Here is a 144,179-nt window from a genome sequence, read left to right on the forward strand (position 1 = left end):
AGTGTTTGAATTTTATATACCTTGTCTGAAACTCCCTTAAGATGGGATTTAATTTAGTGTTATTATGTGTATCAACTTTTGAGTATAATAAACCTTGCTCTTGATTCTAACAAAGACTTTCTGTGATTTCTGGAATCCGATGCACCGCTTATAAAATAGTAATGCAAACCTATGCGGGATATTAGAAAAGAGTAAATTTTGGCCACGTCTGCAGAGTTGATAGGTATCATTAAGTACTGTCCTGAGATTACCTCTTGGTTGTTAATATTAATAATCTAATAGCGCTAAGTGGCGCAGTGAAACAAATAAATTTCTTGCCGTTTTACGAGAGGTAAATCTCAGACGCTCTGATACTCTGGTACTGCCTCATTCTCGAGGAAATTCCATTGTCCCTCAGAGGTACCACGTGCTACCTGATAGTGTGTGTTACGGAGACATGGCATAAAAGGTTAAAATAGTTGTGAAAAGCAAATCGGCGACACAACATAAATGGCGGTAGGATATTGGTAGAATAAGGTTAAGATAGAAGAAGGTTTAGGTTAGAAAGATTGAATGAAATACAACCATTGTACAAAATAAAAGACAAGAAATCGATCCAACACTATCTTTGGGTTACGGCAGATGATGGAAAAGTATCGAGAGAAACAAAGGAAGCTACATCTGGCATTTATTGATCTGGAGAAAGCATATGATAGAGTGCCAAGGCAAGGTCTGGAGGTGTCTGAGGGAGAAGGTGCCGGAGAAATATGTCAGGTTGTTGCGGGAAATATACAGAAATGTGAAAACAAGTGTTCGGACCTGAGACAGACAGAAAGTTTTCAAGTAACAGTTGGCTTGCATCAAGAGTCAGCATTAAATCCATTTCTGTTTAATATTGTGATGGAGGTGGTAACAGAGGAGGTGAGAGAAGATGCGCCTTGGACAATGTTGTATGCAGATTCAAGAGAAGAAGCAGGAACTAAACTGGAAAGATGGAGAAAAGTACTGGAAGAGAGAGGTATGAGACTGAGCAGAAGTAAGACAGAGTATGTGTTGCACAGTGGGCGGCCGACAGGAGACAGATCTGGAGCTGGAAGGAAATGTCATCAGGAAGGTGAGAGACTTTAGATACTTAGGTTCAACAGTGGAAGAAGATGGAGGAGCTGAGAAGGAAGTGGAATGCAGGATACAAGCAGGTTGGAGGAACTGGAAGGAGATGGCTGGAGTGTTATGCAATAAGAGGGTGCCGATCAATCTGAAAGGCAAAATCTATAGGACAGTAGTGAGGCCAGCTATGACATATGCTATAGAAACTGTGGCCCTGAGGAAAAATAACATCAGCAGGATGGAAGTAGCAGAGATGAGAATGCTTAGATGGATGTGCGGTGTGACCAGAAAGGATCATCTGAGAAATGACTATGTCAGGGGAACAGTGAAAGTTACGAACTTAGGAGCGAAAATACAGGAGGCAAGGTTGAGATGGTTTGGTCATGTGATGAGGAGGGAGGACGAATATGTGGGAAGAAGGGTCATGCAGATGGATGTGCAAGGAAGACGGAAGCGTGGGCAGCCAAAGAAGAGATGGAGGGAGCTGGTAGAAGAGGACTTGAGGATGAAGAACTTGGATGTGATGGCAGCCCAAGACAGGAAGGTGTGGAGGAGACTCATTATCAACAGTGACCCCACTTAAGTGGGAGAAGCTGCAGAAGAAGAAGAAGAAGTTGTTTTAATTTATTAAACCAACTACGTCATGCTAGGCTAGCACATGTAGCGCTACGGTAGCGCTTACCTGTTTGAACATGCCCATTGTCTTCCCCTATAGTGTAGGTGTGGTCTGTAAATCTGCTCGCTTTGTTAAAATAAGTAACGGTTTTGTAGTGGACGTTGCAGTGCTTTCATTTACTGCTGATTGTGTTAGGTAACATGAATATTGTAACATTAAATTAAATATTAACAAAATAAAAATATTTTATAGTATTTAAAATGTCAGCAAAGAAGAGAAAGAAAGAACAAGAAAATCGGGAGTTTAAAAGTGAATGGACAACGAAAACCTATGCATTTGTAGCAAATGCAGCAGGATTTCCAATGTGTTTAATATGCCATGAAAAGCTTTCAAACAACAAAAAATCAAATATACTAAGACATTTTTTAAATAAACACGATACATTTGACAAAACATATCCACGGGGAGATGAAAGAAAAAAGGCAGTAGAAGAGCTGCAACGCAAAGTAAACAAAGTAAAATGGATAAAAGCATCAAGAAATACAACTATTGCTAGTTTTGTGGCCGCTCAAGAAGTTGTTAAACGAGGAAAACCTTTTACGGACAGCAAATATGTGAAAGAATGTTTTGTCCGAATTTCTCTTTTGCGATTTTAAAAACAAAGCAGAAATAATTACAAAAATAAAAGACATGCCATTATCTGCTAAGATTGTAAGGGACAGAACTATATGAATTGCAGAAGATATAACAAATCAGCAGGTTACAGATCTAAATTCAACACTAGGATTCTCCATTGCCTACGACGAATCATGCGATGTGGATGACATTGCACAGATTTTACTTATTTGTAGATAAGTAAACTCTCAAGGACCTCAGGAAGAATTACTCGATATACTCAGGGCCGGTTCTAATAGGTGTGCAGGGTGTGCGTGCACGCAGGCGGTCAAATCTGTAGGGCAGCCGATGGAATAAATTCGATATAGCCTATAGTTAATTTTAAAATGTTCGCAATGAAATAGGAATGTAACATTGTTAAAACTTATAGCAGTGCTAACTTCGAAATATCTTCTTTGGGTTTCATTCTCTATCTCTTTAAAAACCTCACTCAACAAGGAATGTTCATTCAAGCAAAACATAGTTTTGGCCTAGTTTTTTGCTACTAAAAATACATTGGGAAAAAAATAGAATTACAATTTTTTGTTTTTTTTTCTAGTACCTGTTATAAAATATACCACCGTCTTTCAGATAGACCTGACTGACAAACGGACAGACAGATCGGAGTTTTTTCAGAATCTGTACAGAAAGGCTTAAGTCAGTTTGGGTCATTATAACATTTATTTATTCATTCGAAAAGAAACAAAATAATTTGTGCTTATTATTGCCATTATTATTAATGTTTTTTATTATACGTTTAGATATGTCGGATAGGAAAACTAAACGTCTGTCTGGTGCTTTTTATCGTAAAAGAAAGAATGAAAGTGATAAGGAAAAATTACAAAGATCCATACTGAAATACGTAAAGTTAGACGAAGATAACTCAATCACTTCAGAACCTTTTCCAGACAGTAAGGGCAAAATCAAAGTGGAATGTGAAAAATCAAATGAAAAGAAAATCAAATCAAATGAAAATGAAACGAAACTCTTCCTCCTGTGCCAGGAGGAAGAGTCAATGCCAAATTGTTGCATATGTTCTATTCACTGCTGTACATGTTCGAAAAAAAACACTAGTGTGGCCTTACTCTCAAGGGCAGCCAATTATCTCTAGCACGCAGGCGTCTAACAGTCTAAAATCGGCCCTGGATATACTGCCACTTACAGAAGAAACTCGTGGAGAAGACATTGAATCTGCTGTTACCACTTGCTTGAAAAGTAAGGGTATTAACATTAACAAAATAATATCTATTGTGACCAATGGGGCACTGAGGTACAAAAAAGGTTTTGTTTCTTTATTTAAAAAACAAATTTTGCATGACGTGTTTTCCTTTCACTGTATAATCCATCAAGAGATACTTTGTGCACAAACTTTTCCAAACGAGATAACAGTAGTGATGGATTTGGTTGTAGAAATCGTTAACAAAATAATGGCAAGACTGCTACATCATCAGCAATTTTGTGAACTTGTTAAAAAAATCTATTGTGAATATTCCGATCTTCTTTTGCATAACAGAATAAGATGGCTTTTCCAGAGGTGCGGTGTTGATGCGATTTGCCACCTGCCTTGGAGAGGTTAAGTTGTTTCTAAGACAAAAAGACCTTGAATATGCAGTTAGAAGATACTCATTGGTTACAAAAATTATACTTTATGGTGGATATGACTTCCCATTTAAACACACTAAATAAGAAACTACAGGAAAAGGGAAATACAGCAGTTTTGCTTTTAGAAGAAGTGATTTCGTTTGAACAAAAATTATATTTGTTTGCGACAGATAGGGCTGGCATTACCATTTAGGCAAACTAGGCAACCACCTAGGGCGCAAGCCATGAAGGGGCACAAAAATTCAAGCTATGCTTTATTCATACTTTACTAAAATATCAAAATTAAACAGTGATATATGATTTAGGAATCGATTCTTTTTCTTTATGCTTCACACATCACACTATTTTACTATTTAACTCTTGGTTCTTTTTTGTTCCTTACCTAAATGATTTAACTTACCACTATTTAAAATTCAGTTAAGATAAATATTTTAAAACGTTAACATTTTAAAATATTAAATTTCGGTATTTTATAACTTTTTTTTGTAAATGAATTATAACAGAGAATTTTCAAATTAATTAAAAAAGAAAATAAAAAAACTATTAATTTACCTATTAATTTAGCCTGAAAGACAATTTTATTTTGTTTAATGTCAATTAGAAACATTTTAGTTTATGTGGGGATTTTCCAAACAACGTGTGGAGAAAGGGATTATGGAGATATTGAAACGTGTTTCAATATCTCCATAATCCGAAAGTTGTTCCAAGTATCAAGCGATCGAATCAGGTGAGTTCATTTTATTTCCAATAATCAATTATCAAAAATTAATTTGTTAAAAATAATTTAAGAAACATTTATTAATTTTTCGAGTTAATTTCAGTGTCCAAAATTAATTAACGATAAATTAATTAATAATAACGTGTGAGTAATTAATAATAAATCTGTGACTTTTTTAAAAATACTTTTATTTTTATAAGAAAGTTTATTTATAAAAGTATAATTTTTTAGTTAACTATGACTGATAAAAAGCGACCATCTGGAGCTCAGTATCAGAAAAGAAAATCAGAAAAAGCTAAAGAACTAGCGAAACAGGAGGGTTCTTTCTTGAAATATCTCTGCACAAGAGAAACAACTAATAAAGATGAACATGATAATTCTTTTGCTGAAGATACGAAAGATGAATGTTGTGTTACTCTTATTAATGATAACGATCGAAGAACAGAAGTGCAAAATAAAGAAAATGAAGATACCAAAGACAAACCAAAAGAAGATACTACTATTCCAGTATTAAATTACAGTTATCCTGTGGATTGGTATTCTCATTTTAATGATAATTTTCGACAAATCTTAGTACAAAATGGACCACAACAGATTGTGTCATACAATTTCCCTAAAGATTCACAAAAAAGATTTTCCTATTTACACTACAAGAGGATACTACCGAACAATGAAATAGTGTACCGTCAATGGTTAATATATTCAGTATCAAAGGATGCAGTTTTTTGTTTTTGCTGAAAAATATTCAATAAAAAAACTACATCAACTCTACAAAAATCAGGAGTCAAAGACTGGAAAAATATTGGAGTAATCCTTTCTTCACATGAGAGGAGTACTTCTCATTTAGAAAACTATCAAACTTGGAAAGAACTTAAATTGTGATTAATCGCAGAAACAACTTTTGATAATTTCAATCAGCAAACAATCAGAGAAGAATAATACTGGCGTCAAATATCGGAACATTTGTTGCTTTAGTTCGAGTACTTGGCACACAAAATCTTGCATTTTGCTGTACTAACGAAAAGTTGTACACTGCCAGTAACGGTAATTTTTTGAAGTTTGTTGAATATTTAGCTCTCTTTGATCCTGTAATGAAAGAACATGTACGTAGAGTCAAAAGTGTCGGAATTGTGGTATGGCAGAATGAAGGGCGAAGTACTGGAAGTGGGTAGGAGGAACAACAGGATCATGTGAATGAAACTGGGTCTTGGAGAAGAACAAGTGGTCATCTTATGTGTACACACCCCACAAGTTGGCTGTACAGCTGAGGAGAAAGATGAGTTCTGGAACATGTTGGATGAAGAAATGAGGGAACTGGAAGAAAATGAGATTGTAATTTTTAGAGGAGACCTGAACGGACACATAGGAAGACAAAATATGGACTGTGAAAGGGCACATGGTGGGAATGATGAACCAGGAAGGAGAGAGGATTGTGAACTTTGCAGTAGCATTTGATCTGGCAATTGTGAACTCGTTTTTCTACAAGAGGAGAAGAAGAACATTTTATAACATTTAGAAGTGGTAACAATAGTTCACAGATTGACTACATTTTGACTAGAAGAAAACATCTTAAGGAAGTGACAAACTGTAAGGTAATCCCAACAGATCAAGTGGTGCAGCAACTTTTATGCCTCGTGTTCCATTATTGGAATGGTAGTCACGTGGGAGTCATTTATATTCTACTGCTCAAGGTGGTCAACGAGGTCTGATTTAGTGACTGCTGCAGATACCAAGGGTGCAGGTATGTTGTCAAAAAGTGATTTGATTTTCGAAAAAGGTTTTTGAAGAACCATGGGATGAAGACGATTAAGTGGTTTCGCTTAAAAGAAGAGAGTGTGAGGAACCGTTTCAGGGAGAGGGTGTTAGAGAGGATTTTGCATGGACTAGAAAGTGTACAAGATTGGTGGAGACATAATTCAAAAGCAATTCTGAGCTGCACAATCGAGGTGCTTGGTGAAACATCTGGAAAGATTAGAAAGCAGAAGGAGGGTTGATGGTGGAATAATAATGTACAAGAAGCAATGACAGCTAAGACGAAGGCAAAGCAGAAGTAGGACGAGTCAAGAGTGGAAGAGGACAGAGAGGAGTATATATATAGAGAGAGAGACAGATAGAAAGCAAGAAGCCAAAAGAGTTGTTGCACAGGCAAAGACCATGGCATATCAAGATCTTTATGATCAATTAGAAACAAAGGAAGGACAGAGAAAAATTTATCTATTAGCAAAATGTAGAAATAAGGCATCAAAGGACATCTTACACGTGAGGCAGATCAAAGACTCTGGAGGAAGAGTATTAAGGAGGGATGTGGATATAAGAAACAGATGGAGAACATACTTTGAAGGACTTTTGAATGAGGAAAATGCAAGAAGATGGGCAGCCTTATGAGGGGATGGTGCAGAACATCAGTAGAGTGGAAGTGAAGGAGGCCATGAAGAGGATGAAGAATGGAAAATTGGTGGGCCTTGACAGGATCCCAGTGGAGGCATGGAAGGCACTGGAGGAAGAGGGAATTGACCTACTGTGGGACCTGTTCATAAAAGTTTGCCAACAGGAAAATATACCCAAAGAGTGGGAGGAAAGTACTCTTGTTCCCATCTACAAGGGTAAATGTTCCCATCTACGAGGGAATGCACAAGACTGTAAAAATTACAGAGGAATAAAGTTGTTGTCCCACACAATGAAAATCCCAGAAAGGGTTCTTGATAGAATCTTGAGGAAGGAGGTAGAGATTGCAAAGGAGCAATTTGGCTTCATGCCTGGTCAATCAACGACAGATGCTATCTTTGGGTTACGGCAGATGATGGAAAAGTTTCGAGAGAAACAACAGGAGCTACATCTGGTGTTTATTGATCTGGAGAAAGCGTATGATAGAGTGCCAAGGCAAGAAGTCTGGAGGTGTCTGAGGGAGAAGAAGGTACCAGAGAAAAATGTCAGGTTGGTACAGATGTACAGAAAGGTGAAGACAAGGGTTCGGACCTGTCTGGGACAGACAAAGTTTTCAAGTGACAGTTGGCTTGCATCAAGGGCCAGCATTAAGTCCGTTCCTGTTTAATATTGTGATGAAAGTGGTGACAGAGGAGGTGAGAGAAGACGAGCCTTGGAGAATGTTGATGCGGATGATATCTTGCTGTGTGCAGAATCAAGAGAAGAAGTGGATGTGTTGCACATTGGATGGTGTCCAGGAGACAGATCTGGAGCTGGAAGGAAATGTCATCAGGAAGGTTAAGGACTTTAGATATTCAGGTTCAACAGTGGAAGAGGATGGAGAGGCTGAGAAGGAAGTGGGATGCAAGATACAAACGGAATGGAGGAACTGGAGAGAGAGATGGCTGGAGCGCTATGCGATAAGAGGGTGCCGATCAATCTAAAAGGCAAAATCTATAGGACTGTAGTGAGACAAGCTATGACGTATGCTACGGAAACTGTGAGGAAAATTAACATCAGCAGGGTGGAGATGAGAATGCTTAAGTAGATATGTGGTGTGACGAGAAAGGATTGTCTGAGAAATGACTATGTCAGGGGAACAATGAAAGTTACGAACTTAGGAACGAAAATATAGGAGGCAAGGTTGAGATGGTTTGGTCATGTGATGAGGAGGGAGGACGAATATGTGGGAAGAAAGGTCATGCAGATGGATGTGCAGGAGAGGAGGAGGAAGCACAGGCGGCCAAAGAAGAGATGGAGAGAGCTGGTGGAGGAGGACCTGAGGGTGAAGAATTTGGATGTGGTTACATCCCAAGACAGGAGGATATGGAGGAGACTCACCCAAAACAGCGACCCCACTTAAGTGGGAAAAGCTGCAGAAGAAGAAGAATACTAACAGAAATATGGATAAAGAAACATGAAGCTAGCCTATACTATTTAGAAGGGTTTAAAAAATACTATCACTGTAGGAATTATAACAGATCTGGGGGATTAATGCTCTTTGCTTGAAAGCATTTAACTATTAAATACATTATTATTATTACTTGACACCTCCAGGGAGTCCCAGACTCATCGAGGGAGGTCACTTGCTCTACAACTCTCCGTCTTCAACACTCAATTCTCTAACTACATCAAACTACATCATCTACACCAACGCCATCTACTGTCCACCACCACTAGCAATTTCACAGACAATCACAAACATCCATGCCCATGGTGGAATTCGAAACCGCAGCCTTTTGGCTGGAGAGCAGATACATTGACCACTTGGCCAACCTGGCCGGCTAAAGTTAGCAGTGCAAAAATGGAAACAGCCAGGAATGTTAGCATTTACTTAGAGCACTACAATTACTACATAATGGCTATTTATAGATCTCACTCTTATACAGCTTATGACTTTACACAAGAACTGACACCATACTGACATCGATTATGATAATGTTATCATAATTGGTGACATAAATATTGATCTGCTAAGTGACAGCCGTTATTTTCTCAATTTCATAGATTTATTAGCCATATATGGCTTTGAGCAACATGTAAATGTCCCAATGAAGGACATTTACATGTTGCTCAAATGGCTGTGCTTCATGTTTGGATCATGTGTTTGTAAGAACACAAAGTCTGACTGAAGTCAAGACAACCAATCACGGATCACTTTCTGACAGCCGTAAAAATCCATCTACAGTCAGCATCTACAGACACAAAAGATGTCAGCGTATCCTAAACTACAGTGTGCTAAAACATAAATTAAGTACCATATCCTGGGAACAAATACAATCTGAAACCAATGTTAATGATGTTTACAACAAATTCATTAACATATTAGATACCGAAATGCAACATGCCACTGTCACATGCCAAGGAAACAGGTGCAAACTAGCAAAGCCATGGATAACACAAGACATAAAACAACGTATAAAACTTAAGAGATAAGATGTATAAGAAACACAAAAAATACCCTCACAATGAATACTATGAGAATAGCTTCAGATATTATAGGAAACAAGTAAGCCAAAAATTGAAAGAAGGAAAAAACGAGTATTACAGTAATGAACTTTTGAAATGTGAAGGTAGTGCCAAAACACAATGGTAACTCGTAAACAATGTACTTGGCAAAAATATCTGAGAACCAACACTTCCAAGACTTAGTAATGAGAACAGCAATCACATAGATTTAAACAGTGAAAGAATGTTAGCAGACAGATTTAATAATTACTTCATAACCGCCAATAAAAAACTTGTAAATAGTCCTAATAATCCATCTGTAAGTTGCAGACTTTAAAGAAATGAGAGTTCAATGTACTTTTTTCTACTTGTGAGAATGAAATCAAAAATATTATAATGAAACTTGAAAATTCTTCTGCTCTGGGCCATGATAGTATTAACATCAGAATTGTGCAGGAGTGCTAGGAATATCTGATAGCTCTTTTGATGACTATCTTCAATCTATCGCTGACTGATGTGTTTCCAACAGAATTTGAGAAAACTGTGGTAATACCAATATAGAATATAGGAATTAGAGGCTGTGCACATGACTGGATTAAGAGTTATTTAATGTCTAGATTACAAGTAGTAAAAATCAACAAAAGTTTATAGCAACTTCATTCAGGTAAAATGTGGTGTATCCCAAGGTTTTGTGCTTGGGCCAATACTATTTATATCAATGACTTCTATGACCTACAGTTATCAAGTAAAATTATAAATTTTGTAAACACCTTTGCAGATGAAATCGCACTGATATTCACTGCAAACTCTGTAAATCAAATGCAAAATACAGTGAACACAGATTTGCAAATAGTGATAAAATGGTTTCATGTGAATAAACTCGCTCTCAATACTGGAAAAACAAAATTTATAATTTTTAAGCTCAAAAATACTCCTAATAATAAAACCAATTTTTCCATCCATATATTCCTACATAACTGGAACTGTAAAAGTAACCAAAATTGTAACTGTATGGAGATAGAAAATGTGAATGCTATAACCTACCTAGGATTAAAAATAGACAGCAACTTAAGCTGGAAACCACATATTACAGAAGTATTCACAACAAAGTAAGATTTAGGCTATCTCGAGTCTTCTTCTTAAAGAGATTCTTAACTCTGACAATGTTAAGAACATTATATTTCGCCTGGCTACAAACTGTTATGCAGTACGGTATACTAAGCTGGGGAAGAGCATATCACATCACACTGACACCATTAATCTCTGCACAAAATAAATTAATAAGGATTTTAACCAACATTAAATATAGAGACACTACAGTGAATGCTAAATATGCGGTATTAAATATCCTTCCACTTAAACAACTATATATTTACAGGATGCTACTTTTCCTAAAGACTGATAACCAGTACGTAAGTATTAGAAAATATACTTACTTCTGCAGAAAAGTGGGCTTAAAATATTTTATCACTAAAGCACAAAAAGAAATAATACACAAACACTATATTTATTTGGCTCCAAAAATCTTCAACGGCTTACCGCTCTTAATACGAAAGGAAAATAACACGAACATATACAGAAATTTGATTAGACAGTACCTAAATTTTTATAACCTAACCAATTTATACCAAGAGAAATTAACCAATACAAAATATTAAACTAATTACTGAATTGCATTGTTCTTATTCCATGTCTACATATGTGTAATATAATATGTATATATATTATTCTCTGTATATATATTGTCAATATTTTTTTGTACTATTATAATTTTTTGAATTACTGAACTGCATTGTTCTTATTCCACATGTACATGTGAGTAGTACACACACACACATTATTCTCTAAATATATTGTCAATATTTTGTATACTATTCATGCTGTGCAATTGTTACATTTCTTGTAACCAGATGAGCTCATGCTCTTGGGTTATACATAGAATGTCAATGTTTTACAATTTTATCATTTTGAAAGAAAATTTAAAACGAATGAGATGCAATGTAATGATATGTAAATGATAATGTAATGATAACTCAATAAATGAAATCAATCTTCAACTCTTTAGCTAGCAGCACTGCCTTGTCACAAACCTCTTGTGTGGCTTTATTGAGCCCTCTGAATGTATGAGCATATTTTCAGCAATTTCTTCCAAATCATTCATACACTCTACTGATGCTTCACTCCATGCTGCATCTACATTCTTTGTACAATAAAAGATATCTTCTTCCAAAATTCTAAGGGTTTTTGTCCTCAGTAGCAGCAATAGCCTGAGAAAAAGTATTTTCTTAGAAAATATGTCTTGAAGGCACAATAACATATCCATAGGCTGCAGGAGGAGTGAAGTGGTATTCCATGAACCTGTTAATGGGATGGCCATCATAGGTGATCATAAGTCCCATAGGTTATAAGATAAGGACAGACTCCATGCAATTTCTCTCTCTACCTCCCCCCAACACAGACACACATGCATATGCACACACTACCATGTCTCTACATATATAATTACATCCACACATACTTTTCAGCTAATAAAATGCAACATTAAAGTGATAAACTACACATTTAGATGAGAGTAATTGCAATGGAAGTCTTGTTTCATTTTGCTCAATTTTGTGTTATCTGTTATGCAATTAAATAATTGTAATTACTATTTAGTCCCTGGTTAACATGGAAATAGCATTTCAAATAGGACAAGCACAAGCAACTATCTGAATCATTAATGGTATTTTATGGAGTTATAAGGACTCAAGGAAAACTAAGATGGTAATCAGATAATTATAGAAAGTATGATTACTTATGGATGTGAGTGTGGGACCCTCATTAACAGCCAAAGGAAACAAGCAGAATTTGTAGAGATGGATTACTTCAGAGAAAGTATGAGAGCTATCCATATGAATCATGTGAGGAATGGATATATTTGAAGAGAGGTTGAAGTTGAATAGCCTATCATGACAAGGATGGAGGATCATACTTTGAAATGGTATGGACACATCCAGAGAATTATTGAAAATTATGAATTGATCACTCCCCCTGGAAGGAGGAAAAGAGGAAGACCAAGGGCCACGTGGAGAGGAGCAACCATTATAAGATATATGGAGGGAAAAAGGTTTACAGGTTAAGGATGGGAAAAATCAAGAATAGAATCTGAGAACAGGCTATATTTTGCTAGCACAGAATAAATAATATTGTAAGGCCTATGTTTATCTTCATTTTAAAAACCAAGTTATCTCACATACCTAATCCATGAGCTCCTATTTTGTAAGTAAAATACTGATTTTAGCACCAATAGAAATGTTTTTTTTGCTGTTTTGTTTATTTCATATTTGACCCAACAATAAAATTTTCATTTTTCAACCAGGCATTTTAGTGTAGCATTTCACTGAAATGAATCCATCATTTAACACACAGAAAGATACATACTGAACACAAACTATCGATGTTTACTCTTAATTTTGCTATATTTCTAGATTGCACTCCTATAATTAAAAAAAAAAGTCAAACTCATTGTATCTGGTTATCCTTTCTCATGAAAGGATATCATACAAAGTTCGTCATCAGTATGACTGGGGGGGGGGTCGCAATATTAAAGACTATAAAGACCATTTAAAAATGTCTTTTACCACAAAAAAATTAAAAATTCTCTATAATCTCTTGTTGTAAGATGTGAAAATTCATTGATAGTGGTACTTTTGAATTCAGTTTAGTGCTGATATAAATGTTCGTAAAAGACTCCAGTCCCCTTTCACAGATATGCGACCTTCCATATATGCCTGTAAGGGAGAAAGTCGGTTGGACATCAAATTACTAAGATCTTCTTCAGATATCACTAATGATGTATTAGGCTGGACATTATCACAATTATCTGTATGTACAATGGGAACACCTAGAAATATACAGATAACATTAGAAATTTTGATAAGTTCATTAAGAAAGAAAAAAAAAAGAAATGGAAAGCAGTGTGATCTACCTTATTAATTCCTCCCATGCTAGAGCAGGGATCTATCTATCGTACATATCTATGATAGATAGATATCATACATACTTTATCTATCATACATAGATAAAGTACTATAAAAATACATATTCTATTTATTTGATAAGGTTCTTACTGGACCAAATTACTCCAATATTATATATATATAGTAAGAAATATGCAATTAAATACCTAAACTAACTTATAATAAAATGGATATTAACTGATACTTAGAAGTGTGGAATCACTTAAGTATACCACACTCAGCATAATGCTGCCTTAACAGACTTCTGACATATAACAAACGATAGGGATATGTCAAATAATTACAAACAGAAAGGAAAATCATTAAATGAAGACAATTTAGGAATCTCTACAGAATCATTTCATATTTCACACTTACCCTCATGGAAACAACAGTGAATAACTTGTGGTGAAGAACCAGTCACTTCTAACCTAAAATTAACATTGGCATTTTCAAACATTTTCTTTTTGACTGCATTTTCAGCTATCCCTTTTATGACATGGATAATATTAGGATTTCCAGAAGATTTGGGAGTAGGCCCTGTATGAATCAAAAAATAGCATAAAAGGAATGTAATATATGCTCATGGTGCAGGCTATAAATAATAAATGACAGTTTTTCTTAAAATACGATTTTAATGATGATGTCTTTTCGATATTACTTACATAATTTTCTAACTTATAGCAATAAAAGTTTTAATTACCTGAGGAGAAACCTGCTATTGGAATAGTATTAACGCCTTTATCAGCACATATTTCACCAACAGTTTTCATTGCAGACATTAATGCACTAACTGCATTTTGAGATTCTGCAGCTTTCAGTATTTGTACAGGAGGTCTAAATGTAAAAAAAGTTGACTTTAAAAAATATACTTTTTTGTTTTGTTTATGCAATATATAAGATTTTTAAATACAAAAATAGATTTTTAAGGTCACTTTCAACAAATATAACAAGTTTGTCTTTTTTTTTGGAGGGGGGGGGGCATTATTATAGAACATTCTTAGCATTTAATCTTGTTCTCAATTATGCCATTATTAATATTAGCTGTTGTCCATTTGTTCCTGAAACGTTTTACTGAAGATATTATTATTATTATTATTATGTGACACTTCCAGGGAGTCCAAAGACTCATCGAGGGAGGGCACCTACTCTACAACTCTGTCTCCACCACTCAATCCATCAAATACAGCAAACCACAACTACCATCATCATCTACACCAACACCATCTGCCGCTCATCACCACCATTAGTATTTCTACAGACAATCATACACATCCATGCCTATGATGGGATTCAAACCCGCAGCTGTTTCGCTGGAGAGCAGATACGCTAACCATCGGCCAACCAGGCTGGCATATCCAAGAAAAATTATATGAAAAACAATTTTTAAATGAGAATAAAGTATTTCTCATGCTAAAGAATTTATATGACACTAGAAACATGCTATTTAATATTATGTTAATAGCCTTGGTATTTTATAATGGTATAACTCCATTCTAGTCATGGGATATCACTATTCTAAGGCAAATTAACAGATGAGTATCAGAAAAGCAGTGAAAAATGAGTCTCTAAAAAAATTAATTTTCTCTGATTCTTGAAATAACTTTTCTATTATTGCTAATATGAGATACATGTTTATCATAAATCCATTAAAGTTCTGAAATTTAATTGGATCTTTGTAAACAGAAAAAAAATCCTTCCTAAAAATCTTTTTATAGGTAAAAAAGCTAAATACAGTTTTTAAATGATTTCAGATTACTGGTTTTCTAGGTTATTTTACCTATTCTATGGTTTTACATATAATCACTTGGTAAAAATTTTCTACAGGCAATCATTTTCATGTTTTTATTGTTACTTCTTTAAAAAGATATTTACATTTGTAATTTAACTGTTAACTTCAAACTAAAAAAGAAAACACCTGAAACTAAACTAAACTAGAAATGGTGTAGGATGATGTAGTGTGGATAGTGGGTTGTGAAGTGTGGAATGCTCTCCTGCGATGAGTCCTTGGAAGTGTCATGTAATACTAATAATCACAATAAATTTGTTGTAATAAAGATATAAAAACAGAAGACTTTTTTAAATAACGAAACCTGTGGTGCATTCATAATTAGAAGAAACACACGTATAAACCACAGTGAAAATTATTTAATTGTAAATATTTCATCCTAAGTATCTTAGGACATCATCAGTACAGTATTTAAACAAAAATTAGGAATAACATACAATTAAATAATTTTCACTGTGGTTTATACATGTGTTTCTTCTAATTAAAAACAGAAGAGTTTTTGTCCTTTTGGAAAAACCTAAAAGAAAAGTTATCCAATTACCGTTTCATGGACCACCCTTGGTAGCACTAACAATTATATTAAAAATAATAATAATAATAATAATAAGTAAGCAGTATATATGAAGCCAAAGTACAAAAACCAACATTTTGGTTTTTGTACTTTGTAGTAAGAAAAATTAGCACCTACTGAAGAGGAATGCATTTTGTTTGTATCCTGCCCCTTTTTAATATCCCACTTGGTATACCAGCCAGTTGTTATTTCTTACAAGTGCATCTCATATTGCAACCTGCAAGATACATTTGGCCACAAACCATCAGTGGAACACATTGGAAATTGTTTAGATGTATGTGAAATATGTGCTGCAAATAGAGACTGAACAGTTCTACTGTAGAGCATATAGAAAGTAGTCTGAACAGTTTTGTGGAATACACTCGCTTGCAATTACGAGTTGCCCTAGCAAGCTAGGGCAACTCCTAATTGCCACGATTTAATATCCACTTGATTTATATAATTGTGCATTGCCAAAATGAAGCCTTTTGGCTCTTTATTTTAGTAAATACTTTATAAACTGACTGAGAGCTCGCTTATGAAAAATACATCCCTCCTACACTTCGAGTTCCTTAGTACTGAACGAGTTTTTGCTCATTCAGTACTAAGGTTATAAGTTTTTATCACGAGTACTGAGCGAGCAAAAACTCTTGTTCGGTACTCGTTCAAACCTTGATCTTAAGGTTTCTGCCTGGTCTCTGAAGAGAACCAACCAGTTCGAAACAGATATCAGGCCAGTGAAACCTTATCAAAATAGACCAATAAAAGGCGAATATATAGATGCTTGAGTAGTGCCTATGTTTTCTATATGGTCTGCACTAGGGCAACTTGTAAATGCTGGCATTCCTGTAAGCTCTCTGGTCAACTTCTTTACAAAACTTTCGTAGTTTCTACATTCGGCTTTGAAATAATGCTGGATTTAATATCCACATGATTTATATAATTAATTTTATGGTTTTGGCAAACAATTTTTTTTGCAATAAACCCTTTGGAAGAAATGAGCTCTCAAAAAAAAAAAAATGAAAGTACACGTTTAACGAAAAATTAAGTACTGAATTTCCATTCTTCAAGAAAGTTGATGAGGGACATGTAACTTGAACAAACTGTATGTCGACATTTACCATCCAGCATGGGAGCCGTAGTGATATCACTGACCACATGAAAACCAGAAAACACAAATCTGCTAAAGAAGCATCAACACCTACTTCAAAAACTTTATAGTTATTTTTTTTATTATTATTATTATTATTGTGTGACACCTCCAGAGAGTCCAAAGACTCATCGAGGGAGAGTGCTAACAGCATTGAACAATTGATTTCCTTCCAACTACTAACTGCACTCAAACTTGCTTAACTTTTTTGTGAACCATTAGTAACAAAGGCTCTACCAATCGACCAACCTTTGCTGGCTATTTTAAAGAAGCATTTAAGTAGCATTCTGTGAAACATTATTATTATTAACATCCAACCTCCATGGAGTCAGAGACACATCATGAGAGGTACACACACTATTGCATACAATGCTCATCCAACTGTGCCTTAAAATGATTCAATGTGTCTACATTCATAACACACTCAGGCAATGAATTCCACTCTCCATGCAAAGAACCTTGATTCTCACTCCTCTGCTTATAACCTTTTATCCAAGGTATTTGTCACCTTGTTATAGTAAATAAGTAACATGGTCTCTCCTTAACAAACACATGCTGATAACCACAAAGAATACTGCTGTTTTCAATCCAATTCTGTATCCTACTTCTCACCAATCTTTCTCTAGTACCTTCACCACAACTCCAAATATACAGATTTGCCTATAATTGAAAGCCACAGCCTTATCACCACCTTTATGCAGTAGAAAAAATTTTACCTTCTTTCCAATCCCTTGGAACCTGTGCTGTTGTAAGACTCTTGTTAAACAAGTAACTCTTATTAAACTGCCAATTCCCTGGAACATTCCCATTAGATGTGTGGTATATGTCATCAAATCCTATCAACTTATTCACATCAAAGTTATTTATTTCCTCAAATACCTCCTGCTCACTCACAATTAAACCATCCTCTCCTATGTCCACTACACTTAAGTTCCTCATGATTCCACCCTGATCAGAATGAAACACCCTTATAAACTGATCACTGAATACCTCAATAATGTCTTCTGCAGAAGTTACCATTCTACCATTTTCATCCATTAACATCATCTTACCATGCTCATTCTTCCTTCTACTTGACACATATCTAAAAAAAAAAACTCACTAGGGTTTTTCTTTGCCTGATTTGCCAATTTCTGCTCATACTGCACTTTTGTTTTCCTTACTAACTGAGTCACTCTCCTGGCTTGTTCTTTATTTATTATTTGACACCTCCAGGGAGTCCAAGGGCTCATCGAGGGAGGACATCTACTCTACAACTCTCCGTCTCCACTACTCAACTCATCCAACAACCGCATCATCTACATCAACGCCATCTACTGTTCACCACCACCACTAGTATTTTCACAGACAATCACAAACATCCATGCCCACGACGGGATTCAAACCCATAGCCTTTTGGCTGAAGAGCGGATACACTGACCATTAGGCCAACCAGGCCGGTAATGCTCTTCATGAAACTGATTATTATCATTATTCATCTTGTAGTGCCTCCAAAGTACATTCTTCTTCCAGATTTCATGCTTAAGCCCCTCATTCATCCATTTTACACCTACCTTATTTCAACCTTTTGGCCTTCAGAATACATTCACACATTAATGCTGAAAGTTTATTTTTCACTTGGTTAGAGTATAATAAAATTGGTTTAATCCTTTATCCAAGTGTGAGCACACAAAGTTTGCACCTGAAAGTATCTTCAGGACTGGGGTAAGGTGGTACAACACCAGGGCAACTCGTTGCAAAGGTGGAGCAAGCTACCAAAACTCCTATCTCAGTATTGTCGTGACGACTCCTTTCTGTCGTGTTCTAAATCTATCTAGTTTCAAGTCACTTTTATGAATAATACAACTAATTACGAAATGATCACCGATCCAAAAGTAGGGAAATTTATATTTATACTGCGCCACCCTATTCTTAGATTAGTCTATATAAATAGTAGGATCAGTTCTAAATTAAGTTAGCAGTCATCTCATTAGGCCGAATCATCTATTATCATTTTTACTTGGGGTTCCCATAAGATTAGAATGTTTATGAACGGTGCAATAATAAGGAATTCAGGCAAACACAATATTTAGATCAACAAAATAAAACATTTAATATATGATATGGTTAACAAATACAAGAACTCTATTTTAAAATGGAACTATACAATTAACTTAACACATCTTCTTAGGTCACTGATGCTAATTCAATGTTCTAACTTTCATATACTCATAAGTATATGAAAGTATCTCAAGTTAATATAACAATTTCACATTTTATTCAGTCTTCACAAATCTATCAGCTCAATGTTTATATTCACAGCAGGCAATAAACTACATAAGCTATATTCCAAGCAAATATATTCCCGGACCTTGAGCATCGGAGATATATTACAGTTAATGTTAGAATAGAGAAACTTATACAACTACTCTTACCAGACAAATTCTTCAATACATCAAATTATTGAGAGAGCACTTATGAATTAACTTAATTAACATTAGCGGAACACACATAACAAATATTCTCCATAGTTTAAACTGTACTACTGTAAGTCGCACTTCACTATTCCAAACAACAGTAATTAGGTACTAATATCTTTTCCTGTTCACTTTTCTCCAAGTAATCAATATAACCTTTTCCTAGGGCAACATAGAATTTAATCGTAATCCAGATTAACTAGAACTAATCAGAATTTTAGCATTGACTGTCCAGTTTCCTTTTATCTGATTACGGCATCAACCTTTCTTCATAACAACAGCAGATTTCGCTTATGACATTAAACTTTATGTTTCACTACTTATAGGTTCACTTCCGAACACTATACTCATAAATTTCTGCCCTGAGGATTATATAATCTTGGTTCCGCAAAACTCTCTCCTCACTCGCTTAATAATAATTCTTCTCCCTTCCCTGTCTTATCTATGACCTTCCTTCTCTTTCTGCTCTATCTATCTATGACCTTCACTCCCACCTTACGTTCGAACGCCACGCTCTACTCCACTCGTGGTTGTTTACGCGTGCGTCTCCATGACAATAGACTAAGTGTAAACATTTCGCCAATGTAATGTATGCTATATTACTGCTACATGAGTGATTACATAACATTAAATATTTCACAAATAAGAACAATATAATATTTAAGCTATTTCTTCAACTTTTTGATTACGTATACAGTTAAATATAAAATAACACTTTACGTTACACCATATATATTTAGTTATACAAAATTCTAAACATATTATTATTTTATAAACTAATAATAGGTCAGGTTTTGAATAAATTTTTAATTAGTAATTCTTATTTAAGGAATAATAAATAAATTTATATGAACCATGATTAATATTTAATAAGCAATGTTAAATGTGAATGAAAAATAATAAATTACATAACATAGCTTCATTCACAATTTAACAGTATCTCCTATAATGCAAAACACATCTCCTTGCGGATATGTCTAATGTTATGCATTAAGGGAAGGGCCACTACCCAGACTAGTTTCGACCTTTATTGAGGTCTCTTCAGTGGGAGCCAGGCCCAAGTGGAGATACCAGGCAGAAGCATTAGCAGGTCATCTCTACCTATAGGAATTGCCAAATGGTGTGCAACCCTTTTTTAATAAATTACTCTGGATTTAGAGAAAGATGTTGAAAGTTTATTTTTCACTTGGTTAGAGTAATGCTTCTGCCTGGTATCTCCACTTGGGCCTGGGTCCCACTGAAGAGACCTCAATAAAGGTCGAAACTAGTCTGGGTAGTGGCCCTTCCCTTAATAACATTAGACATATCCGCAAGGAGATGTGTTTTGCATTATAGGAGATACTGAGATAGGAGTGTTGGTATCTTGCTCCACCTTTGCAACGAGTTGCCCTGGTGTTGTACCACCTTACCCCAGTCCTGAAGATACTTTCAGGTGCAAACTTTGTGTGCTCATGCTTGGATAAAGGATTAAACTAATTTTATTATACACATTGATCCTGTTATGTATTTCTTTGTCAGTTCCTAAGCAGCATTTATTTCCTTACTGCTCAACTCCACATTCCATGCTATAGCTCCAAGCTGTCTCCTAAGCTTGTCATCACCAGCCATAAAATTCCATATAAATCCTTTCCTCACAGAAGTCTGCATATGGCTAGCCATAACCCAGGTGATCACTACATGATCACTCTCACCAACTGGAGGAAAGCATGAAACCCCACTCACAATTACATCCTCTGATGAAATGATTAGTTCTAAAACTCTCGATCCTCATATGCCCTCCTTTACGTGCTGCATGAGATAGTTATCTCTCAAGAACTCAAGAAATTCATTTTTCTTATTCCCAAATGCTATTTCTTCATTCCAATCTATACAGCCTTAATTAAAATTGTCCATAATAATTGCCCTTCCTTTGTTCGCTACTCCAAGTTGTATATATATTCCTTCATCACCACCCTCCACATTCCCTTGCATATAGCAACATCCAACTAAATATGTCTTCCTGTCAACTTCAACATTACACCCCACTGCCTCATAACCAGATAACCAGTGCCACCATTTCCCTCTTTCATGTCTACCTTATGTGGACTTAATTCTCTTGCTTTAATAAGCAGCACTCTCCCTCTCTTCTTGACCTTTCTATCCTTGTGAAAAATACTATATCATTCCATTTTTATTCCCATTATGATATCATCTTCATTCTGCCATGTTTCAATCACTGAAACAGTTTCATCCCCTTCATTTCTGATACTTCTGGCATTTGTAAACAAACATAGCAGTTCATTGTAAGGTCTATAACCAGTCCTATCCAAGCCACTGGTTTGTTGTGATTTCCCCATCACACCTGAACTTGCTTAATCACCTTTATCACTACCTACTACATATATCTGCTTAGTCTCGACTTCCCCACCCACATCCCAATCATCTCCATACATACATACATACATATTCACTGCTTTTCAACATCCACTCTCCCTATGCCATGTCACACTGTCCTCGCAGGTCCCACCCTCCTCCATTTCCCTGTTCCTCTTGCATTCCAGTTCTCTCTTCTTCTCTCACACTACCATCATTTCTACTTCCAAGCACTTCTGTCTCTTCAGTACTACTCTCCTGATCTTTCACTTCATCTCTTACTTTTGATCTCTTGCATGCAGCACACACTGTCCATCCATCTAGCAACAGTTTCTCCAGTACACTCACTCCAAAGACATTTAAATGCAACCCATCATGCCTATATAATTTCATTCTTCTTTCAAACACATGCCATACATCCACAAACTACTCCCTTCTCCTCACACAACTCCACTAGCATGCCATTCATGATTCCAGTTTCAGTCTCAACTCATCATTGTCATACTTCGGCAACACACTGACTTTCTCACTACACTGTTTTCTTTCACTCTTCTCAATAACCTCCTGATATTTACTCTTACATACTCCTTATGTCCACTTATATCATTTGTACCCACAACCACCACTAGTTCTCTTGCTAGTTTCCTTCTCATGTCCAATGCCTGAATAATCCTGTTCACTCTCCCTCCTGGATAGCAGACCTTATGGATTCTCTCATTACCTAATCCTCTAACTATGGAATCTCCATAAACTACTATCCTGGAGTCACTCGTCACCTCTTTTACCCTTTTTTCTTTCATTCTATTCTTTTGCATATTTTCATCAGTTTCCACTAAATATCTCATATCACTCTGCATGTTCCTCATTTCAATTTTCAACAACTGTTTCATCGAATATTGCATTCTGACAATTTCACTCTTTGTCACTCCGACAGCCTCGCTACCTCTCATTCTGCCGCCCCATACTTCCATTTCTTCATTCATACTTTCTTTCGCTCCCTTATCACTAACTTTCGCTTCTACATTCTTACTTTCGCTAATTTTAGCTTCTACATTCTTGCTTTTGCTAACTTTCTCTTCTAATTTATACATTCTTTCACTCCCTCAGTTTCACTAGCTTTTGTTTCATTTCCATTTTCCTTTCATTTATTCCATATGCTATCTTTTCAGTCTGTTTCGCATTCATTGCCTTGTGGTCTAATAATAACATATCGTATTTCATACAAATCCATACCTTCCCTCATCTTCTGTCCATTCTCTCCACAAACATCCCTTACACTCCACCATGCATACATATTACACTCATGACATTGAATCAAGTTTGACTTTTTCGTTAATCAACATGACTTTTTCATTTAGATCAAATCTCTGTTCTAAATTACACACACATTTTTGATTCAAAGTTTTCTTGCACATATACAAAAATGAAGCAGTAGCTGTTAATGTGTTGGTTCCATTAGCAAAGAACTTTGAAACAGTTATATGATGTAAGTTTTATATCTGTTCATCAGATGCTTTCAATAGAAAATCAGTTAGATTCATTTCAATATTGGTTCCATTTTTTAATCCAATTCATGGGATCTAAGTAAAGCTTTTGGCAGTTCATTCTGTTTAAAGTGACACATTTGATATTATTGTAAATGCTATTGTAGATTCATTTAAAAAGTTCAACATTGAAAATAAAATCATTTGTTTTTGTGGTGATAATATGAATACAAATTTTGGTAGAGCAGCATCATGGTAAACACATTTTTCTTACTAAATTAAGAAAGTTATGGAACAGAATTGAAGCTTTTAGCAAATTTCAATTATTGAAAACAAAGATAGTGAACAGGAAAACAATGAAATTTGTTCCTATACAAGTAAGGGAGTTATTAAAGTTTTTTTAAATTAATAATTTAGTTTATGTTGTCATTTCCTAAAAAATTAGAAGTATGTCTGACCAAAATATAAGCTTATCTACAAAAACAAGTAAGGGAAGAACTGAACAAATTAAATGATGAGTGCTCAAGATTTAATTGTACAAGATTTAATTTTGGAATTCTATAATTGCACTTTGGAATATCTTGGCTTGTGCAAAGAATCTTCTGATGAAGCCTCTATTGATGATTGGTTAAATTTATATTCTATACTGGAATGGAATGAAATTAAATTGAAAGGTCTATCACAGAATCTAAATTTGAAAGATTCAAAAGAAACAGAGAGAAAACTTGTTTGATGAGTTTTGTCCTCTAAAAATATTAGAAGGAAGGTCTTCTGAACGAAGGCAAAGAAATGAAGACACACAATACCTGTAGAAATATTTGGGCTGGAATATTTATACATTTCAATGCAAACAAAAAAATTCAAATTAAGAATATTCTCCATTTATAGAATTTGCTCTCAGCTTACCAGGTATCTTAGTCTACAGAGAGAGAGTATTTTCTCAATGAAAAATATTGTGATCTACAGAGAAGGGTCAACTGAAAGTGTTGACAATTTCAAATTTATTAACATAAAATGCAACTTTGAAGAAGACTGAAGGCAATTTTATGAAAAATAAATAAAAATAATAAGAACAGACTGAAAAAAATATATATATATATTATTCAGGAAAATACTAGTGATGACACAGTTTTAGATAGGTACATCCAATAAATTGATTAAAGAAAGATAAAATTTACCAAGAATAATTATTTGACTTGTTATTTTGTAATGTTCAGATAATGAGGTTTTTTTTTCTTCAATATACATGGACATCATTGTGTTTCTCTTTAAAAAGCATTTTATTTTTGAAAATAGTCTTTTAATAGAACTATTTCATAGGTCCAATGTATAAGTCAATAAATACTTTGATTATTTTTAGTACCCCCCCCCCTTCACTATTAAAAAATGTCCCAGTGTGGACAATAAATTATATAGTCACCCTATGTATGAGAATGTAATGTAATGGGAGTGTGCAAGATTTAAGGTGACTAGTGATGTATCTCAGTCCTTGGTCCAATGTTATTCAATGTTTATATTAATGACATTATGAAAGATCTGACAGCAGACACAACTATTTGCTGATGATGCAAAGATAAGCAGAGTAATCAGGAATGCAGCTGATATGCAAACTCAGATAATTGCAATGCTCAAATGAACATCAACATGTAAGGATAAGGAAATCATTTTGCCTCTTTACAAGGCTTTAATACAACCTTCTGAATTATTTGTACACAGATCAGGTCTCCTGGTTTCCAAGATGATGCAGATACAGTGATAGGAGACTGTGAATTTGTGGACTGCAGACACTAGCAAACATGAGAAAGAGGAGTAATATTATAGAGACCTACAAACTTCTGAAAGTCATACACAATAACAGTAGATAGAATTTTTCATTTTATGGAGGGTGATTAGAGAATGAGAGGGTATCCACAGAAGTTGAGAATGAATGCAGTCAAGAAAGGGGTGAGAGCTAGACTTTGTGTGTGTGCCTTTGGAGATGGTGAGTGCAGAAAGTGTGAATGAATTTAAGAGAAGTATGACACAATGTCATACCTTCACATGGCCTTCCTTGATGAGTCCCTGACTCCCTGGATGTCTCTTGGAATAACAGTAACAATAATAATTCAAGGATCTTATGTCTTTAAAAGACATAAAAGAATAATCATTACAGTATACATTCAATTGCTAAATAAATTAATACTTCCTATCCTCTCAAGTGTCATTCTATCCAGGAGGCAAGCTCCACTGGAGATTCTTATATAATTGCCAGCTTTCATTGTCCTTCCCCCATTTTCCCTCACTTCTTTCTTCTAATAAATCTTTTTTAGATGGTGATTATTACAGGTCAATTTTTGTCAAATTTGAGGTAATCTAGAATAGTTGGTTTGGTAAAATACTAGAAATTTTAAAAAATATGCATATAAATATTAAAAATTTACAAATCTTACATTTCAACTTCTGAAACTTCTAATCCCCAAGGCAAAACAGTTAAGTTTAACTCTGACTGAAATGAAAGATAGACAGAAAATCAGTAAACAGATATTTACAATCATATTTATCTAGTATTATTTAGTAAAATACAGTAGTATTTTAAAATACTGATATATTTCAGAGAGTTATATATTAACAATTATGCACTGCATAGAATCCTCAGACAAGTTGAAAAGTTATGTGCTGGCAGTCATGTTAAATTTTTTTTATAATGATTTAATTCACAACACAAGACACTACTAATATAAAATAAATAATATTTTTATTTACTTACAAAAATCAGGTGAGTGATCCAACACACAAACTCGGTTCTTGCTCAAAAACTGTCTCACAATGTTCGAACGATGAGATGGTGCATTATCGTGCAAAAGTGACCAGCTGCCTGCATCACGATATTCATGCTGTACGCGACGAATTCTTGCTATCATTCGCTTCAAAACTTTGAGATAAAACTCACCATTGACTGTTTGGCCAGACGGAACGAATTCTTTGTGGAATGCTCTTGGAAGCTGATTTGCTCGTAGAAGCTAATCAGCATTGTCTTTACTTTTGACTTCTCCAAGTGACTTTTTTTCAGATGCCCCTCTTCTGGTGGTCTCCACTCAGCACTCTGGCACTTTGTTTCGGGCTCGTACTCAAAACACCAAGTTTCGTCACCAGTAACGATCATTTCAAGGAAGTTTGAGTCCTTACGAGCAGTTTTAATGAGGTCCTTGCAGTGATCAATTCAATACATTTTTTGGTCGTCGGTCAACTTGTGGGGAACAAATTGCGAATTCAATTTATGAAGGCCCAAACTCTCAGTCAAAATGTTGTGCACAGTTGATTTTGGAATCCCCAATTCATCTTCAATCAATCTCAAGGATGATTTCGGGTTGTCTTGGATGAAATCATGCACTTTTTGGATGTTAACTTTGCTCAGTCCAGTTTTTGGACGGCCCGGCTTTTCGTCGTCCTCAAGAGTCTCACGACCACTTTAAATTGCTTAAACCACTCGCAAACTTGAGTACGGGATAAGCATTCATCATAGTATGCTTTTTGAAGCATTTGATGCATTTCGGTAAAACGTTTACCAAGTTGAACACAAAAGTCAATCGCAGCTCTCTGTTTGAAACTCATTTTCCGACAGTTCATCAAAACACTGTCACTCTTGGCACTATAACTCGGTTTCTAATGAAACAAATGTCATAAATAGCTGACACAACACTAATGAAGGTTGCCACTTTCGACAACAAAAAGATACAACAGGTGTATCAGAAACAAAGAGGCCATCCCTCTTTGTTTCTGATACTCCTAGCATTCGTGTACAGACATAATACTCTACCTGCATGTTCTTTTGTATACTCTTGTTTGCAGTCTATCTGACACAGTTGGACATCTTGCAGATCTCTATTATTCTCCAATGCCTTACACATGTAGACATCTTTGCACACATATGATGGGTCCAAAATGGACGAACACAAACCCAAAATCGTTCTCGCCTCGTCAATGTTTCCATGACAAAGCCGATTCCCATCATTAACACAGTTATATACCATTGTCGCTCTTACACTCACATTCACATCATTCCTCCCTTTATAATTAGTTTCCCTGACTCTCTGTGTTAGATCTCATACCAGTTATTAGTTTTTCCAGACTCCTGATACCAAATGCATTCAGGTGTTGGCCATCCCTCTTATACAAATCCAATCTTCCCTCAAACTCACTCCACACATCCATTCCTTCTACATAGCCTACGCATCAAATCGTTTGCCATCATAGCCCTTCTTTTTAATTCATTTTTATCATAGCGAAGTAAAATACTAACAATTTTCACTTTCTCACTCATCGCTCTCGCCTCTTCCAGCAACCCTTTCATGTCCTCTCTCATACTAAACTTATTGCCAGTTAAATCATTCGTACCTACTACAACTATGATTTATTTACTTTTCTTTTCGGTTTTTGAATTACTTGCGTTATCCTTTTAATTTTTGTTCCAGGAAAACTCGATGTTATAACTCTCTCATCTATTGTATGTTTTATTATACAGTCACCATACCAAATAACTTTTTTCCTTTTACTAACGTCACTTACCTGATTGTCGTTATTTCCTGACTTACCTGTTTCCTTGCTTTGTTGTTTCTTATTTTCCTGTTCATTTTTCTTTTTCTCCCTATGCTCATTTAAACGTCTCTCAACTTTTTGCAATTCCCACGTTGTCTCTCTGATGATCTGCTTCAACTTCGCTGTTTTGGCGGTTAATTCATTTTTGTTAACCTCCTCCGTGTAGGTTAACGCAACCATCCGTCTGGCCCATGGAGAGGGCCAGACGGATAGTTGTGTTATCAGAGAGCTCCCGAAAGCTAAATACAATTTTGAGTAAAAATTAGAATATAGGTTAAAATCATAACGTAATATTGCCTAATTTTGGTAGCTTGTTGTGTCTGTGGGATTTTGGTGTGAAATCCGTTATTTAATTTAGTATATAACGTTACGTTTCATAGATTTGAATATGGCGCCAATGCGACATAAGATAATGGCGTCCAAAAATACGACGCCATTGTTCAAAAACTATAATGTGAGAGAGTTTGTCCAATGTGATGTGTGTGGGATGTATGCATTCCCGAATGAGGCTGGAATTTGGATTGAAAGTGATAGTGGTGGGAGAATGTGCAGAAAGTGTAAGCAAAGTGAGGAGTTGAAGTATGTGTCAGGTTGTGAGATAGTTATGGTTGAAGAAAGCCAGAATTGCCAGAATGTGAGTGAAAATAGTGGCTTGATAGGGAATTGCGATGTACAAGATGGCAATGAGAGCGGTGATCTAAGAAAGAGTGAAAGCAACCATACAGAGAGAGGAAATGGTTTAAATGATAAAAATAATGAGGAATTGTTTGTAGGAAGTGAGATCGCTAGGTTGTGCGCAGTGATACAAAATGCGCAGCGGCAATTAGAGCACCTGCAAAACTCTTTCCAGAGTGATTCGGCTAACGTAAATAAACAGCGTAAGAATGGGAGAGTTTCTGAAATGAAGGAAAGAGTGTTGTATGGTGACTCGTTATTAACAGTGGTGATAGATGGCAGTGTAACTAAATCGTACTTACCGTGTGCGAAATTTAAGGATGTAAGTGAGAGTATTAGAGTGCAAAAACAGAGGGTGAAAGAATTAATAATTGTGGCGGGTACGAATGAATTGAAAGGTGATAAAATTTTTATGAGAGAGGACTTGAAAGTATTGTTAAAGGTAGCGAAAGAAAAAAGAGTGACAGAGTTAGAATGGTTAATCTGTTGCCGCGGTATGACAGAGAGGAGTTTAGAAGGAGGGCCATAATCGCAAATGACATTATGCGCAGGTTATGCAGACGGTGTGGTGTGGAATTCGTGGACGTGTGGAATGAGTTTGAAGGGCAAAAGGACTTATACAAGATGGATGGCCTGCATTTGAATGGACTTGGTGTGCAGAGACTGGAAAGAGTGTTGCTGAATGAAGTGAAAATGGATGTGCAAAACCAGGGAAACTAGAACTACCAAGGAGGGAGGGAAATGGTTATGCAGACATCAGTGATGAGTGTAAGATGAGACAGATGAGTGTAAGAATGTATATAATGTACCCGAGCCAGCACTAAGGACAAAAAATGGGAATGGGTCATTTAGAATAACGCATCAATATAGGGGTGGGACTAAGGGATCACTGCATTTCATATATACCAATGCCAGGAGTATTAGGAACAAGAAGGAAGAATTTTTGGCCTTGATTGGCTCTTCCTGGCCACAGGTTATTGGCATTAGTGAAACATGGCTGACGGAAGATGATATAGTTAGTGGGATAGAATGTGTAGATTATAGTGTGTTTAGGAGGGAGAGAATAAAATGGGGGGAGGGGTTTTATTGATGATAGCTGATGAACTGCAGCCAAGGAGAATTGAAGTTGTATCGCAGGATAGTGAAAGGAGCTCATTTGAGGCTATTTGGTGTGAGATAGAGACTGGCAGAATAAAATATACAGTTGGGTGCTGCTATAGACCAGGTGATGGAATAGATGGTGGAGATAGTATGCATAGGGAAATTCATGAAATGAGTGGAAGGAGGGTAATTATTACAGGGATTTCAACTATGGTAACATTGATTGGAAGGAGAAGAGGACACATGTGAGGAAGGAAATGGATTTTATTCAATTATTAAGGGATAACTATCTGAGACAGCATGTAATTGAAAATACTAGGGGTGTGAGAGTGCTTGACCTGGTAATAGCATCTGAGAATTTGACTGTAATGAATATGACCATGTTGCCACCTATTGGTGAGAGTGATCATAAGGTCTTGACCTGGGAGGTGGCTAAAGGTGTGGAATTTTCGATTAAGACAGGGTATATGTGGAATTACCGTGCTGGCAAGTATGACAAGCTTAGGAGATTGCTTGGATCAGTGCCATGGCATGTACAACTGCAAGGGCTGGACGTCGATAGAGCATGGGAAGTGGTCAAGGAGCATTTACAGGAGGTTATGGCTGATTGTACACCTAGGGTCCGAATAGTAAAACAAGTAGGGGTTAAATGGATGAATAACACCATTAAGCTTGAGCTGCAAAAAAAGAAACAACTGTGGAGGGAATTTAAAGAAAGGGATGACCTGCAGGCACACGAACGGTATAAAGTGCAGGCCAGAAAGGTAACGAGTGTGGTAAAAAAGCAAAAGCAGATTATGAAAGGAAACTAGCTATGCAAGCAAAAGAGAATCCCAAACAGTTCTTTTAATATGCTGCAAGCAAGAAAAAACTGTACACAGCAAAATGATTTTAAGGAATGACGATGGTAAGGAGGTCACTGAATCAGTCGATATAGTGGAGTTACTGAGCGCGCGCTTTGCAAAAGCATATCATCCAGGTGGTGACATTGAAAAAATGAAGGAACCATTAGTTTATACGGGAATAGTGATGAATGAAGTAGAGGTGACTAGTCTATTACAGAACCTTAATGTGAACACATCTGTGGATTGGATGGTATACCGGCACGGGTCTTGCGTGAAGCGGCTAAGGAATTATCAGTGCCCTTGACCATGTTGTTTAATCTGAGTCTCAGGTCTGGTTTAGTCCCGAAGGTGTGGAAAGAGGGGAAAATAGTTTCACTGCATAAAGGAGGATCCAAGACTACGGTTGCAAATTACCGACCGATCAGCATATCAGGAGTCGTTGTCAAGGTCTTGGAGAAAGTAGTCAAGGGAAAAATACAGGAATGGATTGATGAAAATGAGATACTGTACAGGGGACAGCATCGCTTTGTGAAGGGTAGATCATGCTTCAGTAACTTGCTCAAGTTTTATAACAAGGTGACGGCTGAACTGGATAAGGGAAATGGGTTTACAGTGATACTGCTGGACCTGACAAAGGCGTTTGACAGGATACCACATGGAATACTAATCCGTAAACTACAACATATGGGAATGGAAATAGGGTTGGTGAGATGGATAAGTGGTTGGTTGATGGAGAGATATCAAAGAGTAGTTTATTCAGGAGTAGAGTCCAAAAGACGGCCTGTGACTAGTGGTGTGCCGCAGGGTTCTGTTCTTGGACTACTGCTGTTTAATTTGTTCATTAACGATATAGGGAAGGATCTAAGAGGAACAGTTCATTTGTTCGCTAATGATGCAAAGTTGGGTAGGGCGATAGTGAATGCAGAAGATGTCAAAATCTTGCAGGATGACTTAGATAGATTGGAGTTCTGGGCTAAGGAGAATGGATGTCAATTTAATGTGACAAAATGTAAGGTTATGCATTTTGGGGTGAAAAGATTAGCAGCAGTATACCACATTGGTGGAACTGTACTCCAAGAGATTGATGAGGCCAGGGACTTGGGAGTGTTGGTGGATAGGGAGTTGAAGTTTAGGGGGCACATTGCAAAATTAGCTAAATCAGCTCATCAACTCACTTGGTTGTTGAAAAATACCTTAACGAGCAGAGACAAGCAAGTTATTGTACCTCTGTACCGAGCCTTGATAATCTCGACTACTGTGCCCAGATTTGGTCACCTCGGTTCCTTCTTGATGGGGAGGAGGTGGAGAGGATCCAGAGGCGATTGACTAAGATGATAACAGGTCTATGGAATGAACCATATGAGAACAGGTTGAAGATTTGTGGGTTGCAGAAACTAGTTGATAGGTGGAAAAGGGGAGATATGATTGAGACATTCAAATTGCTAAAGGGATTCTATAGGATTAATTCAGAGGATATTTTTGAGATCAGGACTGGTGGTGAGAGAACTAGGGGACACCTATGGAAGCTGGGCAAGAGTGTGGTTAGCAGGATTGTTAGAGCTGGGTTCTTTAATTTTAGAGTGGTAAATGAGTGGAATAAGCTGCCAGAGTCTGTTGTGGGTGCTATGACAGTGAACGAGTTCAAGGCAAGGTATGATAGATACTGTGAGAATGTAATCGCATAGTTGTGTGGACATGATGTTTAGGGCCTCCCTCGATGAGTCTAAGGACTCCTGGTGTCGCCCGAAATAATAATAATGTACAATAACCTCGTTGGCAGGGCTAACCTTCTTGTTCTCACCTGCAGTGTTTTTTTTTAGCATTACCTTTCTTACTCTTTTTTTTTGGCACGATTTTAAACGTATACTAAATATTAAAATATCTTAATAAAAATATATGATAAAATACTAAATACACTATAAAACACTAAAATCTACACTAGTATACGACAAAACACTAATTTTCTAAGGGAAAACACAATAAAAACAGACAAAAATCACCAACTTTACAGGAGCACTAAATTTGCTGACCAACCACTATGTATCCTTGAACAAAAAAAAATATGACCTAATTCACACAGAATTAATTAAATGGGAAGGAAATAATATCATTCATCATGTCACAAATTTACTAAATCTATGCCTAGAAGAGGGGAAGATACCAGAAAACTGGAAAAATACTGTTATTTAAAAAAGGGGACAAGGAAGAAATAAAGAACTATAGACCAATTAGTATTTTCTCTAATCTGTAAAAAATTCTCACAAATGTAATAACAAACAGGTTAACCCCTCTTCTAGACTAGAACAAGCAAGAGTCCGTAAAGGCTTTAACACAATTGATCATATTCATGCAGTAAAACAAATAATAGAAAAAGCAGAAGAAAACCAATTGCCTCTTTGTTTCGCCTTTACTGATTATGAAAAAGCATTCCATCAAAACTAATGCAATAATCAAAGACTCCAGAATCAGGGCGTTCCCTGGAGAATAAATGGACCTCCTCCAGGAAATATACCACACTGCAACAGCAACAATCCAACTTCACACAAGTAGCAATAAAATATATTGAAAAAGGTGTCCGATAAGGAGCCTATCAATCACCCAAAATCTTTACAGCAGTCCTTCAAGAAATATGTAATAATATAAATTGGATAAACCTTGGTATAAAAATTAATAACAGAAACTTAACACACCTAAGATATGCAGATGATATCATAATTTTTGTAAATACTCCAGAAGACCTTAATATAATGATAGACCTATATCATGAAAGCAGAAAGGTCGGTCTAAAAATAAACACTATAATCATTTTATAACACCAAAAAACATAATAATAGAAAACAATTTCTTGGAAAGAGTCTCTTCATATATACATACTTAGGTCATCTCATTGATCTAAACTGTGGACTCCAAAAGGAAATAAATAGGAGAGTTCAACTTGCCTGGGGTGCATTCAGAAAATTGAAAAGCATTTTTCAAAACAATGATATCCCACTCTGTTTAAAAAAAGAAGACATTTAACCAGTGTATACTTCCAGTCATCACATAGGGTTGTGAAACTTGGTCGCTAACAAATGTACTGGCAAATAAACTAATAACAACTCAAAGAAAAATGGAGAGGTTGATGCTAGGCTTCTTATGTTTTAATGTGATGCTTAGCATCAACCTCTCCATTTTTGTGAGTCTGGATAAGAAGCCAGACTCTCATCACTGACATCATTCTTCACCATAACGACTAAAATGGAAATGGACTGGACATCTATCCAGGAGAGAAGATGTACGATGGACCACTATACTGATGAACTGGATTCCAGAAGAAGGGAAATGAGGCTGAGGATGTCCTAAAAGAAGGTGGAAAGAACTGGAGGAGGCCTTCATCTGGCAGTGGACAGAAAATGGCTGAAAAGAAGAAGAAGAATATATATATATATGATACTAGACTAATAAATAAGTTTTTAAGTGAGTTTTTTTATCCATTTTTATAGTTATTATTATTACACGTAAATTCTCAGAATTCCTCCCAAGATGATCTAGTTTCCCTGACTCACTGCATGAGATCTCACCCCAATAAATAATTACTCCAGGCTCTTGATGCCAAATCAATTGACATGCAGGCCATTCCTCTTCTTTAAATCTTTAGCTACATTCAACTCACTCCACACATCCAAAAACACAATCATTTCTTTAACACAGCCTACACATTGAATCGTTTTCTATCATAGCTCTTCCTCAACACCATGCTATCATATCTTGGTAATAAATTAACAATTTTTACTCTCTCACTTTTCTTCCTTTCATACCATATGTATATCACTACTTAAGTCATTTGTACCTACAAGTACCATTATCCTTTATTTTACCACCCAGGAAGATCAAAATAGTGGCTCTGTCATCAAGTGCAAATTTAATCAATGAATCACCATACCATGTTATTTCTTTTTTCTTACATTCTGATTGACTTAATATTATTATTATTATTATTCATTAATAACCAAACTCTGCACTTTCCTGCCTCTTACTGTTCTCCTTAATTTTCTTATCCTGTTTCTCAACTTTCTCTAACTCCCTGGTTGATTGTCTAATAATTCCTATTAATCTGAAAATTTCATATGTCTATTTTACTTCATTTGGACCATCAACATAAAGGCTCTTGTCAGAATCATCAAACATTTTATGTTTCTTTGCTTTTGATACTGCTCTGTTGTTCTTCAGGGTTTATGGAGTCATTTCTAAAATCTATCTTAATTTAACAATATGTCTAAAAATATATTAGTAAATAAAATACAACAAAAAATACTTAATAAATAAAAAAAATCACCTATCATATAGAAGCTTCAAATAAAATATCCACACTGAAATAACATATCCACATTATAATTATTATAATTTATTGATTCTGCACAGTTATAACTCATGATTTTTACACACATTGTTAATCCTTCTATAATGCAAGCTTGTGCTATTGTTCCATCTTTCAAATCATACCGAAAAGGCCAAAATGCCTGCAATAAACTGGATGAAACTTCCATAAACAAAAAACGTTATTCTTACATAAAGAATCTATTTATCAGTCTTGTTCCTTATGTTAGCTTATGTCCTGATTAACACAGCTTGCGGAAGTTCTACTGAAAATATAACAGCTTATCTGTAATTTGAATGCTCTTGTTTATGGAAAAACTGGAAATCTCAAAAAAAACTAGAGAGGAAAAGTATGATAATAAGGAGAATTAATCAAAATTGGTAGTCTCCCACATGAATTTTCAAACCAGATTGGCAGGTATAGATATACATAAAGTGTGGCCATAAATATTTCAGAACTATTAGTAAAATAATTATTTAATAGTGTTATAAAAAAAAATAAAAAAAAAAAGATGCTCATCAAACTGTGCCCCCAATTCACTGAATTCACTTATTTTTTATTTGCTACATCCTCAGGAGCAGGAGAGAAAAAAAAAAAAGAGAAAGAGAGAGCTCACTGCTTTGTTTATGCCTTCTCTCTACACAATTTATTTCTTGTTCTGCATTCTCTTTCTCTCCTCCTGAATTGAATGGGAGGAGGGATATCAATTAGATTATGAAATATCTCTTTCTCAATATGGTACAAATACCTCATCAACTTATGCTTAAGTGCACCATTCCTCATGCCATCCATCTGGCAGGCTTTGCAGATTCCATTCCCCAATCTACTCCTATATCCATAATTTTGGAAAGATTGGAAGATCAAAAATCTTCCCTTCGTTCCATAACTAGATTACCAAATCTAAATAAGACCTCACTGAAGTTCTGTACAGTAAAACTATAAGCTCTCTATTTCTACTTGTCTATGTCAATAGCGGTCGGTCATAATCATATAAATAACAGATGAGAATATACAGTCAACTCTTACTATAGCAAACACCATTATAAGCTAGCAAAAATTCCTGACCAATACCCCATGCCATGCCATCCATCTGGCAGGCTTTGCAGATTCCATTCCCCAATCTACTCCTATGTCCATAATTTTGGAAAGATTGGAAGATCAAAAATCTTCCCTTCGTTCCATAACTAGATTACCAAATCTAAATAAGACCTCACTGAAGTTCAGTACAGTAAAACTATAAGCTCTCTATTTCTACTTGTCCATGTCAATAGCGGTCGGTCATAATCATATAAATAACAGATGAGAATATACAGTCAACTCTTACTATAGCAAACACCATTATAAGCTAGCAAAAATTCCTGACCAATACCGCATAAACTTAATGCCATTAAAGGGAATTTATTATAAACTATCTACTATAACAAAATAATTCCTATGATCCCTATGAGTCTCCTAGAGCAAGAGTCAACTGTATAACTATACAGAGATGACACAAACACTGCTCGCTGATCATAAAATAATGAAAAAAAAAAAAAGTATTTCCTTATATATATTATACCTAAATTCACATATAACATATTGAAGTAAACACTTGCTTGGCATCAATTCATATCCAAGTACAGCTTACCTTAGATGTGTCTCAAAATGTTTGCAATATATCCAAGGTAAGATATATTTTCATGACCAACATGGGCTGGTAAGAATTTGATAGAATAATTTACCTACCTGTAAGTCATTCTGCAGAGTTCTCCTGTCACCCTCAATGTCAGCTTGGTATGACTGACTGATCAGATTAGCCAAACAACTTAATCCTAACTCTCTTATTTTTTGCTCAGGTTTCTCAGCTCTAGTCACACATAACACTACATCTTGTACTTGGTAACTAACAGTAGCAGTGACTTCTACTACAGCTCCATCAGATGTCAGTAGCTACAATAATGATAACGTATCAGAACTAGCTTAACAATAATATTACATAACAACAATAAAAGAATAATTTCATGAAACAAATGCCACCACTGTAAACTTGCTTAGGGCAAGCTCTTCATAGAGAATGCATTTTGAAAAATAATAACATATATCAAAACAAAGTTAACTTCCCTACTGGCCAGAATGTATATCCAGGCAAATAGTATGCATCATATCCAGCAAAACCTGGATATGCTGCATACTATTTTGAAAGAATATGGATAAGAAGTTCAAGTCTGCCATCATATCCATTACAAGGCGCAATAATCCTTCACACTGAGGAGAACACTTAACCAGATAACCTCGCATTCATAGTTGCACTCAGTTACCTATAGCAAGAAATGCAGTTCTTGCTGTATGCTCAGTAACTGGAATCTTAGTTATATTATATTAAATACTTACAAATTATTTGTATTTTTTCTACTTATTTTATCGTATAATTATAGTTTTTAATGACAGTGCAAAATAAGAGATTCTTTGATACTTTTTTTCAGTTAAATATTGTATCACCTCAGAAAACCAATGTCATTATCAATTTTTTGTGCTAATTGCGTTTAATATCTTAGTCTACAATACATTTTATTTTCCAAGAACTTGATTCAAGATAATTTATTTTTGTCAATCAATCATTTTATAAATTAATGACAATCCGAATCTTTAAAAAAAATAAAAAAAATTAAAAAATAAATAAAATAAAATAAAAAATACAGCCCCCATATGTTCCAAATTAAGTTTTCTTTATTTTTTATTCATAGTTGGAAGAATACTTCACAGATTCTGTGGAGGTTTACACATTTACGATTTTGCTTTATAGGAACTATATACAAATCTTGAATTGTATCACGTAATGTATAATCTTTATAACATAATCTGCAGTTCTTTGTGCTTTCTTCTGCTTTCTTGGTTTCCCAGAATCACTCATTATAAATTGAAATAAACAGTTATGAAGTAAATTGTCATGTACATATTTTCTGCTAGTTTAGATATTATGTGGCAATTTTGAAGAAGAAATATTTTTGCTATAGTTAATCATTCAAATGCATAGGTGCATGCATTAAAAGTGAAATAGCATTTTCAAATTTTTCATAATAGAATTAAAACCGTATTTTGCCTTTGATGGCTACCTCCACCCCCTAACAACACTATCATAAACATTTTTTGAAATGTGTCTATTATAAGACCATTTTTAATAAATAAGAATGCATTAAGAATTTTAATAAATAAGAATGCATTAAGAATTTTAATAAATAAGAATGCATTAAGAATTTTAATAAATAAGAATGAATAATAATTTGCTGATAGTGAAACTTTATCTTTTAAATTTTCATAGTAGTGTGTGCCACAGATGAGAAATTTTCAAAATAGCATTAATAACATTTTTTACTACAAAATAGCAAATTAAAAAAATAATGTTGTTATGGCATATTCAAAAATATATATATAAAGAGAAAACTTCTCTTTATACAGAATTTCTTTCTTCCTTTTTTTAAGGACAGAAAATAACATTAACCTTCATGTCTAACTTTCATGACATCAAGATGACTTTTTAAGTATGGACAATAAAAGGTAATCCATTTGAAAAAAATTTGGCTGATTGCTAAAGAACTGAATAGTGTGACCAGAAAAAAATAAAATAAAAAAAGGGTAGTGGTTGGAATAATCAAATTGCAAAGAAATAGTATGGATACAGACAAGAGAATAATTATTTCGTTTTACTTCTCCATGGATAATAAGAAGTTATAGATTTCAAATACTCATATGTGAAATACACACTACAAAAAGTAAGAGACACAAAACTATTATTATGCTTCAGGCCTCCATGGAGTCAAAAGACTCATCATGGAAATTCCTTCTTGGAAAACACAGTCTATCATACTACTCCTTGAACTCATTGACCGTTCGTGCTCTCACCACTATCAGGTAATGCATTCCACGGTTCGACCATCCTCATTCCTTTCCCCTGTTCCACCAAATACCCAGTCTCAACCCTGTAACTAACTAACTCTCAACAGTTTAAAATTCTCAATCATAACACCTCTCCTTCTTCTATCTACCAAACTCTGCAGTCCACATTCCCTCAGCCAGTCCTCATAACTAATATTGTACAGTCCTGAAACCATCTTTGTTATCTGCCTCTGATACCCTTTCCGCAGTTAATTTATCCCCTTCAAATCCTGGAGACCAAATTTGAGAACAATAGTCCAAGTGTGGTCTGATCAGGGTCTTATACAATGGAATGATAACTCTTTTATCTCTGCAGGTCAGCATCCTTCTCAGTATTGCAGCAATCCTCTGGGTTACCTTCACCACCTTTTCAATATGCTCTCTGAATTTCAGTTTTCTATCAATCATCATCCCCAGATCTCTTTCTCCCCTACTTCCTCCAGTACAGCTCCTCCAATCGAACATGCGTCTCCCATCCTTATATCCCAAACTTCAAGACATTACATTTTGCAGCATTAAACCGGTACCCCCATTCATTCGCCCATCTGTCCAGTTTATTCAAATCCTCTTGTAGAGCTAATACATCTGCACTATTACTAATAATCCTTCCTAGCTTCATATCATCTGCGAACAACTGAATATTCACCTGCAATCCACTGACAATGTCATTGTTATAAAGGTTAACAATGTCATTGTTATAAAGAAAGTTACAGGTGGGGTCCACAGGTCCCAATACTGAGACCTGTGGACCCCACCTGTAACTTTCTGCCTGCTTGATATTGCTCCATCATACACAACTCTCTCTGATACCTGTCAGATAGACAATCCTGAATCCAGTTGACTAACCTGACATCTAAACCCATGTGCTGCAACTTAAATATTAAATATCATATGGCACCCTGTCAAATGACTTTGTAAAATAAAAATAAAAAAAAAATAGCAGAATATGCCTTTCCCTCATCAACCGCTCTTGTCATGTTATTACAAAAGACAATCGCATTACTAAAGCAAGAGCATCCCTTAACAAATCCATGTTGACTTTCACAGATAACATTACCTTCATCTGCCCAGCACTGTATATGGTTCCTCACTAATTTTTCCAAGATCTTAACAACTACTGATGAAACACAAACTGGTCTATAATTTGACACTTCCAGTCTGCTACTGCCCTTATGCAATGGCACCGTCTTACCTTGCTTCCACTCCTTGGGCACCTTTCTTTAGCACATTCTCTCAAAACCCATGACGAAATTCCATCCAGTCCCACTGTTTTAATAACATCCAGAGTACTCAGTATTTGTAACACACTCTCCTCTTGCACTTCTAAACCTCAAACCTGTCCTATCCCTCTACTATTAAAACCTATTTCTCCAGGATGAACTACTCCAATAAAGTGTTCACTGAACAGCTTCACTATGTCCTCTGCATCAGTCACTCTATTCCCATTTTTACCCAACAATGTCATTTTTCCACAATCATTTCTCCTCCTACTGGCCACATAGCTAAAAAATTCCCTAGGATTTTCTTTGGATCTTAATGCCAATCTCTTCTCATATTCCAGTTTTGCCTTCCTCACCATATTAGTCACTCTCCTGGCCTGAGTCTTATATTCTTCATGCATCTGCTCTCCACCCCTCACTTTATATCTTTTTCATAATCTATTTTTCACCTGCAGTTCCTGTTTGATACTGTTTATCATCCACTTTACTAAATTGTGTTCTCTTCTTCACTCGCAGAATACAGCTTACTATTGCTGCTAACAAATATTTCTTTACAATTTCCCAAAAACTAATGATATCTTGCCGTTCCAATTCCTTCCTCCATGGAACTGTCCCAAGTTGATATCTAAGACTATTATAATACCCACCTTATAATTCCACTTTTCTATGATACTCCTGCATGTCTATTCATCTTCCAAGTCAAAACCACATGGTCACTCTCTCCAACTAGGGGGAGAGATGTCATCTCAGTTATTATCAGCTCTTCTGATGCTATGACCAAATCCAAAACTCTTGAACCTCTTGTTCCCTCTATTACATGTTGCTTAAGATATTTGTCCCTGAAGAATTCTAGAAATTCAATTCCCTTATTACTACATTCATTTTCCTCTTCCCAGCTTATACTGCTGTAGTTAAAATCTCCCATAATAATCATTCTTCTTGCACTTGCCAAGCTCAACTGCCTAAACATCTCCTGCTCCCCATCCTCTGTGCTCCTTAGCTTGTAGCAACACCCCAATAAATATCCTGTCTTGCCCACCTCTACCTCACACCATATGCTTTCAAAACCACTTATAAGCAGTACTCTACCAGCCCATTTTCCTAATTATCCTATCAAAAAATGCTGTTCCCTGCTACTTCTATTCCTGTTAGTATATCATCTTCCGTCAACCACATCTCAGAGATCCCAACAGTGTTTGGATAGGCTAATACACTAAGCGCCACCAATTCATCTCCTGGCATTAGTATAAAGCATGAAAATGCCACTTTCTATACCTATCATTATGCCCTCCAGACTCCACTTATAATTCAGTTATTGTGAGAAGTGGTGGTAGTGTGTGTGTGTGTGTGTGTGTGTAGGATGGGGGGGGGGACTTCAAAACAAACATAAAATTTAATGTCTCAGATAATTTCACCATATATTTTACAACAGCTTAGAAACAGAATTATTATTAATAAAATCAGTACTCTACAAATAACAGCAACAACAATAATAATAAGTTTCATTTTTCAATTGTGAGTTCATTTGAAATACACTGAATATAAATTTGTGATGTTTTAAAAATTAGCCTTAAAATAAGAATGCAATGCAATTTAACATAATTTCTTGTTCATAAAATCAGAAAGAATTGCTCACAAACAACAACAGTGTATTTAAATCAGTAAGCATAACAATATGACATTTCTATAAATCAGAATAGTGCAAGAAAAAAAAAAGTAATGTTCAAACCACAGTATCTTTTTTTTTAATTTTTTTTTTCAGAATATTCTAAAATAAATGTTTAACACAAGCTTTGGAATTTAGCATGAAAATAATTTCCACAATATTTTCAGTAACACATCTTCCAAAGTGAATAAAACAACCAAAACATTTACTTGGAATTGCCAAATAGAGGAAATTCCAAGTATCAACAATTCACTCTTCTAAGTCAAGAGGTCATAAAGGTGCAACTCTTAACAGTTAATATCCTATAATTATTTCAGATGTTCAGTTGACAAAAGTAGCAAGAAAATAATCACATGCACTTTCTTTTCAAAAAAAAAAAAGAAAGAAAGAACACTGTAAAAATATTTTAGATTACTGAAATTCATGATGCTCCTAAAATATTTACAATATAAAAGAAAATGGTAAACAATTTTTGGCAAGGGAGCAGACATCCCCCTTTTTTTTCCTAACAACAAGGCTTAAGAGTTAAATTTACTAAGGTTCAAAAAGAAGAATATTAATTAACATTAATTAACAATGGAAACAAAGATGGGATGTACATCCCCCCATGTAGAATTTACTACAAGGGGGATATACATTCATGTTCATAGAAATCACATCACTTTACATAAATATAGTTTTTAGTAATTAAATAGTCATTTTCATTGGTTTATCATTAGATATTTCATTGTACTGCATTATCTATCATTCTCATGGGTTCCTGCATAATGTAATAGTTGCTGTTATTGCATCAGAATATTTTTTATGTTATAAATAGACAGCAAGAGCTAATTTTTGCATTTTTGTGCCGAGATCACTATGGCTAGTTGCATGCAGTTAACACCTCGCAGAAAAAGTGTGATTCAAGCTTTGAACAGATTCCTCTCACGAAATAACTAAAAGGGGCATCCTGTAGTCAATCTACTGTGGTATGGCTGCTGTCATAAGTGAGGGAAAACAGGATCTGCAGAAAGAAAGAGGAGACAGGAAGAGAACCACTGTCTACACCAGGGGTGGGCAAGTTCTTCGGTAATAAGAGCCACATATAATACATTTCTAAATGTTCAAGAGCCGCAGAAAATATTATTTTAAAATTGTATTTATAAATAATAAAAAATACAACTATATAGTAATCCTACTCACCAAAGAAGAATATGTTTATTCTCTACTCGTTGAAGGCTTTGATTGATTCTTCATTTGTGCAGTTAATAGTTTAAAATCTGGCTGGTAGAATGTGTCAAAGCTATTCTAAGAAGTGATGAGGTGGCTGTTAGTGAGGACAGCACGATGTTTTGACTTGACAAATTTCATTACAGAGAAGAGAGATTCACAGCAGTAAGTTGTCTCAAAAACAGAGTAGTAGTCGGAAGCCAGTTTTCTGAAGACTGGGATACTTTGCTTCTGGGATTTGTTTCCAAAAAAAGTTGTTGCATCTTTTACCGCAGATGCTGCTTCAATAAGCTCTGTCTTTATTGAAGCAACATTTGCGGTAAAAGGTGCAACAACAGGACATCCATCGTTGATGACATCAATCACACAAGGAGAAATTCAAAACATGGCTTTAACTTTTTTAGTTTCTCAAACCTATTCTCAAAATCATTATAAAGTGTTTCTAAGTTTCCTTCATATTGTTTCAGTTTACTGAAACAATCCTTAGTATGGTTTCAGTTAAAATCGTCCTCCCATTGTTGGTTAAAGATTCTCATTTCTTGTTCATATTTTTGTTTTATACTCTTCTGTTGCTCAGTCATTTTAAACAAAGGTTTTATAACGTGCACTAAAATCAATCTTAATTATTTATTAATCAGAAAAGTACTTATCTACACTAAAATTCGCTAGTTATGTTCTGCTACTACCACAAGCATGTAATTTGTGTGTACTGCATGAAGAGTAATGATGCAGAGTCCAGGCAACAGAGGTGGTGGGTAATGCAGCGATTATAGTAGTCACTTTTGGAACTAATTTTGGCAGGAGCGACACAGGCCATAAAATGTCAAAACACTTTTTACAAACCAAATACAATAATAAAATCCACATTAACAACCCTTTTGGCCGGTACCATTTAAAAGCTAAAAATGTCAAGTTTCAAAATATATGTTTTTTATTTATCTTTAAAGCATTTACAAATAAAATATTCTAATATTGGTACATACTATACTACTATAGATTATTAAAATAAAAGTTTAGAAAAAATGGCAATGAAAACTAATATTGTCTCGGGAGCCGCACAATAGGGTGGGCAAACTGCAACTTTGGGAGCTGCAGTTTGCCCACGCCTGGTCTACATGTGCCAAAATCGAGTTCTGAAGTGCCTCTGCTTCAAAAATTGCCATGGCATCATACAGAAAACTGAAATAGGACTGCAAAGAACAAACGGGAGTTGTGGCAAGCTCTGTAACTGTCAGGAGAAGACTCATTCGACAGGGACTGATAGCCAGGAACCCTAAAAAGAAGCCCTCGTTAACCAAAAAATAAGATTCACTTGGTTAAATTGTTGCAAAAGAGCATACTAAATGGACCCCCTGATCAGTGGAAAAGATTAATTTTTTTCCGATGAGAAAAAGTTTAACCTGCAGGGTAGACAAAGGACAAAATTCAACCGTGGCTGTCTTATATGTCAACAGTCAAATTCTCAGCCAGTCAGATGATCTTGAGCTGCATGTCGTATTATGGTGTTGGTTGCTTGCTCTGTGAATGCACAAGTGTACTAGAAAACTTTAGAAGTAATATTCTTGGAATCTGCAAAAACATTCAATAGATTACTGGATGATAAGTTGATGTACAAGCTGCAGGAATGGATAGTATACTGGTAAGATGAATCAGAGATCAGCTCTCTGAACAATACTAGCAAGTTGTGTATGATGGAGCTGTGTCTCAGAAAACAAAAGTGACCAGTGGTGTGACTCAGGGCTCTGTTCTTGGGTCCCTACTATTTAACTTGTTTGTTAATGTTATTGTTGTTAGAGTTGTTATTGAGTGGAATGAATTGCCTGAGTGTGTTGCGAGTGCAGATAGTGTAAATAACTTCAAAGCTCATTACGATAGACATGTTGCTGGTTGAGTAGGCCTTCCATGATGAGTTTGTTGACTCCATGGAGGTTACCAAATAATAATAATAATAATAATTGCTGCCTACTATCACAGATCACTTTACAGTAATGATAAACCGCATCTTTAAGGATGACTCTGCCCATTGTAATAGGCAAAAATGTATAAGTAGTGCTATTATAACCATAAAACGTACTTTTAATAAGTGCAGGTTAATAAGTGGCTCAATGAACACTCAATTCAGCAAATACTGTGGCCAGGAAACAGCCCAGATCTGAACCCCACTGAGAATTTGTGATACCAATTGGAGACTGAAATACACAAGAAGAAACCCAAAACACTTTGAGACTACAAGAAGCCATTATAAGGATATTGAACCATTAATTGACAGTTGCATTCATCAGGAAATTGATTTTGTCAATGTCCTGTCGATACCAGGTTGAATGTTAGTAAAACTATGTATTGTAGTTGAACTAAATTTTGATGGTATATGTTTTTCCAGTGAAAATATCACTGTCCACTGTATTTTGAAATATTTGCAAATTTGTCAAGTTTGTCATTTCCTAATTATGTCACATCTTGTACTAAAAAGAGCCAAATACTGATCAAGAATAAAAATGCTATATTACCTCCATCATGACACCTCCAAGGAGTCCGAAGACTCATCGCGGGAGCACACTTACTGTGCTATTCTCCATCTCCACCACTACACCAAACCTTTATTACCAATCATCTACATCAACGCATCCATAGCGCAATTGAAAGAACGACGATACATTGCGTCTTTCTATCAGAAAAGTCCTAAGCTCGATTTTCATTGTGACAGGAGGAATCTTTATATGGACTTTTTCAATTGAATGTGAGTTAGCTGATCTCATAAGGAGGTAGCAGGGTTTTTCTCCCAAAACTCAGGTTTTTCATCCCATGCACAGACAAATCGGCCCTTCAGAAAACATACGCAATTTACAGACAAAAAATACTAGTTGTGGTGGTGGTGGCCAGTAGATTGCGTTGATGTAGATAACTGGTAGAAGAGGTTCGATGTAGTGGTGGAGATGGAGAGTTGTACAGTAGGTATCCTCCCGCAATGAGGCTTTGGACTCCTTGGAGGTGTTATGAATAATAATTATTTGTGACAATTATTCTGTTATTATCCCTTTTCAAATAGGCATGCAAATTCAATTACCAAAAAAACACGCTTACAGAAGGTGATGCAGTTTCTATAAATATGAGTGTATTGTTGGAAGTGGAGGAAATAAGAGATCTTGGGGTAATGGTGGATAAAGATCTAAAATTTAGAGGACATATTTCCCAAATTGTGAAGACAACACAATGAGCTCTGGCAGTGATCTGGAGGACACTGTCTTATAGAAATAAGGAGATTCAGGCCTATTGTGCAGATTTGGTCACCCTAGTTTTCAAAAGGATAAGGCGATGTTGGAGAGGGTCCAGAGGCAACCAAAATAGTTTGATCTCTGGAATGTTGAATATGAAGAAAGGTGAGATGATGCAACTGGCAGAGTCCAGTGGACAGAAAGAAGAGGGGTCACATGATAGAGACATAAGTGGGTAAGGGATTGTTATATGGTTAACATTGAAGAGGTTTTTCATAAAATGATAAGAGATTGGAAGAACACTAGGTCATCCATGGAAGCTGTATAAGAAGGGTGTTAGCAACAGAGTGAGAAGCAGGTTTTATAATGGAGATTTGCAAATGATTGGCATGCCTTGCCTGAGAGTGTGGTGTCTGTAGAGAATTTGAGTGTGTTTAAGGAACAATGTGATGAGCTGTGTGTATGACAAAAGGGAGCTCCCAGATGAGTCTGTGGCTCCAATGGGGTCTTAGGATAATAACAACATACCTGGTCTTGAAGACATAAATGCTGAAGACTTGACTAAAGACTTCATTAGACGAGAAGGTATGCAATTTAGAGTGGTGGATACCAGATAGTAACAAATGAATGTAGGAAAAACATGAAGGTGAAACAAGATTTAAACCAATGAGAAAAAAGTTAAAACCAAAAAAATGAATTCGTAACCTCTGGGTTTTTAAAAAACTGAGAAGGAAACAAAACCTATTATATATAATACCATCTCAGCTCAAATGAAGTTTTTAGTCATGTTTTCAGCATTTATATCTTCAAGCACAGGTATGTTAATTAATATTCTTCTTTTTAAACCTTAGTAAATTTAACTCTTAAGCCTTGCTGTTAAAAATGGATCTGCTCCACTGCCAAAATTTGCTTAGCATTTTCTTTTATAATGTGAGCACTGTAAATTCACTCCATAAAACAAATACTCCATATTTTTCTTCTTTTTAATATTTTTATTATCTGGTATTTTCTTGTGGTACAAAGAGGAAATCACTGCACATTTGAAAATTACATTTACTGCTAGTTTAGATAGGCAGTTTTAAAGTAGCTATATTTTACTACAATTTTACACTTAAATGTATGAGCATGTTCCCCAAGTGATTTACGTTATGTAACAATTGTCTTGTGAATGTTTTTAAAAATAAATCATCTTAAGTATCTGCAGGTTAAATAGGTGGGTAACTCTCCCAAAAAAAAAAAAAAAAAGTTGAACAATTATATAACACATGCACTTTTTTAAAAAATTCTAATGCTCCTTTTTTTTTTCCCGAAATAATTGTATCAAATAGTTTATAATTTTTCAATAATAAAAGTGAGACTGTGATTATTATTATTATTAGGTCCCCCATGGAGTTGGTAGACTCACTGTGGGAGGTTCATTCAACTGCCAACATATCTATCATACTAAATTTTAAAATCCTTAACACTCCCATATGCAACAATTGTCTTGTGAATGGTTTTAAAAATAAATCATCTTAAGTATCTTAACAACATATTCCAGTAATGTGTTCCATTCACTCACAATTCTCCATGTAAAAAATCTACTCCTCACACCCCTCTTCAACACACACTCCTACACAACTTCCAGGGACAGCCTCTGGTTCTTTGCATCTCGCCTTCTACTCTTTCTATAATCCCCTCTGGATTAGCCCAATACAATCCCTTCACTAACTTAAATGTTTCACCACACCATCAAAAGGATTTCAGAAGGATTTCAGCAATGCCATCACCATCACCTACATCTGTGGCACATCAGAAAAAATAGAGAGGTTCTTAACAACCTCTACACAGCTTTCAAGCCCCACCGTAAACTTGCTACCCTTATCTGTTCGACCAAAGATCATCCCTCCTCTCTCAGTGCCTGGAGTATATAAAGTACCCTGTTCCTGCAAGCTGGCTTACTTCAGACAGCAGGTAGATCAGCCATCCGTTTAGAAGAACACAAATCATACATCTGCAATCACAACTATGGTCAATCTTGCCTTGCAAACCATGTTTTATATACAACCCATGGGATCTCCTGGAGAAAAACCACCATGTTCCACCATAGTCAATTAAAAAAAAAAAAAAGACTGTTCTTAGAATCTGTAACAGCACTCAGAAATCAACTGAATTTAAATACATATGGTTGTGTAAAACTTTCCAAAATTTGGAAGATATTAATTATCAGAGGTCCCACTTTACATCCTAGGCAACCCAAATGCTCATAGAGGGTGCACCACCACCTAGATAGGAGTTACCCGCGTGTTTCACTTAATATTGTGTGTTGTATTTGAATGTGTGTTACAAGAGACACTCAAGAGGCACAATCCAATAATGCCTCTTTTAAGCAGCTTTTCAAAACTTCCCATTCACCAGCATCCCTTCCTGAAATCCTCAAGGAACCCATCTTCCACAACATGATGGTAAGAAACCCGACCACTCAGAAAGAGATTTTCTTTCTTCCATGGAGCTGGCTAGGCGTGAGAATCTTGGGTAACATTCTTTCTCCAAGCCTCACCTGGCACTTTCCAACATCGCTCGAAAACCTGGAATATGGAAATCAGGCTGAGCAGATACACACTGTAAAGGCTGCTTTTCAAGCCGCTATGCCTGATAGCATAACGGAAGAAGGGCTTAGCCCTCCAAAGTCAGAAGATCCGGTGCCTATCTTTCTGATAAAAATTAATAATTCATTGGAGAAACTTACACCCAGTAACACCAACAGAATCTACAGCACTTTAATACAACAGTCGAACCAAAGCACTTTATTGGAAAATCCTGCATCATCCCACCAAACACCATTTCAATGGGACCTACTGTATCGCACAAGAGCCATCAAACTCAACGCAGATATTCAGTGGAGAACGTGGCACAATGTATTACCCACTCCAACTATATTACAAAAATTTAACTCAGATGTCTCAGATAACTGCCTGTTCTGCTACCGATCAGGAACAGTCCGGCATATCTACTTGGAATGCCCAGTCAACACCCAATTAATCAGTTTGTCTCGGGAAATGGCAGCTCTCACCTGTGGTAGTCTTCATACAGAAGAGTATTTCAATCTTGTCCATGCAGAGTCGAATAATCATTCATTCTGCAATTACCTCTTTTCATCACTGCTAAAGCGGTAATATACAGCTTCTACGACATACAAGACCAGACACTGGCCCTTCCCTTAATGCATAACATTAGACATATCCGCAAGGAGATGTGTTTTGCATTATGGGAGATACTGAGATAGGAGTGTTGGTAGCTTGCTCCACCTTTGCAAGGAGTGCCTAGTGTTGTACCACCTTACCCCAGTCCTGAAGATACTTTCAGGCACAAACTTTGTTTGTTCACACTTGGATAAAGGATTAAAATAAATTTATTATACTCTAACCAAGTGAAAAATAAACATTCAATAAACTTTCAAGACCAGACAGCTCAGCAACTTCACAGAGAGAGGCAGCTGACCAACTCCTTGCAGCCTTCAAACAAAAGGTGGGAAGTCAGATCCTACACGAGCATCACCACCACAGGCAAAACAACACCTTAGATGATCTTTTCCACCAAGACTGGAATCCACGGAATCAACTCTTGGCTGAGCAGGGCGACTACATCATTGTCCACTTTCCAGCATAGAAGTGACATCATCTCTCCCCCCCAAGAAAGGGGGAAGAAAGTTTTTTGTGCTTAACAGTGCAAATATTAATTAGTGTCACTCTCGTGTAAATAGATAATATTGTCCTATAATAACTGTTTTATGTTCTTCCACATGCATGTCAGATTTTATGTTCTTATACGGTATCATGTCAAAATAACTGTTAATGGTTTTAATTAAAAAAAAAAAAAATGTAATTCACCTTATAACTGATATTTCGATGTAACATACCTCAACAAGAGTATGAGCATGTAACCTCTCTGCCTGACTGCAGAGAACCAAAAACCGGTTGATCCTATACATAAGATTGTTATGTTTACAATAAAACTGATACCATGGAACCAGATAGTATTGTTATAATTTCCAGATTTGTATTCAACATATAATGAGAGAACATCCATAAATTGACTACTTTCCAGGTCAGTACAGCATGACAACTGTCAAATGGTGACAAAACAGTCACATCCTTAACTCTATGATCAAATCTAATACTTTTTTGTCCTTGAGATGATTCTTTCACATGCAGTTTGAGAAATTTGTCTCACAGTGGCTGAATAAATTCTCCTTTATCATGAGTATTCTCTGCTACCCCATCAATATCCAGAATTTAAGCAACACATAATGATTATCATTTAGTACCCATTAGGGAAATTAGTCAGCATTTCATCATCCCCAGCAGCTGAACTGTGTGTCTGGAGCAACACCTCACCCACTAAGTGTCAAACTGACTGCTACACAGGATTACCAAAGTCATCTGATATCATTAGCAGTACTCCTCTCATCTCTTCTGTCCTTAAAAATACAGGGTGTTCGGGATAAATTTGACAGTTTCGTAAGGAAAAAGAAAATCTTCTTTGTATCTATTAAATTTAATGAATTGACAAAAAAACATTACAGGCAGAGTTAATTACAATACTATCAACAAGATTTACTCAAAATAACCACCATTAGCATCGATCACAGCTTCAATTCTGCTTCGGAACCTCGAACAAGCTGATGCTACAGTCTCCCTGGGAAGGGCCGCAAAAACTGTTTTAATTTTATCCATTAACTGGGCTTTTGTATTACTGGAAGTGCGATTGGTGTCTTTTTCAACTGCACCCCATACAAAATAATCCATGGGGTTAAGGTCTGGGGAGTTTGGAGGCCAAACATTTGGACTGGTGAAGTCGTAGAAATTTTCAGACAACCATTTTTGACTTTTCCCAGAGGTGTGGCAAGGGGCCGAATCCTGCTGCCATACATACGGCCTACCATTGGCTACCCTTGTTATCCAGGGCTTGACTACAGTTAGCAACTCCACGAACAAAGCCCGAATTCCAATGCCAGGGTTCTTCAACACCTGTTCCTGCAGATTTGCGAGGAATTCTGCTGTACGAACGCAATCAGATCGTCTGCTAGGGATCTTTCTTCTTGCTACATCCTCGTAGTCACCATTGCAAGTCTCTAGTTCATGCCTGATTGTTTTTACTGTATTCAGGGAGCATTGGGCAGCAGTCGTAATATCCTTATTTTGATGGCGGGCACGAATCATCATGATACAAGTTATTCTCTTCCATGATTCAGGTGGGTTCCAGCTATCCATCCTTTCTGACATCTTGTATATGAATGAAGAAGGGTCCAAACTTTTAAATGAAGAGAAGTGTGTGTTAATACATGTAACTTACGGAAAAATATAATTAATTATAAATATGTCAAATTTATCCCGAACACCCTGTACTATTCCTTTACATTTGATTCCAGTTCCTACACCTGAGAGCCAGGTTTCACTAATGCCAACAATGTTAGGCCACAACATAGTCACCTAAGCAACGAACTCAACTGCTTAGTTTCTAATGCTCCTAGCATATGTGTACAGACATATTATGTTACCTCCATGCTTTTTCTTATACTTAAATCTACAGCCTGCTCGAACCAGTTGGGCAAATTTTCCCTCCCCAGACACACTCAAAATGCCTGAACCCAAAGCACAGTCCATCCCTTCAGCAGATTCATAACCATGCCCATTGACATTCATATCACTATTACATCTGCACATACTAGCTGAACTTACATATCCTCAACATCATTCTCTCTGAATTATGTCTCCTCCAATGAGTAATTTCTTTAAGCACTTGATTTGAAATCAATTCATATGCAGGTCATCCCTCGTTCTACCATCAAACTCAATCCATACATTCAAAAATTCACCCCATCCCATTTCTTCTACACAGCCTGTACATTGTAACATTTATCATCATAGCCCTCTTTCTTTACTCAATACTATCACATCTAGGTAATAATTTTAACTTTCTGAATTTTCTCTCTTGCTTCTTCCATCATGCCTTTCATATCCTCTCTCTCTCTCTTATACTAAATTTATCATTATTTAAATCATTAGTTCCAACAAGAACTGCCAACTCTTCTTTTCTATTTCTCAATGGCAATCATAACATTCTTTATTTTAGCTCCCATAAAGCTCGATGTAGTAACTCCTTTTTTTCTTACATTCTAACTGACTTACCTTTTTATTATCACATCATCATCATTGATAACCTACAAATTTCTGCACTTTCTTACCTCCTATTATTCTCTTTATTTTTCTTTTCCTGTCTTTGTTTCTGAAAACATTTCTTTGCTTTCTCTAACTCTCAGGTGAATTTTCTAATTATTCCTCTTAATCTGGAAATTTCATATGTTATTTTTCTTTCTTAATGTCATCAACCTAATCCTTCTATCTAATATGTCTTAAAATATATTAGCAAATGTACTAAATACAATAAATCAGTAAAAACCACAATAATATAGTAAAAACACCCTAACGCTAAAAAAAAACCACCCAATAAATAAAAAAAATTGACATCGTATAGGAGTTTCAAATTACACAACCACATTCAAAACAGCTTAGAACCAGACTTAATGTCACCATCTTGCATGGAGACATCTTGGATTGGAAACTTGCACTGCTTTCATTTAAACTGACATATCTCCAGCCTTTCTTGGCATAGCATTCTCAGCTTCAAAAGACTAGGTTTCCTTTTCCACTCAAGATGCCACATCACCTATACAACTTCTAACACAGTATAAATCATAAATCCCAAATCTATCATACCTTAGAATACTATTCTTGCATTTGGGGCTACTGCACCAAAAACCTTCAAAAAATGCTGTGTAATTCAGACACTCCAGTTAAATGATTCTTCCTTCACAGAATCATTCCATTTACTTTTACATACTCTGATTTTACCTTGTATCTCTTCTACTAATATTTTCATGGGCACTATTCTGCACCAATGGCTGCCACCATTCCTCCACTTTCCCTCAAGTCCTGGTCAATGTCTATTCACTGCTCGGTGCCAAACCTACCGAACCAACTTCTTGCCCTCTTTTTTTTTTCCTTTTTTTCTTCTTGATCACCTACTCAGACAAGGCACAGATATGATATAAGTTTTGGAATACCTCATGTGGAGTTAAAGCTAAAAAATAAATTAAGCAATAAGACTAAAAGGGGATAGATGAATTACATTGGAGGCCTGAATTGGCTTGAAATTCCACATTTTGTGCTTGGTCTCTAGAGACCACGTAAAAAATTAATAAAAAAATTATAAAAATTAATAAACATTTTAAAAAATCCTTAGCCTACCCAAGGTATTAATGTACTATAAGCTTAACCTTTTATAGGTGGGAGGGACACAAAAAATGTGGGAACCTTTAAATAAAATTAAGATTTTTCTTTAATCCTTTCAATAGTGTCTGGCAAAACAGAGGGACAAAAAATGAAAGTGACCAACTATTTATATTTTTGATATATATATATATATATCAGCTAAACAAAGCGCAATAAAAGAACATGCAGTACAAGAACTAAACCCTTTTTTATTTTGGTATATGCTACACTGTATTGTACAGTCACCTCTACATTTGTCTGCAGAAGTCACAGGGTATATCCAGACTGTGTATCTAGAAATCAATGTTCATAGTTGCCAGCTTGATCACATGCTTCACATTCTGGCAAAACAATCAAGTGAAATTTTAAGTATTTTATAGTATCTTACACCACCCACCTCTGAATATGTACTATATAAATGTCTGGAAAAACCGGTACTGTAACTTTCACCATTTCGGAGCATCTGATCAAATGTGTCATCAATACCTACTCAACAAACTGCTGAGGAACTAAGCAGCCATACACCATGATGTACCATGATCAATCAGATAGAATTGGTGTAGAGAAATCATGTCAGATTTCTCCATCAATGCAGGAATACCCTCAAGACTTTGTTCAATTGCTTATTCTCTTTCTCTTATACATAGATGACTCTCTCATTGATCAATAACCATACTCATAGTTTTGCTCATGATGGTATGCTCCATTCCTTCTACTTATTTGATGAACCTCACAGCACACAAATATGCCAAACACAAGATTTACATCCAGTGACTTAAATACATACCTTCGTTGCTATTCTTTAATTTGGTACTCTTTTTAACATTACCAAAACACAGTCCTACCTTTTTTCTCTTACATAAAAGATCTGCATTCACCTTCACTTACCTTTATCTGGTTATCTGTGTATAATCCTTTGATTATACACAAATAACCAGATGATAACCTTCTCAGCGGAGCCCATGTGACATAAGTAGTATCAACAATGTCCTTTATTGTTCAAACTATCTGGGTTTAAATCCCATCTAGGAGGTGAAGAATTTTTATAAGGACTTTTCAGGTGAAGGTGAGTTGGCCAATCTTATAAGAAGATGGCAAGATTTTCTCTCCCAGAATCTTGGATTTTTCATCCTGCAAAACAGCAAACTGACCAGAGGAACACAAAAAATTTATAAAAATAATATACAGGCCTCAAAGCTGAAGTGCTTCAGCCATAATTCCAAAACTATAACAGTAGCAGCAGCTTCCTCGACTTCAAAAAAATTTGGCATAATTTCTTTCTGAAGATGCTACTTTTTTTCCTTTTTCTGGAATATCGCTCCTCCATACACACTTGCTGATCAGAAAACCAATCTCCAATCCAGTGCACTAATCCAATCCTATCTGTTCCATTTTAATTGGCAGCTTGTCATATGGCAATCTATCAGAGGCTTTTGCAAAATCTAAATATACCACTGTGGATGCATCCACTTTGTCCAATGCATGTGTCACCTTATTATAGATAAATAGATTACTGAAATATGATCTTCAAGATATGAAAAATGAAATTACTCAAAGTTCTGAACACCCCTCTACATTCACTCACTTCTACAGCTTCTTCCTGTAGAAATACTATTTCATGCTGTTATAGGCCAGGGAATGCAGAGATTACTGATTGTGAAATGTTTAGGCAAATTAGTTGCCAGTTGCCGGCCTGACTGGCTGAGTGGTTAGCGTATCCGCTCTCCAGCCAAAAGGCTGTGGGTTCAAATCCCGCTGTGGGCATGGATGTTTGTGATTGTCTGTGGAAAAAACCAGTGGTGGTAGTCGGCAGTAGATGCAGTTGGTGTAGTTGCGGTCAGTTGATGGATCAAGTGGTGGAGACAGTTGTAGAGCACGTGCCCTCCCTCGATGAGTCTTTGGACTCCCTGGAGGTGTCAAATAATAATAATAATAAAAAGATGGTTCTGATGGGAGACTTTAATTACAGGAATATAGAATGGAAGGAGGAGATAATGTGTGGGAACAAGGAGAGTGAATTTGTTGAATTTCTGAGAGATAAATATCTTAAGCAGCATGTGACTGAAGCAACTAAAGGTTTAATGTTTTGGATTTGGTGATAACTTCACAAGATGTAGTTGTTAATAAGGTATTGACACTGCCGCCTGTTGGTGAGAGTGATCATGAGGTAAGTGATCACTCTCACCAAGTGATCATTTGGGAAGTGATAAAACAAGAAAAGGTTGCTGTCAAAAATGGATATATGTGGAAGTATAAAACAGGTGATTATAGGAAGCTCTGTAGTCATTTAGCATCAGTACGTTGGATAGATGAGCTGAGCGGAAAAGATGTTGACAATAGATAGTATATAGATAGTATCTGACAAAAGCAATGTATAACTGCATATCAAGGGTTAAGCAAGTAAATAGAGTAGAAGTGAAATGGATGAACAGTGAAATATCAAGCAAGCTGTGCTGGAAAAGAAAATGTTATGGAGGAAGAACAAGACAGTTGGTGGTGATCGGATCCATGAAGAGTATAAAGTGCAGGCCACAAATGTGACAAGCATGGTAAATAAAGAAAAGGTGCAGTATGAGAGGAGATTGGCTGGTCAGGACAAGGCAAACTCAAGGAAATTTTTCCACTATATGTTAAGCGAGAGAAAGAATAATTATGGCAGGTTGACACTGATGGATAGTCATGGCAGCAGAAGTCCATGCGGTTAGCCTAGTGGCTTTGCACTTTGCAACCATATACCTGGGGAAGGAGTGTCCTAGATTCGATTCCCATCGACGACGTGAGAAAGTTAAGGATCTTCCTCAGCCATAGCCATGTTAGCCAGTCTTGGGTGGACAGCAGGGTTTTTTCCTTCCAGTTTATCTAGAGTTTTTCATCCCGCAAGCAGGCAAACCGGTCTTCTGAACACACGGATTACAGCCAGAAATATTGACCCAGCCATAGGCCTGACTCGTCAGCCTATGCCGGTTCCAGAGCCTGGATAAAATTTGGGGGGATTCAGATGGTGCTGTACATTCCTGCAAAAAGGGGGAGGTACTGTACCATCACACAGAAAGGAAGGAAGATGGCAGCAGACTAGCAGTTGCAAAGGATATAGTGGAATTATTGAATGAATACTTTATCAGCATATATCATACTGGTGTATATGATGTGATGCAAATATATACAAAGGAGGGAAGTATAAAGAGAATTGGAAGTGAAAAAAATCAAAGGTGTATCAGGTTGGTTGGGTTAGATGTTAATGAGGCTATGGGAATGGATGACATATCACCAAGTATTCTTAAGGAATGTGCACCACAGTTGACTAAGCCCTTGACCTGGTTATTTAATATAAGTCTTGCAGTGGGTAGGGTTCCCAAGGAGTGGAAAGAAGGCAAAATAATGCTGCTCCATGAGCACGGTTCTAGGATAGAAGTTTCCAATTACAGACTAGTCTATATAACTGTGGTTGTGATCAAGGCATTGGAGAGATTGGTTAAGAACAGAACACAGGATTGGGTTGATGGCCATAGCATTCTTTATGATGGTTAGCATGGATTTGTAATGGGTAGGTCCTGTTTTAGCAATTGACTTGCATTTTATGATAGGGTAACAGGTGTGTTACATATATCCTTTTTCTACTTGAGAAGTCCACATTCCTGTTTCCAAGCAAGAACTTTATCATATTGATTATTTGCAACTATCAAAGGCAAAACTGACACCTCATCCACAATCACATTCTCTTCAAGTCCAGAACACTTGTTCCTTCCATTATATATTAAGATAATTCCCTACTAAACACACACACACACACACACACAAGAATTGCGGAAATTCACTATTTCTATTAGCTTAATTCTTCCTTCGAGTCTAGATTGCCACAATCAAAATCCCCATAATGATTGCTCTTTGTGTAATAATTAAGCTAATTTGGTTACATATTTCACTTATTTTCTTTCACATTTTGAGGTTTATTGCAAAACTATACTAAATATTGTGTCCTGCTGACCTTCTGCCTAACACCACATAGTTTGAAAGCTATCCTCTTATTTCCATCTTGGTTTTCTACCTATGTTAATATGAAATGCAGTTGTCTTAAATATACAAATAAGACAGTATTGTAGTACATTTAACAACAAGTAGACCATATAACTCAAAATAGTTCATTATCATAATTACAACTAACCTGCTGAGGTGGTAATGTGAAAGTATGCAGTCGAAGATCAACTGTTGTCCATTGGTCAATACAGGGTAATACTACCACAAAACCTATTAAAGATGCATAACAAAAAGAGTGAGAGTTTATACACACACACATATTTATATATAATATGTCATAGCTTAAATCTAAAAAAAAATGACTGTCTACTACACAAAGAAATTGAAATTTCTTTCTTTCTTTCTTTTTTCTTTTTTTTAAAAATTAAATGTGGACATCTCTAGGGCTGAATAACTTGGTCATATACAGGGTGTTCGGGATAAATTTGACATATTTATAATTAATTATATTTTTCCGTAAGTTACATGTATTAACACACACTTCTCTTCATTTAAAAGGTTGGACCCTTCTTCATTCATATACAAGATGTCAGAAAGGATGGATAGCTGGAACCCACCTGAATCATGGAAGAGAATAACTTGTATCATGATGATTCGTGCCGGCCATCAAAATAAGGATATTTCGACTGCTGCCCAATGCTCCCTGAATACAGTAAAAACAATCAGGCATGAACTAGAGACTTGCAATGGTGACTACGAGGATGTAGCAAGAAGAAAGATCCCTAGCAGACGATCTGATTGCGTTCGTACAGCAGAATTCCTCGCAAATCTGCAGGAACAGGTGTTGAAGAACCCTGGCATTGGAATTCGGGCTTTGTCATGTGAAATGAATGTTGCAGCCTCTACTATGAAGCTTGCACTCAATGAAGACCTCCGCTACTACTCATACAAGCGCCGCAAAGGTCAGCTGCTTACAGAAAAGGCCCGTGAAAAACGTTTGATAAACGCGAAGAAACTTCTAAGCAGAGTGAAACATCCTGCGGAACCACAAACAATCTGGTTCTTTTCCGATGAGAAAAACTTTTGCCAGGATCAAAATCACAACACGCAGAATAACAGATGGCTTGCATACAGTACAAAGGACATTCCTCGTGTAATGCAGACTAAATTTCCCCAAACTGTGATGGTTTTCGGATGTGTATCCTCTGAAGGCAATGTGATGCCTCCGCATTTTTTCCAAGAGGGCCTCAGGTTGACTTCAGATGGCTACGTGGGGTTGCTAAACACTGTAGTCAAGCCCTGGATAACAAGGGTAGCCAATGGTAGGCCGTATGTATGGCAGCAGGATTCGGCCCCTTGCCACACCTCTGGGAAAAGTCAAAAATGGTTGTCTGAAAATTTCTACGACTTCACCAGTCCAAATGTTTGGCCTCCAAACTCCCCAGACCTTAACCCCATGGATTATTTTGTATGGGGCGCAGTTGAAAAAGACACCAATCGCACTTCCAGTAATACAAAAGCCCAGTTAATGGATAAAATTAAAACAGTTTTTGCGGCCCTTCCCAGGGAGACTGTAGCATCAGCTTGTTCGAGGTTCCGAAGCAGAATTGAAGCTGTGATCGATGCTAATGGTGGTTATTTTGAGTAAATCTTGTTGATAGTATTGTAATTAACTCTGCCTGTAATGTTTTTTGTCAATTCATTAAATTTAATAGATACAAAGAAGATTTTCTTTTTCCTTACGAAACTGTCAAATTTATCCCGAACACCCTGTACATCACTTGCTTGGAAATGACTGGATGTTTAGTTCAGGAAATGACAGTCATTACAACAAAGCAACCAAGGCTGTAAGATGAATGTACTGAACTGCTCAACAAAACATTTAAAAAATGTGACATAACCTTCTGCAAGTTGCAATAAAGCAGGACAAAATTAGGCATGGTGGTATACAATAGAATAACAATGAAATGAGGAGACAGTGAGAAATGTCACACAGATATAAGGAATATTACACAGGAGCATATAAGAATTACCAAAAAGATCACATTACAGAAGTCAACATAATGTGCTTCAAAATATGGTCACATAATATTATTATTATTCAAACCTCCATGGAGTTAAGAGACTCATCGTGGGAGGTCCTTCCTAAGAAAAACAAAGTCTATCATACCACTCATTGAACTCATTGACCATTCTTGATCTCACCACTCTATCAGGCAATGCATTCCACAGTTCAACCACCCTCCACGCAAAGAAACTACTCCTCACCCTCCTCCTCACAGCTTCTTTTCGTAACTTCAAGGATGGCCCCTTGTCATCATCGCTCCTTCCCTCTGTTCCACCAAGTGAAAGAACTCCAAAGTGTCAATCCTGCAACTGCCTCTCGACAGTTTAAAAGTCTTGATCATATCACCGCTCCTTCGTCTATCCACCAAACTCTGCAGTCCACAATCCCTCAGCCGATCCTCATAACTAACATTGTACAGTCCTGAAACCACCTTTGTTATCTGCCTCTGTACCCTTTCCACAGTTAATTTATCCCCTTAAATTCTGGTGACCAAATTTGAGAACAATAGTCTAAGTGCGGTCTGATCAGAGTCTTTATAACGGAAGGATAACTCTTTTATCTCTGCAGGTCAGTCCTTCTCAGTATTGCAACAGTCCTCTGGGTTACCTTCACCACCTTTTCAATATGCTCCCTGAATTTCAGTTTTCTATCAATCATCATCCTCAGATCTCTTTCTCTCCTACTTCCTCCAGTACAGCTCCTCCAATCGAACATGCAGTCTCCCATCCTTGTATCCCAAACTTCAAGACTTTACATTTTGTTGCATTAAACTGAAAGTCCCATCCATTTGTCCATCTGTCTAGTTTATTCAAATTCTCTTGCAGGGCTGCCACATCGGCACTATTACTAATAACCCTTCCCACCTTCACATCATCTGCAAACAACTGAATATCCCCTTCCAATTCATTGCCATAAAGGTTAAACAATACAGGTCCCAATACTGAGCCTTGTGGGACCCCACATGTAACTTTCTGCCTCCTTGCTTGCCCTACCATACACAACTCTCGGATACCTATCAGACAACCAATTCTGAATCCAGTTGACTAGCCCCGGCATCTAAATCCATGTGCTGCAACTTAAAGTATCAGCTTATCATGTGTGGCCTTGTCAAATGCCTTTGCAAAATCCAAAAAAATGGATGTATATGCCATTCCCTCATCAACTGCTCTTGTCAATTTATTATAAAAGGCAATCATATTACTAAAGCAAGAATTCCCCTTTACAAATCCGATTCTCACAGATAACATTACCCTCATCTGCCCAACACTGTATATGGTCCCTCACTAATTTCTCCAATATCTTAACAACTACTGATGAAACACAAACTAGTCTATAATTTGACACTTCCAGTCTGCTACTGCCCTTATGCAATGACACTATCTTACCTTCATTCCATTCCCTGGGTACCTTTCCTGTAGCCAGACTTTCATTGAAAAGCCAGGTCAACAGAGCTGTCAGTTCATTAGCACATTCTCTCAAAACCCATGGTCAAATACCATCCAGTCCCACAGCTTTACTGACATCCAGAGTACTCAGTACACACTCTCCTCTTGCACCTTAAACCTTCCCTATCCCTCTAGTATTACAACCTATTTCTACAGGATGAAATACTCCAATAAAGTGTTCATTGAAAACTCCACTATGTACTCTGCATCAGTCACTCTATTCATATTTTTATCCAACAATGTCATTCTTGCACAATCATTTCTCCTCCTACTGGCCAAATAGCTAAAAAATTCCCTAGGATTTTCTTTGGATTTTAATGTCAATCTCTTCTCGTATTCCAGTTTTGCCTTCTTCACCATGCTAGTCACTCTCCTGGCCTGAGTCTTATATTCTTTATGCATCTGCTCTCCACCCCTCTCCTCATATCTCTTCCATAATCTCTTTTTCACATGAAGTTCCTGTTCGATATTGTTTGTCATCCACTTTACACTAAATTGTGTCTGCTTCTTCACTGGTGAAATACAGCTAACTATTGCTGCTAACAAATATTCCTTTACAATTTCTCAAGCACTAATGATATCTTGCTGTTCCAATTTCTTCCACCATGGAACTGTCCCAAGTTGATATCTAAAACTATTATAATACCCACCTTATAATTCCACATATGTTCCCTTTTCTTTGATACTGCATGTCTATTCATCTTCCAAGTCAAAACCACATGGTCACTCTCTTCAACTGAGGGGGGATGTCATCTCAGTTATTATCAGCTCTTCTGATGCTATGACCAAATCCAAAACTCTTGAGGTTCAAAGAGGTTCAAAACTGTTGAGCCTCTTGTTCCCTCTATTACATGTTGCCTAATACATTTGTCTCTCAAGAATACTAGAAATTCCATTCCCTTGTTACTACATACATTTTCCTCTTCCTAACTTATGTTGCTGTAGTTAAAATCTCCCATAACAATCATTCTTATTGCACTTGCCAAGTTCAACTATCTAAACATCTCCTGCTCCCCACCCTCTGTGCTCCTTAGCTTGTAGCAACACCCCACTAAATATCCTGTCTTGCCCACCTCTACCTCACACCATATGCTTTCAAAACCATTAGTATCAATGCCTTCACTCTTAGAGGACATAAGTCATTGCTTATCATAAGCAGTACTCCACCACCACGTTTTCCCTTCCTATCCTGCCAAAAAAATGATGTAACCTGTTACTTCTATTCCTGTTATTATATCATCCTCTGTCAACCACATCTCAGAGATCCCAATAATGTGTGTCCAGGCTGATGCTCTCAGTGACACCAATTCATCTCCTTTATTCTGGATACTCCTGGCATTAGTATAAAGCATAAAAATGTCACTGCTTCTATACCTATCATTATTCCCTCCACACCCCCACTGAACATAATTTCCTGGCACTGATGATGCAATATCATTGACCTATTTCTCTCACATGCTTCAAGAGACTACTATTAAAATATGGAGGGACAAATTTTGTTATTGAAACCATATAGTTTACTTGGGAAGGATAGGAGGAGAAAAGTTTATACTAGTCTCATTTTTGGCACACTGGTGCTCACTAGAGACTTTTACTGTATGGAGAAGGGGGGGGGGAAATTACACCAATTACTTCCATCTTTACTTAAACTTAATGTTTTGACTTTCATATCAATGTTATCATCTCAATTATATATATATATGTTAAAGATACCAAGAAATTTTATATACTTGTTTTTAATCCTTTTCCCAAGTAAGAAAAACAAAGTTTTGCACGTGAAATATATTCACGTCTGAGCTACTTGTATATTATTATTATTATTATTATTATTATTCAGGCCTCCAAGGAGTCAAAAGACTCATTGAGGGAGGTCCTTCCTAAGACATAAAGTCTGTCAAGACTCATCGAGGGGAGATCCCCCCCTGAGAAACACAAAGTTTATCATACCACTCTTTAAAGTCACTGACCGTTCTCGCTCCCACCACTCCATCAGGCAATGCATTCCACGGCTCAACCACCCTCCACACAAAGAAACCACTCCTTACCCTCTTGCTCACAGTTTCCTTTCGTAACTTCCAGGGATGGCCTCTTGTCATCACTCCTTCCCGCTGATCAACCAAGCGAAAGAACTCCCCAGTGTCAACCCTGTAACCACCTCTCAACAGTTTAAAAGTCTCAATCATATCACCTCTCCTTCTTCTATCTGCCAAACTCTGCAGTCCACATTCTCTCAGCCGATCCTCATAACTATCCTTGTACAGTCCTGAAACCATCTTTGTCATCCGTCTTTGTATCCTTTCCACAGTTAATTTATCCCCTTCAAATCCTGGGGACCAAATCTGAGAACAATAGTCCAAGTGTGGTCTGATCAGAGACTTATACAACGGAATGATAACCCTCTTATCTCTGCAGGTCAGTGTCCTTCTCATAATAGCAGCAATCCTCTGTGTTACCTTCACTACCTTTGCAATATGTCCCCTAAACTTCAGGTTTCTATCAATCAACCCCAGATCTCTTGTCTCCCCTACTTCCTCCAGTATAACTCCTCCCATAGAGTATGCAGCATCCCATCGATGTTTCCCAAACCTCAAGACCTTACATTTTGCTGCATTAAACTGACACCCCCATTCATTTGCCCATCTATCTAGCTTATTTAAATCCTCTTGCAGGGCTACCACATCTGCGCTATTACTAATAATCCTTCCCAGCTTCGCATCATCTGCAAACAACTGAATATCCCCCTGCAATCCACTGGCTATGTCATTGATATAAAGGTTAAACAATATAGGTCCTAGTACTGAGCCCTGTGGGACCCCACTTGTAACCCTCTGCCTCCTGGAAACTGCTCCACCATACACAACTCTCTGATACCTATCAGACAGCCAATCCTGAATCCAGTTGACCAATCTGACATCCAGACCCATGTGCTGCAACTTAAATATCAGCTTATCATGTGGCACCCTGTCAAATGCCTTCGCCAAGTCTAAGAAAATTGCAGTATATGCCTTTCCCTCATCTAATGCTCTTGTAACTTTATTATAAAAGGCTAGCATATTGCTAAAACAAGAGCGTCCTTTCACAAATCCATGTTGATTCTCACAGATAACATTACCCTCATCTGCCCAATGCTGTACACGGTCCCTCACTACTTTCTCCAAGATCTTAACAACTACTGATGACACACAGACTGGCCTATAATTAGACACTTCCAGTCTGTTACCACCCTTATGCAATGGCACTATCTTACCTTCCTTCCATTCCCTGGGCACCTTTGCCAAAGCCAGACTTTCATTGTAAAGCCACGTTAAAGGTATTGTCAATTCGCTAGCACATTCTCTCAAAACTCGTGGTGAAATACCATCCAGTCCCACAGCTTTACTGACATCCAGAGTACTCAGTATCTGAAACACACTCTCCTCCTGTACCTCCAGACCTCGTACCAGTCCTATCCCTCTAGCATTAAAACTGACTCCTCTAGGATGAAATACTCCAATAAAGTGTTCATTGAACAATTCCACTATGTCCTCTGCATCAGTCACTCTATTCCCATTTTTATCCCACAATATCATTCTTCCACAGTCATTTCTCCTCCTACTGGCCACATAGCTAAAAAATTCCCTAGGATTTTCTTTGGATCTTAGGGCCAATCTCCTCTCATATTCCAGTTTCGCTTTCCTTACCACACGAGTCACTCTTCTGGCCTGTGTCTTATATTCTTCACCCATCCTCTCTTCACTTGTCTCCTTATATCTCTTCCATAGCCTCTTTTTCGCATGCAGTTTCTGTTTAATGTTGTTTGTCATCCACTTTACTCCAAATTGCGCCCTCTTCTTCACTCGTGGTATACAACTTACCATTGCTGATAACAAATATTCTTTCACAATTTCCCACGCACTGGTGATATCCCGGCCGTCCAATTCCTCCCTCCATGAAACTTCCCGAAGTTGACGTCTAAGACTATTATAATCACCTGCCTTATAATTCCACATAAGTTCCCGTCTCTTTGATACTCCTGCATGTCTATTCATTTTCCATGTCAACACCATATGGTCACTCTCTCCAACTGGTGGGAGAGACATCAACTCAGTTATTATCAACTCTTCTGATGCTATAACCAAATCCAAAATTTTTGAACCTCTTGTTCCCTCTGTTACATGTTGCCTAAGACATTTGTCCCTCAAGAATTCTAGAAATTCCATTCCCCTATTGTTACATGCACGTTCCTCTCTCCAATTTATACTACTGAAGTTAAAATCTCCCATAACAATCATTCTTCTTGCACTTGCCAAACTTAGCTGTCTAAACATCTCCTGGTCCCCATCCTCTGTGCTCCTGGGTCTGTAGCAACACCCCACTAAATATCCTGTCTTGCCTACCTCTAGCTCACACCATACGCTCTCAAAATCATTTGTCTCACTTCCTTCCAAATTCTCCACTCTTAGAGGACATAGGTCATCACTTATCATAAGCAGCACCCCACCACCACGCTTTCCCCTCCTATCCTGACGAAAAATGCTATACCCAGCGACTTCTATTCCTGTTTTTATATCCCCTTCTGTCAACCACGTCTCAGTGATCGCAATAATTTTTGGCCAGGCTGATGCTATCTGCGCCACCAATTCCTCTCCCTTATTCCGGATACTCCTGGCATTAGTATACAGCATATAAATGCCATTGTTTCTATACCCAGCCTTATCCCTTCTAGACTCCACTGGGCTCAGTGTTACCTGACATTGTCTCCCTTCTCCCAAGTATCCATTCCCACAAGAGGCCACCCCTGCTATCATCCTCCCTGGGACACACTGACTCATTCAGAACAGCAATCTCTCCAGATGCCTACGTCCTTCCTCATTCAAATGTAAACGGTCTCTCGCATACAACTCCTCTCTTTCCTCAAACGCACTCCAAGCATCCACATATACCAGTCCTCTCTTGTCACACATTCTCGCTATTATGCCATTCAATATCACCGCTCTTCTGCTCAGCTCATCATTATCATACCTAGGCAACACGCACACTATTTTTCCTCTCTCTGTCTTCTTCCGTACAGTCTCAAGCAAAAATCTCATATCTCTCGCTGCCCGACTTACATTACCACTCAAGTCATTCGTTCCTACCATCACAATCATCTCATCCACCCTTTCACCTCTCTTAATTGCCATAGCCACCCTTTCTATTGTTCCTCCTGGCAAACACTCCTCACGCATCCTATCTTGAACACCACGGATCATTGAGTCGCCATACATTATACCTCTTACCATTCCTTCGCTCCTATTGTTTCCATTCTCTCCTCTTCTTTCATTCCCATACCCCTCTCTTCTACTGTTTCCATTCTCTCCTCTTCTAGCACTCCCATACATCTCTCTCATTCCCTCTCTCCTACTGTTTCCATTTTCTCCACTTCTAGCACTTCCATATCCCTCTCTCATTCTGTCTCTCCTACTACTGTTTCCATCCGCTCGTCTTCTAGTATTCCCATACCTCTCTCTCATTCCATCTCTCCTACCGTTTCCATTCTCTCCTCTTCTAGCACTTCCATATCTCTCTCTCATTCCGTCTCTCCTACTGTTTCCATCCTCTCGTCTGCTAGCATTCCCATACCTCTCTCTCATTCCCTCTCTTCTACTGTTTCCATTCTCTCCTCTTCTAGCACCCCCATACCTCTCACTCATACTCCTTAAATTCTCTCTCTCTCCTACTCTGATTTGCCTTGCATTTATCTCTTATATATAGAGGCTAATGACTTCATATCACTTGCCTTAGTATATATCCCATACCTATCATTATTTCCTCCAGACCCGACTGGACTCAGTGTTACCTGATGTCGTTCTCCCTTTCCCCAAGCACCCATTTCCACAAGAGGCCACCCATGCTACCATCTGCCCTGGGAATTCTAGTTTCCCGGCACAGATGATGAAATATCATTGACCTATTCTCTCACATGCTTCAAGAGACTACTATTAAAATAGGGAGGGAGGAATTTTGTTATTGAAACCAAATGTAGAAAGTTTTTTACCTTGGTTGTAATGTACGTTAAAGATACCAAGAAATTTTATATACTTGGTTTTAATCCTTTTCCCAAGTAAGCAAACAAAGTTTTGCACATGAAATATATTCACGTCTAAGCTACTTGTATATAGAGACTAATGACTTCTATATGAGATATATATGACTCCTGCATGACTTCAATCTTGGTATCTCTCCTGGATCTGGCTCCCACCGAAGAGACCTCAATAAAGGTCAAAACCAGTCTGAGCCATTCCTATTATGCATTGCATTATGGGATACCCTTCCTATTATGCATTGCATTATACAGGCCTGAAAGGGGGGAGTGTGCTTTGCATTATGGGATACATACTAAGGCAAGTGATATGAAGTCATTAGCCTCTATATACAAGGTAGCTCAGACATGAATATATTTCACGAGCAAAACTTTGTTTTGCTTACTTGGGAAAAGGATTAAAACTAAGTATATAAAATTTCTTGGTATCTTTAACGTACATTACACCCAAGGTAAGAAACTTTCTACATATATATATATATACACACACATACACATATACACACACACATAGACTGGAAGCTGAGAGATAAAAAATAAAACACTGTTTTAATTCAGCACGACTAGTTTCATCTTTAATATATATATATATATATATATATATATATATATATATATAAATAAATATATATTATTATAAGGTTTCAGAAACTTTTGTTTCTGACATAACTATTAAATACAACATATTAAATAGTAGGACATGACACTTTTTCATTCAGTTCTTTTAAATTTCCAAGATTATTCAAAGAATTATGTGAAGATTTCCTACATCAACTAAATCTTAAGAAAGCTAATTCCATATCAATCTTTGGAATTCAGGAATTAGTGATTTAAAAAATGAAAAATGAACATTTAAATGTAGTGACTATTTCTTAAAGATAATTATTAAACAGAAATATCACTATTACTTGATTTTAAACATGATTTTTAATTGATTTTTAACTGATTCAAATCATTACACTGATTGTTTATCTTTCTGGTAGCTGTTCCTTCAATGATGCTAGTGTTACACTAGCATCATTGAAGAGAGATATAAGCTGGAAAGTTTAGTAATAAACTTTAATTCTTTTTTTTTTGCCCTCAATGTGTCTATCACTTAAACCATTTGTAATAAGGATATTTATTATCCAATAATATATAAACAATACAAAGTTGGGGAAGATGATGATAAGAACAAAGCTGATATGGAATCCCTGCAAGCTGACTGGTTTCATGGGCAAATGATAATGAATATCAGCTAAATATGGCTAATTAAGATTATACATTTTGGAGGATACCACAGACAAAATATTAATGGGAATTGGCTGAAAAGTGGTCAATGAAATTAGAAACTGGGGAATGGTGGGGAAAAAGTTCAGGGACCACTTTGCTAAGCTGATTAAGTTATTACAGCAGATAACTGCAATGTTAAAGAGAACACTAAGTTTCAGGAATAAGGATGTTGTTCTTTATTCTTCTTTACAAGGCATTGATAAGATTACATCTGGACTACTAGTCACAGACATGGTTACCTGGGCTCTCTACAGATGGGGAGACAGTAAAAAGGATCCAGAAAAGTGTAATCAAGTTGGTAAGGAGATCTTACAATACAAATACCAGTGAGATTTTGTAACCTATAGCAATGGGAGAAGAACTCAAGGTCATCCCCTGAAGCTGAGTAAGTTGTGATTAGGAAGTGGATATAATAAATATTTAAGCATCGTGTGAAAGATGGACCCTCCCTGAATGAATCCTTAGACTCTCTGGAGGAGACTGCATAATAACATCAAATTATATATCCTCCTAGAAAAAGACTTGAAAATGTTAGTTATTTTTGCAACTTGAGAGGAGAGAACCATGTTAAAATCAAAAAAGCAAAACGTAGTCGAGTGGACTACAGTGCATCTTAAAAATACTATGTTCTTTAATAAAATCTTTTTTATTTGACTTCATCAACCAAATGTGTCAGCTTTTATACAACTACCAAAGCGAATGTAAAGACACATTATGCATAAAGACACATATAACACAGTAGCATCCTTAATAGGATATTACTGTTGCATGAATATATGATTATAAAAACAATCATAAATGTGTAAAAGAATACAACGATTTTTTTTTCTTTTAAAATCGAAAAAGTTGAAAAGTCAAACAGATATGATTATCAATTTTTTTTTTAAACAGACACATAAATACAAAATATGATTTGTGTGACACTTGCAAATATTTCAATTTTGGATAACAAATGACTTACTGTATTAATTAATACTAACAGACAATAAATTTAACTATCCAAATCAAATACAAAAACATACCTGGACCTTTAACAGGCTGCATCTTTCCTAATCGAAATATTATTATCCTTTCCAGAGATAGAACTCTCTGAAACAGTTGAGAAAATTTTGAATAAAAGAATATCAATAACATAACAAAAAGGGAGGGGGGGGGATTAAATCCTTCAAAATCATTATGATTATTTAATGATTATAATAATTATTAGAACCATTATAATCACTTTTATGATTAATTCTTTGACAAGAATATTACATTAAAAATATTACCAATGCTATTAACCAAAATTATAGTATCAAAAATAGTCAAGCTCCTTGACATCTGAGATTTTTCCAGAATACCACATATGTATACAAAAGTATTCAAGATCAGAGGTGTGTACTGATCAGAACACACAAGAGCTCACTATCATTCTCAGAGATTCTTAGGTCTTTTTTTTTTTTTTTTTTAGCATGATGAATTCTATCACCTGTAGGATAGAGCACTGACATCACAGGCTGCACATGATCTAACAAAAGGCACCCTTTCAAAATTACATTACCATCAAAAAAAGGAGCAATTATCAACCTTAACAAGACATCATACAATCACTGTCAATTAGAAAAAAAGTTTGATTCAGTGACCATATAACCTTTCTTCACCAATCAATGATCTAAAAAACTTACTGTGTGAGATAGGGATTTCTCAACAGGAATAACTGAATATCCTTTTCAGTACCTCTATTCTGAAATGAATATATGATATAACCTCTACCATAGCTTTTCTATTTGTAGAGGCAATATTTTCAAGTCTTCATATAATGAACAATTTAGGTAGTCTTCACTGACACACCTGCTAAAGTTGTTACTTTAATGGAAGTATATTTAAGTCAAATTTATGGTATAATGACAGTTATGCCTTATCATGCTCTGAACTATTGTACTCTCAATACTCTAAAACAGAAACTGATCATTGTGACAACACTACAAGGAAGTCTCCATTTTGTCTGATATTGTATCACCAGATACCATCAAGTGATAGAGTTAAAATTGAACTGAGATTAGTACCAAGGCTGTGAGGGGAGCGTATTATGTCTGTAATTCAATACATGTGTTTCACTGGTTTTGTTCTGAAGAATGAAGAGAGGGGAATCAGTTTTGATAAGAAAAGCCCTGCCATCTCCACATAAAATTATGTTATCAGATGAAAATCCATACCAATAACTATCTACCTCACAAGTTGTCCATCTATTTCTAACTCTAGGGTCTGAGAGCCTTATGAATTCAGAAAACGTACACTATGTTGACAAAAGTATCTGGACACTTTATGCATGCAAATTTCGTATACTACCATATGCAAATATTCAGAGAGTGTCTGTGTAAGTCTGGTAATAAAAGGTGGGATGTGCTACATGGTTTGCACTGTACTTGATATCAAGATGCCATGTTCAGCTGAATTGACACACTTTCAATGTGGGATGATAGTTATTACATTAGTGGTCTTTTTGTCCATAACACTGCTATCCGTCTCAGTATACTGAAATTCACCACTGCTATGTCATTCATAGATGGAAAGTTGACAGTGCTACCACAATAGGAAAACATGGGGGGGGGGGGGGGGGCACTGACTGAGATCAACAAGCTCTGTCATGGAATGTTCAAGCATCCCATATGTCAGGGGTGTTCAACCCGTCGATCGTGATCGACCGGCCGATTGCAGAGCAATTTTTGGTCGATCTCTTGCGTATTCCTCCTTACAAATTTAATTAAAACTGAAATTATTTTGTATTATTTTTAATTCGCTTTAAGTGTATTGCTACTGTTTATTTATTTTTCGTTAAAATTGTCAAATCAGTAATTTTCTTATAAGTCCGGGTAAATGAATTAATTTGGATCAGTGGAAGTCAAACAGCAAGCCGAGTGAATACAATTATAAGCAAAGTGTAAAAACTCGATTGTAGCTTAAATATTCCAAAGCACATTACATAGATTTTTTACTTAGGTTAAGTCCTATGTGAATATTGTAAAAAAATAAACTTTGTTTCTCGGTATAGTTTGTAATAGATGTTTTTGTAAATAACTCTTTTGAAGCTAACTGTATATACCGCTTTAATAAGAATATCTTAGAGTGTTAAAAACAAAGGCAATGTTTTTGTCACCAAAGCTGTACATGGCCGCATTAGAATGATTGTTATTGAAACTTGTATGTATGAGAAAGGCTTGCAGGTTCTAAGTGTAAACATCTCCGAAGTCAGTCAGAAAGAGTTCAAACAACTTTCCGATGGCCGGAAAGTTGTTTGGTAAAATCAAAAGAAAGCGGAGGAGAACAAAAGGCGTGCCGAACTTGAAACTTAAGATGAAAGACTCATACCGATTCTTTGGAGGTTGCCAAACTTCGTGCGAGGTCTCAGAGGAGGCCTAATAAAAAGTAACTGAAGCAAGCAGAAGGGGTCCTAGTTCCAGAATTGCTGTCAGAGAGGAGGCTGCCCAGTCCAGAGTCACCGTCAGAGAGACTGCCCAGATTCACGTTGTTTGAGAGAGGAGTTTCCTGCTTCCAGAAAGGGGCTTCTCGGTTCGAGACGTCGCTAGAGAGAGAGAGAGACTACTTCTAGGCCGCAGACAAGGTTTCAAATTGCCGAAAGGAAGAGTTCCAATTGCTGGAGAAAAGTTTCCTGGCCAGGTTAATGTCAGACATTCACCAGTGTGTTGCATTTTCATTACAATTTGATGAATCAAACGACTTCAATGATATTGCTCAATTAATGGTATTTATTCACATGGTATTTCAAGATTATTCAAGTAAAGAAGAACTTTTGAAAATTCTACCTTTATTGGGAAGGACTAGGGGAGAAGACATTTTTTCGGCATTTGATGAATTTGTGAAACAACACAAACTTCCACTTTTTAAACTTGTGTCTATTACTACTGATGGTAGTAATGATAGGTAATAAATGCAATGATAGGTAATAAAATAGGCTTCATTTCATTATGTAAAAACGATGACAAATATCCAGATTTTTTAACGTACCACTGTATTATTCACCAACAAGTACTGTGTAGTAAAAGATTAAACACAAAAGATGTTTTGGATATTACATTTAAAATTGTAAATTCTGTTCGAGGAAAAGTCCTGCAACGGCGGTTATTTAAATTACAGGCAGATGATGATAGGGAACTTCTGTTGTACAATAATGTTCGCTGGCTCAGCAGAAGTCAATTTTTAGAAAGATTTCTTGTATTAATTAACAATATAAAAAAATTTCTTGATGAAAAAAGAGATATTTATCCACAATTGAGTGATAGAAGATGGTTGTTACACTTATCATTTTTAGTAGATTTTTGTACGAAATTAAGCAATTTAAATTTAGAGTTATAAGGTAGAGATAAAAATTTAATTGACATGTTAAGTTCAATAAAAACTTTCCAACAATACTTACTTTTATTAAAGAAAAATATAAATGACCGCGAATTTAAACATCTCTCATAATTATTAAAATTTTTTTAACAAAATCAAGAAATGCTTTGCTATGATTTAAAATAATTTATTTGTGAAATAGAATTAGTTGAGGAAGAAATAAATTCAAGATTTAAAGATTTTAATAAAACTGAAATGATTGTATCTTTTATCAATAATCCATTTCAAGAAAACTTGAACATCACAAAAATTTCAAATAAAATTAGTTGGCTGTTTGATATAAACCAAACTGAAGTAGAACTTGAGATAATAAACATTCAGAATAGTTTACATTTAAAATCAATAAACAATGAAGTTATTTGGAAGTATGCACATGAAAAATTCCCAATATTAACTGATACTGCGCGAAAAATTCTGTCGTGTTTCAGATCGACATACAGGGTGTTCGGGATAAATTTGACAGTTTCGTAAGGAAAAAGAAAATCTTCTTTGTATCTATTAAATTTAATGAATTGACAAAAAAACATTACAGGCAGAGTTAATTACAATACTATCAACAAGATTTACTCAAAATAACCACCATTAGCATCGATCACAGCTTCAATTCTGCTTCGGAACCTCGAACAAGCTGATGCTACAGTCTCCCTGGGAAGGGCCGCAAAAACTGTTTTAATTTTATCCATTAACTGGGCTTTTGTATTACTGGAAGTGCGATTGGTGTCTTTTTCAACTGCGCCCCATACAAAATAATCCATGGGGTTAAGGTCTGGGGAGTTTGGAGGCCAAACATTTGGACTGGTGAAGTCGTAGAAATTTTCAGACAACCATTTTTGACTTTTCCCAGAGGTGTGGCAAGGGGCCGAATCCTGCTGCCATACATACGGCCTACCATTGGCTACCCTTGTTATCCAGGGCTTGACTACAGTTAGCAACTCCACGAACAAAGCCCGAATTCCAATGCCAGGGTTCTTCAACACCTGTTCCTGCAGATTTGCGAGGAATTCTGCTGTACGAACGCAATCAGATCGTCTGCTAGGGATCTTTCTTCTTGCTACATCCTCGTAGTCACCATTGCAAGTCTCTAGTTCATGCCTGATTGTTTTTACTGTATTCAGGGAGCATTGGGCAGCAGTCGTAATATCCTTATTTTGATGGCCGGCACGAATCATCATGATACAAGTTATTCTCTTCCATGATTCAGGTGGGTTCCAGCTATCCATCCTTTCTGACATCTTGTATATGAATGAAGAAGGGTCCAAACTTTTAAATGAAGAGAAGTGTGTGTTAATACATGTAACTTACGGAAAAATATAATTAATTATAAATATGTCAAATTTATCCCGAACACCCTGTACTTGTCAGAATCCACTTTTTCAAATATGAACGTCATAAAAAATCAATTAAGAAACCAAATTACAAATGATCATTTGGATGATTGTCTGCGATTGGCCACTTCTTCATATCAACTTGGCTATGAAAATATTGTGAGGTCCAAACAATGCCAAATTTCACATTAACTTTTCTTTTTTTCTTTTTAATCAACCAGCATTTCCTGTAACTTGTGAGTTTGTAATCAATCTGTTGTTTTTTCTAACTTTGGTTTTCCAAAATAGAGAAATAAATATTTTATTCCAATATATTTGGGTTTTTTTTTTGTTGTATTAAAATATTTGTTGTATTAAAATAATTAAAAGTGATAAATAAATTTTTAAATACACAAATAAAGTTTTTAGTTGTGTACTTTTTTAGTTGTTTATTTTTAGTTGGTTATTTGTGCGAAATCAGATATCAGGTTGGGGGAACGTGATCTATATAAGAGAATAGATCGCCGAATAACTTATATATAAGAGAGTAGATTGCCGAATAACTTTTTACAGAAAAGTAGCTCGTGTAGTAAAAAAAGGTTGAACACTACTGACATATATCATCAGCCGTGGGCCTCACAGTCAACCTGGAAAGTGCTGCAGGGACATCCGTCAGCACTGGAACTGTCTGCAGAGAGTTGCATGGAAGAGTTGTTGTGAACAAGCCACACATCATCCCACTCAACACCAAATGATGTTTGGATTGGGGTCTTTCATACTGCTCCTGGAGATGATTGATAAAGGGTTCTGTGGAGTGACGAATCACTGTTTCCAAATATTTCACTCTGAGGGATCATGTTTTGGAGATTACCCAGGGAACAGTTTTGGCAGGACTGCATCATTCCAATCATTCAGAAGGCCTGGTCAGAGGATCAAATTCTGGATGATTAGAGTAGGCCTGTCATAGTATCCATCTATAAAAAGGGAAATAACTGAATATGAAAATTACAGAGGAATTGCTTTAATGAATGTTCCTGGTAAGATTTATACAAGTATACTTTAGAAAAGACTATGAAAACTTGTGGAAGAAAAGTTTGGAGAAGAAAAAGCTTGCTTAACCAAATAGAATTTGTCAAGATCAGATTTTCTCTTTAAGACGAGCAGTTGAGAAATCATGGGAATTTATCAAGGAACTGTAGTTAACTTTTGTAGATCTGGAAAAGGCATATAACATTTCAAAATGCTACTGTTATATGGTGTAAACAGGACATAATATCAAGTAATATAGTCTATATTTGATGTTATAAGTCAGCAGTTTGAACTGATGGTGGTACCAGAAGATAATCTGATGTTAAATCCAGTGTTAACAAGTATATACATTGTCTCAACGGTTATTCATCAGCAATATGGATCTCATTATGAAGGAAAGTGGTATTAAACCTGATATAAAAATTGGAGATCTTAATCTTAGCTCTTTGCTTTATGCAGAGAAGTAGAACATCATCTGCAACATTTCATGACTAAACTGAATAACTGAATTATGTATGAAAATTAGCAATATTATTATTATTATATAATAATATTATATTTAGGGCTACTCCAGGGAGTCCTTAGACTCATCGAGGGAGGCCCTAAACATCATGTCCACACAACTGTTCGATATTCTCACAGTATCTATCATACCTTGACTTGAACTCGTTCACTGTCATAGCACCCACAACAGACTCAGGCAGCTTATTCCACTCGTTTACCACTCTAAAATTAAAGAACCCAGCTCTAACACCCCTGCTAACCACACTCTTGCCCAGCTTCCATAGGTGTCCCCCTAGTTCTCCCACCACCAGTCCTGATCTCCAAAATATCCTCTGAATTAATCCTATAGAATCCTTTTAGCAATTTGAATGTCTCAATCATATCTCCCCTTTTCTGCCTATCAACTAGTTTCTGCAACCCACAAATCTTCAACCCATTCTCATATGGTTCATTCCATAGACCTGCTATCATCTTAGTCACTCGCCTCTGGATCCTCTCCGCCGCCTCCCCATCAAGAACGAACCGAGGTGACCAAATCTGGGCACAGGTCGAGATGAAGTCTTATCAGGGCTCGGTACAGAGGTACAATAACTTGCTTGGCTCTGCTCATCAAGGTATTTTTCAACAACCAAGTGAGTTGATGAGCTGATTTAGCTAATTTTGCAATGTGCCCCCTAAACTTCAACTCCCTATCCACCAACACTCCCAAGTCCCTGGCCTCATCAATCTCTTGGAGTACAGTTCCACCAATGTGGTATACTGCTGCTAATCTTTTCACCCCAAAATGCATAACCTTACATTTTGTCACATTAAATTGACATCCATTCTCCTTAGCCCAGAACTCCAATCTATCTAAGTCATCCTGCAAGATTTTGACATCTTCTGCATTCACTATCGCCCTACCCAACTTTGCATCATTAGCGAACAAATGAACTGTTCCTCTTAGATCCTTCCCTATATCGTTAATGAACAAATTAAACAACAGTAGTCCAAGAACAGAACCCTGCGGCACACCACTAGTCACAGGCCGTCTTTTGGACTCTACTCCTGAATAAACTACTCTTTGATATCTCTCCATCAACCAACCACTTATCCATCTCACCAACCCTATTTCCATTCCCATATGTTGTAGTTTACGGATTAGTATTCCATGTGGTATCCTGTCAAACGCCTTTGTCAGGTCCAGCAGTATCACTGTAAACCCATTTCCCTTATCCAGTTCTGCTGTCACATTGTTATAAAACTTGAGCAAGTTTCTCAGGCATGATCTACTCTTTACAAAGCCATGCTGTCCCCTGTGCAGTATTTCATTTTCATCAATCCATTCCTGTATTTTTCCCTTGACTACTTTCTCCAAGACCTTGACAACAACTCCTGATATGCTGATCGGTCGGTAATTTGCAACAGTAGCCTTGGATCCTCCTTTATGCAGTGGAACTATTTTCCCCCTCTTTCCACGCCTTCGGGACTAAACCAGACCCAAGACTCAGATTAAACAACATGGTCGAGGGCACTGATAATTCCTTAGCCGCTTCACGCAAGACCCGTGCCGGTATACCATCCAATTCCACAGATGTATTCACATTAAGGTTCTGTAATAGACTATTCACCTCCACTTCATTCATCACAATTCCCGTATAAACTAATGGTTCCTTCATTTTTTCAATGTCACCACCTGGATGATATACTTTTGCAAATTGCATGCTCAGTAACTCCACTATATCGACTGGTTCGGTGACCTCCTTACCATCGTCATTCCTTAAAATCATTTTGCCACGTACAGTTTTTTCTTGCTTGTAGCATATTGAAAGACCTGTTTGGGATTCTCTTTTGCTTGCATAGCTAGTTTCCTTTCATAATCGGCTTTTGCTGTTTTTACCACACTCGTTACCCTTCTGGCCTGCACTTTATACCATTCGTGTGCCTGCAGGTCACCCCTTTCTTTAAATTCCTTCCACAGATTCTTTTTTTGCAGCTCAAGCTTAATGGTGTTATTCATCCATTTAACTCCTACTTGTTTTACTATTCGGACCCTAGGTCATAACCTCCTGTAAATACTCCTCCTGTAATCAGCCATAACCTCCTGTAAATACTCCTTGACCACTTCCCGTGCTCTATCGACGTCCAGCCCTTGCAGTTGTACATGCCATGGCACTGATCCAAGCAATCTCCTAAGCTTGTCAAACTTGCCAGCATGGTAATTCCAAATATACCCTGTCTTAATCAAAAATTCCACACCTTTAGCCACCTCCCAGGTCTGATCACCTTATGATCACTCTCACCAATAGGTGGCAACATGGTCATATTCATTACCGTCAAATTGTGAGATGCTATTACCAGGTCAAGCACTCTCACACCCCTAGTATTTTCAATTACATGCTGTCTCAGATAGTTATCCCTTAATAATTGAATAAAATCCATTTCCTTCCTCACACGTGTCCTCTCCTCCTTCCAATCAATGTTACCATAGTTGAAATCCCCCATAATAATTACCCTCCTTCCACTCATTTCATCAATTTGTTTATGCATACTATCTCCACCATCTATTCCATCACCTGGTCTATAGCAGCACCCAACTGTATATTTTATTCTGCCAGTCTCAATCTCACACCAAATAGCCTCAAATGAGCTCCTTTCACTATCCTACGATACAACTTCAATTCTCCTTGGCTGCAGTTCATCAGCTATCATCAATAACACCCCCCCCATTTTATTCTCTCTGTCCCTCCTAAACACACTATAACCTACACATTCTATCCCACTAACTATATCATCTTCCGTCAGCCATGTTTCACTAATGCCAATAACCTGAGGCCAGGAAGAGCCAATCAAGGCCAAAAATTCTTCCTTCTTGTTCCTAATACTTCTGGCATTAGTATACATGAAATGCAGTGATCCCTTTGTTCAACCCCTATCTTGATGCGTTATTCTAAATGTCCCATTCCCATTTTTTATCCTTAGTGCTGGCTCGGGTACATTATAAACATTTTTACACTCAACTGTCTCACTGAAGTTTGCATATATATCCATTCCCCCCCCCCTCCTTGGTAGTTCTAGTTTCCCTAGTTCTGCACATCCATTTTCACTTCATTCAGCAACACTTTTTCCAGTCTCTGCACACCGTCCATTCAAATGCAGGCCATCCATCTTGTATAAGTCCTTTCGCCCATCAAACTCGTTCCACACCACACCGTCTGCATAACCTGCGCATAATGTCATTTGCAATTATGGCCCTCCTTCTAAACTCCTCTCTGTCATACCGTGGCAACAGACTCGGATGTTGCCGCGGTAAGGTGGTAGGGTGGTAAACAGATGGCATCAATGGCAATTTCATATTAAAAATTACGATATTAGGAAAACACCTTGACACGGTTAGCATTCTGGAATGTGTCAGCAGAGCTAATCTCAGGTAGTATGGCCATTTAAATAGAACAGGAGTGGAAAGATTAGAAAAAAATTTATTCTTTGCCATCTTGGCAAAGAACAAATTTTCTTTTCCTTTTTATAATTTTTTTTTCTTTTTTAAATTTTTTTTCTAAATGCAAAACAATGACCAGAGAAGACCCAGACCTAGGTGGACAGATGCAGTAAAAACTGGCTTAGAAGAGAGAAATATAAGTTCTGATAATTATTATTATTCAGGCCTCCATGGAGTCAAAAGACTCATCGTGGGAGGTCCTTCCTAAGAAATACAAAGTCTATCAAGACTCATCAAGGGGTGGTCCCCCCCCCTGAGAAACACAAAATCTATCATACCACTCCTTAAACTCATTGACCGTTCTCGCACTCACCACTCCATCAGACAATGCATTCCATGGTTCAACCATCTTCCATGAAAAGAAACCACGCCTCATCCTCTTGTAAACAGTTTCCTTTCATAACTTCCAGGGATGGCCTCTTGTCATCACTCCTTCCTGCTTTTCAACCAAGTGAAAGAACTCCCCAGTGTCAACCCTGTAACCACCTCTCAACAGTTTAAAAGTCTCAATCATATCACCTCTCCTTCTTCTATCTGCCAAACTCTGCAGTCCACGTTCCCTCAGCCGATCCTCATAACTAACATGGTACAGTCCTGAAACCATCTTTGTTATCTGCCTTTGTACCCTTATCCACTTCAAATCCTGGGGACCAAATCTGAGAACAATAGTCTAAGTGTGGTCTGATCAGAGACTTATACAATGGAATGATAACCGTTTTATCTCTGCAGGGCAGTATCCTTCTCATTATTGCAGCAATCCTCTGTGTTACCTTCACCATCTTTGCAATATGTCCCCTAAATTTCAGGTTTCTATCAATCATCAACCACCAGATCTCGTCTTCCCTACTTCCTCCAGTATAACTCCTCCCATAGAGTATATAGCGTCCCATCATTGTTTCCCAAACCTCAAGACCTTACATTTTTCTGCATTAAACTGACACCCACATTTATTTGTCCATCTTTATAGCTTATGAAAATCTTCTTGCAGGGCTACCACATCTGCACTATTACTAATAATCCTTCCCAGCTTCGCATCATCTGCAAACAACTGAATATCCCCTTGCAACCCACTGACAATGCCATTGATATAAAGGTTAAACAATATAGGTCCCAGTACTGAGCCCTGTGGAAACCCCACTTGTAACCCTCTGCCTCCTTGAAACTGTCCTACCATACACAACTCTCTGATACCTATCGGACAGCCAATCCTGAATCCAGTTGACCAATCTGACATCCAGACCCATGTGCTGCAACTTAAATATCAGCTTATCATGTGGCACCGTGTCAAATGCTTTCGCTAAGTCTAAAAAAATGGCAGTATATGCCTTTCCCTCATCTAATGCGCTTGTAACTTTATTATAAAAGGCTAGCATATTGCTAAAACAAGAGTGCCCCTTCACAAATTCATGTTGACTCTCACGGATAACACCACCATCTGTCCAATGCTTTATACGGTCCCTCACTACTTTCTCCAAGATCTTAACTACTGATGACACGCAAACTGGCCTATAATTAGACACTTCCAGTCTGCTACCAACCTTATGCAATGGCACTATCTTACCTTCCTTCCATTCCATGGGCACCTTTCGCGCAGCCAGACTTTCATTGAAAAGCCAGGTCAAAGGCACTGTCAGTTTCCCTAGCACATTCTCTCAAAACTCGTGGTGAAATACCATCCAGTCCCACAGCTTTATGGACATCCAGAGTACTCAGTATTTGAAATGCATTTTCCTCCTGTACCTCTAAACCTCGAACGTGCCCTATCCCTCTAGTATTAAAACTGACTCCTCCAGGATGAAATACTCCAATAAAGTGTTCATTGAACAATTCCACTATGTCCTCTGCATCAGTCACTCTATTCCCATTTTTATCCCGCAATATCATTCTTCCACAGTCATTTTCCCTCATACTGGCCGCATAGCTAAAAAATTCCCTAGGATTTTCTTTGGATCTTAGGGCCAATCTCCTCTCATATTCCAATATTGCCTTCCTTACCATACTAGTCACTCTTCTGGCCTGTGTCTTATATTCTTCATGCATCTTCTCTTCACCTGTCTCCTTATATCTCTTCCATTGCCTCTTTTTTGCATGCAATTCCTGCTTAACATTGTTTATCACCACTTTACTCCAAATTGTGTCCTCTTCTTCACTTGTGGTATACAACTTACCATTGCTGCTAACAAATATTCTTTCACAATTTCCCATGCACTAATGATATCCCGGCCTTCCAATTCCTCCCTCCATGAAACTTCCCCAAGTTGACGTCTTAGACTATTATAATCATCTGCCTTATAATTCCACATATGTTCCCTTCATTTGATGATATTGAAGTCTTGACAGATAACAGATTAATTTAAAGGAAAATTAAATGAAATAGTAATAATGTAACTTTTTCATGTAGTACTATCATAATATCCTGTACACTCCCTGAAGGTATGTGTCAGCAATATGATGATGATAAGAAGAAAAAAAATTGTAACAAAAAGGAAAAAATGTAACAATACTAATTTAAAAGGCTTCAATTGGATGAAATAAATTTATTAAATGTAGGACGCTTTAACCTATCATTACTGTAACAATTATGTTACAACATTACTGTTGAAGCCTGTAACAATAAACAGCATATAAAATAACATAAGTAAAATTACAACTCAGTCAAACTTTCACATTTGATTTCTCAACAAACAACATGACTTTTTAAGTATGTGATAAGAAAATTATTCAAGTAACATTAATAAGTTACTTAATTTTACTACAATATTTATTTCAGTTACTAATAGATGGAATCTTACCTGCAAGCAAAACCAAAGCGAAAATGGGACTGTGACAACCAATAACACATAGCAAAAGAATGTAATTATAACCCGTAGCCAACGTAAAGACCAATGTTCTTTCCAACATTCATCTATCCAGATAAAAAATAAATAAATAAATAAAGGAAATAAAAGGGAGGGGAAAGTGATAATATTACCATAAAATATTAAATATTTTATATAACAAATCACAAAGATATGATATCTGATTTATTGTATAAATCACAAACTGATTTATGCTACAATTATTATTATTATTCGGCCAAAAGACTCATCATGGGAGGTCCTTTCTAGAAACACCAGTCTATCAAGACTCATCGAGGGAGGTCCCTCCTAGGAAACACAAAGTCAATCATACCACTCCTTAAACACATTGACCGTTCTCGCCCTCACCACTCCATCAGGCAATGCATTCCACAGTTCAACCACCCTCCATGCAAAATAACCACTCCTCACCCTCTTGCTCAGTTTCCTTTCGTAACTTCCAGGGATGGCCTCTTGTCATCACTCCTTCCTGCTGTTCAACCAAGCGAAAGAACTCCCCAGTGTCAACCCTGTAACCACCTCTCAACAGTTTAAGTCTCAATCATATCACCTCTCCTTCTTCTATCCACAAAACTCTGCAGTCCACATTCCCTCAGCCGACCCACATAATTAACATTGTACAGTACTGACACCATCTTGATTATCCGCCTTTGTACCCTTTCCACAGTTCATTTATCCCCTTCAAATCCTGGGGACCAGATCTGAGAACAATAGTCTAAGTGTCCCCTCATATTTGTAAATTTAGGGACACAAAAACACACGTGTTGAACAGATTATTTTATTAATTACTAATAAAATAAAACTTGACGTTTCAAGTGTGGTCTGATCAGAGGCTTATACAACGGAATGATAACCCTTTTATCTCTGCAGGTCAGTGTCCTCTCATTATTGTAGCAATCCACTGTGTTACCTTCACCACCTTTGCAACATGTCCCATAAATTTCAGGTTTCTATCAATCATCAACCCCAGATCTCTTGTCTCCCCTACTTCCTCCAGTATAACTCCTCCCATAGAGTATGCAGCATCCCATCGATGTTTCCAAAACCTCAAGACCTTACATTTTGCTGCATTAAACCGACACCCCCATTCATTTGCCCATCTATCTAGCTTATTCAAATCCTCTTGCAGGGCTACCACATCTGTACTATTATTAATAATCCTTCCCAGCTTCGCATCATCCACAAACAACTGAATATCCCCTTGCAACCCACTGACAATGCCATTGATATAAAGGTTAAACAATATAGGTCCCAGTACTGAGCCCTGTGGGAACCACTTATAACCCTCTGCCTCCTTGAAACTGTCCTACCATACACAACTCTCTGATACCTATCGGACAGCCAATCCTGAATCCAGTTGACCAATCTGACATCCAGACCCATGTGCTGCAACTTAAATATCAGCTTATCATGTGGCACCGTGTCAAATGCTTTCGCTAAGTCTAAGAAAATGGCAGTATATGCCTTTCCTTCATCTAATGCTCTTATAACTTTATTATAAAAGGCTAGCATATTGCTAAAACAAGAGCGCCTCTTCACAAATCCATGTTGACTCTCACGGATAACACTACCTTCACATGCCTAATGCTGTATATGGTCCCTCACTACTTTCTCCAAGATCTTAACAACTATTGATGACATGCAAACTGGCCTATAATTAGACACTTCCAGTCTGCTACCACCCTTATGCAATGGCACTATCTTACCTTCCTTCCATTCCATGGGCACCTTTCCTGCAGCCAAGCTTTCAATGAAAAGCCAGGTCAACAGAGCTGTCAGTTCATTAGCACATTCTCTCAAAACTCAAGGTGAAATACCATCCAGTCCCACAGCTTTACTGACATCCAGAGTACTCAGTATTTGGAACAAACTTTCCTCTTGCACCTTAAACCTCGAACCTTCCCTATCCCTCTAGTATTACAACCTATTTCTACAGGATGAAATACTCCAATAAAGTGTTCATTGAACAACTCCACTATGTATTCTGCATCAGTCGCTCTATTCATATTTTTATCCAACAATGTCATTCTTGCACAATCATTTCTCCTCCTACTGGCCAAATAGCTAAAAAATTCTCTAGGATTTTCTTTGGATCTTAATGTCAATCTCTTCTCGTATTCCAGTTTTGCCTTCTTCACCATACTAGTCACTCTCCTGGCCTGAATCTTATATTCTTTATGCATCTGCTCTCCACCCCTCTCCTCGTATCTCTTCCATAATCTCTTTTTCACATGAAGTTCCGGTTAGATATTGTTTGTCATCCACTTTACACCAAATTGTGTCTGCTTCTTCACTGGTGAAATACAGTTAACTATTGCTGCTAACAAATATTCCTTCACAATTTCTCAAGCACTAATGATATCTTGCCGTTCCAATTCCTCCCTCCACGAAACTTACCCAAGTTGACGTCTAAGACTATTATAATCACCTGCTTTGTAATTCCACATATGTTCCTGTGTCTTTGATTCTCCTGCATGTCCATTCATTTTCCAAGTCAAAACCATATGGTCACTCTCTCCAACTGGTGGGAGAGATGTCATCTCAGTTATTATCAACTCTTCTGATGCTATAACCAAATCCAAAACTCTTGAACCTCTTGTTCCTTCTGTTACATGTTGCCTAAGACATTTGTCCTTCAAGAATTCTAGAAATTCCATTCCCTTATGCTACATGCATTTTCCTCTTCCCAGCTTATACTGTTGTAGTTAAAATCTCCCATAATAATCATTCTTCTTGCACTTGCCAAGCTCAACTGCCTAAACATCTCCTGCTCCCCACTCTCTGTGCTCCTTGGCTTGTAGCAACACCCCACTAAATATCCTGTCTTGCCCATCTCTACCTCATACCATATGCTTTCAAAACCATTAGTGTCACAGCCTTCCAAAGCCTCTACTCTTAGAGGACATAGGCATGATGAACACATGATTCTACACTGAGAAATTAATTTGATATTAGTGACAAAGCCAACAAGTCAAAAAAATTGTTACTCCTAAACAAAAATAGGCTATTTAGCCTATTTTTGTTTAGGAGTAGTCCATTTTTTTTATAATGTCATTGGCTTTTTACTCAAATTCTAGAGTATTATTGATGTTTTATATGGAGAGATATATGAAGAATATGTAGGAGGAAAAATAGGAAGAAAAATTTATAGGAAGAATAAAAAATGGACATACCTTTGTGGGACGTTGCTGGCTGTCTTCTTTTCCAGTGGCATTCCAGTGGAAAAGAAGATATGTATATGGCAATGAATGTATATGGCAATATACATTCATTGTTGAAGGAAAGATGTATGACTGAACGGAAGGGGGGGTCAGAAAAGTGGGGTTTGAGAGATGTGGGAGAATTACTGGTGAGGCAAGAGGTATACAAACTTTTTGAAATTTTTTGAAAAACCCAAGTTTTTTTATATTTTTTAAATTATTAAAGGTGGGCAGAGAATACTTTGGGAAAGGAGTGAACATAGAAATTTTTGGGGAAGGAGAAGGATATTATGTGATAAGATCAGGGGTCAGAGAACAGAGTTCGAGTCGTTTCGACAGTGCATAGTCTTTGGAGCTGGTGGAGTAAGTGGAGGCTATGTTATGCTAGCTTGGTGTTTCTGTCTTTGGTGTGTCTGTGTTGTATTCTATCGGCCAGAGTTGTGACCTAATTTATAGAGCTTCCAACTCTTGGAAATTATGTAGGGCCAGTGGACGTTTATTGAGTTCAAAGAAATCTGATTTATTAACACATATAATACAATACAAAATTAGATAAAATACAAGACAAGTAACTCCATTTTTTTTTTTTTTTTTTTTTTTCAGCAAGAGGGCAGAAGATTGTGTAAGTGGTGATTCAATATCTGTGCCAGAAGATAAGTTCTTTTTGGAAGTCTTTAGTGTCAATTAAGTCATTCTTTTTTCATTATATTTATGAATGTTTGTGTGATTAACTGTAAGAGTAGTGTGTTTAATTTATTTATGTTTAAAGGAGTAATATTTGTTTTTTTGTAACTGTATTGTGTGGCAAGGCACTGATGCTCAAAACATTAGTGGCAGGTGATTTTCATGTATGGGATTACATTCACTGCAGCATGTGCAAAATATATGACCGTCACAGAAAAAGAGATTTTTTGAAAGGAGAATAAAACTGGAGAATATATTTGTAGGAAGTGTTTCATAAGCAAATTACAGAAGTGTGAAGAGAGTAAGAAGAGTGATAGCAGTGAGCTGAAAGATGAAATATGTGATAATGCAATTGGCATAGTTAGTGTTGCAAGCAGTATGAGTGAATGTATGAATGACTTGGTGGAAAATGAAGAGAATGACCAAAAGGTAATAGAAAAGGTTGCACACTTATATGGAGTTCTTCGCAGAACAAACCGTGAGACTGAGTGATTGGAGAAATGCCTAGAGGATGGAATGACACAGAAGTGAAAGAAAGAAGAGCAAAAGCAGATAAAGAGTGAAAGCTGGAAAATCAGGATCAGATTTTGTATGGTGATTCATTGATACGAGGGGTCCTTGAGGAGACTGACGAAATCGTGTTTTCCTGAAGGATGTCAGTTATGCCGTAAGAATGCAGAGAGTTAAGGTGAAAGAGCAGTTTATTTTGGCTGGTACAAATGATTTAGCAGGTGATAAGTGTAGTATGCAAGATGACATGAAAGAGTTGATAGTGCACGAGAAAAAGAAGAGTGAGAAAGTAAAAGTGTGTCTGTTGCCACAGCATGACAAGGCTGCTAAGATTGTGAACAATAATCACAAATGAGTCAGTGCACAGATTGTGCAAGAGGAATGGTATGAAGTTTGTGAATGTGTGGATGAGTTTGATGGAAGGAAGTATTTATAAGGCGGATGGCTTGCATCTAAATGGATTTGGTGTCAGGAGGCTTGAGAAGTATTGTTCAGTGAAAGTTTGGAAGTACAAAGTCAGGGAAACTAGAATGTTTGGGGGTAGGGGGAACATGGGTCCAGGCAACCTAGAGGTTAGTAAGTGGGAGAGTGATCACATGATGCAAAATGTAGCACCTGAAGTTAACTTTAGTGGGTTAAGTGACACAAGGTGCAAGGGAAGTTGTGGGATGAATGGGCAGGGGGGGGGAATTGCAGTTTATGTATACTAATGCCAGAAGTACCATATTTTCCGGTGTATAAGACGCACCCAAGAAATTTAATACAATTTTCTGGAAAAAAACCTAAAACCTAACACAAAACATCTCAACACGTCAACTCAATACTGATAAACATCTGTAACTGATTACTCAGATAAGATATCCGAGTAATCAGTTACTTGAATGAAACTTGAATAGGGACTCCCCGTTCTTAGCCAATGACGTGCTAGAAGTCACGTGAAGGTCACGCATCAATTTGATTGCAGCATTAACCGCCTACAAAGATCTTGGAACATAAAAGGGAGTGTGTATGACTTTGAAAAGAGGAAACAATCTTTACCTTCATTATATAAGATGCACCCCATTTTTAAGATGAATTTTTAGGGTAATAAAGTGCGTCTTATACACCGGAAAATACAGTATTTGAAATAAAGTTGAAGAATTTTTGGCACTGGATAACACAACTTCACCAAAAGATATTGCCATTAATGAGATGTGGTTGAATGAGGATGATATGGTCATAGGAATAGAATGCAAGGGATATAGTATCTTTAGAGGCCAGACGAAACAGGATTGGCAGGGGGGGGGTCGTTCAATAATGATAGCAGAGGAATTAAAGCCAAAAAGAGTGGGAGTACATCCCGGGAACAGGGATTCAGAGGACAGTTAATTTGAAGCTATCTGAGATAAAGACATCAACAAGACTAAATATGTAACTGTTTACTGCTATAACCCAGAGGGTATATGGGAGAATGTAAATAACATGCACTAAAAAAATAAACATGATGAGTACAGGTCGATTAACTTTATTATGGGGGGATTTCAACTATAGGAACACAGATTGGGAAGAGGAATGGTCACAGGCAGGGAAGGAAATTAAATTTATACAGCTGCTGAGAAATAATTACCTGAGGCAACATGTCATGGAGGGAACATGAGGTTCAAGAATGCTGGATCTGATCATTACATCCAAGAACTTAACACTAATCAATCTAGCTACACTTCCTCCACTTGGAAGAAGTGATCATGTGAGATTGCCAGGCATTTTTACCATGCAGAGTTTTTTGTTAAGAAGAAATACATGTGGAATTATAAAACAAGTGATTATGACAAGTTCAGCAGTTAGCTTTCAGCAGAGCCATGAGATAATGGAGAGAGAGAGAGAGAGAGATGTTGATGGTGCATAGAGTAGTCAAGAAATGTTTGAAGAAAGCAGTATGTGAATATATACACAGAATCAGAAGGACAAATCGGGACTAAATCTCATAATAAAGAAGGATAAATCTCATAATGCACGAGTTGATGGTATATCAACCCGTGTATTATGAGAATGCACAAGGGAATTATCAGTTCCTCTGACCAAGCTGTTTAATTTAAGCCTCAGTACTGGAAAGGTACTAATAGCAAATTATAGACCAGTCAGCATCTCAGGAGTGGTGGTTAAATTAATGAAGAAATTAGTGAAAGACAGAATTCAGGACTGGGTGGATAGAAATATCATACTCTATAAAGGACAACATAGGTTTGTGAAGGGTAGATCTTGCATCATCAAATTCCTGCTATGTACCCTCAGGGGATGTACAGGATAATTAGGATAGTACGTACCACCTGAAACGGTTACACCTTTACTAACTTCTAATCAACAATTTTGCTCCAAATTAATCTGTTATCTGTCAAGACTCCAACGTTACCAAATCTGATATTTCTGTATGTTAACACACTTTTTACTGTATCAATCTACTGACATCTTGGTTTTCCTTTGAGCCGTTTTCCTGCCAACCTGGCAAAGAACACTTGTTTTGATAAACTCTCATCCCCCATTCTGTTTAAGTGACCATACCACCTGAGATTAGCTCTACTAATGTATTCCTGAATGCTAACAATGGCAAGTTCTTTCCTAATATCCTAATTTTTAATACAATACTGAGAGAACTCTCATTTCAGATGTCTCCAGTCTTTGATGAAGTGTTTTATTTCTAACCCAGCCCTCAGAGCCATAACTGAAACTTGGTTTGAATTTGAACACTATCCTGTACAGCTAATTTAGTGTTATGACTCATTTCTTTCTTATTCCGTATAAATTTATTCGACTGGCTTCCTACCATACCAGCTTTACTAATTCTGTTGTCTATTTCCATATTTAATTTGCCATCTTTGCCATGTGCCGCTAGAGGGAGTCTGTAGTATTTGTTGAGAGCTCCTGATAAGATAAGTGTTATTTTAAGTTATCATTGACAAATTTACTTGAATATTACGTAGTTTTGTTTGCTTTGCGTATCTTAGTGTGTCTGTTTGTGTGATTTTGGTGTTTTAATTATTAATTTGATAAAATACGATAGAAATGAGTATGGCTCCCGTAAGAAGGAAAATGGCGGGTAGTAATAATGTTCGCCATCTTTATTCAATAACTGTAATATAAAGGAGATTATTCAGTGTACTAACTGCGAAATGTACGCTTTGCAAAGTGCGGTTAGATGATAATAAAGGAGTGAATGTGTGTAGAAAATGTAAGGAAAATGAGGAATTAAAGTGTATTTCAGGTCGTGAGTGTGATATTTTTGTCAAACTTCAGAATGAAGAAAATAGTGATATGACAAGAAATGGCGAGGTTATACCAGAAAACAGTGAAGGCATGAATGTAGAAAGTGTGAATGATGGTATTAATACAGAGCAAAATAATGGTTTAACAGAAAATAAAAAAGATGAGATAGATGCAATGAGTGAGATCGCGTTGTTGAGCAGAGAGATACAAAGAGCAAAGCGGCAGCTAGAGTGTATGAACAAAAGTCTACTGAGTGTACCAGCCAATAATAAAAAGTATGACAGGAAAAATAAGAGTATGAGTGTGAACGTAAACAAAATGAAGGAGAGAGTGCTGTATGGAGATTCGTTAGTACGAGGTGTGTTAATAGAGAATTTGACAAATTCGTACCAACCCGGTGCGATCATCAAGGGCGTAACTGAGTCTATTAGAGAGCAAAAGGAAAGGATAAAAGAAATTATTGTTATGGCAGGTACGAATGATTTGAAAGGAGATAAAATGGAAATGATAGAGGACCTGAATGAATTGTTTGAGGTAGCAAAAGAAAAGAGTGAGAGAGTTAGGATGATTAGTCTTTTGCCGTGGTATGACAGTGAAATGTTTAAAAGGAGGGCCATATTTGCAAATGACTTTATGTGTGGGTTATGTATGACGAGTGGTGTGGAATTTGTGGACGTGTGGAGCGAGTTCGATGGGCAAAAGGATCTAAATAAGCTGGATGGCTTGCATTTGAATGGATTCGGTGTAAGGAGACTTGAAAAAGTGTTATTGAATGAAGTGGATGTGCAGAATCAGGGAAACTAGATTTATTAAAGGGGGGGGTAGATGTGTAGACCTTACGAAGGCAGTTGAGTGTATGAATGAGTATAATATGCCCGAGCGAATAAGGACAACAAATCAGAATGGGATAGTTAGTATAAGGCATCAAGGTAGGGACGGGACTAATGGGGGTCTGAAATTCATGTACACTAATGCTAGGAGTATTAGGAACAAGAAGAAAGAATTTTTGGCCATGGTTGGCACTTCCAGACCACAGGTTATTGGCATTAGTGAAACATGGCTGACTGTAGATGATATAGCTAGTGGGATTGAATGTGATGGGTATAGTGTGTTCAGGAATAACAGGGAGAATAAAATGGGGGGGGGAGTATTGTTGATGATAGCTGATGAGCTGCAGCCAAGGAGAATAGAAGTTGAATTGCAGGATAGAGAAAAGAGCACATTTGAGGCCATTTGGTGTGAGATTGTGGCTAGCAGAACTAAATATACAACTGGGTGCTGCTATAGACCAGGTGATGGATAAGATGGTGGAGATAGTATGCACAAACAAATAGAAGAAATGAGTGGAAGGAGGGTAATTATTATGGGAGATTTCAACTATGGTTGCATTGATTGGAGTGAGGAGAGGACATATGGGAGGAAGAAATTGGATTTTATACAGTTATTAAGGGATAACTATCTGTGACAGCATGTAATGGAAGATACTAGGGGTCAGAGAGTGCTTGACCTAGTAACTGCATCTGAGGATTTGGCTGTAACAAATATGACCACATTGCCACCAATTGGTGAGAGTGATCATAGGGTCTTGACTTGGGAGGTGGCTAAAGGTGTGGAATTTACAATTAAGACAGGGTACATGTGGAATTATCGGGCTGGTAAGTATGACAAGCTTAGGAGTTTGATTGGTTCAGTGCCATGGCATGTACAACGGCAAGGGCTAGAAGTTGATAGTGCATGGGAGGCAGTTAAGAAGTGTTTGCATGAAGCAATGGCCGACTGTATACCTGGAGTCCGAATAATAAATCAAGTAGAGGTTAAATGGATGAATAACACCATTAAGCTTGAGCTGCAAAAAAAAGAAACAACTATGGAGGGAATTTAAGGAGAAAGGTGACCTGCAGGCACATGAACGGTATAAAGCGCAGGCCAGAAGGGTAATGAGTGTGGTAAGAAAAGCAAAAAAAAAAAGGATTATGAAAGAACATTGGCCATGCAGGCTAAAGAGAATCCTAAACAGTTTTTTCGATATGTTGCAAGTAAAAGGAAAAATGTATATGGCAGAATGATTTTAAAGAATGCCGATGGTAGAGAGGTAACTGAATCAGTTGATATAGTTGAATTACTGAGTGAGCACTTTGCAAGAATATATCATCCAGGTGGTAACATTACAGAAATTAATGAACCAATAGATTATACGGGAATTGTGGTGAATGAAGTGGAGGTGAGTAGTCTGTTGCATAACCTCAATGTCAATACATCTGTGGGATTGGATGATATACCAGCTTGTGTCGTACGTGAAGCGGCTAAAGAATTGTCAGTACCCTTGACCATTTTGTTTAATTTGAGTTTAAGGTCTGGGTTAGTCCCGAGGGGGTGGAAAGAGGGGAAAATAGTTCCACTGCATAAAGGAGGTTCCAAGAATGCTGTTGTAAATTACCGACTGATTAGCATATCAGGAATCGTTGTCAAGGTCTTGGAGAAATTAGTCAAGAATACAGAAATTAGTCAAGATTACTGAGAATACAGGAATGGATAGATGAAAATGGGATATTGTATGGGGAACAACATAGTTTTGTGAAGGGTAGATCATGCCTCAGTAACTTGCTCACGTTTTATAACACAGTGACGGCTGAACTGGATAAGGGTAATGGGTTTACAGTGATTCTACTGGACCTTGCCAAGGCCTTTGACAGGATACCACATGGAACTCTAATCAGTAAACTGGAGCAGATGGGGATGGATATAGAGTTGGTGAGATGGATAGGAGGGTGGTTGATGGAGAGATACTAGAGAGGGGGTTTATTCAGGAGTTGAGTCCAAAAGATGGCTTGTGACTAGTGGTGTGCCGCAGGGCTCTGTTCTTGGACCACTGCTTTTCAATTTGTTCATCAATGATATAGGAAGGGATCTGAGGAAGTGTTCACTTGTTTGCTGATGATGCAAAGTTGGGTAGGGCAATTGTGAGTGCACAGGATGTCAAAATTTTACAGGATGATTTGGATACTTTGGAGGACTGGGCAAGGGAAAATGGATGTCAATTTAATGCAAAGTGTAAGGTTATTCATTTTGTGGTGGTGAAAAGAATAGCAGCAGTATATCACATTGGTGGAACCGTACTCCAGGAGATTGATGAGGCCAGGGATTTGGGAGTGTTGGTGGATAGGGAATTGAAGTTTAGGGGGCACATTGCAAAAGTGGCTAAATCAGCTCATCAAATCATCACTTGGCTTCTGAAAAATACTTTAACAAGCAGAGACAAACAAGTTATTGTTCCTCTGTATCGAGCCTTGATAAGACCCCCATCTCGACTACCGTGCCCAGATATGGGCACCAGGGTTTCTTCTTGATGGGGAGGAGGTGGAGAGGATCCAGAGACGAGTGACCAAGATGGTAGTAGGTCTGTGGAATGAACCTTATGAGAACAGGTTGAAGATTTGTGGGTTGCAAAAATTGGTCGATAGGTAGAAAAGGGGTGATATGATTGAGACATTCAAATTACTGAAGGGATCCAGAAGATATTTTTGAGAATAGGACTGGTGGTGGGAGGACTAGGGGCCATACATGGAAGCTGGGCAAGAATGTGGTTAGCAGGGGTGTTAGAGCTAGGTTTTTTACTTGGAGAGTGGTGAATGAGTGGAATAAGCTGCCAGAGTCTGTTGTGGGTGCTACGACCGTAAATCAGTTCAAGGTGAGGTATGATAGATACTGTGTGAATGTCGAATAGTTGTTCTTTACATGATGTTAGTGCCTCCCTCGATGAGTCTGTCGACTCCTTGGAGTTGCCCGGAATAATAATAATAATCTTCATTGACAATTGTGTCTAGGTAAATATGTTTTACTTGTGAACTATAGGTTCTATAGTGAATCTATAGTTCACTATAGATTCACTATAGAACCTATAGTGAACCTATAGAACAAGTTGATATTTTCAATGTTTCTGCCTATTTTCATTGTCTTTGTATTGCTGATTTTCATACCAAATTTATTAAAAATAGTTATTCAATTTAGTCATGGAATCTTGCAGACTTGGAGTGGGTTTATTCAGAAGTATAACATCATCTGCATAAAGTAAAGAGATAACATTAACATTGCAAATTTTGATATCAGATTTAATACCACTTTCCTTCATAATGCGATCCAGATAGATAATGAATTGGAGATAACATACACTTCTGTCACACACCTGATTTAACATCTTCCTGCACCTCCTTCAACTCTGACTACTGATTTACAGCTTAAATAGAGATTATGTATTGTTCAATATAATTTCCCATTTACACCATATAATTGTGGCATTTTGAAGAGCTTTCTTCTTGGCACTTTTTCATATGACTTTTCCAGATCAACAAAACTTAAATACAGTCCTTGTTATATTTGATAGATTTCTCAACTATTTGTCTTAAAGTGAAAATGTAATCCTAAAATCCTCTATTTGGCCTGAATCCAGCTTGTTCTTCACTAAGCTTCCCTTCCAAAATTTTTCTTAGTAGTTTCTCAAGTATATTATACTTGCAGAAATCTTACCAGGAACATTCAGTAGGGAATCCCTCTGCAATTCTCACATTCATTTTTATTTTCCTTTTTAAAGGTGGGAACAATGTAATACTGCAAGACTTTTATACTTCAATATTTGAGCATTTTTGGTCGAAATTCATCTACTCCAGCTTCCTTTCCACATTTCAGATTTTTGATGACTTTTTCTACTTCAAGTATGGATATGTATTCCTGACTGCATTCCTTGAAAAAGGACTTTTTTTAGTACATAGCAGCAAGGAGTTCTGTGTCAATCTTATAAAACTCGTTTAATAACTTAAATGCTTATATCATATCTCCTCTTTTCCACCTGTCAGCTAAGTTTTGAAGCCTACAGACTGTCAATCTATTCTCATAGGGAGAATTCCGCAGACCTGCCACTAACTTTGTCACTTCCTTCTGGATCCTCTCCATGTCTTCATCCCCATGAAATCTGGGAGTCCAGATGTTGCCTATATAGGAACAATAACCTCTATTCCTACTTGTTAGTGTGTTCTTCAACAGATGTAAGCAATGGTGTTTAGGATCAGATTTTTTGCTAGGAGGGTAGTGGATAGATGGAATGGGCTACTAGAAGTGGTTGTGTGTGCTTAAACTCATACACTGATGAGTGAATTAGTTTAAGCAGATTATGATAGGTATTGTGTGAATGATTATTTGTGAGTAATGGATCTCCCACGATGAGGCTTCTGACTCCATGACCCATATAATAATATGCAATTTCAGGAAGTCTTATTAGCATTAACACAATAGTACAAATGCAACAGACCTAATACAATGCAAGACAAAATTTATAATACAGATATACAAAATACAAGGCAAGATTTATAAGACTAAACACATACTCGCAGCCAGCCTGGTTGACTGGAGTGGTTAGTGTACCCACTTCCCAACCAAACAGCTGCTGGTTCAAATCCCATGTTAGGCATGGATATTTGTGATTGTCTTTAGGTAGGAGATGAATTTCAGTGCCTGGTGTGAGACCACCTCCCTGCTAATTGGATGCCTGAAGTGGTTTGAAAACAGTTTAGTCCCTAGAGTAGGGTTTCTGGAGTATGTAAAAAATAAAAAATAAATACTCAAAAAAAATGCATAAAATTAATAATAAAGAAAGAAAGAAATCCTTAGCCCACCCGTGGTACAAATGTACTATAGATTTACAAAAAAAAAAAAGCCTTCATGAGTGTGACTACATAAAAAATAGCAACTGTCATACTACCATACATAAAAGAGAATACAGTAGATTTCAGTTAATTGGGATACGTTGGGACCAGAGCATTTTGGCCCGATTAAGCAGCTGCCCCAATTATATGTAGTTTCATGTTAATAGTTAAAAAAGACAGCCTAACATTTCATTGAGCAACAAATTATTTATTCAAATTAATTGCAATAGCGAAATATGTATACATTTAAATTTTCTTCATTGTCAATATCAACATTTAAAATCTGTTGTCCTTCAATGTAATCATATTAAAACAAAATACACAACAAATTAGAAAATATTTGATATTTAAACATTTCATTTATTAAACATGAATTTAATATCATGCCTACATTTCCATTGGGACAAATAGCTATTGATTTAAAATCATCATGACCAAGCTTCTTAGCTGGCAACTCTGAAGTCTTTTTTTTTTAACATTGGACCACTGACACACACTTTTTGTCCAGTTATAATTGAGAACCACTAATTTAGGGCATCCTCGATGTCAGTCCTTACCATTCTGCTTCCATTTATGGGATGTTCCCTCTTTTCCATGGCATGTTCATTCTTCTCGCAGTTTATATTGCTGTTTCATCGAACATGCAATCAGATTTCCATGCTCCAGTTATCTCTGCCAGATGATGATGACTGGCATTGCCAAATGCCCTTTGATTTGGTCTAGTAAAGTAATTTTTTCGGTGAGTGACAAATCTTTGTGTGGCATCTTGGTATGGATCCGAAATTTTATGAAATTAAAAGTAAAAACAAAATTATCAAAAAACAGAGCAGAGAAAACTCTCAACACTTTTCTGATTAGGCATTAGCCCAGCATGACAGATGACAGAAGTGCACTTAACTAATGCTAGTTAGAAACTGTCCCCCTTAGAAGGTAATACACTATATAAGCTGAGTCAGTGAGAGGAATAATGAGTCATTTGTTACCTAAAACACATGGAGGAACAAGGCTAATGAGTCATAAGCTGTGGTTTTGCAGAATATGACTTTTGTACTCCTTGTGTCAATAAGCTTTAAACCAATTAACCATTTACAAGTGATTACTTCAAAGAGATAATCTTGAGTGTTCATCTCTTGTCCCAAATAAATAGCTTGTTGTCCCAAATAAGTGAAGAAAACTCACAATTTTCTCAATTTGGTTTGGTTCTTTAAGATTTGTCCCAAATAAACAGTCACCTCAATTAGCTGGATTCTACTGTGTGCATGCGTGTATGTGTACACATATATATATCAGATTATATGTGTGAATAAAAACATTTTGTATTAGTCGTTTCACTCACATTAATAACAAATATGTTTTTATTCTTATGTTTTTTGGTCATAAAAATAAAAATGGTTGATTATTATCAATCTCTCAACCACCCAACCAGCATTGATATGTATACACATCAAAGATGCAGTGGATGTGAAACACATAATAAAAATTGATATACTAGTGATATTATTATCATCATCCTAAGACCCTATGGTGAAAATATACAGGGTGATTCTAAATTATTGTCGGGGTTTCCATGGCCTATAATTTTCAAACCAGAAACAACAAAATAAAACTGCTTACAGAATTTGAAAGTATAACTCAATCAGTTTTATTTGGCAATGCTGTACTCACTGAATTAATGTCTGGAAGATAATGTGATGTCATACTTCAAAATGGCAACTGATCAAGAGAAAGCAATGTCCGTACTTTGATTTTTCGAAACAAAGTCCATTAAAAAACAATGCAGCATTATTACAGGACTCAGTACGGAAAACATCCATCTTCAGATAATGCTATCTGATGCTGCTTAAAGCAATTTCAAGAGACTAGTAGTGTTCAGCACCAAAAAGGAGCAGAAAAATGTTGATCACATCGAGGAAGCATTTTATCAGAGCCCACAAAAATCAACTAGATGAGCTTCTTTGTAGTTAGATATGCCACAAATGACTGTTTGGAGGATTGTTCATAACTGCCTTCAACTCCGTGTCTATAAACTGCCAATTGTGCAAGCTTTACAGCCAGAAGATAAACCCTGCCTTTTCCAATTTGCCCAAGAAATTTTGTCAAAAGTCGAAACTGATGAAAATTACCTTCAGAAATGAATATTTAGTGATAAAGCAACATTTTGCATATCAAGGAGGGTAAATCATCATAACTACAGAATATGGGGATCAGAAAACCCTCAGGCCTTTCGAGTATCCGAAAGAAATAATCCAAAGTAAATGTCTGATGTGCTTTGTCAAGTTCAGAAGTTTTGGAGCACTTTTCCTTTGCGGAAGAAATGATGACAGTGGTGAATTATCTGGACATGCTACAGCTGTACCTGTTACCCCAGTTGGAAACTCATCAGCCAAATGTTGTGTTCCAGCAAGATGATGCACTGCCATATTGGGTGCTTTTTGTCCAATAATTTCTTAACATGCATTTTCCTGGGTGCTCCGTTGGGCATGGTGGAATGATTCTATGGACTTTGTGCTCACCTGATTATGCTGCTTAATTTCTTCCTGTGGGAATAAGTGAAGAACATTGTGTACCAGATCCCTGTGATTTCCCTTGATGAATTGAAGACCAGAATTGTTGCTGTGACAGAAACAGTCACACTGCAAATAATGGAGAGCACTGGAAGGAAATTGATTATTGTTTGGAGATCTTAAAGTTGTTTATCATTCTGGCAGTATTGATTCTATAGGTAATAAAACTTCTTGAGTTACACTTTCATATTCTGTAAGCAGTTTTATTTCTTTGTTTCCGGTTTGAAAATTATAGGCCATGGAAACCCCAACAATAATTTAGAATCATCTTGTATTTAAATACATGATGGACAAGAAGTGTATGAAGAATAATATATTTCATTGATATTGGCATCGATCTGATTAATTCTGCATTTCAGTAAGCAACATCAAATAATGTGCTCCTTTAACCACCTTACCGGCCATTATGGATCAAATACACATCCTCATACGCTTCGTATCCATCATATATTTCAATGTAATATCAATGGTATTACAATTTTAATATGCACTTCGCATCCATGGAAACTTGGATGTATATATACGTCCTGGCCGGTAGCATGGTTAAGGAAGTAACAAGTATGCAATAAAATAATCACTCACCATTATTACTGATATAGGTATGCAAACCTACATTATAGGTAAATGCAGATCTGTATTTCTTTGTCTCTAACTGAGTTTCTTTAACAACTGAGGAACCATACTGAAATGGAGAACTATAATCAAAAATAAAGTCGTTCTGCATATGAAAGTTAAGTAGAGGTACATATTCTGCAGACATCTGAATGTTGGCAAATAATTCTGGAAGAGAAACAAAACAAAAAAAAAAAAAATAAATAATATATATATGCAAAGTGGTTCATTTACTAGGTTGTTATACATATTTTTTAAAAGAATTGAATGACATAAACAGAGAGAAAAGGGAAAAGGTTTAATAGTATCACACGACTAGTTTCAGCTTTTTACAGCCTTCTTCAGGTGTTTTTATAAAAGAAAATAAAAAACATTAAACATTGAAGATAAAAACTGTGAAGAGCACAGGAAGTCACTATACATATTTAAAGTGAAAATGCTGTAGTTAACATATTCAAAGCTGTTCCTTCGTTGGCCACATTATTGGGCGAGTGCATGCGTATAGCATCTAATGAGCGCCGGTATTTGATCACAGCAGAATGACAGTCTGGGAGGTTGTAGCTTAAATTATTATTTAAATGTACAGGGTTGAGAATGATTTCTCTTGATTCTATAATTTTTCTCTCCAATTCGTCATGGCAATGGAAAATGTTGTTAGATCTGTCCCAAAGAATTGTATGACTATGCTTTTCATCATCACAATCGGTCGAAAAAAGGATATGGCTGGATAAAGCACTGGCACGCGTTCTCTTGTAAGCGATGTCCCTCCTGTGTGCTCCTCCATACGCAATTCAATAGACTTATCCGTCTAGCCAAAGTAAGGAATGTCGAAGTCGTACCATTTCTTGTACACACCAGCATATTTTAGTTATGATGGCTAGGCTTTGGACGGCTCACTAGAGAGCAGATCTTAGGAAGCGGAGTAAATAAAGTTCTAATGTTATATTTTTTGAGAACCTTAGCTAATTTTTGAGAAACTGAGCTTATGTATGGTATAGATATATTGCCTTTAACATTATTCATTTCTTCAGTATGGTGCTGTTCACAGTTTTTATCTTCAATGTTTATTCTTTTCTTTTATAAAAACACCTGAAGGCTGTAAAAAGCCGAAACTAGTCACGTGATACTATTAAACCTTTTTCCTTTTCTCTCAGTTTATGTCATTCAATTCTTTAAAATATATATATATATATATATGAGGGTGGTCTGAAAAGTTCTCGGCCTATCAATGAAAAAACGAATTTATAATTACGAAATTATTTTTTATTTTTCAACATAATCTCCCTTAGGACTAATACATTTATTCCAGCGATGCTCCAGCACCATTATCCCATCCCTGTAGTGGTTCTCAGTAAGATCTGCAAAATACCCCTCTACAGCTGCAATCACCTCTTGATTCGAAGAAAAACGCTGAGTAGTGAGGAAGAGTTTTAGTTTTAGGAAGAGATAGAAGTCAGAGAGAGGCAAATCTGGGGAATAGCATGGATGATCCAACAATTCATAGTGCAGATCCCTTAATTTTTCCATTGCTGAAACATTTTTGTGGGCAAGTGCATTTGTCCTGATGATAGATGATTTTTTTCTTCTGCAAACTGGGTCTTTTCTCATGAATTTTTTCATCTAGTCTGATTAAAAGATCGGAATAATATTCCCCAGTTATTGTTTTACCCTTTTCAAGATAATAAACAAAATGCCTTTAGCATCCCAAAACACCGATGCCATGACCTTTCCTGCTGATGGAACCGACTTTGTCTTCTTTGGCTCTGAACAACCAGCTTCTGTCCACTGTTTTGACTGCTGTCTGAATTCTGGTATGTAATGGTGAATCCAAGTCTCATCCATAGTAATAAATCAACGCACAAAATCAGTTTTATTTTTGTTAAAACACTCCAAGCACTGTTCAGAGATTTTCAGAGATTTTGATCTGCTGTGAGCAAGCACAACGCCCATCTTGCACAAAGCTTTTTGCAATTCTCATGCAAAATATATCCTACACATTCTTTTGAAATGCCTATAGTCTTAGCAATTTCATGCACTTTGACTCGTCGGTCATCCAATAACATATCGTGCACTTGATCAATTATTTCCGGTGTTGTTACACTTTTTAGACATCCTTCATGCAGTTCATCTTCAAGGCTGGTACCGCCTTGAAGATGATCTGCACATTTAAACTTGGCAGCCCATTTCTTAATTGTCAAAAATGAAAGAGAAAAGTGCCCATAAACTTTTATGAATTTCAAATGAATTTCTTTTGGAGTTAAACCTTTTACAAAGAATTTTATAACCACACGATACTCAATTTTATCCATTTCAAGGGATACAGAAAACACTTCTGCTTCAGACAGCTGTATAAAAAATGCTTAATAGAATGACTTGCAATTTCACATGGATGCTCATGACAGATGTACCAACTTAGGGAAAAAAAAAAAAATCTTGCCTATAGTGTTGCCATCTATGGTCGAGGATGAGAACTTTTCAGACCACGCACGTGCGCGCACGCACACACACACACACACATATATGTATATACAGGGTGATCAAAATTCAAGTATTCCTGTTTAAAGCCTTTTGGAGCACCATTGTGCATAATGTGGAGGTGATATCTGAGAAAGAAAAAAAAAGTAGTTCCAAAATTCACCATCAGGGAAATGCATGGAATTTGCATATCATGCAACTTGGCATGTGCCAGGAGGGTTTTAAAAGATGGACACAGGATTTTTCTCTTCATTCTGGTTGTTAATACCATCCACAGTGATGGCACTAACCTTTCCACAACGTACTTTGTTTGTGAAGTTGTACTACCTTAACAATTACAATGCTGTTGCTGCATTGTAATTGTTAAGGTAGTACCATACACAGCATCACATTTCACTTCTGCCAATTTCATTGGCAGAAGTGAAATGTGATGCTGTGTGGCCATGGATGATTTTGTGGGGAGATGAGACTCACTTGCACCTGAACAGATCTGTGAATGCCAGGTAGTTTCTACACAAAACCTGCATGCAATAAAAATGTATATTTATGCTTGCGTTGCTTTTCTCCTTCTTGCACACAGACAGAAAAATTACATCTAAATTCAGTACCCCATACAAATTCCTGGTGCAGGTTTATAGCTTCATTTATCATTGGATCATTCTTCTTTGAGGTCATCTACCAGTTAGGTCCTGTGACCTACTCAGCTACTGCCAAGAGGTATCGCAATATGATAAACAATTTTGTTGTGCCATAGCTACAACTGCAGCACTTGTGCATGGATTCAGTCATTTTCATGCAGGATTGGGGCCCCCTCCATACATCAGTCAATCCATACAAGAGATTCTTCGAGAACATTTTAAGGAAGCCAGAGTGATTAGCCATACATTTCCAACTGCGTGGCTGCCTTATTCATCTGATCTGACTCCCTGTGACTTCTGGCTCTGGGGTTTTCTCCAAAATAAGGTTTATCAGGATCATTCTGATAACTTGTCAATGTTGAAAGTCAACATAACACAGCATGTGCACAACATCAGTGCTGACCAGCTGTGTTCTGCTGTTGAACACACTGTGCAAAAGATGCAGTTTGTGGCATACCAGGAGGGGAAGCACATTGAACAGTATAGCCGTGAATGTATAATAGAAGTGAATAAAAATGTATATTTATGCTTATGTTGCTTTTCTCCTTGCACATAGACAGAAAAATTACATCTACATTCAGTACACCATACAGCATCCCCCTGGTCGTGAATTTTGCAACTGCCGTTTTTTTCTCAGATATCACTTCCACAAGATGCACAATGTATTCCTGCAAAGTTTTGCAGCATTTGGATCACTGGATGGCACTCCACACGGCATTAAAACAGGGATAATTTAATTTTGATCACCTGTATATCAAAAATAAAGTGTGTGCATGTGTGTAATTTCATATAAATTGATTTATCAGAATATTTTAAAAACCAAATAATTTCTGCTAAATAACTAGTTATGTTCTGTAGAGATAATCAAACCTTACAGTAACAATAAGACTATGCACATTATCTTCTTCTTAGCAGTAAAGTTGTTCAATTTCAAAAAACTTTCTAAGTCATTTTCTATTTATTTTTTTTTATTTCTTCCTTTTTTTATAGCAATCTCACCAGTGAAAAGTTATAGACCTATAATCCAACTAGTACAATGGGTGGGCAAGTGTTAAACACACAAAAAGTTTTTTTTTTTACATGTGACGTTCTTAAACAATTTCAGATTATAATTAGTGATTGGGAAACTGATGCAGACAGCCCATTCCATGGACAGTGGAAGCAAGGATAAATGAAAAAGAATTAGTGAAAAGACTGAAAGCTGGATTAAAATGATGACTGGTTGTAACTATAAGTATTCACTACTTTTAAGGAGAGTGGCAAAGTAATAGATACAAGCTCAAATGAATAGTGTCTGTGGAATTATCAGTAAAACAGGGACCAGACTAAGTACAAAATAACAACAGAGAACAGCTTTCGATTATGACAATACAAACTTGAAGAATCAACCAACATAAAGTATATTTCTGGATCTTCTGCGAAATAATAATCTCAGGCAGCATGTAATGAAGGAAAAAATAGTTAAGAATTCTTGACCATTTAATTAATTGGTTTCAAAAATGTGACTGTAAAGGAAGTGTCAGTGTGGCCTCCAGTAGGATATGGTGCTCCTTATTTAGAAATTTGAAGAGATAAGGAGATCCCTGGTAGAAAGGGATGCAATAAAATTATAAGATGGAAGATTATGACAAAGCAATAACTTGCAGAAATACCATAGTTAGAGGAACTTAGTGGTAAAAAATTAGCAGTGCTAAGGATTTAGTCCAAACATGTTTGTAGTCAAAAGCAATAAAGTCAGTTCCCGAGGTTAGAAGAAGAAATAGAATATATGAATAAACAGAGAAAAAGTAGCTGTGGTATGGAAAATAATAAGAAGCTGCATGAAGAATATAAAATATGTTAAGAAACAGATCTAGTAAAAAAAAAAAATTAAATATGAGAAAAGGCTAGCAATGTGAACAAAAATACACAAAAGTATGTAAATATTCCAAGACATGTTTCCATTATGTTAAAGTTACAAGAACATTAGATGAGGGAAAGGCATATACTGCAATTTTCTTAGACTTAGCGAAGGCATTTGACAGGGTGCCACATGATAAGCTGATATTTAAGTTGCAGCACATGGGTCTGGATGTCAGACTGGTCAACTGGATTCAGGATTGGCTGTCCAATAGGTAACAGAGAGTTGTGTATGGTGGGACAGTTTCAAGGAGGCAGAGGGCTACAAGTGGGGTCCCACAGGGCTCAGTACTAGGACCTATATTGTTTAACCTTTATATCAATGACATTGCCAGTGGATTGCAAGGGGATATTCAGTTGTTTGCGGATGATGCGAAGCTGGGAAGGATTATTAGTAATAGTGCAGATGTGGTAGCCCTGCAAGAGAATTTAAATAAGCTAGATAGATGGGCAAATGAATGGGGGTATCAGTTTAATGCAGCAAAATGTAAGGTCTTGAGGTTTGGGAAACATCGATGGGATGCTGCATACTCTATGGGAGGAGTTATACTGGAGGAAGTAGGGGAGACAAGAGATCTAGAGTTGATGATTGATAGAAACCTGAAGTTTAGGGGACATATTGCAAAGGTGGTGAAGGTAACACAGAGGATTGCTGCAATTATGAGAAGGACACTGACTTGCAGAGATAAGAGGATTATCATTCCTGGAGATAAGAGGGTTATCAGACCACACTTGGACTATTGTTCTCAGATTTGTCCCCAGGATTTGAAGGGGATAAATTAACTGTGGAAAGGATACAAAGACGGATGACAAAGATGGTGCCAGGGCTGTACAAGCATAGTTATGAGGATCGGCTGAGGGAATGTGGACTGCAGAGTTTAGTGGATAGAAGAAGGAGAGGTGATATGATTGAGACTTTTAAACTGTTGAGAGGTGGTTACAGGGGTTGACACTGGGGAGTTCTTTCACTTGGTTGAACAGCGGGAAGGAGTGATGACAAGAGGCCATCCCTGGAAGTTACGAAAGGAAACTGTGAGCAAGAAGGTAAGAAGTGGTTTCTTTGTGTGGAGGGTGGTTGAACCGTGGAATGCACTGCCTGATGGAGTGGTGGGAGCGAGAACGGTCAATGAGTTTAAGGAGTGGTATGATAGACTTTGTGTTTCTTAGGGGGGACCTCCCCTCGATGAGTCTTGACAGACTTTATGTTCTTAGGAAGGACCTCCCACGATGAGTCTTTTGACTCCATGGAGGCCTGAATAATAATAATAATAATAAGCAGTAAAAGAAATTATTATGGGAGAATGATTTTCACAAATGGAGTTGCTGAGGTAAGTAGTGTAGGTGATATATTCAAAGTATTTAGCAATCATTCCAGATAGAAATATCCATCATCATCTTTAATTTCATGATATGTACCCCCTTATGTGGTATATAGTATACTACAACAGTACTACATAATTAATATTATTAATTATTGACAGGAATTAATTAACAATTATTACCATTCAAAAATTCCCTCCCAATTAGTCTATTATGTGTCAGGATTCCAATATTTCAGCCATTTAAAATATTTTTATCTGTATTAATCCAACTAGATCTTGGTGTTTCTCTGGATCATTTGTTATGCCATCCTGGCATCAAACATGTTTTGCTAAACTATCCTCTCCCATTCTGTCTAAGTGACCATATATGCTGGCCTGGTTGGCCAAGCAGTTAGCATATCCGCTCTCCAGCCAAGAGGCTGTCGGTTCGAATACTGCCATGAGCATGGATGTTTGTGATTGTCTGTGGAAATGGTGGTGGGCGGTAGATGCCATTGGTGTAGTTGTGGTTAGCTGTAGTTGGTGGATTGGGTGGTGTAGACAGAGCTGTAGAGTAAATACCCTCCCTGAGTCTCTGGACTATACGAAGGGGAGGCTGAAAAGTTCTGATAAACACCTAGAACAAAAATGATATTAAAAAAGCAACTGATACAACCACAAAAACGAACATATGACATGTTCTTTCTGAAGTTACTAAAGATAAGTTGAAGTTATGTTCTTTCTCATAGTTATATAAATTGCTTTAATATCATTTTTGTTTTAGGTGTTTATCAGAACTTTTCAGCCTACCCCAGAAGTTTGTCTTGTATCTTAGATTAGCTCTACTCCCACATTCATAAATCCTAACAATGTCAAATTTCTTCTCAATATCTTTAATTTTTATATCATTCTGCCACTAACGATATCTGTTCACTCGCCTAATTTTCCTCAGAACCCCTATAACTGTCATTGCCAGTCTTTGATCGATTGCTTATTTCCTAACCCATCTCTCTCTGATCAGTAAGTTAAAAAAAATTGGTTTAAACAATGTCTTATACACTGCTAGTTTATTGTTTTGGTTAATTTCTCTCTTATTCCATATATTATTCAACTGGCTTCCCCACCATACCAGCTTTCTTATTCTATTGTCTATTTCCATATCTAATTTGCCATCTTTTTCTTGGCCTTCTTAGCTAATTTTGTCTCATGATTTTGTTTTCCACACCATTCTGATAACCTTTCTACTTAGAGCTTTGTAATGCTTTCAGGACACTAGACAGCTTCTGTGGAAAAAAGAATTAATGAATATCAATACTACACTGAATATGTGAAACCTTAAAAGTCTGGTCTACAGCATAGTATAGACACTAAACACAGTATACAGTGAGATGAAGCTGATTTTCTCCATAGAAGCAATTTTAAATATGAATGCCTTTTCAAAGAAAGTTATTAAGCCCTTTTTATTATTATTATTATTCTAAGACCCCATGGAGTCAAACACTCATCTAGAAGATCCCTTTGTCATATACACACAGTTCATCATACTGTGCCTAAAATACATTCAAACTCTCAGCAGACATCACACTCAGGCAATGTATTCCAATCATTCACAACTCTCCACACAAAATACAAGCCTCTCACTCCCTTGCTCACATCCTCCTTGTACAGTTTCCAGGGATGACCTTTTTTTCTCCCCAAATCTCCCACCGTTTTATGAAAAACCTCTTCATCATTAATGTTAGTACAACTCCTTACCAATTTATAAGTTTTTATCATATTACCCCTCTTCCTCCTATCCACTATACTCTGCAATTTGCATCTTCTCAACCTTTCTTACTACTCATCATTCCAGAGACCAGAAATTACCATAATCAATTGCCTCTGGATCCTTTCAAATATCTCTTCATCCTTTTGAAAACCAGTGACCAATCTGTGCACAGTAATCCATATGTGGCCTATTCAAGGCCTTATAAAGTACAATGGAACCAGAATCTCCTTACTTCTAAAAGTCAGTGTCCTCCACATCCTTGCCAGAATTTGTTGTATTGTCCTCACAATTCTGACAATATGTCCTCTAAATTTTAGATCCCTATCCAGCATCTCCCAAGATCTCTTATTTCTGCCACCTCCAACAATATATCCCCACAAAGCGTAAATTCCACATCTAATCTTAGTTTTCCAATTTTAAAACATTACATTTCAACATTAACCCTACAACAACAATCTCTTACCAACTTTTCTCTATCATATGATCCCTCTTCCTTCTATCCACTAGACTCTGCAAATTGCATTGTCTGAACCTTTCTTCATATTCAACATTCCAGAGATCAGAAACTATTTTGGTCAATTGCCTGTAGACCCTCTCCAACAGTAGTCCATATGTGATATAATCACAGCTTTATGCAATGGAACCAGAACCTCCTTAGTTCTACAAGTCGGTGTCCTCTGCATCATTGACATTGTCAGAATTTGGGTTGCCCTCACAATTTTGACAATATGTCCTCTAAATTTTAGATCCTTATCCACCACACTACAAAGATCTCTTATTTCCTCCAGCTCCTATAATATATCCCCACAAAGAGTAAACTCTAAATCCAATCTGTCTTCCAAATTTTAAAACCTTACATTCTACAACACTGAACTGGTATCTCCACTCCCATGCCCATTCACTCAGTCTATTCAAGTCTTCTAGTAAGGCCACAACATCTGCTCTACTCCTTGTAGTTTGTCCCAACTTTGCATCATCTGCAAAGTCCACTGAATGTCCAAATTCAAATCCTCCCCAATATCATTAACATACAGGTTAAACAGAAATGGCCATAAAACAGATCCCTCAGGCACACCATTAGTCACTAGTGGTGTGCCCCACCCCCAATTCACAACTTGCTGACAGCAATCTAATCAAATTTCTGATCCAATGCACTAGTATCATAATATCCAACCCCATCCACTCTAGTTTAACTATCAACTTATTATGTGGTAATCTATCAAAAGCCTTTGCAAAATTTAAGTATACTACTATGTATCCATCTCCTTTGTCCAATGAAGCCATCACTTTATTGTAATAAGAAGATTACAAAACATGACCTCTCTTTAACAAAAATCCATGCTGTCCATCAAAGATAATAGCATTGTTTGTCAATGCTCTAAATGACTCACATCAAAACCATTCAAATGCAGTCTATCAGTTAAATTCGTATAATTAAATGCTTAACTCTTATACAGTTAAATTCGTCCTATAAGCTCATTCCACACATTAACAAACTGCATTCTTTTCTCCTCACACATTTCTGCTAACATATCATTCACAATCTTCGCTCTCCGCCTCATTTCATGACTGTCATACCTGAGCAACACACCGACTACCTTTTCTATCACACTATTATCTTTCATCCTTCTCAACAACCTCCTGATCCAATCTTACATGTTTCTTGTTTCCTGTCACGTCATTTGTCCCTATTACCACTACCATCTAATTTCTCACTTACTCCTCATACCCAATGCCTCAAACACTATTCATTTTACCTCCAGGAAAACAAACCTTGTGTATCTTCTCGTTTACCATACCTCTAATAATTGAATCCCCATACAACGACCTCTGTCATACTGATATCATTCATTTTCATCATTTTCCCTCTTCCATACATATCTTGAATTCTCTTAATTTCACTCCACATCCATTTCATCTCTTGCTTCATCTTAATCAACTTGGTATCTTTTACGTCAGCCCAACCTGAATCGGAGCCACTGTTGCTCCGATTCAGGTTGGGAAATTCTCGTTCTATGTAAACATCAAAAATAGTTTTAATATTATTTATTAATATTAATTTCTAGCTTACAGAAACCATTTTTAATTGGTAAACCGATTGTTGTATGTACCTTGTATTCCTGTTCTTTTATTTGCTTGTTGTTTCTACATGGCATGTAAAACTGTAAGGGCTGGATGTTTATAGGGCATGGGAAGTGGTAAAGGAGTGTTTGAGGGAGGTAATGGCTGACTGCATACCTAGAGTCAGGAGAGTAAATCAAGTGGGAGTTAAATGAATTAATAATACCAATAAACTTGAGCTACAAAGAAAGAAACAATTGCAGAGGGAATTTAAGGGGAAAGGTGACATGAAGACACATGAACAGTACAAGGCACAGCCCAGAAGGGAAACTAGTGTGGTAAGAAAAGCAAAACCAGATTATGAAAGGAAGTTAGCAACACAGGCTGAAGAGAATCCCAAACAGTTCTTTCGATATGCTGCAACTAAAAGAAAAAATGTATACGGCAGAATGATTTTAAGGAATGCCGATGGTAGGAAGGTAACTGAAACAGTCGAAAAGTAGAATCACTAAGTGAACACTTTGCAAGAGTATATCATACAAGTGATATTGCAGGAATGAGGGAACCGATGGCTTAAACGGGAACTGAGGAGAATGAAATGGAAGTGAATAGCATATTACAGAACCTTAATGTGAATACATCAGTGGGATTGGATGGCATACCAGCTTGAGTCTTATGTGAAGCGGCAAAGGAATTGTCAGTGCTCTTGACCATATTGTTTAATCTTAGTCTCAGCTCTGGGTTAGTCCCAAGGGGATTGAAAGAGGAGAAAATTTTTCCATTGTCTGCAGCAAATTACCAACTGATCAGCATAAGAGCAATAGCTGTCAAAGTATTGGAGAAGTTGGTCAAGAGCAAAATACAGGAATGGATAGATGGAAATGGGATGCTGTATGGGGAGGGGGGGACAGTATGGTTTTGTGAAAGGTAGATTATGCCTCAGTAACTTGTTCATGTTTTATAATACAGTGATGATTGAACTGGATAAGGGTAATGGGTTTACAGTGATACTGCTGGACTTTGCAAAAGCCTTTGACAGGATAGCACATAGAATCCTACTGTATTTACTTGAATATAACTCGCACTTCTTTTCCTGAAATTAAAGTTAAAATCGTGGTCTGAGATATATGCATGGATTTTTGGAAACCGAAGTTTTCAAGAAAAAACTGAAAGCAGGGATGACTTACCAAGAATCTCTTATTTGCTATCACTACTTCTGGCCAAGAGAGTGGTTTTCTTGTGTACATCGTCAAAGTCATCTATCCAAATAGTGTCATCTTTTCTCCCATCAGGCATTAGGGATGTGGTTTTTAAAAAAACTCTTGGCAATTATTTTTGGCAAAATCATTTCCCAAGCTCTCAAATCCAGTTGCACAATATCATTGGTGCAGTACTGACAAAAGATCGTGCGACTCAACAACAAAGGCAAGCCGACAATTGTTGAGTTGAAATGCTGATTTTCTTCAACCAAATTTCAAAATATCTGAAACACGTTCACTTCAGGGTGGTGTTTCTCCCATTTATCATTTCAATGAGACTTCTCATTACTGTTTGTGTACCACTTCCACATCGCATGGGAGGGCTCAACTGACACAAAGTTTCAACACTTTGTTTGAATTTTATTGCTGCTTGTTTGCATGCCACTTCTGCATCAGACTGGTGGGTGGACTCACACACACATTAAAAGGCATGTTAGTCCAATTCGTTGGTAGAATTTTATTTTATGTCAGCTTTTGTGATCTGTCTAACAGCATCGAAAATTTCAAATGCCATCGAATGAACAGTTATTTCATGTAATAGAAAATTTGTACAATAGTTTTTAGTTAGATGCTGTGTTTGGCAGTACAAGATATGGTTTTGCTTGAGTTACATACATACAGCATAGTTTATGTGGGAGGGGACATGTGATTCATTAGTTAGTGCCATTTTTATTCCAGTTGTTTCTAATTGCATTATTTGTTGACAAATATATAACACACACTACCACCTTATTCAGTGATACAATAAAACTACTTATTCTTCTTGTCTGTAGTATAGTGGCTTTGGGGAGGGTGTGTTGTTTACTGCAGTGAGCGAGTTATTATCGTCCCGACATGAAAATGTTTAAGCTTTTTTTGTGTGTGAGGTATATGCAAAACTTTTTAATTTCTTTTTTTGTAAAGTAAAATCAGGAGTGCAAGTTATTATTATTATTATTATTCCTGACACCTCCAAGGAGTCCGAAGACTCATCGCGGGAGGACACCTATAACCGTCTCAACCACTACACCAAACCTCTACTGAATCGTCTCCATCAATGCCATCTACTGCCCATCTCCACCACCACCACAACTGGTATTCTATGTCTGTAACTTGTGTGTGTTCTGAAGGGCCGATTTGTCTGTATGCAGGAGGAAGAACCCAAGTTTCCAGGAGAAAAAACCCTGCTACCTCCGTATGAGATCAGCTAACTGAAAATCATCCAGATAGAGATTCCTACTGTTGCAACGAGAATCGAACTTAGGCCTATTCCAATCAAAGGGTGCAATGTACCGTCGTTCTTCCAATTGCGCTACGGAGACAATGTGGGTCTGCCTTCTCCCAGTCTTTATTATCTTTATCTTTATTTTGCACTTGGATATAATATATCTTTATTTTGCATTTGGTTAACCAAGTGCAAAATAAACTTCCAACATCTTTCTCTAAATCCAGACTAATTCAATAATAAGGTGGTACACCTGTTGGCAACTCCTATAGGTAAATATGACCTCTCCTATTGCTTCTGCCTTAGTATCTCTATGTTTGGGTCTGCCTCCCATTGACGAGACCTCAATAAAGGTTGAAACCGGTCTGGGTAGTGGCCCTTCCCTCAATGCATAGCATTATACATATCTGCAAGGACATGTGCTTTGCATGGTGGGAGATACTGAGACAAGGAGTGATGAGATCTTGGTCCACCTTTGCTCCGAGTTGCCAACAGTTGCACCCAGTGGTGAGCTATGGAAATTTTAACAAAGGGCTCATATCGTCGAGCAAAAAAAAGCGTATTTCATACAAAAACGTTTATTAATACAGCTTGTGTACAAATGCCAATCAAAAAGTATGAGGGGACAATCAACCTGTAAAGGCTATCATTTTTAAACAAATATTTCATGATCAATACACGAAATATTTGCACACAATCATCTATGTTAATTTATCTTACATAAAAAAAACATTTTTTAACTATCAAAATATAATAAGAATAAAATGTTTTATAATCGCACATAATGAAATAGTCCACATTTTTTTATAAACAATATATTTAATAAATTTAGTTTAATCCTTTATCCAAGTGTGAGCAAACAAAGTTTGCGCCTGAAAGTATCTTCAGGACTGGGTTAAGGTGGTACACACCAGGGCAACTCGTTGCAAAGGTGGAGCAAGCTACCAACACTCCTATCCTAGTATCTCCTATAATGCAAAACACATCTCCTTGCGGATATGTCTATTGTTATGCATTAAGGGAAGGGCCACTACCCAGACCGGTTTCGACCTTTATTGAGGTCTCTTCAGTGGGAGCCAGGCCCAAGTCGAGATATCAGGCAGAAGCATTTGCAGGTCATCTCCACCTATAGGAATTGCCAATTGGTGTGCCACCCTTTTTTAATAAATTACTCTGGATTTAGAGAAAGATGTTGAAAGTTTATTTTTCACTTGGTTAGAGTATAAGAAATTTAGTTTAATCATTTATCCAAGTGTGAGCAAACAAAGTTTGCGCCTGAAAGTATCTTCAGGACTGGGTTAAGGTGGTACAACACTAGATGGCGCAATACAACGTGAAGTTGAGTGCAAGGACTGTTCGGCGCAGACTGCAGGAATTTGATCTAAATGCTAGAATTCCACGAAAAAAGCCATTTTTATCTCTCAAACAAAGGTTGAAAAGATTAAACTGGGCTAAAACCCACATTAACTGGACAATGGAACAGTGTTATTTGGAGTGATGAGATCAAAATCAATATATTTCAATATTTCTTTTGTTTGCGATAGAAGTTTTTATGACAAACAATCTATAAATAAGAAATAAATATTATCTAAACACAGTAACATTGAAGTACGTTATATTTCTCAAATAAAACGTTGTACTTGCGACGCGTATTATATCACGTGTCGTATTGTTATCATGCACAGTGATAACTTCATATAATTTTAGAATTGTCGGTTAGTTTCCTAGTTTTTGTTACTTTCTATTGCTTACCAGTGTATCCTTTAAAAATGCTAACAAATATTAGTCAGTGAAACATCGGATATTAAACTATTATTTACTTGACTAACATACAGAATTAAGTCTTTAATTTATTAATACTAGTAGTCAAGAAAAATGTCATAATATTTCACTTTTGTTTTTATATTTCAAGTGATAATCAATAGTACCAATCAAGGGGCATTATTTTATAGTCATCTTTATTTATATGCCATTACCAAAAATGAATTCTTATTTGTAAAATGGTAGTAACAGTAACTATAATATTTTATTTAATAAAATCGCTTTGCTAAGTTACCGTATGAGTTTTTTGCTTAATATATTTCAAAAAATTATGTTTTGTTTTGTTTTTTTTTTTGAAAAAATAAAGTAAACAAGAAGAACAAGGGACTTGCAAATTTGAGAAAAATTTAACAAAGGGCACAGGAGAGCCCCCCACGAGCCCCTTATAGCTCACTACTGGTTGCACCACCTTGCTACAGTCCTGAAGATATTTTCAGGCACAAACTTTGTTTGCTCACACTTGGATAAAGGATTAAACTAAATTTATTATAGTCTAACCAAGTGCAAAATAAACTTCCAATATCACATGATAAGTTGATGTACAAGTTGCAGAGGATAGGAATAGATAGAATATTGGTTAGATGGATCAGAGATTAGCTCTCTGAATGATACCAGCAAGCTGTGTATGATGAAACAGTGTCTCAGAAAATGAAAGTGACCAGTAGTGTGACTCAGGGTTCTGCTTACAAACCTATGCTGACCATCATAGAGAATCTTATGTCAATCAACCCAATCCTGTATTCTATTTCTAATCAATTTTTCCAATACTTGGATCACAACTGCAGAGATATAGAGATTGTATAGAGAGTGGGTAAGGTTCCAAAGAATATATCTCTATATCCTTAAGAACCATCCCCTAGTTAATGAATAATAACCTGATAACAAGAGGTAAGGAAGTTGTTGTAGCTCTTTATAAAGCTTTGATAAGTTCCATCTGGACTGCTATGCCTAGATCTGATCACCTAGGTTTCTTCAGGATGAGGAGGAGAGGATCCAGAAGCAAATGACCTAGATGGTGGCAATTCTATGGAATAGTCCTTATGAGGACAGGCTGCAAATTTGTGGATTACAGTGGTTGACAGAAAACGGGAGATATGATGTGACATACAAATTACTTAAAGTTTTTTTTTCAGTACAGGATTGTGAGGAGAAAATTAGGGATCATCCCTGAAAAATAAGCAAGAGTGTGAGGATATTTGCTTTGAGAGCAATGAATGAGTAGAATAGCTTGCCAGAATGTGATGGGTACCTTGTTAGTAAATGAGTTCAAAGTGAAATATGATACTAGAAGTTTATTTTGCACTTGGTTAGACTATAATAAATTCAGTTTAATCCTTTATCCAAGTGTATGACCTCTTCATTTCTTCTGCCTTAGTATCACCACTCTGGGTCTGCCTCCCACTGATGAGACCTCAATAAAGGTTGAAACCAATCTGGGTATTGGCTCTTCCCTTAATGCATAGCAGTATACATGTCCACAAGGAGATGTGTTTTGCATTATGGGAGATGCTGAGACAAGGAGAGATGAGAGCTTGGTCCACCTTTGTTATGAGTTGCCAAGGGATGTACCACCTTACTTCAGTCCTGAAGATATTTTCCGGTGCAAACTTTGGTTGCTTACACTTGGATAAAGGATTAAACTAAATTTATTATAATGAAATATGACAGATATTAAACGAATATCACCTGATGCTTACCGAAAATTTAGAGTCTCTCTCAGTGAGTCTATGCACTTCATGGAACTGACAATGTAACAATAATAATTATTTACTACTCAATGACACAGGGAAATGAGTCGCTGCAAGATAAAATAAATCTGCTAATGCCTTTCATTTCCTAAAGGAAATAAGCAAGGTCAAGCCCTAACTAACTTTTCAGGACTAGTGAGCATCTAGATTCTATCTAGCCAATCACAGAAAATCTGGCCCAGAACCATCATTGATTTTAACTGCCAATGACGGAGGAGAATATAGCAAACAACTCACCATCTTGTGGTCCCTAATGATTATTGTATGAAATAGCATGACCTCTACAACTGATTTTCTCAGCTTACAGGAGAAAAAAACCTACTTGTCCATGTTAAAGAGACTGGTTAACTCAGAAGCTAATGGAAGAAAGGCTTCAAAAGAGTTCCTCTAGTCAGTGACTAGAACTGAACTTAGAATGGTGTTTCTTATGGATGCAAATATTTCCACAGGGCTACATAGGCTTTTGTCTAAAATGCAGAATAAAAAAAGTAAATAAATAAAAAAAGCATGAAATTAGTATCCATGTTTTCACAGGAGGAGATTATTATTGATATACAGGCATCTCCATGGAGTCAGAAGACTCGTGGGAGATCTACTATTCACACAATACCTATCATGCCTCTCCTTAAGCTCATTCACTGATGAAGCATCTACAAATACCTCTGGCAACTCATCCCACCCAGTCACCACCCTCCAAGCAAAAAAATAAATAAATAAATAAAAATCTAGTCCTAACACCGTAGCTAACCACACTCTTACACAACTTCCACTCGTGATCCCTTGTTCTCTCTCTCTCTTCTTGCCACGTACAGAAAAAGTCTTCAGTGTCAGTCATAAAATCCTTTTAATAACTTAAATGCATTTATCATGTGTCCTCTTTATCTCTATAAACTAATTTTTGATATGGAAAATGGAAAAGCATTATTTGGGGGGGGGGGTGGAACTAATTCTTTGTTTCTTTTTTTTTTTTTTTTTTAACTAAAGGTGAGTGTTAGATATAAATCTTACTGAGGTACCTTTCTTCTTCTATATGTAGCTTCCTCAGTGAGAGGGTGCAGCACCATGTCCTTCCAGTTCTCTCTGTTGATGGCTTTCCTTTTTGTTTCTGCATAGCCATGTGATTCTGTCCATGAATCTTATATCTTCAAGCCATGTCCTTCGTTTTTTGCCTCTTGATACTTTTCCCATAACTTTTCCTTCCAAAACTGTTAATATCCTCTGTCCTGCTGAACCTCTCAGTACATGTCCTGCCAATCTCATCTTTCTCTGGATCATTTCCTGTAATAAAGATCTCTGTGTTCTCATTCTCTGTAGGACATCTGTATTTGTCACATGTTCTGTCCATGGGATTTTCAGAGCTCTCTTATAGCACCACATTTCAAAGGCCATTATCTGTTGCCTTACTCTCTTCTTGAATATCCAGGTCTCACTTCCATATGTGAAAAATGGCCACACTAATGTTCTTATCATTCTTTTCTTTGTCTCAATACTCACAGAACTTCTGAGCAGATCTTTATTTTTCTAGAATGCATCTTTAGCTATGACTGTTCTTATTTTTATTTCTTTATCTTGCTTTCCATCTGCAGTAAAGTAGGTGCCTAAATATTTGTATTCTGTTGTATGTTCAATTTTCATATTGTTTATGATTATTTCTGGCTCGGATCTGCTTTCTTTTGAGATTTTCATAAATTTGTTTTTTTTTTTTGCATTAATATCTAATCCAAATTCTTTACCTTCTTCAATTAGTAGCTGCAGTAATTTGATTAATTTGTTTGTTTTCTGCTATTAGAATGGTATCATCAGCATATCTAAGATTGTTGTATTTTATACCATTGATACTAATTCCTGTTTTTTGTTTTTCAATCTTTTTCATCACTGTCTCACTATAGATATTAAATAGATTTGGCGAAAGGATACAACCTTGTCTAACTCCTCTTTTTATTTTCACTTCAGAAGTCTCAGAGTTAAACAGCTGCATTTTCTGTTTGGTGTAAATCATTTTTATAATCTTAAGTACATGATCTTCTATGTCTAATTTATCTACTATATTGAACATTTTATTATGTTTTACCAGGTCAAAAGCCTTCTGAAAGTCTATGAAACATTTTATCTTTAAATGTTATATCTGTAAATGTTCCTATTTCTTTCAAGTGATCTTTCTATTAGTATTTTTAGTTCCAGGATAGCATTAGTGGTTCTCATTCCTCTTCTGAAGCCTTTCTGTTGTTCACTCAATTCACTGCTTATGGCTCTTTCAATTTGTTTGTTAACGAAGGTTAAAATAATTTCAGATGCATGGGATATTAGGCTCACAGTTCTGTAATCCTTTACTGGATTAATTAGTAAATTATGTCAGCATTGTAGCCGGTTTCTTTCTCACTGAATACTTCAGGAGATAAGTAAATAGTTGTTTTAACTGTTATAACTGCTCGAAATAACATATAATTGAAAAAGCGAAATAAAATAAAAAATCGGAAGCAAAAATAGGTCAGTACATGAGTCTTGTTTCAGGGATGAATGGTCACCTTAGTGTACATTGCATATGCCAATCAACAAGTATGAACACCCTATTTGAAAACATTTTTCCCTTCGAGCATCTCATTACATGCCCTATCAATTAATGGAAATTTGACACGCTTTAACTAGTACAAACTGATGATATTACTGCTGGAATCTATATCACTCCAAAATTGTTATAAAAGCTCTTTGAAATAAACTACGGTATGTTTACTGTTACGGTATGTTAAATTTATTTCGTCAATAAATTTGAAAAGGATAAAACGTCTTACTTATTCATGTATTTGACAAATGAAGTAGTACAGAGTATAAGCATATACACATAGCTTTTTAAAATATCCGTGCTTGGCAACTAAATAATTTGTATGCAAAGCTTTCTCTCGCAAAAGTTTACGCAAAAGCCATACATCCTCACGACACGTTTAACAGCAGAGCCATCTTTCTTATACTATGCATTAGAGCAGGGACTCCCAACCTTTTCCAGTAGTCGACAACTATATTTAATTCAAGATATTATCATTATTATTATTATGTGACACCTCCAGGGAGAGTGTGCCAACAGCATCGAACAATTGATCCCTTTCAACTATTAACTGCGCTCAAACTTGCTTACTTTTTGCGAACCATTAGTAGCAGAGGCTCTACCAATCGACCAACCTTTGCTGGCTCTGCTTCTTAATGTCTGGTTTCAATTGACTTAATTTAAGTCTTAAATCGGGTTCAACATTCAACTTATTCCTGTACTTGTTTTTGATATAAATGAGAGAAGAAAACCTACATTCACAAAGGTAAGTAGTCGCAAACACCAACAGAAATTTTCCAGCTTTTTCTGAGATCATTGGATATTCATTTCTTTTGGCAACCAGAAGTCTGTTAAATCCATCCTCTTGATCGTTTGCCTGAGACTTTCGTCGCAGGAGAGCTCGATCAGTTCATCTTTCTCGGAAGGAGTTAACGTTTCTGGTAAGGTGTCATCAATGGAAAACGGCTCTCTAATCCAAAATTCTGAAGCCAGGTTTTCAGGGAAGTATTCCTTGAAATCTGTGATTAGACTCCCACGATACTTCTATATATTCACTGCCAGTTCACTATGAAGAAGAATTTCGTTCTCAGTTAAGAAAGCATTCAACAATGGAAAGGAACACGTGTTTCCAGTATCGATTTCTTTAATGATGAAGCCAAGTTTTTTCCTAAGAGCCACAGTTTTATCCTGTACCAAGAATAAAGGAGTACGCGCACCCTGCAAGCTCGTGTTCAGCTGGTTGAGGTGGCAAAATAAATCTGCCAGGTAAGCCAACCGGGCAAGCCACAGTTCATCAGTAAAATAATTCAAGTCTGAGTCTGAGAATTTGTCAGAGGGAAAAATCTGCAGAACAAAGATGAAAAACAGATGGCTCAATACATTTCCCCTCTAAAGCCATCTAACTTCGATGTCAAGTAAAAGAGAATCATGTCACATTCTTAAAGAGAATTAAGTACTTGGAAGTATTAGTATCCCCGCCTGTCACGGGGGAGACCGGAGTTCGATTCGCAGCGGGGAAATTTTTTAAGTGCTTCCGTAGAGCAATTTGAGGAATGACGGTACATTGTGCCCTCGATTAGAAAAGGCTTTGGTTCGATTCTTGTCATGACGGTAGGAATCTTTATATGGACTTTTTCAATCGAAGGTGAGTTAGCCGATCTCATACGGAGATAGCAGGGTTTTTTCTCCAGGAATCTCGGATTTTTCATCCCGCATACAGACAAATCGGTCCTTCAGAACACACGCAATTTACAAACAAAAAATACTAGCTATGGTTGTGGGTAGTAGATGGCGTTGATGTAGCTGATTGGTAGTAGAGGTTCTGTGTAGTAGTGGAGACAGAGAGCTGTACAGTAGGTGTCTTCCTGCAATGAGTCTTCAGACTCCTTGGAGGTGTCATGAATAATAATAATAATAAGAAGAAGAAGAAGAAGAATGATCACCACCCATTTCATTGCACAAAATGAAAAAAAGTCGTGAATTCATAGCTCTGAACTTAATGAAGTTAACAATTCTCACACTTTCATTCAAAACTGTCTCCAACTTTTTCAAATCTGAGCCTGTTGCTGAGATTTGAAGACAAATCTGAGCAACGGGCATATTTCTTGCGGCTAAAGCTTCGCGATGAATGCTAGAATGTACAAATTTTGCTTGTGGGGTTACTTCTTTAATTTTTGCAACAACGCCACTGTGTTTTCCCAATCATTGCACGTGCTCCATCAGAACAAACACCAACACATTTATTCCATTCTATATCATTCATTTTCATAAATTGGCCTAATTTTGAAATTATTTAATTTGAGGTTGTTCGAGCAGGCAGTGGTTTACAAAACAAGAACTCTTCCTTCACTGTTTTTCCCATCTATAAATCTTACATACGTAAGAAGATGGGCCATGCTGGTAATGTCAATAGTTTCATCCAATTGTATGGGAAAATATTTCCTAGACTGAACTTTTTCTATTAACTGTTCCTTAACATTTGAAGACAAATCTGAAATTCTTCGTGATACGGTGTCACTGGATAATGGAATCATTTCAAGTTGTTTTGCTTCCTTTTCCCCCAAACATTATTCTAACCATATCTGTAGCTGCTGGTAATATTAATGAGTCTCTGATTGTGTGAGCATTTCCTGCCTTAGCTATTCTTGAACTGACTTCATAAGATGCCTCCAGAGCCTTCGTGTTAAATCCTGAAAATGAGGATATTTGTTTTTTTCTTGCTGACAAATCGGACAGTTTTCTCTGGAAATATTCCAAAGATTTGTGTTTTAAATCGCCATGCTTAGTTTCAAAATGACGTTTAAGAAGGGAAGACCTTCATCGAATGTTTTGAGAGTGTTTCATAACAAATCACACACTGGGGAACAGGTGCGGTTTCTTCTCTAATATATGTGAAACATATCATAAATAACTAAGATTATATTTACGTTGTGCTGTAAGGGCTTTTTGTTGCATTCTTGTACAATGATATCCTCCGTCGGTTTAGGATTCGAAGTAGTGGCTTCTGGCAGAGAAGAATTGTTTCCTCCGCTTACACTCATTTCTCCCTTCGATCTTTTTTGAGAACCCGCTCGTTAACCACTTATTCGTGTTCCGGTTTCTATCCTCTGGCACAAACTACATATAAATATGACAATTTCACAAATAAAAACTCACGTTCAAAGACAATAATCTAACACCACTACTTTCTTAACTGTGACTGCGGCTAGCGGCTGAACAAACGAAAAGGGACAAACTGTTTCCCATTGTTGTCCGATATAATATATTCCAGTTACTTTTCTGTCATTGTCATTGGTAAATGAGGTAGTGTGATGGTCGATTTGGAGTGAATGCGTGATGAGTAGTGATTTTTTCATGATTATTTTAACGGTAGCTATTGCAGAAAGCAAACTTGTGAATTCAAAAAAATTTACCACGTGTGAGATTCGTTCAGCGAAAGGTAAGGTTTCGCTAGTAATTTTCCGTCTTAATAATTGACCCCCCCCCCCATCAAAACCTACTAGACGTAATTATGACCGAAATAAACACCGACGCCCTGATAGAAACACTAGACAACGCACTGGCGCTAAGCCTACTCAAAAAATTACTAAAAAAATTTGAAATGGAATGGCCAGGCTACTTGAACATGTACTCCACAACGAGGGACAATGAGGAAAGCGAAGATACTGCTAATACAGAGGAAAAACTGGATCTGGTGGTATCCAATCCCCCCCCCAGAAACAAGGAGAGACCCACCCGCGGAAAAAACGCAAAACACAGACGACAGAACCACCCACGGATGAAGGTATGGAGGAAGACGAACAAAACTCCGACCCCCCCCCTGCCTCCACTAAAGAGAAATTGCCTCCAATTATCTTAATAGAAAAGAACAGGTGGATGGAACTAAGGGCCACCATGATTAATCTACAGATAGCATACACAACAGCAAAGAATTTAGACGATGGCATCAAAATTAAACCTGCCACTATAATGGACTACCGCAGACTCACAAAAGAGCTAGACAATAAAGGTGTGCAATACCACACCTTCACCCTCAACTCCGAGAGGAGCCTGAAGGTGGTTCTCCATGTAGTATCAGAGCACATACATACAGAAGACATAAGCCGCTGATCTCTGCTACCAAGACCTACCACCCATCAAGATCAGCAGAATGACCAGAGCAGACAAAAGTCCGATGCCACTCGTCTTAGTAGAGATCCTCCAGGTATACAAAAACATATATGACCTAACATCAATTTGCGGGATAAAAATCAGCCCAGAACCACTAAAAAAAAAGGACCTCATCAGGACAGTGCCACAGGTGCCAAAAGTATGGTCATGCCCAGAGATTATGTAAAGCTGAATACAAGTGCTTAAAATGCGGTGAGAGCCGTCCCACAAACACCTGCACCAAGCCAAAATCCACCCCGGCTAAATGTGCAAACTGCGGGGGGGCCCGCATCCAGCAAACTACAAAGGATGTATACAACACCCAAAAAACATACGATCTGCTCCCTCTACTAATCTACAAAAACCAGCAGCAGTAGTAGCCCCAGCTCCTCAATCCACGAGGTCGACAAAACCGATACAGAACCAACTGCTGCAAACAGAAGCCTCGATCGAAGCAAACCACAAACGGCAGACGAAGACCTACGGAGATGTAGTCCGCTCAACAAAGGCCACTCAGGAACAATACCACCCAAATTTAGCAGCCATCATCACAAACTCCCTCGCAAATATGCTGCAAGACTTCAATAAATCTAACCCCACATCGGACTCCAGAAAAAGATTTCTACAAGAAACCCAATCTATCCTAGCAGCTCTCATAAATGCATAAAAACAAAAGCACCCCACTTTCCCTACAGATCATTGCGTGGAACGCGAACGGACTTAGAAATAAGATTCTGGAACTCCAAGAATTCGCAGTGAGATACAACCCAGACATCATCATAATAAATGAATCCCACTTAAGACCAGCGGACAATCCCAAAGTTAGTGGATACCTCCTCCACAGAAACGACAGAATAAACTACAGAGGTGGTGGCACCGCCATTTTCATAAAAAGCCACATCGATCACCACTCTGTAACCAGCCCCTCAACCAGAAATCTAGAGCTTACAGGAATAGTAGTACCCACTATCTCAGCTGGGAAACTAACACTTTATGCAGCTTACAACCCTCCATCAAAGAATCTACTACATTCAGATCTGGATGCCGTCCTGGGCAATAAAGAGCAAGTCATCATTGCTGGTGACCTAAATGCAAAACACTCTGCATGGAACAGCAAAACCACCAACAGAAACGGCTACGCCCTCTTCAGCTACTCCAGTTCAAACTATGCAGCGGTGGCAGACCCCGCAGAACCAACACATCATACTACGTATGGCACAGCCGACATACTTGACATTGCTATCCCACAAAATATTAAGCTACAGTATAGCCTAGACTCTTTAAAAGAGCTGACATCTGATCACAATCCAACCCTGCTCCAGCTGGGAAAGCAAGAACAACTGTTGCCTCCCCCCACTCCTTCATCTCATGGAAAAAACTACTAGAAGTACTATCGGAACACATTGGACCTGTCTCTCACATCTGATTCATAAAAGAAATTGAAAATGCTGTCAAAAGCATGACTCAGCAAATCAAACACAGCCATAAAGGTTGTCACCTCTACCAAAACCACTCTTAAGCCAAACCGACTACCCGAAGACATCATGGATTTAATTAGGGACAAAAACAAAGCAAGGAAAAGGTACCACAACACGCGTGCACCTCATGACAAAAAGATCCTCAACAAACTGAACAAAGAAGTTAGAAGCACTTAAAGCTCACAGGAACGAAACATGGGAAGCCAAACTAGCCTCTATATCACCCAGCGAACACTCCGTCTGGAACATATTAAGAAACCTCAGAAACAAAAACAAATCTCTTCCTCCACTCAAGTCAGACAGGGACATAGTACACACGGACACAGAAAAAGCTGAAGAGATAGCAAAGAACCTAAAAAAACAGTGTAGCCCTACATACGACAACTTATACTTCCAGCATGTCTATAAAATCCACCTCCATGTCAGACATGCACTAAAACTCACCAACACCTGCAACAACAAACCTGCAAACACCTCACCAGTGGAAATCTATGAAGTTCTAATGAAGCTAGGAAACTGCCTACGAACACATTGTTCTGGTTCCCCATATAAAACCCAAGGAAGAAATAGACACGGCAATAAAGAACCTCACCAATCAAATCAATAAAGCCATAATAGCAGCCACAATATTCACGATTACCCACAAACAAAACCGTCTCCCGGAAGAAATCATGGACTTAATAAAAGAAAAAAACAGACAAAGAAAAAGATATCGCAACACTCGTGCTCCCCAGGACAAAACAGCATTCAACAGATTAAACAAATCTGTCCGAGAAGCTCTCCAAACCACGGGAATCAACAATGGGACAACAAGCTCACCTCCATCTCCACAGCAGATCACTCCAGATGAAAATTCCTAAACAACCTCAGGAACAAGCTCAAAACCCTCTCCCCCCTCTGCAAGCAGAACAGCACCTTGCATACACAGATGCTGACAAAGCCGAAGCCATAGCAAGAAACCTAGAGAAACAATGCAGTCCTGCATATGAGAACGTAAACATCAGCCATGCATACAAGATCCACCGTAAAGTCAGATTCACAGTAAATCGTCCCGATGACAATCCAAGTCCTATAATGCCTACCTCACCTACCGAAATAATCAGCATCATCAACCACCTCAAGATCAAAAAATCCCTGGTTCCTGATGGCATCACTAATGAAGTCATCAAGGCACTACCATGCAAAGCCATAGTATCATCAGACAAACATCTGGCAAACATCATAAACTCATCCTCAAATAGCAGCACTTCCCCCTGTCATGGAAATTGCTGACATTATCCCAATTCACACACCAGGCAAAGACCCACACCTACCTGAAAATTACCGTCCCATCAACCTGCTATCCACCTTAGGGAAAAAACCAGAGAAAATCATCCTCATCAGACTCCAAAATCATGCCAACCAACTAAATATCATTACACAAGAATAATTTGGCTTCCGTCAAAATCACAGCACCACCCAACAGATCCAGAGACTGGTAAAATACATCACCACAGGATTTAATTGGAATCAGCACACTGGAGCCGTCTTCCTAGACATCTCAAAGGCCTTTGATAAAATCTGGCACCAAGGCCTCCTCTACAAACTTATCATCGCTAACCTTCCACTAAACATGATACACCTGATTAAATCATACCTCTCAAACAGGAGGATGCAAATCAAAATCAATGAAACAGTCTCAACCCAACGGAAAATCCTCGCTGGAGTTCCTCAAGGATCACTGCTAGCCCTGATCATGTTCAACATCTATATGGCAGACATCCCTCAAAATCCTCTCACATCCACGATTGCCCTTTATGCAGATGACACGGCTATACTAGCCAGATCCCGCCAACTACATCTCGTAACCAAAAAACTACAAGACACCATCCTGAATCTAGAAAAATGGTTTACAGACTGGCGACTAAAATTAAACCCCCAGAAAAGCACAACGATACTCTTCAGAAGAAGACGAGCATCCCCCAAAGGAGACATCACCCTGTTCAACTCTAAAATTCCCTGGAAAACTGAAGCTAAATATCTCGGAATACTTCTCGATAAACGATTATGATTCAACAGCTACATCAGGAGCACATGCACCAAAGCTTCAAAAGTTATCGCCCAGCTATACCCCTTGATCAACAGACACAGCAAACTAAACTCAAGAAACAAAATTCTACTGTAGAAGGCAGTGATCCGTCCCACAATTATATATGACTCCCCAGCCTGGAACCACACCTCCAAGACAACATCCTCAAGCTACAAAGACTACAGAACAAGTGCCTGCGAATGATACTGCCCCCCCCTCCGTGGTTCATCAGGAACGCCCAGATCCACCGGGACATAAATATCCCCTACATATATCTCTCCACTACTGTGCTCCTTAGCAGAAAAATTCTTTATGAAGGCATCTACGCATCCAAACCAACTAATACAACAAGCTGGAAACTATGACGGTAACGACCACTGGAAACATAAAAGACCGAAAACCATCCTAACACTCAACGACGAATAACCACTTCTGCCCACTCAGGGAGAGCTAAAATAGCTCACAAATCTCTCCCATCAGTGCTCCCGAAACAGACAACAGGGAATATGAAAAGCGTCAAGCTTCACCCTCTGGACCATATTATTATTATTATTATTATTATTATTATTATTATTGTTCCAGGCAACTCCAAGGAGTCGACAGACTCATCGAGGGAAGCCCTAACATCATGTCAAGAACAACTATTCGACATTCACACAGTATTTATCATACCTTGCCTTGAACTCATTCACGGTCGTAGCATCCACAACAGACTCTGGAAGCTTATTCCACTCATTCACTACTCTCCAGGTAAAATACCTAGCTCTAACACCCTTGTCAATCACGCTCTTGCCCAGCTTCCATTCATGGCCCCTAGCGCTCCCACCACCAGTCATATTTTCAAAAATATCTTCTTTATCAATCTTATAGAAACCCTTCAGTAATTTCAATGTCTCAATCATATCACCCCTCCTTCGCCTATCGACCAATTTCTGCAACCCCCAAATCTGTGGAATGAACCTTTTCTCATAAGGTTCATTCCACAGACCTGCTATCATCTTGGTCACTCGTCTCTGGATCCTCTCCACTTCCTCCCCATCACGAAGAAACCCTGGTGCCCATAACTGGGCACAGTAGTCCAGATGGGGTCTTATCAAGGCTCGATACAAGGAACAACTTGCTTGTCTCTGCATGTTAAAGTATTTTTCAGAAGCCAAGTGATTTGGTGAGCTGTTTTAGTCACTTTTGCAATGTGTCCCCTAAATTTTAATTCCCTATCCACCAATACTCCCAAATCCCTGGCCTCATCAATCTCTTGGAGTACGGTTCTACCAATGTGATATACTGCTGCTATTCTTTTCACCCCAAAGTGCATAACCTTACACTTTGGCACATTAAATAGACATCAATTTTTCCTAGTCCAGTCCTCCAAACTATCCAAATCATCCTGAAAACTTTTGACATCCTGTGCACTTATAATTGCTCTACCCAACTTTGCATCATCAGCAAACAAGTGAACACTTCCTCTCAAATCCTTTTCTATATCATTGATGAACAAATTGAAAAGCAGTGGTCCAAGTACAGAGCCCTGTGGCACTCCACTAGTCACAAGCCGTCTTTTAGACTCCAATCCTGAATAAACCACTCTCTGGTATCTCTCCTTCAACCACCCTCCTATCCATCTCACCAACCTTATATCCATCCCCATCTGCTCCAGTTTACTGATTAGGGTTCTATGTGGTAACCTATCAAAAGCCTTGGCAAGGTTCAGTAGTATTACTGTAAACCCACTACCCCTGTCCAGTTCAGCCGTCACTGTGTTATAAAACGTGAGCAAGTTACTGAGGCATGATCTACCCTTCACAAAACCATGTTGTCCCCCATACAATATCCCATTTTCATCTATCCAATCCTGTATTCTTTTCTTGACTAATTTCTCTAAGACCTTGACAATGATTCCTGATATGCTAATCGGTCGGTAATTTAAAACAGCAGTCTTGGAACCACCTTTATGCAGTGGAACTATTTTCCCCTCTTTCCACCCGCTCGGGACTAACCCAGACCCGAGACTCAAATTAATGGTCAAGGGTACTGACAATTCTTTAGCTGCTTCTCGTACAACACGAGCTGGTATACCATCCAATTCCACAGATGTGTTGACATTGAGGTTATGCAATAGACTACTCACCTCCACTTCATTCACCACAATTCCCGTATAATCTACTGGTACGTTTGTTTCTGCAATGTCACCACCTGGATGATATATTCTTGCAAAGTGCTCACTCAATAATTCAACTATATCAACTGATTCAGTTACCTCTCTACCATCGGCATTGTTTAAAATCATTCTGCCATGTACATATTTCCTTTTACTTGCTACATATCTAAAAAACTGTTTAGGATTCTCTTTAGGACAGGACAGGACATATATATATGTCCTGTCCAGTCCTGTCCTGTCCTTCCTATCAGACAACGGGGAATTAAAAGCGCTTCACCCTTCTGGTCAGTGATGTTATGTTATGTTATGTTATGTCATTGTCATTTGATTAATACTTATTAAATTCAAATGGAACTTCCGTATTATTTTTGTATATTATTATACAAAAATTTTTAATGATAATGTAAAATCTAATTTTTTCATTTAGTTGCATGAAATATTTTAATTAGAACTGTTAAATATTTGTGCATACATTTTTAATTCTCAACTCATGTTGCGAGTAAAAAAACATGTTAATTTAGCTTTTTATTTTATACTCTGTTTTCGTACCACCGGGCAGTGGCTCACGTAACACCAGTGGTATGAGTACTATAGGTTGAGAATCCCTGCATTAAAGGAAGTAATTTTATTTTTAAATAATTACAGTACAATAATCATAATTAATATTTTAATCTGTTTAAAAATCAGCGTGCTACGATGTAAATTTAAACAGATTTTATATCGAACTGATTTGTATTATTAAAGAGTCACGACAACGACTCCCACCAAGGCATAAAGGCACTGACTACTGTTATTAAAATAACATCAGCGCCAAAATTCGAACTGCTAATATCGATCTGTTACGCACTACGTTGCTGACTAGATGGGCGAAGCAAATATGCTATTATATTCCCCTTTGTCTGGGGTAGGTAAACTGACGAATGGGACAGTTTTGAGCATTATGTTCTCTCTTTGTGGACAATGTGGTTGGTTGATTTCAGCTGGGAGTAAGATTGCTTTTGGTCTTTTTTTGCTTGTTGTAGACTGTCTCATCGTATTCTTAGAATTGTTTGATCAATGGGTTAGGATGAGTGATTGCTCTGGCGAAAAACGTTTCTGCTAGATCCTGTAGTAGCGGGACGATGTGTAGGATTTTGGTCTCCCGATGGATCTGGGTGTTTCTGACATACCACGGTGCGTCCAAAATCATCCGTCATTGAAGATCGATGACAATTTTTCACTTATTTTGAATCCTCTGGAGTTTTAGGATATTAGACTGTGAGGTATTGCTCCACGCTGGGGAGACATAGGTGATTATTGGACGTATCACCATCTTGCATATTAGCAGTTTATTTTGTACATCAAGTTAACTTCTGCGGTTTATCATGGGGTAAAGCTGTGCTATGGCTCTGCAGAAGATGAGCTTAATGTAACTGTTGAACTCTCAGATACTTGGTTTCTGTTTGTCACGGAATCTTTTTTCCATAGAGTTGGATGTCTTCATTAATGATCACATTTCTTCTGGTAAAAAGCATAGCTGAGCTTTTCTGAGGGTTGACCTGAATCCTTCACCTCAATCTGTTCCTTTCATTCGATATGCTATATATACCTTGCCACATTCGATGCACTAAATTCATTTAATAAATACGACACTCCCCAAAGTGCCCGACTTATTTTGTGAATAACTAGATAACTCTGAGATTGCCTCGTTCAATCGATTTCAACTAAAGTTGGAGAGCAGTTACTTCAATATTTCGTCTTGATCGGGCAAAAGTGAAGATGATTCATATTGAGAGCAGGATTCCATCCTCCACAGCAGTGCTGGATTAAACCCTGCGGAAGCCCCTAGGCAGTCGAAATCTCCCCCCCCCCCACTCGCAAATTATCTCCTAATACGTTTTACATTTTACCAACCAACAATTTTAATAAATCAATTTTATTACACAAAACAAACATTAACAATTATTAATGTTATTAAACAAATAAACACCTTTTGCAAGACGTCGTATTCAGTGGCCATAATGGTAAGTGAGTTCAGTCGTTCTTATGCATTGAAGATCGATGACAATTTTTCAGCAGTTTTAACTTCGAAAAGGTTCGTTCATCAGTAGCATTCGTGATCATGAGACACCTATAAATTCTTAACGCTGTCATAACATTTGGGAATGTTGAGTGCACCATATATTCAAAAATAAGTTTTTACGATCGCGATGCTCGCACTGTTTTGTCAGCTTTAAAATCTTCTAACTGTGATAAGAAAAATTTGAAATGAACCATTTCATCTGCAGTCCAACTAGATGTCCTCTGGATAAGTCTCTCTAAATCTTTGGGCAGCTTCTTTAATTTCGGCGTCTGTCTTCGATAGGAACTAAACGAGGAACCCAAATGGAGAATAAACTTTCTTATATTATGTTAACAAAATTGGAAGGGCGACGGGATCTGTGTCCTTTATTATTGGACAATGATTAACATTTTGTGGGGAGGGGTTTTACTAATGATAGATGAAGCGTTAAAGCCAAAAAAGGTAGAAGTGCCTCAAGGTGACAGGTATGTAGAGGGCACTTCATTCGAGACTGTTTGGTGTGAGATAGAGATCAACAAGGCGAAATATGTAATCAGTTGTTGCTATAATCCAAGGGGTATAAGGGAGAATGTAAATAATATGTATTGGCAAATTAGCACGATGAGTGAAGGTCGAGTAATTATTATGGGAGATTTTAACTTTGAGGACATAGATTTGGAGAAGGAATGGTCACAAGAAACAAAGTAAATGGAGTTTATACAGTTGTTAAGAGATAACTACCTGAGACGGCATGTAATGGAAGGGACAAGAGATTCTAGAGTGTTAGATCTGATCATAACATCGGAGAACATATCAACAAGTAATTTAGTTACACATCTCCAGTTGTGGAAAGCGATCATGTGCTCTTGACCCGGGAGATTGTAAGATGTGGTGAATATTCTGTTAAGAAGGGGTATATGTGGAATTACAAGGCTGGTGATTATGACAAGCTGAGAAGTCAGCTTTCAGAAGTGCTATGGCATGAGAATTTGAAGGGAAGAGATGTTGATGGTGCGTGGGAGATTGTCAAGGAGTATTTAAAGAAAGCTGTTAGACTGTATTCCCAGAGTCAGAAGGAGAAATCATAAGAAATAGTAAGATGGATGAATAATATTATTAACACTTTCATTGCCAAGCTGAAAATTGGAATTTCGTGTGGTGGCCAATTTTTTTTTTTTTTTAGTTAGCGACGTCCACGCGATAACGTGTGATCGGCCGTTTGGTGAGAACTCGCGTCGCGCGATATCGCGTGATTGGCAATGAACGTGTTAAGCAGGAGTTGCAGATAAAGAAATGGTTGTGGAGGAAGTATAAAGAAAAACGTGATGAGAGTTCCCATGAGCAGTACAAGGCACAGGCAGAGAGAGTAACCTGTATGGTAAGGAAAGCCAAAGCTAATTATGAAAGGAAGCTAGCTGATGAATCCAGAAGAAACCCTAAGGAGTTCTTTTGCTATGTGGCAAGTAAAAGGAAGAATAACCATGGAAAGAGCTTAATGTTTCTACATTAAGCTCCTGGGAAATAAGTATTGGACGAAATGAATTTCATTAAAAAATTTTTGAAACTACAAAGCTTGTTGGATGCACTAGGATGTGGAGGATGATCGATGATAGTTTCTTCCTTGGTGTATTGTTACATTTGGCTGGGAGTGGCGCCGTGCTCCTGTAATCTAGCTACTTGGAGGCCTGAACTGGAGGGCGGTTTGAGGTTGGGAGCTCTGCTCCTTGTCGTCCTATGTTGATCGCGTTTCCGCACTAAGCACAGCGTCGATATGGTGACCTCGGGGGAGCCATGGTCACCAGGTTGACGAAGGAGATAACCCGCTCAGGGCGGAAACACAGCAGGCAAAAGCTCCCGTGTAGTAGTGGTATCGCAACTGTGAATAGACGGCATGGAGCAGCCCATCCCATAAACTCGAACAGTTCTATTAATACGTCAGTAGCGCAATTGGAAGAACGACGGTACCTTGCGTCCTTTGAATGGAACAGGTCTAAGTTCGATTCTCTTCGTGACGGGAGGAATCTTTATGTGGATTTTTTCAATCGAAGGTAAGTTAGCTGATCTCATAAGGAGGGAGGTAGCAGGGTTTTTTCTCCCGGAAACTCAGGTTTTTCATACCGCATACAGAACACAAGCAATTTATAGACAAAAAATACTAGTTGTGGTGGTGGGCGGTAGATGGCGTTGATTGGTAGTAGAGGTTCGGTGGTGGTGGAGACAGTTGTATAGTAGGTGTCCTCCTGCGATGAATCTTCGGACTCCTTGGAGGTGTCAACAAATAATAATAATAATAACATATGATGTTGAGAGCAGCCAGTGTAATGATGTGCCATTCTTTTTATGGTAAAATTTATATCATTCACTTTCACAGTACAAAGACTGCTACGAATGCATTAATTTTCTGGACAATGTTCTGACGTGATAATTTTATGGAATCACTTATACTCATCAACACGATAACGCTCAGTGTCACAATACAGTGATTGTAAACATAGAGTTTGCAGAAAATAACATCAGAACACTGTTGTGGAATGCAAAGAGCTCAACCTGATTGAAATTTTACGGAATGAAATAAAACACGGAATTTATATAGTATAATAACGAAGGACGTCAACTTATTATGACGTCCTTCGTTATTTGAACTTCTTAATCTTTTAAAGGCGAAGAAGGAAAGAAATACCACACGATTTATGTCAGAAATTTGTAGAATTTTTTTCAAGACACATTGAAACAATAATTACGACCCGAAGTGGAATAACACATAATTAATTTTTCTCAGGATATTTAGTTTGCAACACTTGTCCTATAACAAGTCATGGAAAATTCATAAGAAAGAGGGAAAGTGAAAGAGATTTATTAAATTTGGTAAAAATACTCATTTGAATAGCTGAAAATAGAACTACAGTATTTATATTCAGTGGCGCACCCAGGGGGGGGGCAAGGGGCCCGGGCACCCCCCCCAAAGAAAAGGAAAAAACACTAGAAAAATTTCCAAAAATCTTTTCCTAATTAAAATTCATTTTTTTTATTTATGTTGTGTGCTACTAATGAATTAGCGATCACTGCAGATGCTCAGTTATAGGTCGTATGCGATATGTAGTGTATATTCGCAAAACGTCTACTCAACTCGCCCCCCCCCCCCCCCCCAAAGGTTAAATCCTGAGCACTTGGGCCCCCTCCAAGATTAAATCCTGAGTGCGCCACTGTTTACATTACAAAGCAAAAAAAAATAAAGGATTATAAAGCATAAAACAGAAAAGAGACAAATAATTAAATTTCATTAAATTAAATTAAACAAGAGAAATGCATAATTATTTAATATAAAAATAAGTGAATTACCAAGGTATGACCTACCCCTTCACAGGGCAGTTCTGCATTCCATAGAATATCATACTCTTATCCAACCATTTTTGCATTGTCTGACCAACTTTTTGGAATAATACCATTATTTCCAAGATTGTGATTCTCTATAATTTGATACTGCAGTCTTAGAGCATCCTTTATGCAAAGGAACTATTTTCTTCCTCCTCAACTCCCTTCAGACTACTTGAGCTGAGAATTAAGTTAAATGCCTAATCACAGATCTTGCTGAATCCTTGTCTGCACATTCTCGTAATACGCGATCATTAATGACGAAGAGGTTTTTTCATAAAATGGTGGAAGATGGGAGGAGAAAAAAAGGTTATTCCTGTAAACTGTATAAGGAAGGTGTGAGCAAGGGAGTATGAAGCAGGTATTTTGTGTAGAGAATTGTGAAAGACACCACACACATTGCTTGAGTGTGGTGTCTGCAGAGAGTTTGAATATATTTTAGGCACGGTATGATGAGCTGCGCGTAATGACAAAACAAGGACCTCCTGCAATCAGACTTTGACTCCATGGGGATCATGGGATAATAATATCTTCACGATCAGGTTACTTATATATGGAAGCTGTTGGCTTCACATCAATTGCTGCAGTAACCAAGTGAAGTAACTTGGTTACTGCAGTTAACTGTCTCTGATCCAGAGTATTTTAACAAGGTGATATATATTTTTACCACTTTATATTAAATATATATGACTTCTACATTGATTCAACCTTGTTATCTTCCCTAGGTCTAGTGCCCACTGACAAGACCTCAATATAGATCAGAATAAGTCTGGGTAGTTGCTCTTCCCATAACTTTTTTGCATTATAAGATACTTAAGCAATGATCTGAAGTTAACAGCTTCTATAGACAAGTAGCCTAGTCATGCAGATACTTCATGCACAAACATTGTTTGTGCATATTTGTTGTGGTGGATATTCAGCTGTTTGTTGTTGATGATGCAAAACTAGGAAAAGCATTAATTGATAAAGGTGATGTAGATATTCAGCAGGATGATTTAAATAAATTAGTGGTGTAGGCAAAGAATTATTATTATTATTATTATTATTATTATTATTATTATTATTATTATTATTATACAGGTATATACATGGAGTCAGAAAAGTCACTGTGAGAGACCTATGCTAACTACTATTCACACAATACTTATCATACCTCTCCTTAATCTCATTCACTGTCCAAGCTCTCATATTACCTCTGGCAATCCATTTCACTCATTCACCACTCTCCAAGCAAAAAATCTAGTTTGCACACACTTACTAACCACACTCTTACACAACTTACAGGGTGACCCCTTGCTCTCTCCCTACTCATCATGTATTAAAAAATTTATTTTATGTCAATCTTGAATCCCTTTAGTAACTTAAGTTTCTATCACATCCTCTCTCTCTTCCACCTATCGACAAAAATCTACTATCCCACACCTTCAACCTATCCAAATAGGGAGCATTTCACAGACGTGTTGCCAGCTTGGCATCTCGTATCTGGATTCTCTTCACCACCTCCTGATACTCAGGAAACTCAGGTAACCAAATCTGAGCATAGCAGTCAAGGTACAGTCAAATCATAACCTTATAAAAAGGGATAATAACTTTCCTATCTTTACTTATCAATGTGTTCTTCAACATCCAAGTAATCCTTTGAGTTATTTTGCCAACTTTCAATATGCCATCTGAACTTCAACCCTCTGTCCACCAATAGATCCAAGTTCCTAGCCTTGTCAATTTCCTGCAGTACCATCAATGTGATACACAGCATAAAATCTATTCAACCTGAAGTGCATAACTTGACATTTTGCAACATTAAATTGACAACCATTATCCACTGTCCATAATGCCAATTTATTTAAATCATCCTGCAGGATTATCTATATCACCTTTATTCCACTAGATGGTAACGCTCAGTAAAATAGCATTTTCTTAAATCCTATATACTTATCCTATAGCAATCCTTTATTAGGGTGATCCCTTGCTCCTTTATTAGTTTAAAATATGTCTCTAGTACATAATTTCTGAGAATAGCATATGAGGTACATCTACATCAGTGAACCCAGAGAAAAAGGAAAAAAACACTAGAAACTTTTCCTAATTAAAATTATTTTTTAAAAATTTATGTTGTGTCATGTCTTCTATTTCTATACTATACTACTTATGAATTAGAGATCACTGCAGATGCTCAGTCAGGTGGTATGTGATGCGTAGTGTGTATTCTCAAATCATCTACTCAACTAGGGCCCCCTCCCACCAAGATTAAACCCTGAGTGTGCTACTGCTCTACATATATATATATATATATATAAAGGTATAATCTAATATTACCTTTATTATTATTATTATTATACAGGTATCACCATGGAGTAAGAAGACTCGTGGATCATTTATCAACTAATTTGCTCTCTAGTTTTGCATTATCAACAAACAACTGAATATTCCCCATCATTCATTCCCTATGTCATTAATATACAAATTCAGAGTAGTGGTCCTAGTACAAATCCCTGAGGTACTCTGCCAGTTACCAACTTTTGTCCAGATTCCATTCCACCATATACTACGTTGTGTCTGTCTGTCATCAACCTTCCTATTCAATATTACCAGTTTCATATCCATTTCCATTTGCTCCAACTACTTTTCCATGCAGTATTCTCTCAAATACTTTTGCTAAGTCCAGCAATATCACTGTGTAGCCATCTCCTTTATTCAATTCTGCTGTTATTTATTATAAAATGTGATAAGGCAGATCCATCTTTTACAAATCCATGCTGTCCCCTATGGAGTATCATATTCCTATCTACCTATTTCTGAATTTTAACTAATTTTTCAATATTTTAACCATCACTCCTGAGATACTAATCATTCTGTAATTTGCTACTTCTGTGTTGGGACCATCTTTATGTAATTGAATTATCTTACCCTCTTTCCACATCCTTGGAAGTTTATCAGAGCTGAGACTTAGATTAGATTAAACATCATTAGAGGCACTGCCCGTTTTCTTGCATATTCTCTTAGCACATGAGCCGACATGTCCTCCAATCCCACTGCTGTAATCATATTGATATTTTTCAATATTCTGAGCAATTCAAGTTCATCTACATTAATTCTCACATCTGCCGCTAGCACATTAGCAACTGTAATATCTCCACCTAGATTAACCCCCCCCCTTGTAAAGTAATCACTTAGTAGCTCAACTATTTCTTCTGCTTCAGAAGAAATAGTTGAAATCATTATAGAAGGACAACTGATTAAAGTTGTCCTTCAATAATGATTCTTCCTCTTACTCATTACATAGTGAAAAAACTCTTTTGGACTTTCTTTCACTTGCTTGGCTAATTTTCTCTCATAATCTGATTTAGTTTTCCTTACCAAAATACCCTTTTTTGCCTGTGCTTTGTATTTCTCATGAGCACGCTGATCCTTTTCTTCTTTATATTCCCTCCACAATGTTTTCCTTCTTTTGCAGCTCCTGCTTTATATGGCCACTCATCCATTTACTCTCCCCTAATTGGTTTATCCTCCTGGATTAAACTGGAATATAATTTCGTGTCCATATAATTTATCAAATGCATATAGACAGTTTATTGAATGATTGAAATTTTGCTATTCTCCATGAACTATGACTAACAGCTTTTTTTCTATCCATATATATATATGAGGTGGGGGATCTGGAAAGTTCTGACAAACCCCTAGAACAAAAAAATTAATTAATTTTATGTATCCTTTCTTTTAAGATGTGTCATCTTAAAAGAAAGGATATTTTCGGAAAAAACATTTTTTATATGGAAAAAAAAATTTTTATGAAAAATTTTTATATGAAAAAAACATTTTTGTTCTAGGTGTTTATCAGAACTTTCAGAACCCTCATATATGTAAGTGTAATCTTTTAGTACAAGTACATGACATACTTTATTAACTTTTGAAGCCGATCATCCAGAGGATGCTGACCATACAATCTGAGAAAGCAGATAATCTGCTTTCTCAGATTCTATAATATAGTAACATAATATGTTACTATATTATGGTTAACCACAAAAGCTTACAAATGCAACCATAATTCCAAAATCTCTTTTAATTTTAATGATAAATTAAGCCTCAAAACACTTTATAATTAAAGACAGTTAAATAACCTTTATATTGCAAAAATAATTGAATTACAAATTTTATTAAGAAAATTTAATTATATAAAAAAAAAGGATATCAAGGTGTAATCTTTTTATTATTATTCTATGCTTCGGTGATGAAACTGTGATGCAAGAAATTGAAAGATATGAATTAAATATGCATAAAAAGCATGAAGAAATACATAAAGTAATATAGTGACTGACATAAGAATAACATTTTTTAGAGGGGGGGGCTCCATTTTACATGAAATGGCATCTGACTGTAGTCCTGTTGCATCTTGTATAATCATGCAATTGTGTAGTTAGATGAAAAGCAGATCATATTAAGGAACCAAACTCTTTTTTAATAAATAGGATTACAGTAGATGATTAAGTGCAAGAACATCATCCCGATTAAGGGTTTTCTAATGTCTTCTCATGCACATCTTTTCATAATAAGATGTGATGTCATGTGTTCTTCTGTAATATGCACTATTCTTGCAAGAATGAAAATAGTCCTATTTTGTTATTTAGTCCTACTGTTATTAATAAGAGAAGGATGAAAAAGATTTAAGACAATTTCTGAATGCAACTCCAACTCTCAAATGGAAAAGTTTGGGAATGCTTGCCTTATTTGAAGGTAGAATATTTTGACTCATATAATTCTTTTGTTTCTTTCTTGAAATAGTGACTATGAAATGACATAATATATATCTGGTATGAAAAGATTTCTATGGGAGAGAATTCTGTGTTCTTGAATAAAATTATGAAAATGACTATCATGCAATGAACTTTTTCATTTGTGCGAACTTTTATGTCTTTTGAGTGATGATAACCTTGAAAATGAATGACTGCATATTTCACAAATAAAAGGTTTCTCATGTGTATGAATTACTCTGTACTGTTTGAGTAATGATAATCGTGAAAATGAATGGCCACATATCGCACAGGTGAAAGGTTTCTCCTTGGTGTAAGTTCTCTGGTGCTCTTTAAGGTGTGATGACCTTGAAAATGAATTACCACATATTTCACAGGCAAAAGGCTTCGTGTCAGAATGTACTATTTGTAAAGGATGATGTATGTGAAAATGACTTCTCACAAATTTCACAAGTGAATGGTTTATCATTTAAATGCATTCTTTTGTGTCTTATGAGGGATGACATGTATGCAAATGACATCTAAACAGGGGTACTCCTAAACTGAAGCAGGCAAAATAGCTGTAATTATAATAATCATTTACTTATTCTCATGTTCTCAAAGAACACAAAAGAATTCACACAAATGAAAAACCTTTCACCTGTAAAATTTGTGGCATTTCATTTGCATTGTCTTGTCTGTCTATTATGATGGCGCAGATAGACAAGGCCATCATAATAGACAGACAAGACAATGAAACAATGCTCAGAATATCGGAAACAATAGCTATAAAGTGTGATGCGAACTCTATCAACGTACACAGGCCCTACATAATCTCCGAGGTTTGGAAGCTTCACAACATAAAATTGAGGTCACAACCCCGACCAATAGGAGACAACACAAACACCTCTAAAGCAGAAGCACTCACCCGACCTGACATAGCTTCCACTTTCCCAATGTGTTCAGATGACGACCACGAATAGTCGAAACGGTCCACACCCCGTCAACCACCTTTTCCCTTCCCCCTCCCTATTTTAAAAAAATTAACCCTTTCACTTTTTCCCCACCCTATATAAAAGTATATGTTTCTATATATTACGAAAAAAACCCGGGTTTTTCTAACTTATTCTACCAAACTGCCTACCCCCCCCCACACACACACTCTGCAGTTTTCGACATTGCAGACTGAGGAAAAGCCACAACACCCAGAAAAAGGTATGTGCAATTTTCTATTCCTTAGGCTACATATACTTTTTAGTACATCTACACTCATAATGCCCTAAGAATCCATGAGTAAATAGCCAATGACATCTAAACAGGGGTACTCCTAAACTGAAGCAGGCAAAATAGCTGTAATTATAATAGTTTATAAAGAGGAGTAACATGGGAGTTTTCCCAGAAATAATATACATAAGTAAATGATTTCTCACACATATCACAGGCAAACGGTGTTTCCCCACTATGAATTCTCATATGTTTTTTGAAAGATGATATATATGAAAATACAGTGACACCATCCCTGAAAGTTATGAAAGGAATCTGTTTGCAAGAGGGTGAGGAATGGTTTCTTTGCATGGAGGGTGGTTGAACCATGGAATGCATTGCCTGATGGAGTGGTGAGAGCGAGAGCGGTCAATGAGTTTAAGGAGTGGTATGATAGACTTTGTGTTTCTCAGGGAGGACCTCCCCTCGACGAGTCTTGATAGACTTTGTGTTTCTTAGGAAGGACCTCCCATGATGAGTCTTTTGACTCCATGGAGGCCTGAATAATAATAATAATAAATGAACTGCCACATCTGAAAGGTTTTTCATTGGTGTGAATTCTTTTATGACCTTTGAGGGATGATGATTGTGAATATGCCTTTCCACAGTTATCACAGATAAAAGGTTTCTCACCAGTATGACTTCTCATGTGTCTTCTGAGAAGTGATGACTGAGGAAATGAGGTGCCAGAAACTTCACAAGTGAAAGGTTTCTCATTGGAGTGTATTCTTTTGTGTACTTTTAGTGATGATGTGTGCGAAAATGACTTCTCACATATATCATAAGTTTCTCCTTGGTGTGAATTCTTTTGTGATCTTTAAGATGAGATAACCGTGAAAACGACTTATTATATATGTCACAAATCAAATGTTCTTTTGTTACAAACAGCTGTGTGTTTTTTCCTGTTACTCCCCTTTAAAAATGCCTTTTTAAATATTTCAGGTAAAAAATTATTACCATTAGGAATAAGGTTTGCTTCAGTGGGATAGTGTAATTTCTCTGGAATATAATTCCAGAGAAATTTTATAAAAATTATTAGATGTACTTTCCATTTTTTTTTTTTTTTGGTGTTGTTGTTTTGTTTTTGTTTTAATGACACACTATAAATTACAAATTTGTTGGCATTTTGCACCCTTGGTTGTAGTGGAATTTTGGAACTTTAATTTCAGCAAACTGCAGATAAGTTTCCAATTTAATTTTTGTTGTTTTATTATGAATTATAATATTGCACATATTAAAAGCATCCATTTCACTGAAGATGGAAATATTTTTCAAAGTCATAAAATTCTTTACACAATAAAACATGTATTTCAATATTAGTATTAGTTTAGTTCTTTTGTTTTGAACTTTTCTGATTACTTATTTACAAAAAAGTTCCTGGGAATAAGTTTCAAGAATTTCTATTTTATTTGATATTCTCTGATATACTTGATATCTGATGTATTTTGTAGGGGCTTCTCGACAGTACTTGTACAGGTTGCTTTATAATTCAAGGATGCACAAACTTGTTAAGGCCGAGGGCAGCATAGTTCTACTGTTACTTATGGGAGGGCCGCCAAAAAAAACTTGAAAATTATCTACCATATATTGTTTATTTTATTTATAACTATTATAATTGTTACAAAAAAGGTAATAAAAAGTAAGTAAATTTAATTTGATGCGTGACATTGCATTGATTTGACAATTGTTTTGATATTTGGTTCAAGTTTTGTAGTAGCCAACCGCAAAATTGATTCTAAATTTTCATCAGTCAAGCAGTTCCTATTTTTCAATTTGTTAATATTCATGACTGAAAAAGCTTGTTCACAAATATATGTTGAGCCAAAGAGGCTTGCACATCTTAATGCATTATCTAGTAACCATTTATAATTGTTTTTATCGACACAATGATAGAAGTTTAATAAATTGCCTTCGTTAAATTTATTTCGCAGGCTCTCATTGTTTTGAATGTCGATGAGTTCAAGTTGTGCTGATTCGGGCAAAATGGCAAAAGGATTGCTAAATAAATCTAGCAACGGTTTCACTTTTTTAAAATCAGAAAACTGATCCTTGAAGGTTGATATCAAGTTATCAATCTTTTCAACATACACAGTTTTGAAGTTGACATTGAACTTTTCAGAAACTTTCTTATAATTAGGAAAATGGATGCAATTTCCTGACTTCAGTTGGATTTGAAATAGATTTAACTTGCAGTGAAAAGACAAAATGTGGCCGTAAAGTTGAGTAACCAATTGATCTTTGCCCTGAAGTTGCATATTTATCGTATTTAAATGATTAGTAATCTCAACCAGAAAGGCTAAATCACATAACCAATCCGGATTTTTTGTCAGGGGCATTTTTGTTTTTTTAGTCATGGAGATTTCAATTTCATCAATTGAATTTAGGAACCGCTCCAATGTTTGTCCACAACTTACCGACATTGCAGCAATTCTTCTTTGCACAGTCATCCTGTTTAACTAAATTTTCTTAACATTTTTGGCTGATTCAGGACAAATTTTTTTAGCAGCTATCTCAAGGCAATCTTTAATGAAATCTCCGTCTGTAAATGGTAGGCACCTTTTTGCTATAAGACGAGATATTTCAAAACTTATTTCTGTTGTGATTTCCAAATCTTGAATAGGTTTTTTTGTAAACATCACTTGCTGACCTGTCAATTCTCGTTTCAAAAATGAAATCTTTTGTTTAAGTAGTTCTTCAGGTAGATTTGAAAATGTAGAATGCAGAATTTCATAGTGTCTCCTTATATCGTATTCTTTTGGTATGGCTACAGCCAGGGCTGGATTTAGATTTGCTGAACCCTAAGCAATACAAAACTCAGAGGCCCCCTACTGTTTTAAATTACATCAGTTGGTCTCAGAAAAAGTTTAAATATATACGCCTTTTCAATATATGAAAATATATTGCCTTTTAATTTTTATTAAAAAAATAATAAAGTATGCGTTTACAAAATCACAGAAATAATTATATAATTAAAGGGTTTTAAAAACAACAAATAAGGTTCAAAAAAAAAAAAAGAAGACAAAATATCTCAATCACTTTTACAATGCGCCAAAATTATTTTAATGTTATATTTTGTATATTTAAACTTATTTAGAAATTATCATCGTGATATATCTGACTTCATTTGAGTGATTTTTCTACGAATATTTTTTTTATCAATTTTTATATGTTTTTGTTTCTTTATTTTTGAGGCCCCGGCAGATTGCGAGGCCCTAAGCTGTATCTTTTTTAGCTTATACGTAAATCCGGCACTGGCTACAGCACTTTTGCAAATCAAGCACACGATATTATTAAACGACTGCACAAAACCATATCTTTCGGTTCAGCTATCCTGAAACTGTCGTTTTTCATCCTGTAGTTTGCGTTTCCTACTTGGTCCTGCAAGGGTAAAAAATAAATTGTAGAATTTATTTTTTACCGTTTCCTAGGGGTGATAATTAATTGTAGCAACCGCACCTACGAAAACAAAATACTCATGTGACAAATAGACAAATTATAAAATTTGTTAACATTATTACTAACCGATGATCGTAAGTAGACAGGCAATCGTGACGTCACAGCTACTTTGCTTTGTGCATGTACCATTTTTAAAAATTACCTATCATGTAACTTGTTAAAGTTAAAATAATACACGGTGAGGCGGGCCGTCAGCAAATCAACGGAGGGCCGCATGCGTGCCACGGTCTGTGCATCCCTACTTTATATAAAGCTTTAATTCTGTGATATTTCTAACTGCTGATTGATCATTGTGTACAGCAACAGGATTCACATCAGCATCTATGAGAGAAAAAATTAAATTAAATCCGATGATATTTACATTGAAAATAAAGATAGAAATATATGAAATGATAAACACAAAATTACTATAATTAAGGTATGCAAAAGGACTGAAGAATGAATATATAATCAGAAAACTACTGTAATTTTAAATTAATGATATCCAAAACATAAAAAAAAGTGAAAAACAACAACAACAACAAAACATACTGCTGTAAATGAAGAACTATACAAACTGAACAAAATATGAAGGGGTAAAAAAAATTTTATAACACCATAAAACATTCACTGCATAACACCATAAACATTTGATTTGTATACTGATTTAATATTGTTAAGCAAAACAAAACCTTCAAGCTTTGAAGTTATCAGGTCTAACATTTGCAATTATAAGCCACAGAGCTGTTACTGTAAACTCATAATGAAATCAACTGCTCTTAATGTAGAAGCAGCATACATTATTTGTGTAGCACGGAGTGGAGTAGTGTCCCCTTCTATATTGAGCTCTTTGACTCCTTGGAGATGTCAGGTAATAATAATAATAATAATTCTACTTGTATCTTTTGATGTTTGATGAATAAAGAACTTCCCATTCTACAAAATCAGTCAATGATATTTTTACATCATTATTATTATTACTATTATTAACATCAGAAGTTAATAATCTCCATCCTCCATGAAGTCAAAAGAACTCATTGTGGGAGGTTCATCTTCACTTCCATGAAAAAAGATCATCAAACCATTTCTTAAACCTATTCGCAGTTTTTGCAGTCAACACTTTCAGACAATGCATTCCACTCACCAACCACTCTCCATGCAAAGAACCAGCTCCTTACTTCCTTGCTTATATAGGCTTCAATAAACAAAAATTATTATAACAGCTGTACCTAGGATTCCCAGATGGTTATCTTCCCAAGCATTAACTGGACTTGGATTTGCTTAACTTCATCAATCAGGTGAGAATTGGTGCTTTCAAACCCATTTTGCCATGGACTAATATTACACTCTAATATTTTGAAGGCCATAAAATTTTTATATGGTCTGGATATTATTACTATTGCCAACTCTTCGTGAAATCAGAAAATCTGGAATAGTTCTTGAGATTTAGGATAAACTCATTATTGTAAGTCTATCCTAGCTGGTATCATCTGTTATAATGCAACTTACGATAATTTACTATCTGTATACGTCCAATTCTCTCTGGCAATACTACTTTGCATGTAAAAAAAATTACTTCCACTACCTGAGGATGGGTAGAAAGACTACAGCAAAATTATGTGATTTCTGTACTGATCATCTGTACATCTGTACTGATTCAATGTTGCAAAATGTAAGGTTTTAAAATTTGGAAAACAAAGATGGGATGCAGAATTTATGCTTGGTGAAAATATATTGTTGGAAGTAGAGGAAATAAGAGATCTGGGAGTGATAGTGGATAAGGATCTAAAATTTAGGGGTCACATCGCCAAAATTGTGAAGACAACACAAAGACTTCTGGGAATGATGAGGAGGACACTGACATGTAGAAGTAGGGAGATTCTTGTTCCATTGTATAAGGCTTTGATTAGGCCACACATGGACTATTGTGCCCAGATTTGGTCACCTGGTTTTCAGAAGGATGAAGAGATGTTGGAAAGGGTCCAAAGGCGACTGACTAAGGTAGTTTCTGACCTCTGGAATGTCGAGTATGAGGAAAGATTGAAAAGATGTAATTTGCAGAGACTAGTGGAGAGAAGGAAGAGGGGAGATATGATAGAGACCTACAAGTTGGTAAGGGGTTGCTATAGGATCAATGGTGGAGAAGTTCTACAGCGAATAGTGGGAGATCAGGGGAGAACCAGAGGTCATCCCTGGAAACTGTATAAAGAGGGTGTGAGTAGGGGAGTGAGAGGCAGGTTTTTTTCGTGCAGAGTTGTGAATGATTGGAATGCCTTGCCTGAGAGTGTGGTGTCTGCAGGGAGTTTGAATGTGTTTAAGACCCGGTATGATGAGATGTGTGTGAGATAAAAGGACCTCCTAGATGAGTCTTTGACTCCATGAGGTCTTGTTTAATAATAATAATAATAATAATCTATTTTCTCTCTATATAGTTTGAACGATATCTATATTCTTTTCGATATTTAAACATG

The 144,179-nt window shown here is 36.9% G+C and overlaps 1 protein-coding gene and 1 non-coding gene across 3 annotated transcripts; one reads left to right on the forward strand and one right to left on the reverse strand.

The window, feature by feature from the left end:
* Nucleotides 1–13,023: 13,023 nt before the first annotated feature.
* LOC150099489 (stomatin-1-like) lies at nucleotides 13,024–117,471 on the reverse strand. 2 transcript variants are annotated; one of them, XM_090404373.1, is made up of 10 exons: nucleotides 117,268–117,471; nucleotides 98,275–98,472; nucleotides 81,733–81,845; nucleotides 69,256–69,322; nucleotides 57,575–57,657; nucleotides 36,606–36,809; nucleotides 25,757–25,812; nucleotides 14,250–14,383; nucleotides 13,925–14,086; nucleotides 13,024–13,431 (listed from the first exon to the last, which is right to left on the reverse strand). In XM_090404373.1, the coding sequence occupies exons 2-10, from the start codon at nucleotides 98,450–98,452 to the stop codon at nucleotides 13,244–13,246; spliced, it is 1,185 nt and encodes a 394-aa protein (XP_090260499.1). In that variant the 5' UTR covers nucleotides 98,453–98,472; nucleotides 117,268–117,471; the 3' UTR covers nucleotides 13,024–13,243. The 2 variants fall into 2 exon arrangements, with proteins under 2 accessions (XP_090260499.1, XP_090260500.1); XM_090404374.1 differs by lacking the exon at nucleotides 36,606–36,809.
* A 13,081-nt stretch (nucleotides 117,472–130,552) lies between these two features.
* Nucleotides 130,553–130,839, forward strand: LOC150099490 (signal recognition particle RNA). The gene has a single exon (XR_016549426.1).
* Nucleotides 130,840–144,179: the final 13,340 nt, after the last annotated feature.

The sequence above is a fragment of the Typopeltis vanoorti genome, chromosome 14 (genome assembly GCF_054136105.1).
Source record: "Typopeltis vanoorti isolate ZY-2024b chromosome 14, IOZ_Tvanoo_1.0, whole genome shotgun sequence".
In the NCBI taxonomy this organism is placed as follows: Eukaryota; Metazoa; Arthropoda; class Arachnida; order Uropygi; family Thelyphonidae; genus Typopeltis; species Typopeltis vanoorti.

Excerpts from the sequence above, each read along its gene's own strand:
- LOC150099489 (XM_090404373.1), bottom strand. The coding sequence starts at position 98,452 with ATGTCTGCAGAATATGTACCTCTACTTAACTTTCATATGCAGAACGAC. Across the intron at positions 69,323-81,732 it reads CGCTTTGGTTTTGCTTGCAG|AGAGTTCTATCTCTGGAAAG; the intron begins GTAAGATTCCAT and ends CAACTGTTTCAG. Across the intron at positions 13,432-13,924 it reads TCACTGTTGTTTCCATGAGG|GTGTTCCCATTGTACATACA; the intron begins GTAAGTGTGAAA and ends GTATATTTCTAG.